Genomic DNA, 137,571 nt, shown 5'->3' on the forward strand with positions numbered 1-137,571 from the left:
CCATGAAAGGGCCCAAGGACGGACGAGATAGAGAGAGAATATTTGGTGTACATATTCTTGTGTTGACCAAGCATGGAGGCCCTGGTTCCTTTCTTTCTTTCCCCGGAGATAGGCTTGGCTTCGATGTGGTAGCTCTATTTGTTTTTCTCTTTTGGAGGGGATAAGAAACGGAGGGAGGCATCAAATAGGAAGCCGGCCAGATAGTGGTGCCAACTCACCCGGTCACCCCCATCATCCCCTCCCCCCCCCCCCCCCCCCCCCCCCCCCCCCAAAAAAAAAAAATGCATGTCAAATGCTACGGGAGGAAGCACCACCGAATTCTGGCTTTGCTTTCCTCGCCCTGCCACAGCACTTTGTGCAATCACCCGTTGATTAGCCTGGCATGATTAAGCTCTGTCCAAAAGTATTCAATTTTTCATTCCTTTTTTATTTTGTTACTTCATCTCGAGTTAATTCAAGAACTACATCAACGGTGAGCTGATTTCGTGAGGGAGTCAATTTGTTTTGGGTAGGAGCACGTACATGATGTAATTCGTATTTACTGTGATGTTGAGGTGTGCGTGAAACGAGTCCGCAGGAATGGTGGTTGTTCTTACGTGTACAGCATTTCCGATCAATCAAGTGGCAGTAGTACGTGTTGTATTTTATTAATTGGAGAAGCTTAAGTTCAAGTCCTCAAGATCCAGCTGAGTTGTAAAAACTTTGTGAAGCAATGTCGTCATCCAAACCAAACATTCCCAAAGACCGCAGGTTTCGGTGAGTTCTTTCCGGTCAGTTCTTCACATCTCCTTGCGTATAAGCAGGGGACCCCGGTTCCGCACTGATAGGGAAATCGCAGCGGTTTTCTTTTCTCCGTGTCTTAGACGACCCTGTCATATCAGGAGCTTCGTGCACACTCACTACTCCCCCCGGGAGTCACTAGCACGAGATGCTGCTTACTGGTGCTCAGCAAATGTGCAATAAGGTTGATCCTTGTTTTAACCAAAAAATAAAAAACATTGCAATGACTTGCAGTGCAGATCTGTCTGGGTTAAAGTTGTTTTTTTATTACCTTCAGTGCAGTACCTCAGTGAATTTTCCGGTGCTTACATAATGGTGATGGATTGATTGTACTGGTACTCTTGTTGGGTTATTAGGAATGATCTCCAGGTGAACGATTTCCAGTTGGGAGCTATAGCTTTTGCAGTGCTCACACTATGACCACATCCTGTGACTCTGCGTAGGCCAAAACCAACAGAACATTTTGTACGTATTTGTCATCAAACAAAAAAAATGAAGATAAAAGCTGCCATGGATATCTACCAGCAATTCAGGCATCAGCCGGAGCAGCTGGACACGCAGATCTGCCGTGCTCCCGCGAGAGAGTTCAGGTGCTAAGCCAGGCAAGTTCTGCGCAGATGGTGATTAGTCACAGTCAAAGCACGGTTGCTTGACACCGAGGCAGCAGCCAGCGGCCTTGTAGTGTACGCGCTTCGGGTCAAACGGGCTGTTGGCATCTGAATAACCTGTTCAACCCTGCCGACTCTACTACAACTGAATGTCTCCGACAAACTACTACTGTAGTAGACAATCGGTAGAACCCCTGTCAACCGGATAATTCCAAAAAAAAAAATGCCCCAGCAGTTCTTTTTAATATAAGATCCCAGAAGGTTCAGCCATGGGTACTGGCAGCAACAGCGAAATAACTTTGGGAAAAAAAAATGGATCAAATAGAGAAGAGGAGAAGAGTTTCTGGTCGCTGGAAGGCCTGCGGCTCAGGCGCGGGGCCCACGTCTCATGTGGGACCCGCTGCGACATGTTGCTGATTAGATGGATATGTATTCCATCCACGTGTAGTAGGAGTATTAGATTAGGCGTCTTGATTTGCTTCTGAAGGGGTGCGCTTGGTTGGTCTAGGCTGCTGGCTCCTCCTGTATGTCAGGGTGAGCAATGATATAGCCATTCAGTTTCGTTAGATAAGAAACACTAACATGACAAGTCTGCGAGGCTCGTAACGCTTCGCCAATTTTAACAAGCATCACCCAATCTGCATCCGACGGCCGTCATCAAAACCGTCGATGTTATCTTCTTCCTTTGTATTATTAGATGCTAAATAGTAGTTTCTTTCAACTTAAACTGTGTTTACTTTAACCGACCAAGCCATTGCTGTTTAGGCTGACCAGCGGGTCGGAAGGACATCGAAGAACATTTATCTTAACCCTAGTAGTTGATAGAGTAGTTAGTAGAACTTAGCCGTCTCCATGGCGGTTGCTGAATCGGATTCCTCCTTGTTCATCGTTGATTCAGTAAAGTTCTTGCTACTCTGTCTATCGATTAGCTTCTGAGTTCTTTGTGTTTTGGTTCAGTCCTAGCTTCATTCTTTTTCATTTGCAAAGTTCTTGACAAACGTATCCAGAGCCCGGCATCCTCGGCCGGATTCTCCAATTCCAGAACCAAATCTTCCGGATTCAGACCGATTGGAGTGGTGGATTGGTGGTTGCGGCTCACCCGCCTAAATTCCCACCCACCCACCCGGATTCGTGGAGAACACCCCAATTTTCCCTAAATCAGCGGTAGATTTCTTGCTAGTGAGGGTTGCAAGGCATTGTTCTTGCATAAAATTCCGAAAACTGTGCTGGAATCCAATCCTGCAGCGGCATTGGAGGGAGACACTCTTTAGTGATGGTTGTAAGACATTCTTGTGTAAAATCCCCAAGCCAAATCCATGTGTCAGGCAGCGGTTGAACGTACCATGAGACTAATTAGGGAGGGTTTTGCCCAAACCGATCTTGCATAAAAGGATGGTAAACAACAATGAAACTGGTGAGCAGAACTTGTATGCCATTGCTGTGAATGTGGATGGACTTCGACGCACTCTTGACAAGTTCATGAGGGAGCAGGATGTTCAGAACAAGTTTATTCAAGGGAGTTTGGATTAAATCCTGAAGCTGTTTGATGATGCTTGTGAGCAACAAGTTGATCCAAAGCTGGAAGACAAAGGCTCCAATTTAAAGGATAAAGTTATCTCTGAAACCTCGAAATTCATACATTATCAAATTCCACAGCATCATAGAGTAGAATTTTTAGAAAGGATCAGGAAAACTAAAAAAAAATCCAGCAACACCTTCATCTAGTATGATAGCTCATGGACATGATCTGCATAATGTTATTCCACCTGGAACACAATATCATGAACATTGGTCCATTGAAGGCAAAATTGAAGGGATGAAGGAGTGCTATCATGAAGAAGGTCATGATTTTGAACAAGATTGGATACAACATCTATGGAATATTCATGATTTTGAAGAACCCATACAATACCACCAGCACAACAGATACAAGGTACCATAATAAAATATTGCCACTGACCATCAGCAAAACCAGTACAAGCCACAACAATTCCAGAGAAAATTTGTTCATCAGCAACAAGAAGGAAATCAACAACCTAGGAATTTTCAAAAGCTAGAAGCACAATACAACCAACAATTACAGTTCAATCACAGAGCAGTAGCCAGAGGACCCAAATTGAATTTTCCTGAATTCAATGGTAAAGATATTTAGGGGTGGATAAGAAAAGCTAAGAAATATTTTGAGTTGATAGAAGTTCCTAGTGACGACAGAGTTCAAATTGCAGTACTTTGTAAGGCTGAATTCTGGTGGAGGGGCATAGGCTGCAACGCAAGCACCCTATCTTGGTATCAATTCTGTAGAATGGCAACAGACAGATTTAATGTAATCTCTGAATATGAAATTGTTGGTCAATTTCACAATCTGAAGCAAGTGGGGTCTATAGTGGACTATGTGGATAGGTTTGAAGAGATGGTGAATACGGTGAAAAGACACAATCCATCTTTGTCCGACAATTACTTTCTTAGCAGTTTCATTTCTAGTCTAAAAGATCAAATCCAGTATCACCTGCAATGTCATAGACCAACTGCTCTATCCCAAGCTTATTGGTATGCCAAGAGATTGGAACAAGCAACTCCAATCTTCAAAAAGTACAACAATTATGTACCACAACAAAAGATGCAAAAGCCATAGGTAAAAGACAAAGAGACTCCAAATCCTTCGTCAGCTGAATTGAAAGCTCCTGGCAAGTGCTTCAAATGTAGGGAGCCTTGAGTTCCTGATCATGCAAAAACATTTAAAGGCAAACAAATCTACTCAGTTATATTGGTGGAAAATGATGATGGGCAAGAAGAAGTAGCTATTGTGGAAGATGCTAATTAGATAGATGAAATGATCTACAAGACACTAAAACAATGGCAACTTACCAAATTTCCATGTAAGCATTGACTGTAACACTTTCTAACTCAAGTACATTCACATTGAAGTTGCAGATTGGCTCAACAACAACAACTAGTGGACAATGGCAGTGATGCTTCTTTCATTAGCTCTAAATTTGCTGTCAAGGCTCAATGTGACATTAGAGAAGTAGGAGTTAAGGTAGCTAAAGCACATGGCAAGGAGATGCTTAGTGCAACAGCTTGTATAAACTGCCCATACTTGATCTAGGGTCATGAGTTCATTCAAACTTCAGATTATTGGAACTCAAAGGATATGATATAATATTAGGGGCAGACTGGATTTATACACACAGTACAATTGGCTTAGACCTCAGAAGAAGAGAGTTCTCTATACCAAAGTATGGAAATTCCTTAGTAACATTTCCTGATGAAACATTTTAGAATAGCAGTCAAGTAATTAGCACAAAAAAACTCTGTCAATTACTAAAGAAGAGAGCTATTGGAGCAGTTATAATCTTGAACAATTTTGGCAATGAGACAACAAGTTTTCAATCTGATATTCCAATTGAAGTCTCACAACTACTAGCTGAATATGCTGATGTATTTCAAGAGCCTGATCAACTTCCACCATGCAGATATGTAGATCATTCTATCCCTTTACTGCAAGAAACAAAGCCAATCAATCAGAGACCATACAGATTACCTTATCACCAGAAAAATGCTATGGAAGAACTCATCAAGCAACTCTTGCATGCTAATATGATACAACCTAGTGTAAGTCTATATTCATCTCCAATAATTCTACTAAAGAAAAAAGATAGTACTTGGAGGCTCCATGTGGATTATACATAATTGAACTCCAATACAGTGAAAAACAAGTACCCTATCCCAATCATAGAAGATCTGTTGGATGAATTATTTGGTGCTAAAGTATTCCCAAAAATTAATTTGAGGTTTGGCTATCATCATATTGGGATGAAACATGAGGATATTCAGAAAACAATATTTACAACTCACTTAGGCCATTTTGAGTATGTTGTGATGCCTTTTGGTCTAACAAATGCTCCTGCAACATTCCAAACACTGATGAACACAATACTAGCTGAATTCTTGAGAAAATTTGCTTTGGTATTCTTTGATGATATTCTGATCTATAGCATATCTGATTCTGATCATGTGAACCATCTTAGAACAATTCTGCAAGTTTTAAGGGAGAATAAGCTGTATGCAAAAATGAGCAAATGTTCTTTTGCACAAACTGAGATTGAGTACTTGACGCATGTTATAAGTGAAAGAGGAGTTGCAACCTACCCAACTAAAATTTCAATCATTCAGAACTGGTCAGCTCCAACTACTGTAACTGAATTGAGAGCATTTATAGGCCTAGCTGGATATTATAGGAGGTTCATAAAGGGTTATGGCATAATCTGCATACCACTATTCAATGCTCTTAAAAAGGATGCCTTTCAATATGGTGAACAACAAGAACAAACTTTCTCACAAATTAAGCAGATCATGTCTACACCACCTGTTCTGGCTCTGCCTGATTTTACTCAACCATTTGTACTAGAGGCAGATGCAAGTGGTATTGGTACTGGTGCAGTGTTGATGCAAAATGGAAGACCAATTTCATTCTTAAGTAGAACACTTGGTACAAAAACAGCTGCTTCTTCAACTTATGAAAAAGAAGCAATGGCAATTTTAGAAGCTTTGAAGAAGTGAAAATATTATTGTGCCAGTACATCTATGGTGATTAGAACTGATCAGTGGAGCCTAAAGTACATTCAAGATCAGAGATTGGTAGAAGAAATTCAACACAAACTACTAGTCAAGTTGTTGGACTTTAACTACAAAGTTGAGTAAAAAAAGGCAGAGAGAATAAAGCAACAGATGCTCTATCTAGAGCAACTCATTCTCAAGAAGTTATGGCCATCTCAGCTATAACTCCTACTTGGATGGAACAAGTAATCACAAGTTATGAACATATGAACAAGACCCCAAGTGCCTAGAATTATTGATCAAATTGAGCATTGACCCTCAAGCAGTACCAAACTATTTATTACAAAATGGCATTACAAGGTATAAGGGCAAATTGATGATAGGAGACAATACTCAGCTCAAGTCTCAACTGCTAGATAGTTTTCATAAATCTGCATTTGGTGGACATTCTGGTGAAAGGGCCACTCAAAAAAGAATACAACTTATCTTCTACTGGCTAAACATGCAGTAGCAAATCAAGCAATATGTCAAGAATTATCTGATTTGCCAGAAAAACAAGGCTGAATATACACCATATCCTGGATTGTTGGGTCCTTTACCAATCCCCAATTCAACCTGGACACATGTCTCAATGGACTTTATTGAAGGCCTCCCTAAATATGAAGGGAAGGATGTTATCTTAGTTGTGGTGGATAGACTATCCAAATATTCACACTTCATTGCTCTCAGCCACCCGTATACAGCTCAAGATGTGATCAACCTATACATGGACAATGTCTTTAAGTTGCATGACCTCCCAAAAGTGATAGTGACAGATAGAGACCCAATCTTCACAAGCTCAATTTGGCAAGCATTATTCAAGAGCTTAAAAGTGGAACTTCATCTGTCCTCTGCATACCACCCACAAACTAATGGTCAGACTAAAAGGGTTAATTAGTGCCTTGAGAATTATCTAAGATGCATGTGTTTCAATAGCCTAAGAAGATGGTTTCATTGGCTGTCACTTGCTGAATGGTGGTACAACACATCCTATCACACTTCATTGAATATGACCCCATTTCAGGCCTTGTATGGTTCACCACCACAGATAGCAGAAGATGTGATCCCTGACTGCCCTAACATCAGTGCTCAAGAACAGTTGAGGAATAGACAAGTTGCCATCCAAGTAATCAAAGACAACTTATCTAAAGCTCAGGCAAGAATCAAACATCAAGCTGATAAACATAGAACTGACAGAGAATTCTCCATTGGTGACATGGTTTATCTCACGATCCAACTTTATCGCCACACATCTTTGAGTGCTCACAAATGTCTGAAATTGCATTCTAAATTCTATGGTCCATTCAGAGTACTTGCTCGAATTGGTAAGTCAGCTTACAAACTGCTACTACCTGAGGGATGCCATCTACATGACACATTCCATGTATTGACTGAAACAACATCTAGGGCCTGAAGCGGTGCCAAGCAAAGAATTGCCACTAATTGATGCTAAAGGAACAATCAAAGTTGCCCCTGCACATATACTTGAGAGGCGGATGATCCCAAGGAACAACGAGCCAGTAGTTCAGTGGCTCATTCATTGGGTTAATCTAGCAGATCTAAAGCTACTTGGGAGGATGCCAATTTCATCCGCAAAGTCTTCCCTTCATTCCATCCTTGAGGACAAGGATCTTAAGGAGGGGGTATTGTCAGGGTGAGCAATGACATAGCCATTCAGTTTCGTCAGGCAAGAAACATGATAAGTCTGCAAGGCTCGTAACGCTTCGCCAATTTCAACAAGCATCGCCCGATCTGTATCCGACGACCGCCATCAAAACCGTCGCTATTATCTTCTTCCTTTGTATTATCAGACGCTAAATAGTAGTTTCTTTCAACTTAAACTGTGTTTACTTTAACCGACCAAGCATCGCCCGATCTGTATCCGACGACCGTCATCAAAACCGTCGCTATTATCTTCTTCCTTTGTATTATCAGATGCTAAATAGTAGTTTCTTTCAATTTAAACTGTGTTTACTTTAACCGACCAAGCCATTGCTATTTAGGCTGATCAGCGGGTCTGCAAGGGCATCAAAAAAAACTTTTATCTGAGCCCTAGTAGTTGGTAGAGTAGTTAGTAGAACTTCACCGTCTCCCTCGCAGCTGCTGTATTGGATTCCTCCCTGTTCATTGATTCCGTAAAGTTCTTGCTACTCTATCCGTCGATTACCTTATCTAAGTTCTGTGTTTTGGTTCAATCCCAACTCGATTCCTTTTTGGTTTGCCAAGTTCTTGACATTGTATCCCCCCTCTGCCCTCTCCCTTTCACGGTGAGCGGCGCGGAGTCTCCGTACGTGCGCTCGTCGAGTCGCGCGGCCATGTGGCCCGCCCCCTCCGTATGTGCACGCTGCCGTCAGCACCGGCTCTGGGTTGGTGGCGTCACGCGCTGGCTCGCCGAGGAGATTTGATTTACAGCTCGCCTCCTTGGTCTCAGCATGTTTGTCCAGCGCGAATACTGCCAGCCTGCCACCGAATATGAGCCGCAAAGCGGGGCTGCAGTGGCTAGAAAACATATCTTAAATTTTTATATGTATTATTAAATGGAGAAAGCTTGCATCCAGCACGTACTCCTGCTGACCAATAAAGTCTGAGAGCTGTCTCAAAGCTGTGGATGTTTGTGATTCCCCCTATTCATTTTACGAAAAGAGTTGTACCTTTTTTCCTGCTCGAAAATGTTACAGAAATTTTCACCTAAAATGGCAGTCCCATTAAAGCTGTGGTTTGGGAGTTGGGATATGGGGAGGAATCCATCTAGATTTACAGGTTGCACTAAATGAATGCCAACACCCCCCAGATATATCATATGTATCACACAGACTGACTGAACAGCGAACACATCTTCACTGTTGGCAGTTAGCGGTCCTGTGACAGAAGTCTGTCCTCAAGGACAGCCGGGCCAATTCAGTGAAAGAATGTCAGGGTCTCTCAGATTCCCATGTGCAAACACCTTGGGCTCTTTCACCTATAGAAAATGTGCAGGCATAGAGGACGTGAGTAAATTCTTGACATAAGAGGAAATTATATGATGGCGGTTGTAGTTGCTACAAGATACCAAATTTAGCTACTAAATTTGATGAGCTAGTTTTTTTTCCATACCAGGTAAAGTGGGGGAATTTGGTGCTGAAGTTTTACTCTGGAGAATCCATCCACAGCAAACAAGCATTTGTACCCACTAATGGAGTGGTGTTCACTGTTTCATATATACGAGATAAGAGATAGACCATTAAAGCATCAAATATATGAAAAGCACAGAAGTTGCTGGGAGCATCCAAAAATTTGTCAGGTGCCCAAAATGGCTGAATGGTCGATTTAACAAACTATTAAACTCACTTCAGTAGATAGGTGAAATTCCTTTCCTGAAATTCTTCAATGGAAATTTGTTCCTCCTTAGAATATCTGCCACAAAACAAAAGATTGATTATGCAAAAACAAAATTGTGTGAGAACTTTGATGTAAAGGGAAGGAGACCATAATCGATTAATGTGGTCGTTGGATTGCTTGAGCCACATGGTTGTTTATATAATAGTACATGGCTTGGAGGGCAAGGAGCCTCTCCTAGAGATATGAAGGTCATCACGAGATTACAATCAATACCAAAGTAATCCTATGTACGTAATCACAGCAGGGGCATCACATATAGTGAGATTGGAGAAGACCCTGCAATCATAACATTCAATGTGCCAGTGATGTTGTGGCTGGAGTGGAAGCCAACGAGGTTGCTCAAGCGCCTTGTAGCTCTTGGTGCTGATATTGAGGTAGTTGAAAGTGAGGGTGAGTAGATGTGGTCAGGATGTTGTGTCTAGGATGACCGTGTCGACGTAGCCTAATTGGGGTTGATGTTGTTGAGGTAGCACCATACCACACATGAAGCAGTGGGTGCAAGAGGAAGCGCCATGGAGACGTGTTGAGGCAAATGGCGACGCAAAGCTGAATGGTATGACGCGAATGATCCTACACAAGGCTGAATGATTCATATGTCGCGGCGGCGGTGCTCAAAGAAGACGGCGAAGAACTGAGACGTCATGCGGGTGGCACACACAACGACATGTAGTCAATGGTATCAAATGGCATGTCGTTGGTGGCATGAAGATGCAACAGTAGGAGCCCTTGGCGATGTCGGCGCACCTCAAAGGGCATGACGGTAGTCGCTAGCTATGACTAGGAGTAGTGTGCTACTACCCAAAGAGGCGATGCAACGGCCGCCTTTGCACCCGCAGATGATGTGTGCAAGAGCCTGGATGGATTGCACGCAATCGGATGATCAGACCATAGGCATGAGAGGCAAGGATGATAGCGAGAATGACTCGGCATGATCGATGACGTCATCCTACACCGAGTGTCGTGAGGACAGTGGCAAGGGTATGGTGCGTCATGTTAAGGTCATGCCAAAGAGGATAAGGTCGTGTAGCCTGACGCATCAAAGATTTGCAAGTGATTTGGTGGTGTCCCAATAGGTGTTGGTGATGATGAGCCAGTGAGAAAAACCATACGAACACTGACTTCGAGGGTGTCCCCTGGAGTGCCGCAAACCCGACCATGCCGCACAGGTGATGATGAGGAAGAGGCTGGTGTAGTCGATGCTGTTGTCAGAGTAGGAGCACGTGAGGACAACACATGGCGGTCGACACATTCAAAGCTTAGATCGGGAAAAACAAAAGAAGCGCCGATCAATCGACCGGTGAGAAAGAAACGAAAGAAACATGGATCAACAGATCAAAAAAAAAAACTCTTCCAACCCTTGGTGCAGGCACTGCCCCTGACGGAAATCATTAGGCGATAGATGGAAACTAATTTTATGCTATCATAACAACCGGATCCTTATCCATATTCTCTAACATAAAGTGATGAAAGCTCAGAATTGGTGGTATCAAAATTTAAGAAGGATCAAAGGAATGTACAGTAATCAACGAACATGACAATAAAGACAGATGCGTCACCAATTCCCCATTCACCCCTAATAGAAGACCAACGCAAAAGTAATCAGCGGTTCAGTGCTTCCGAATATAAAATTAGTATGCAAATGTTTCCAGATAACACAATACAATTAAAAATGTCTAAGAAACAAATACATCTTAACTATGAGTCCAGCTCAATGTTCAACCTCTTTATAATTAAAGATGGCAGTGTTCGACTTAGGGCTATGCTGTGGCAAAAATACTAACACCTATTGTCTGTCTATGAGGCTATGAAATTCTGTACCTGACTTCACAACATCATAATAATTGTCCAGATAGATTCCAGAGTGTAAATCAAACTGGACTATCGCAGAAAGTATACACTCAATAAAAGTTGGGAAAACTGTATGCTGGACCATATAAGGCAGACGTATCGTGTAGGGATATCTCGTGAGACTCGAGGTATATTTTGCCAAATATAGTGAAAGTGTGGTTGGCAAAGAAAGGTAAGACCAAAAGCATGCTAGTCAGGGAGTAGCAAAGAGACATGCCTGATTCAGTATTCCAATAACCGCATCCTACAACGACCACTACTGAGAATACTCATAAAACTAATGGGACTTAAAAGTTTAGCCTGATGGTCCTAAATAGAAGTACAGAAATAAAAGATTAATGGAATCAATAATAAAAGAAGTGTTTTCTTGATAAGAACCAACAGCGAACTAACTTTGTAATATAGGAGCATACCTCCACGGATATTCGCTTTCGCAGAAACGAGAAACCCCACTCATCGCGGTGAAGGCATCAATATGTACCATCTTTTCCTTCACTGAAGAATCTGGTAACAGAGGAATGCAAAGATCAATGGCTAGTGGTATCTGCCAACAAAGGACCCTATTGTCCAAAACTCCACAGACCCCATAACCGTAGTAAAGGCCATTAAGAGTATACATCTGCTCGATTTGTTATTCTGTGCTTTTAGTTTATTCAAACTTAAGTTTCATTCTTAATAAATAGAGGTACCTATACCTTAACTGTAGTTTGACTAGAGGACACAAGAATAGTTTCATGTATTCCAATTTAGTCATATAGCCCTCACCTGCTTCATGTAGAGCCTTTAGAGCATAGCCACCAGGATAATTGTTGTAGGATGCCATAAAAGTCACAGCAGAGTATCCTAGACTACAGGAACCATACATGAGTTATCGATGCTAAATAGATCCTATTCCAAAAACAGTTACAAATTATAAATTTATAATCAATTAAGGCAGAATTATTCTACCTGACAAGAAAGGCACCAAGCATGAGAATATAGAGTAAATTCCACCCAGCTTTCTTTCGGTTATTATATCTGGAAATGATGAAGAAAAACAAATATTAGTGCTCTGACACTTGAACGTCAAGGATTTTCATAAAGGAGGTAGAAAATTGATGCTAACATTCCCAGCTTGAATTGGTCATTGTTGAAATGGTATGAAATAGATAAGATAGTTGCTCACAGTCTGCTAGCTGCTAGTGAAGCGGACACATTAAACATGGGAATTGAGCCGATTATGAAACGAAGTTCCTGAAACATAAAAGATATTAACCATTATGTGCAATATCGGCCAAGTGGATTTCAGATATATGAATCAGACTATTATCCAGAGATGAAGAATTACCTTATGTGGAAGTTTTGAATAGAGTACAACAAATAAGAAGACCGGAAGCATGTATGGTACTATCCTTCTATCAAGAAGGGCACCAACCTGAAAGTGAACTATAAGGCTTCATCAGATACATATCTGGTAAAAATCAACCAAAAAATACATCGGTAAATCAGCAATGCCCTAACAATACCTGAAATGTCAACTAGCTAGTTCATCAACATTTAGAAATAAATAATTGCTTTTATGAATCCAATGCAATGCCAACCAAAGCTAAGAAAGTACCATCTGTTTAAACATGGTTAAATGTAATAAATACTTGGGCAACCCTTAGAACATTAATCCCTTACAATTTCAAAGTATCTTGAAGTAAAATTGGAAATGGAAAATATGGCTTTTATCATTATAATCCTTTAGGTTGTATACCTACATGGTGACATCAAATCTGAAAGAAGAAAAGTACCTAGTGTCACGAAAAAAGGCGTGCAAATATTTTAGAAACACTATGCTCTAAGGTCACTTAAAATGCAAACAACAGATCGTATGATAGTTCTAACCAGATAAAAATCTGTCTTACCATGCAAAGAGGGTACGCCACAAGCATGGAGCGTGGAAGTGCTGAGGTAAAGTACCAATGAATTGAATGGGTCTTAGCTTAAGTCAAGGAGAACATCAGTGCCAGTGGGATAGTACAAAGGTTCCCCGGTACAAATCTAACAACAAGGGAATAACATTTGAACAAGACTTGGGTGTTATGTTTCATTTGTAAATGTACATTGAATAAATTGAATGGAACGTTCAGCCCAGAGAGAAAAGTAACATAATGGAAGAGAATAACAGATTAGATATTTGGGAGAGGAAAGAAATATAAGTATAGTTTCACAAAAGCAGAGAGGATACGCCCCATTCTGAACTTCGATTCAGAACTGAATTAAACCAGAGAACTTCAAATTCTGGCCACAGGATTCGACGCCACATTATAGAGTCAATTAGCACCGTAAATCCTGAAACATTATTCATAGTGAAGCCAACATTTTCTTAAATGTTTGTGTGGCAAATCCATAACAGAATACACAAGGTAACACAAAGAAACATACCGATGCATATAAGGGCAGTGCTCACACAATATTTTACTGCTTCCAGCAGAGAAACAGACCTGCTCTGTAAATAGCATAGTCAAATCCATATATTAGAGTAACTCAGCACCAACTGTACAGAATTCATATAAATAAAAACATGATGTAAGGATGATTCTTATAGTAGCCAAGAGTATACATTACTATAACAGCGTAATAATACTACAGCTTCAACCTCAAGATCATTGCAAGGTATGGGATATATGGCTATAAGAATGACAGAGCTTGGACATAAATTCTGAGGGGGCAGTCTTGAATATTCATTGCTTAAGTTGGTACTTTACGAATGGTGTCACCTTGTGCTTTTGCCCTAACTCACTGAACACAGAATGAGATGTGCTGAACGCCTTAAAACTCAAACCTGGACTTGAAGCACTATGAGCAAAGCTGCATCAAACTTGACTCAAACAATCTAAACAACACATTCATCAGTTAAGGAGTTTTGACATTGTTAATGCACATAGCCCAGTGACATATAATTTGGATTCTTGCTTTCGACAGTATATATAAGAACAAGAAACTGGTAATCTTTACAACTAGATCAGATACTGCTGGTTCAGGATACAAATTAAAAAACACCAAGATCTTTCAGAAGACACCTTGAATCATTCCTCCTGTATTTTCTGAGGGTTGGACCTTTGAGTATGGTCAAGGGCAATTCATATCCATACCATCTAAGCATTCCCCAAAGATCAGGACTAGAGTTCTGTTTCTACTATTTAACGGTGGTTCCAACCAGGTTCACTTCAAGGCAAACTAAATACTTTCAAACCGGCAATTGCAAAATGAGTATTTTCGAAGGACATTTTAGGAATCTAGATTTTAAACATATTGAACCCCTAAACAAAATTTTCTGGACAGAATCACCAATTCCTGTATAATAAAGTAATTAACTAAAAAATACATTGAAATAAGGTAAAACTGTAGAAACATGCAAACTATGTGATGAAATAAAATAGGTTTGAACGTCTGGTAGGCCAGGGACTCACCAATAAAAGTGCAAGCCCTATTGGGCCAAGAAGAAGAATTATATCACATCTAAAAATGATCGCTGCAGCAATCTGCAAGAAAATGAGAATTACACTGTCATGTGCAGCCCATTAGGGCCCATGAGATGGAGCAGCCCCAACCCATTGAAGGCCTGGTGCACTGTTCACCGCGTGGTTATGTTCACAGCAGCCCTAGGATTAGATTTGTTATTTAGAGATAAGATTAGATTGAGTTGGTTCCTTAATTCTAGAGATTGGTTTCTTAGAAGTCAAGGCACCCCATCTATATAAGGATGGGATTGTAACTCTTTGAGTTAGGCAAAGAAATAGTTCCTATCCTCCTCTCTATCCCTGCCCTTGTGGTGCGGCCGCCGGGCATTGGCATGGTCGCGCCACTTGGGTTCAGGGCCATCTAAAGTATGCCCATGACATACACATAGTTTGATATAATTTAATTGCATAAAAAGCTTCAATCCTTTGTTTCCCTGATACTTGGTGCTGAAACTAAGAACTATAACTCAATTTGGTGCTGAAACTTGCAATTGGTGCAATCATGCCATATCCAGAATTTTAGATTGATTTTACTTATTCTTTGTGTGCACCAACTCAAATTTTGAGAAACAAGAATCCATGGTAATGTTGGGACAAACTGGTCTTTAGGAAAATGTGAAGACAACAAAATTCAAATTCAAAGAGCATATTTAAGGTAAGGCATACCAGGGCTTGTAATGTACAAAGGTTGCTTCCATTAAACCATAAAGAGTATGCCAAGTTGACTGCATGACATAGACCATAGAAGAGTCACATTTTCTTTTAGCAAACTCCTAATTAGATTTTCATTGTTGCCAAAACCTTGACAGAAACAGATTTCTGATTTGTTTCTACAGTGTGCCGCGTGCTTACCTAAAGCTAAAGCAAAGATATTTGGAAGCGGACGACTTGAGTAGAACAGCAAGTGAAACTGGATAGCAGTTAGTATCACAAAGAACACTTCAGCTTGATGACCAAACTTCTTTTTCACCTGCTTGTTAGAAGTAAGCAAACCGAACTGAACCATGATCTCCAATTACAGAAAAACAGGAAATCAAGTATAAGCTCTTAAATAAAAAAGTTACCACAATGGATACAACCATCTAATCAAAACAATGCATGCCATAATGATATCTGCTACGATCCAAGAAAAAAAAAACAGGCTAGGATTTTAAAGAAGACCAATGTATTGCTGTGCGATGCTCCAGATAAGTGAACCGTGCATTAACAGCACATCATCCACTAGTGAACCGCTATACAAATCTTAAGTAAATTTGTTTCATGGTATTAAAAGTCTGCATATACTATATTCAAATCTTACAAGGAATTCCATTACTAATCTTTAATTCTTGATCATCTTTCTGCGAGCTGGTTGCATGCCTGGCATTATTTATGTATTATTCATTTCAGTAAATCGTTACGTTTTCAGAATATCAAACAACAGAAAGCAGCTAGCAGTAAAGCACTGACAGCATCAAGAGTCAGATATAGTGAGAGATGGGAGAAAAATACCTGAACTCGAAGAAGTCTCAAACTCAACAAGGTAACAAAACTCAATAGTAATCGAACTACAAAAGTAAATAGGAAAAAAAAAGTCAGTCTACAAGAAACTGCTTCCATGACAAGTTATACATGAAATAGAATAAACATCCACGGAAGATATGTACTTGATCACCTGTAAGAAGACTATAAAACTTTGGAACATGAAGTAAACGCATTACAAAGACTGCTGGTGATGAGAAAATAGAGATAACAAATGCTCCTGAAAATATAGATGGTAGGCTATATGAATCAATAGTCCAAGCATTAATCATTTGAGGAAATATTGTTTCTTTCTGCACAAATCACGAGTTTCATGCCAACATGAACTTTACCTATAAACGTTCGAGGAACAACTCCAGGAAATTCTAAATGATCATACTGCACAAAACCACAAAAAATACATGTAAAAATCAAATAATAAATAGCGCGGATATTAAACTACAGCAAAATTTGGATAGTTGCTAGCATCAGTATTACCTTCTTAATGTGATAAGTGTGATAGAGAATATCATGCATGGCCTACAAAATAAATGAATCATGTAACTAGCTTGACCACAGGAAATGCATGGCAGTAAAATTGCACCCTCAAACCATAGGCAAGGTAAGCATATTCTATCAGATGAAGGTGGAAAATGTAAGAATCATGTACAGCTAAACTTAATTTGCAACTAAAGTCTTCTAAGTTACAGGACACATGGCTGCGTAAAAGAAACATAAATTGGCATTTGATAATGGGAAACACTAGACATTTCCACAGCATATGTGGACAGTTGCATTCCAACAAACATACAACTCCTTTTACCAACTAAATGCTTATATTCAAAGTCATTTCAATGAATGTCTGCATTTTCTTTCATGCCACTGCCTTAAATCATCAAGATCATTAGCAATAATTGCTCTAAAAATCCTCATGTGCAACCCGCGGTAGTAAATAAAACCATTTCGATCCATCGGGGTTAATTCATACCATCTAAAGTTCACCCTCCCACCAGCAAGCAACACATACTACAAAAGCTTCTGGGCCTGAAGAAATTAGCAATCATTCATCCCCGAGTGTCTGAGGTGCCTAATTAGCAGTGAACAAAACTACTTGCACAGAACATCCGCAGAAATTGGGAACTCCCTACTGCTCGCGGGATGAATAGCAGCACCCCCATAATTAGGTTTAGGGGTTAAGCAGCCCGACAAGTCAGGGTGGGCAGGGATGAGCCGGCGAGGCAGCGGCACGGGTGCAACTGCTTTTGCGTCGAGTATGAGGCACGCCGGGCGGGGCGGAGCAGGTCGCCGGCCACCAGAGAATGAGAAGACGGGTATGCAGTCAATCCAGGACACTATACTAATGCAGCAACATACTGCGACCAAATTCCGATGGGGGGCGAGGCAAACAAGGAGGGAGCAGAGGATGGAACCTGCACGTTGAAGCTCTCCTCCACCTTGGTGTAGGGCGCCATGACGGCGTAGAACGCGGCGATCGATCCGAGCATGAGGTCCCAGCCCCACCCTGCGAGGCAGCCGCCGCTGCCGCTGCTCGCAGCGGCGGCCTTGGGTCGGGCCATGGGCGGGAGCGGGAGCGGAGCGAAGTTTCGACTGAGAAACGGCGGGCGCAGGAGCAGGATCCGGCACTCCGGCAGCGAACCGGCGGCGTTGTCTCGGCGGCGTCGCGTGCGCGGAGGATTTCGTGGCAGGCCGTGTTGGGCTACTTTTGTTAGGCCTAGCCCAGCATAAGTAAACGGCCCAGACACTAGTGGTGCTCTTTTTTCTCGACAACACACAAAGAATAAGGAAAAGCCCCGGCCATGTGCTATCGGGCCGCATTCGCTGACGGGCGGGCCTAAACAATAGAAAAGCAGGTAAGAAACAAGACAAGCGCACGTACAAAAAATGAGTGACGGAGCAAAATGATAATTACTCGAGTAATCATTAGGAATCCCGAAACACAAAAGACACTCACTGGTAGTAGTATTGTTGCAGCAACAATGGTTCGAGAAGTTTAAACTCAACTCATTGCTGAAGGGGATCCTATACTGAACTCGAGCGTCTTTGGCCTCCATTTTATTTGACCAGTAGTCATACAGACCCCACAGCACAAGACCGATGTTTCCTTTTGTGCCGGGGTGTGCCTTAGGGGGTGTTTGGATACGAGGTGCTAAACTTTAACAGTGTCACATCGGATGTTCGGATGCTAATTAGGAGAACTAAACATGAGCTAATTATAAAATTAATTGCAGAACCCTGTGCTAATTCGCGAGACGAATCTATTAAGCCTAATTAATCCACCATTAGCAAATGGTTACTGTAGCACCACATTGTCAAATCATGGACTAATTAGGTTTAATAGATTCGTCTCGCGAATTACACTCCAACTGTGCAATTAGTTTTATAATTAGTCTTTATTTAATACTTCTAATTAGTATCCAAACATCCGATGTGATGGGTGTTAAACTTTAATATGTTGAAGCCAAACAGGCCCTTACTCTCGCAATTTGAGAATTACGATGTTTCTTCCCTAACTCTAGTATATGAGAAGTTAGGGATTCTCAAGGAATATACACCGGTGGAAAAGTGAGTATTAATTCCGATTGGAGAAACGCATAAGTCTTGAAAATCCAACCGAGACTAATCTGTCGAGACTAAAGGCTCCCATCTTTAATTCCGAGCATGTACGAACTAACATAGCTTATTAACCGAGAAGGTTAAGTCAGGTCGTGTAAGAGTAAGGTATTGCAAGGCGCCTAATATGCTCCTGTACTATGCGCTATCCTTAGAACTCAATAATTTTACTTCAAAACTTGAGAGCAAATGTAAGCAAATCAGTGAGGAGACACAATGATTTATTCCACCGAAGTTTAGATTCACCTCAGGCGAATCCTACATCTCCGTTGGGTGCCTCCAAAGAAGTTGGGTTGCACTCAACCCTTTTTCCACTTCACTAGTTAGCTTCTTCCCTTTCAGAGGCGAAGCTCGACCTGCACAAACTGTCCCGTAGCTCACCACACCTTGGGAGCTCTTGGGCGACGCCTAGCTGTCTAGGAGAAACACCTTCAAGAGTAATAAATACTTCACTTGAAACTTGACAAAGCAAACCATTGCTCAAGCGTATGAGTGCTCTTCTAGTGCTTCCAAATGGCTCCTCTCTACAACCCAACTCACAAGATCTAGCAAAAATCACACCACCTCACAAAGAGGGGTTGGGGAGAGCTATTTGGCTTTAGTTCAGCTTAGAATAGGCAGCCAGCAACTACAAAAACAGCAACTAGCCACTGAGGGGGTCGTGGGGTATAAATACTCCACCCCTCAAAAAATAGCCGTCAGTGACATGTGGCACCCAAAACTGGAACCTCCTGTTTCCAAAATAGGAGCTTCCGATTTTGTCAATGCCTGGCTCGACAGAGTGTACGTGTGGCTTTTGTGTCTCTCATCCCTCACATAAGATACTTGAGCACTGAGACTTTATCAAAGATCATGTGATGCATCCCTCTTAATAGTACGGCACACCTATACTCAAGATCAAAATATAAATACAATATTTATCCTCTTGAGCTTCATTACCATGAACCATGCTATACTTTTTTAATATGTCCACCTGAGAGCTGCATCCGACTTTGTCTCTTTGATTTGAGCACTTCAACTTTGAACTAGAGACTTTAATCAATATTCAACCACTTATGAATGAAAACTAATTTTAGATCACATCTCATTTCTTCATATGACTCTATAAATATTTGATGCATCCCATAGCTATACTCAGTAAGGCTTGACTTGATACCTCAAAATCCTCCAAGCACTACCCGCTTCACCCTGCCCAAGTCACCGCTTGACCAAACTTTGCTTATCACCTTGGTGCTAATCACTTGCTTGATTCCTCCATCCAATCGCTGATGCATTGAGTCTAGCTTTATCTTATCATCAAGAACGAAATCCTCTTGAGACCATATCTTCTTTTGATTTCTATATCTCATTTGTTCATAACATGCTTCTCATTTTATTTAGAGGCCAACTGATATCCTAATGCCATTATGCCTCTATCTTTACTTCAATTTGCTTGTCACATATCACACATACCCATCATGGGAGTCACATAATATTCCTTATTATGACATTCATCATTAACTCAAGCAATTTTGCAATATGAGGTTATCAACCAAGCCTGAGTTTTCTTTTACACCATTACTTGCTTAGATGAATAATGTCATATACCATACTTGTTCTTTTCATTATATGAGCCATTTAAAACAATCTTTCCCACAAAGATTATTCATCAATAGCATTATACCTGCTTATAGACTTAACAAGTTCATTAGACCTTTAATCACAATGTCATTCAACTCACCGAAACCCACTAGGAGCCTAAATGCTCTTTCAAGGGATCTAATCATTTCATGTTGCTTACATTCTTTTTTGTGCCAACGCATCAAATTTGCATGTGCCTTGTTTCTAAACAAATGCTTCAAGGGTGGTACTACAGGAAAATACCACATTACCTTCGTATGAACTTTCTTCTTGCTGGCCTGCCCCTCAACATCGCCGGGATCATCTCACTTGATCTTATAACGCAGTGCTTCGCACACAGAACAAGCTTCAAATTTCTCGTATTTCTCACCGTGATAGAGGATACAATCATTAGGACATGCATGTATCTTATGTACCTCCAAACCTAGATGGCAAACAACCTTTTTCGTTTCGTATGTTGAGAACGGCAATTCGTTTCCCTCGGGAAGCATTTTGTTTATGATTTTCATACTCATGAAAACTCATATTAAAAATTTCATTTTTTTACCTTCCATTACAGCATTTCCAGTGTGGTACCCAACTTTTTGTGCCCCTGTTTGCAATCTGGGTACAATAATTTCTTATGACCATCTAACATACGCTCAAATTTTTTTTACTCCTTCACATTCTTGTAGTCTTCTTTACATCTCGCACCACCTGACCTAGATCATCGGTACGACCTTCTTCTTCAACCATCTCTTCTTCAGCCTCGCCCGTTGCAGCATCTATAAAGGTACCTTATTGAATCCAGTCAGTAATGTAGTTATCATCTTTTTCATTATCATCTTCTATCATAACTCCTCTTTTCCCGAGCTTGTTCCAAATGAATAGTTAGGCATGAATCCCGAACTGTATATATACGCATGAATAGTCTTTGTGTATGAGTAATCGTTCTCATTTTTGCAAATTCAGTATGGACAAGAAATGAAACCAGAGGGCGACTTGTTGAACTCTGCCACATCGAGAAAAACCACGCAAGCCGTTAATGTACTCTATGGAGCGTTTATCCACGTTGTACATCCATTGCCGATCCATTTATAAAGTATTACCGAACCAAAGATATTCTGATCATCCACAAAATTATACATGAAACATAACAAACATGATACAAATTTCATTAAACTCAAATGTTGCTGAAAATTTAGATAGAATTACACAAATTTAAATTTCAGACCCAAACAACATGATACACTACAATAAACCATCCACTGAGTACTATCTATGAGGATTTTAAACATCCTTGGATGGTGAAGATGAAGGTTTCACTGACCCAGCCTCATCTTATGATTTATTTTTACTTCCTACGATGGTAGTACTCAGTGGACCTGAAATTCCCGAAACCGGTGGTGGAGCATAACGACCACCAAAAGGATATTCCTGACCCACCGCAACAGCATCTTCATGACATCTTTCCAAATAACAAAGCATTGCTCTCTCCCACGTGCTCTTTTTCTTCGACTTATCATAAAAGCCAACTATGATTTTCCCCATGCCGCGAGAGAAACGACGATCACCTCCACCATCGCCACTATCTCCAACAGCAGTAGCCATCTCTATGTACCACAATTTATTTAGCTCATATTTGCAAATGACTAAACTATGCACATTATATTTTTTTCCACAATTATTAAGCTCAAACATAACATATAAATAAAAAATTTCTCCATTGCAGTTTATTCTCAAAATGACTAATTACATACCTCTATTTCATCTTATTATCTCTATGTACCACAATTTATCTCGCTCATATTTGCAAATAACTAAAATGCGAACAAATTATATTTTTCCCCATAATTTATTTAGCTCATATTTGTAAAGCACTAAACTATGAAATTATTCCTCTAACCTCATATCAATTTCTTTGACAAATACAAAACATAGTATCCAAAAAATTATAGCTTATTCTAAAAATCACAAATATGAGCTCTAAATAATACATGCATATAAATAAAATTTTTCTCTATTGTACCTTATTCTAAAAATCACGAATTACTTCTAAAACATAAAACTTAGTATACTAACTATGTATCAAGGGAGGATGAAGTTTCTAACCTTTAGAACACTTGAATAAGTGAAATCCCCACGAAATGGTCAAAAATCCGGCAACACCTCCCCTATTTTGCATGAATGGATAAAGTCCAAGCTAAAGGAAATGGCTCGGGCAGGAGGAGGAAGACGCATGATTTATAGGAGGAAAGTTAGTACTGGTTGGGGCTCCTACTGTCAATGTTTTATAACCGGCAACCTACTGAGGGGTATTCCGAGTTAGTAGATTAGTTGGTGGGGATCGCCAGACTTGGGACGTGAAGGTAAAAGTGAGGACATAAGGCGTAGATTTATACAGGTTCATGCCACCAGAGTACTGTAATCCCTACGTCCTACTTGGGTGTTGTATATTGCGCCCTGCGTTTTAATTTTGTTTGGTGTTGATAATTTGATCCTCTATTTGGGTGTTGTTTGGTGTTGAGGATTTAGTCCTCTATTATGGTTCTAATAGGTCTTGACTTACCGATCCAGGGACCCCTACCCTCCTTTATATACTCCAGAGGTGGAATTACTAGTCGGTTTTCTTACCCTCCTTTATATACTCCAGAGGTGGAATTACTAGTCGGTTTATATACTCCAGAGGTGGAATTACTAGTCGGTTTTCTTACCCTCCTTTATATACTCCAGAGGTGGAATTACTAGTCGTTTTTCTTTATATACTTCAGGAGGCGGGTCTTTATATACTTCAGGAGGTGGGATTTCTAGTTGGTTACAAGGTACGAGTCCTAGTAGGATTATAGGGGAATCCTAACAGAAGTCTATCTTCTTCCTTCCTCCTTGCACGTACTAAGGATCTATCCCCGACGACCGACGATCCTCAGGCACACTAGTACCGGTGGAGGCTCCACTCGATACTAGTAGAAGCTCCATCCGATACTAATAGGTAAACTCCACCCGATATTAATAGGTAATCTTTAGTACCGGTTGAAGCTCACAACCGATGTTAAAGGAGTCACGAGGAACCACCCAATACTAATGGATGACCTTTAGTACCGGTTGAAACCCCAAACCGATACTAAAAGAGATACTAGCCGTCAGACCTAGTACCAAGTAAAAAAAATAACCTTACCAACTGGTACTAAGGACCAACTGGGTACTACCTGATACAGGTCAAAAACTAATAAAAACTAACCTGTACTGGAGGAGATACTAGAGGATAGGACCCATGCCCAGTTTCCCGTAGTATGGCCTCACTTTCTGTGCCTCACGTGCATGGCAGCCATGTCTAAAGCAGGCACGCGTACCGTTCTAACAGCATCAGATGTTCTGACGCAATCATGCATGTAACCAAAGTCACCAGTAGAATAGGATCGATGGAACCTCGCAGCAACATCTTGGTGCATCGTCCAAATATCACAGCATTAGTTGCTGCATGCTATTATCTTCATCAGATGCACAGGCACAAGAACATTTAACCTGCTTATGCATCAGCATTTAACCTCGCTCGTGTGATCGATCTCTAGAGCGAGGTGAAGGCGCAGCTGCCGGTGTGGTCGCCGGCGCCGTCGGCGTCGTCGCTGCAGGGGGTGTGGGTGTGGCGGCCCTCGTAGGTGGTGATCACCATGCGGCAGTCCTCCGACAGCCGCTCCACCCGCTTCTTCACGCGGCAGTTGCTGTGGGTGCACCGGTAGTAGCTCCTGCGCGCATTCAAATAACATAAAGGGTTCGTCAGCGAACTGAGATCACAAATTATGGATGTTTATCAAAATTTTGATCTAAAAGTAGCACATGTATATATATTGTATGAAAAATTAGATGAAGAGAACTTGAGGCCTTTCAGCATGCATATATATACAAAGCATATTGTCAAACTGTTATAAGCCTTTTTTGTTCGAATTTAGTGCCAGCCTCTTAGTAAATCCAAAATTCGCGCATGCAGCTGGTATGGAAACGGCTGAGATATATCTTGTTCACCCGTTACCAGTTTACCACCAAAAATATGTTCGCTAGCATAATTCACCATGTCCGGGGCATAATGGAAAACAATGCTAAGTGGTCAGTTTGAGACCCACATGTGCTTTGGTCCTCAATCATATGCATGAAGAACTCTGAAAATTAAGTTTAATTCTTTCCGCGTGATAAATTTCCAAACCAGATCGAATCTATTTGCCAGGGAGCTCCAATGTGTATACTAGCCCATGAGCAGTTTCACTGACTTTTGATCGCCGTTGTAGAAACTGACTTTTTGATCGCCGTTGTAGATGCGCAGGAATTTTGGACTATTCTGGCATTATTCAAAAGCATTCTCAACACATAGACAAAACATGAACAGGCCGGCAAAAGAAAACACTAGCTTACGAATGAGATAAGTAGCCGGCCTGAACCAAATTTCAAAGATGCTACGGGCCAACGATCATATGGACAGGCCGGCTTGCCTTTCCTACGGCGCATTGAGAGTGTCTGAGAAGAAACATCCTTCTGTGAAAATGTGGGCACCATTTGGCATTTGCCCCAGCGCATCCATACGCACTGCTTCATGTGCATGCGTGTGTCCTATTGTTGCAGATCATGAATGATGATGGGTTTTACTAGAGCATGTCGTGGATGATGCATGATCAGAACTTAGACCTAGCAGGTGGAAAAGATCTCTTTACACATTCTTGAAACTGATATTAATTTGAGACTCCAGCAACATGCGTCAATCGTTTCAATTTGTAGTATTGCATGGCCTGACTCTTGTTTTCTTTTCGAAATAGGTTCCGTAGTGTGACTTGCAGCAACATCTTTTTTCTGATATGTGCTTAGGCGAAATGAATTAATGAAAAACACTTATCTAACCAATATAGCATAGCTGCCTTTACCTGTATGCACCAAGTGTCCCAATGTCATAGTACAAATAAAAGATGATCAAATCTCTAGGCGTAAAGTTATTTAATTATCATAGACCGATGGCAACTTTATCTGAAATATTCATGTTAATATGTTGCACGTGTCACTTAAAAACTTCTAAACTATTTTTTTCTCATGCAAATACACATTCAAAAAAGCAAGCCGTGAAGCACACCTAAAATACACCAGATTGGATGATCGTCTTCAAGCAGTATATATTCCTTATGATGGTGTCATAATTTTATTAGCAGCCCTCCCACTAAGAAGCTAGGAGCTAATGGACAATAGATCATCACTGCCATGTTCACCGAAGCACAAGGCAGAGAAAATCCACACGATCACTCTCAGTAATCTGCAGTCTAAGGCTTTCTGATCTATTTCTCTTTTGTTTCTTTTCTTTTTTGAGTCTCTAAAATATGAAATGCAAGACATTATTTCCATATGGAATTATAAAATTATTTACAATAATAAATCAAGCAATAAATTTTCATATGGCCAATCTTAAAATTGTAAATATGTTGTATGGTCATATTTAGAAATTTGATTCATAAAATGGATCTCAAGCCAAGTCTTTGGTTCATTTTATTCCAATCTTCATTGTTTCACTGATACCAAAAATTGTGAAAATATCACTGATATAATGAGAGAACTCAACTAGCAGACAGTAATCCACCGAAAAATGCTGACTCCGCAACCTACTATGACATACTAATTAGTTCACTCGTATGGTCGGTATCATGTACTAGTTCAGGAGTATGATTCATTCATTGTTTCGCAAGCAAGCATATGGTTTCTCTTTTTTTTTTCAGGTAAAGCAAGTATATGATTTCTGACATCTAAAAACAAGATCAGGCATGAGGTGGAAGAGCACCCTCACGCTCCTGAACTAGAGTTTAGATTGCTTGCGTGGAAAGCGATAGATTTAGTAAATCGACATGAATTTTGTGGAGAACATCTCACTTTTTCCATAGCACCGCCACCGGCGGTAAACATTCACGCTCCAAACCCAAACATGGCATTAGGGTTAGCATTCATTTCCGCCATTGTGTATATGAATGCATCACGAGATATGGAGTACTACCTTGGATGGAGGCTGTTCTTGACAACCTTCTGGCCGTACTTCCTCCACTTGTAGCCGTCGTCCAGCACATCCACGTCGCTCCTGGTCTGGAAGCAGAACCTCGGCTCCCTCATCTTCCTCCTCACCTTCATCCGCCCTTTCTCCCCCGCCGCCGCCGCCGAGCCCTTCCACCTGCTCATCACCCCATCATATAAGCGATCCCAATCAGTTCAGCGCGTGCGAAATCTCCACCGCCCCGGGGACCAAGAAACCCTAACGGGATGGTCAACCACATAAAAGTACTACTCGCAGATGCAATCAATCATACGTACCATGAACTTGACCCGTGCAAATTGGTGGCGGTGGTGGTGCTAGCGATCTCGCCGGCGGCTTTCGCCGCTGAGGTGCCCGCCGCCTGCGAAAACCAAGATTACAAGGATCAAAGGACAACCCATCATTTAATCAACAGGGCGCACGCGCGTCGCATCACTCACCTCGCCGGCGTCCAGCACCACGAAACTAGCGGGCTTCTCGCCGGCGCCGGCGCCAGAGCTGCAGAACGGGATCCCAGGAAGAAGCAGCGGGTAGAGGCCGCCGTGGTGGTGGTCGTCCGAAGAGAGCATCACACCATGGGTCCCGCCCTGCTCCTGGAACAACGGCATCTGCAGAAGCTTGTGCTGGTTCGGCAGCGGAGCAAGAGGAGAAGGGGGAGGGACGGCGCGTGGGCTGAAGAGGCTAGGAAGGCAGGTCTCGAACTGGCTGCTCCCCTCCATGCACGCATATAACAAGATCTATCGACCATGCAGGCGTGGTGTGGTGGGCTGCTGGTGGTGGTGGTGATCAATGGGATCCATGGATCAGAGTGGTCTTGGGGGCATGAGTGAGTGAGATGCCGAGGAAGATTTCTGTCTTTTAGGTTAAAAAAGAAGTGGTGGACAAGCTTGGTAGCCCAGCTGGGAGCTAGGTCCGGACAGGACAGCCCCTTTAAAGAGCCTTTTGCTCAAATGGTGGTGTGATGGCAGTACCTGTTCCTGTAGCGGTGTTGTACGCGCTAGGCTACTGCAGTAGTGCTTGCATGCAGATTCATCATATCTATCTAGCACTTGCTTTTTAGGCTAGGCTTCTACCCTTTGATGTCACATACTCTACAAACTAACGTGTTCTTATTGTTCGTTTTTTTCTAACCCCCATCATATTTCTTGACCATCCACAATCATCCCTCAGATATTCCCATTTCCCAATATCTTTACATCTATTAACCCCTTGATCTACTTCCTCCAATCGCAAATATAGCTAGGTCTATTTAGGTTTGTCCTATATTGAACTTTTTTAACTTTGTTTATCGATATCTAAAACTTTATATAGGTTGATAATGCAAGATTATTGACATTGACAGATTTATTGTGAATGATATGCTTTCACGATACATAACATTTTTCATTTAAGATAATATATCTTTAGTCAAACTTCAGAGAAGTTTGATATAGGACAAACCAAAATGGATATATGTTCCTGATAAAAGAAAGTAGTTGCTAACACAGCCACTTGCATTATTTGGTCCCATTTGGTAGAGTTCCGACTCCTCCCAAAACGGCTTCAGCTCAAGCTTCTTTGATGGAGTGGCTTCTCTAGTGGAGTTGAAGTCATTTTGCAAAATATTTGGTAAAATGGCTTCTCAATAGTAGTATGGGTAATTTTATGATCACTTAATGCTTGGAGAGAGAGGAGAAGCCGGAGAAGCCACTATTTTTGGCTCCTTCTCTCTAGTGTAAGCCGTTTTGCGGCTTCTCCCCGGCTTAGATGGTGGAGCTGTTTTGAAATTGCCTCTTTGGTATGACTTCACCAAAAATCGGTGGAGAAACAATTTGATAAGCCCTACCAAAAGAGACCTAGATCCCTGGCTCCAAATGCCCCTCATTCAGGTGGCCAGGGCAATGAGAAAGGTATAGGTGAATTTGGACCCTAAGGCAACTAATCTATGACCGTCCTTTTTCTATAATACTTTGTTTGCAGTTATAAAATAGCGCTTTATAATACAAATCCAACTATATCGATCGATTTCTGTAACTCATATTTCATCTTTCAGATGCAATGGGGTAACCTTAAGCTCTTAGACGTTTTGATTCTGGTATGTGTGCTCCCTAAGTTTAATTAGTTCTGACCTTATAATAGTGCAGTATGTTCTTTCGAGTTATCTGTTTAATTATTTGATATGAGCTGGACTCCTAGAAACACATAGTTAAATTGAATGAAGTATGCTACTATTTTTCATCATAACCGCCACTCAAACTATTGCAAGAACACCTTGCATTGCTTGGTGGTAAAAAAAAAAAGCATTCGCACCACGGCTTTAAATTTAGTGCTGTTTTTCAACAGAACTTTCCCCCTACTTTTGAGAAAAAAATCATGAGGAGCATGCCTTTTTTGACTGGAAGTGAGGAGCATATGCTACTGGAGCGCTCGATAGGGGTACAAGAATGCAGTGATTGTACCTTTTGTTCCCTGCAATTGCTCAATAATTGTGGGGCACTCCACCGAAAAAAAGCTTGGGCACACTCGATCGATGGAAAGAGAAACTCCGCCGGACCCTTTAAACAGTCCCATATTCCAAGTTTAGATATTCCAAATTTAAAGTTAAGTTAAAAAACGCAGCTAGACTCTCTACTTATATCCTTATTTAAGCTTCACCCTCCATTCCTAGAAAGTTTATAAGAAGCTCTCTATTCATAGGAGTTGTTACTAGGTTGGAAGTATTTTTGTGACCTCAAAAAATAGAGAATCTCCATTTACCCTTTGGAGCTTTGATTGAAGGGCTAAGCCTATATCACATATGCAGCCACTCGATCCACTCTTTTCTCTCGAAACACCTCCATGATATCTACCGATAGTAGCTAGCTACCTGCACGTGTACACACACATGATACATGTGTGGATGCAAATGCTATCTCATTGTCATTGAGAACACAATGGCCTGGTTTGGTTCCATTTGCTTATATTTAAGCAAGTGTCACATCAATGTTTAGATACAGGAGTATTAAACGTAGACTATTTACAAAATCCATTACATAAGTGGAGGCTAAACGGCGAGACGAATCTATTAAACCTAATTAGTTCATGATTTGATAATATGTTGCTACAGTAAACATTTGCTAATGATGGATTAATTAGGCTTAATAGGTTCATCTCGCTGTTTAGCCTCCACTTATGTAATGGATTTTGTAAATAGCCTACGTTTAATACTCCTAATTAGTATCTAAACATTGATGTGATACTTACTTAAAAATAAGCAAAGGAACCAAACGCCTCCAGTATAATGCAATGCAAGAAGCATGATGAATACGTACACAAATGAAGCATCTACGACGTGCATGCTTTGTAGACACAGTACCATTGGTACAGCTGACACAACGGCCCAGTTACTATTTGTAATGGAATCTTTGCTGTTCAGGCGAGAAAAACAACACGGGCACACAGTGACACAGACATGGCCATCTTCGACGCTGCACAGGAGAGGAACCGGGCCGTGTGTGCAGCTTGCGTTCGTGCCAATCATATGTCTGAAGTGGCAAGTGGGGCGTGGTCATGCACATATGGTCACGCCCATGATACACCGATTGAAAAAACTAGGGTTCTTCTCATGTTGGGCAGGTGGTGGGCCTAATACGCCATTACCAAGAGCAGCCATGCATGACCAACCAGCTGATCCACAGATCGCAGGCTCGCCGCAGCGCGCGCGCACGCAGCATGCAGTTGCAGCTAGCGGCAAGCACTCACGCTGGTGACCCGGTGTTTTAATTTCCGGAGATTAGGATCTCAGCCGCTGAAGCAAGCTGCAGCCTGCAGGGGATGAGAGGGTGTTATCATTGCAGCTGCTGCAAAAGGCCTCTTCCTACCATCAGCCATGCCTCCCTCGGTCCCTCCCCATTTGGGCCACTCGTTTGTGCTTGGGTTGTGCATGCCCAGCCGGACAGCCCTCTTGTCTCACTGTCTGTCCTTTTGCCTTGCCTCATCTCGATCTCTTCCTCCCCAAATCCGATGAAAGTTTTTTACAGGATTGCGTTGTGATCACAACTGGACTACTCAATTCCGTAGATCCTCAGATCCAAGTGCAGTGATGCGCGGACAGGTGATGAAATCAGTCAGACAGGAAGCAATGCTTGTGAAGTGGAGTGGCGGCGCTGTAGGTTGTACAGCACAACGCAGCTCCGTTGCCATCTGTTATTGCATGGCACGTTCGTCATCCTGGAAAATCTAGAAAGGACTACACCAGAGGCGAAGTGAAACGGGCAGTGTACGTGCTGGGTGTCTACCGCTACAGAAACAGCCTAGTACTCTGTAAAGTTTGTGCAGCAAGAAGTCAGGGATATGCATGGGCATGGGCAGCGGCAAGTAGCAGTACTTGTTCTACTAGTAGTAGCAAAATAGCAAAGCAGTAGGTGACAGGCCAACCAAGGCAGCTTGCTAGCCTAGGTGGCTAGCGGATATAGCATGCAGCGTCGTTGCGTGCAACGAGCAGTTGTTTTCTCTATTCCTAATGCCTAAAGTTTGGATGTGCAAAATTACTGTTGTAGCATTGTAGTACACTGTAGCGTTTCGTTTATATTTGTGAATTATTATCCAAATATTGACTAATTAGACTCAAAAGATTCGTCTCGCAAAGTACAACAAACTGTGCAATTAGTTTTTGATTTCGTCTACATTTATTACTCCATGCATGTACCACAGGTTTGATGTAATGGGAATTTTTTTTTCATAGTGTCAAAATTGGGAGTTTTGGAACTTTAGTACTGATATCGGATGTTTAATACTAATTAGGAGTATTAAATATAGTCTAATTACAAAACTACTTGCATAGATGGAGTCTAATTCGCGAGGCGAATCTATTAAACCTAATTAGTCCATGATTTGACAATGTGGTGCTACAGTAACCATTTGCTAATGATGGATTAATTAGGCTTAATAGATTCGTCTCGCGAATTAGTATAGGAGTTCTGCAGTTAGTTTTATGATTAACTCATGTTTAATCTTCGTTGAATATCCGATGTGACCCTTAGCCCTTAGCCACACTTTTCATCCATCTGGCCGGGCCTAGCCGCCTAGTCGTCGTTGCGTTCAGAGTCATGGTCATCTTACCCTCCTGGCGGCAAAATGGCCATCATTGCTCAGATAGACACGGCACCGGTGCCGTTTGCCCCGGAGGAGGGCACCAAAGGACTTGCATATGATCCACGCCATGCATGTCTGCCTGCCCCCCGTAGATAAGCCGGTCCTACACAAGAAAAGAAGGACGTGTGCAGAAAAGTTGCTTGGAGTTGCCACTACCCCTCTTCTTTTTGTTTATATAAGTTTGTTTCGTTATGATAAAACTTAAATAAAAATATTCTATTAATACATAATTTTGTTGTACGAACTTGATGTCCTTACATTCGTTTTTATTGTAATAAAATAATTGCTGATCAAAGCTTTGTCATACATCTTAGAAAGACAGAAAATACTACATGTATAATCACTTTAGTAAAAAGTAAAATTTAAATATTTAAATCAATTGTGTAGACTGTTATAAATGTCATGCTTCAATCGTACTCAAACGGGTTGTATGTCAAACATTTATGTTCTAAGAAAGAGACATGAGCTCTACCCAAATTGAACCTCTCAGTGGTTGCAACGCCGCGCCATGGGACAAGACCACCTAATTCTTGGGTGAAAATCCTTGTTCATTTCTGAAAATTATAGATGAAGCAAATGGTTGCTGGATGGTTTGGCTTGTTGGTTTTCAAATGGTTAATTTTCCTTAGATGCTTAGTGTTAAGTATTTTTTTTAAAAAATTTCTAGTTCATGCAATTTTGCTCTTCAGGGTAGGTTTGTGGGTTGCATCTTTGTGTTGTAAAACAAGTATTTGTTCTTAATGAAATGTTTATTTGGACAATTTCTCAGAGGAAAAAAAGCATTATCAAAAGGGGCTAACTGTCATATGCCGCCCTATCAAGGGAACGTACGGTCTTTGCTTTAGTTTCTCCATTATCGGGTGCTACGATCGTCGTCTCGCCTGATGCTGATGGCCTGATGCGCACGATAACCTCTGACCGGAATCATGAGCCATTCGAATACCTCCAAATCGATTTTCCAGGTTCCACCGCTCGTTTGTTCACACTCTCGACCGGCCTAGAGGTCAGACTATCATGACGCGCCCCCATCTCATCCACCTGACCATCTCTCTCTCTTATGATGGTGATTTGGCCCTTTGGCTCCTTGCCGGCTCCCTTTTCTCACCACCGTGCAGTGGCATCGCCTGGGACTGGAGAACGAGCTCAGACGTGCGTTCAGCGTTCGAGTCTCGGCCCACGAAATGGTTGCTCCTCCGGTCCTCCCACCTAGCTCGATCGAGCAAACCGCTAGATTGTCTGCTGTCATCGTCCCTACGGTTCGCATTTTGCGACCGCAGCAAGAGACCGGGGCGATTGCCTCCCATCTCACCTGTTCAGTTCTCCTTGGAACGGGATAGCGACCGATCCGTGCAGTGCCGCCGTGCACGCAGCACGCACAGGTGGTGGCCTTCTCTGTACAGTACTACGGCGATGTGGGCGCCGCGGTCGCAGGCTTTCGGCGCCCCCACCACCACGGTCGCGGCCTGGCAGGAACAGCATCATTTTCACCCGCACGCACACCACAAGTACTGCGTTTGCCGCCCGCTTCCCCCCGACACGCGCCCACGGCAAACGCGGCCTGCCCCGTCCTGACGTGCGCGCGCGCGCCCCCTCTCGCTCCTCGCTGGGCACCGCCACCGCGACGGCACGCGCCGGCCGGCCGGCCGGTCGCTCCCGCCGCATTGTCAAATCAGGCGGGGCGCGCGAGAGGCTCATGCGCCCGTGCCCACGCGTGCCGCCATGCAGCCCGCGGCCGGCCAGCTCCAAACGCCCGCCGCCCTCCGGTCGCGCGGCATCACTGCATTAGCGTGTGGCTCGGGGTCGGGGGATTCTTCTTGTTGTGTCCAAGCCGTCGCGGGGTCACAGAAAAGGCTTCCAGTTCCAGACGTCGCTGTCCATCCCATCGACGCAAGTACGATACGCCTATAATAATACTATATTGGCCTAGGTTTATTCCATTTGTGACACGATCATAGGTAGGTAGCGGTAGGCCGTAGGTGTTTGATCCGCTTCGTACTCACACCGCGTGTACCCCCGAGGCAAGAGCCTGAGCCCTGCTGGCCTGCTCGGTGCTCGCAGGCTGCACTGCACGCATCGGGAAGAGAAAGAAAGAGGGGCTCACAGTCTCGTACTGTCGTACAGGCCAGGATGACGGAAGAAAATCCAGCACCCTAGATTTCTCATCATGGTATGCCACTCGTGCCAGTGCTAGCGCACATGTACTTAGGGCATGCAGTAGGCTCCTCCCTTCGAGCCTAACCTAACGAAACTCCATTCGTCAGGGTCTCCGGTTAAACTCTATATTTAGCTTTATGATCAGTAACAAAAAATATATCTTAAATTGATAACCCAGTGTTAATATTACTTAAATTCGTTATTGAACATACTGTGCAGCTATTTTGAAAAATTGCCGAGCTGCCTCGTAGCCTACCTTTGGTAGCGGCGGGCACAGTGCGACGGGGAGCGTGACATCTAATCTGATCGCCGCCTGTCTGTCATCAGCTGGACTCGAGATGGCCCTTCTGATGTGATCGCAGGATCCCATCCGATCTTTGATGCCTGGACGCCGGGATCGAGCCCCAATCCCCATCCGCTGATGTGAGTATTTTATCCATTCTCCCTTCGCATTGTCGCCTCCTCACTGGCAAGGTGCGCTTTGTCATTGCCCCGAAAGCAAGCGAAGATCAGGCCAGCGTATACTGATTGATCCCTCTGATGAGACGGCTCCGACTGGACGAGAGTAGTTTACCTAGCCCACTGAGAGTTCTGATTAAAGAGATGGAAGCTCAAGCGTCGAGCTCCTTGGACGCATGCTTGCTGTGGCTGGAAAGGAGAACGGAAGAGTTGAGAGCTAGAAATTCTGGAATCCTTAACAAGGTTGCGCTGCAGTCCCCTTCTCTGTGTTTTCTCTTCTGACGAGAGGACTGCAGTTCCAAAAAGTTGGTCCGATCACAACAAGCCGATCGAGTGATCAGGACCGACCCAATAAGGCTATTGGGCCGAAATCAACAAGGCATGTACGGGTACGTTTTGGGCTCCATCCAAGATACCCAACCCAACTCAACTGACTATTGGAATTTTTATATTTTTATATTTTAGTATTTTGCAAAAATATATGGCTAAATAAAAAAATTGCAAATTATATACCTATACCGCCTTTTGAAACAGCGGAAGGTGTACTTGTAGCAAGCTACCGCCAGTTGAACCGGCGGTAAGCCCCCTCCTCTAGCAGTACACATTCAAAAAATTATAACTAATTCATATGAACTTGGATAGAGATAAAATTTTATATGATAATTGTAGATCTCGACGAGATCTACAACTTTGTATTTCAAACTTTTTTCATTTGATATCATCTTGGTGCTCAAATAATCGACACACACATTTCAGATCTAAAATTTAATTTTAGATCTGAAACTTGTGTCGATTATTTGAGCACAAAGATGATACCAAATGAAAAAAGTTTGAACTATAAAGTTGTAAATCTCATTGAGAGCTATAATTTTTATATAAAACTTATCTCTATCCGAGTTCATATGAATTAGTTATGATTTTTTTAAATGTGTGCTGCCCAGTTTCAGATCTAAAATTTGAATTTTAGATCTGAAACTTGTGTCGATTATTTGAACACCAAGATGACACCAAATGAAAAAAGTTTGAATGAAAAAGTTTATCTCAATCTGAGTTCATATGAATTAGTTATTATTTTTTGAAAGTGTACTGTCCAGAGGAGGGAACTTACTGCCGGTTCAACCGACGGTAGCTTGCTTATAGATTTGCAATTTTTTTGTTAGGCCATATATTTTTGCAAAATACTAAAATAAAAAAAATATGAAAATAAAAAAAATCTGACTATTGGGTCAGGAACACTCTTAGCTCGGCCTTTTTCAAGAAAGCAACCAGATTGCAACGAAACCATCTCAGACAAACTTTACACGATTCTCTCTTGTTTACAGAATTACAGCTGCGAATTGACATTCTAGTCACAAGTTGTTAGCGGAGAGTTAGGATGAGAGCCCCCCACCCTCCTCTGCCACCCCGCTGCCTGCCGGCGGCGGCGGCAGCCCCTACCTACCTCCGCAGACCTTCTCCTGAAAAACAAACCCCCCAGTCGCTACGCCCCCCATCCTCAGCCATCCCGCATTCAAAAAGCACCTCGGAAAAGTTCTTCAGTATCTCCCCACCACCACCTCCCCGGGGAGGCTGGCCGTCGCTGCTCGACGAAGATTGGGTACCGGAATCGCCAGATCTGCAGGCCAATTCGCCAGATCTGTGGCTCCCTTTGCAAGATCTGAGGCCTGCCAGCCTGAATCCCCCTCTGGCCAAACGGGATGCTATGCTGTCCTATGCGGAGGTCGTCACACGTGGACAATTCATTTCCCCCACCGGCCCAACCTTCCCGCGAAGCCGTGAAGACGGATGTACTCTAGCCCGCGTGAGAAGGAGTAACTCCGATGACATGATGGCTCCACGGCGCATTCAAGACCTAGCGACGTCAACGGCACGACAAGCCGGGCCCTGACGACACACGGAGCTACACCACCTAGCGCCAACAACACCTCAACACCCTCCAATGCGCCCGGAATGGCAGCCAGTGAGGCGCCGCAAGATGCAGCAGCGTGCGCCGCCCGAGAAGCTGTGACGGGACGGCGGAAGTGACCAGCTCTACAAAAGCACTTGAAGGAGGCCACCAACCAAGGTGTTACTCGCCTTCAAGCGCGTGACCGCGGGACGCTGTTTCCGGTGCCTCGCTTCAGACCACCTCGCATCTGTGTGCCGCGACCCCGTGCGCTGCTTCTGGTGCCGCCGTTTCGGCCACAGAGAACGCGCCTGCAGGGCGGCACGGTCACCAGCTGCGCAGGCACCTGCCTCCTCACAAAACCAAGCTCCCACGAGACGCAGGCCGGCCCTTGGCACCACGTCGCCAATCACCCGACGACGACCACCCGCAGCGCCACGCACCACAGCTCCTGCCAGTTGCCGGCCGACCGCCAACGAGCCGTCCATTGCCCGACGTCCACCCCCCACAGCACCACGCCATACTGCCCTCGCCGGCCGCAGGCCGCTACAGCATTCCAATCCTACCGATCGTCCTCCACCCACTGAGCCATCACCGAGAAAGCAACCCCCGCCACCACCGCAGAGATCGAAAAGAACCTCCTTAACCACAGCCAGCATGGCCATAGGGGATCCTCACACGCAGCTAGAAGTGGAAACAGTGTTCGTCTCCAGCTCCTTCCACCTCGAGCATGACGCGCGGGATTGGGAGGCCTGCGCGCTCGTCCCATGGGCGCTGCACCTGCCGCCGGATGCAGGAGCTCGGGACATCACCAACCTCATTACCAGAGAGCTCCGCCTGCAGCCCGGTGATGTCACCGTCACGCTACATCAGCCGGAGCCCTACCTCGTCCGGTTCGAGCACGCGGCACATGCTGCGGAGGCGTGCCGCCGCGGACGCTTCATTGGAGGGGGCATCGACATTTGCCTCCGCACATGGTGCAGCCTCACGCACGCCCTCGGCTTTCGCATCTTCTAGAGGGTGCGCCTTTGCCTCGACGGTATCCCGTCCCACGCTTGGACGCCGGAAATCATCGAGAGAGTCGTCGGCCACAAGTGCGCTCTGCAACACATCGTCACCAACCTCATCCAACCGGCAGACTCCAGGCACATTGATCTTTGGGCATGGACGGTGGACCCGAGCGAGATCCCTAAGAAGGTCTGGCTCGCCTTCACGCACAGTCCGGCGACCATGTCCTCTGCTTTCTCTGTCTCGCCTTCACGCTCGCCACGACCCGCAGGAGGACAGCGACCACACCAAGCGTCGGGTGGCCAGACAACCCTGCAACGACCGTGCTTTTGTCTGGCCATCCCGCCATGGGGACGACAACGACGACGATGGCCATAGCGACTACGACCATCCTGGGCATGGGTGTAAGTACGGCGATGCCTACTGGGGCTGCTCGGACGTGGTGCGTCGCGATCGCACAAGATCCCCCCACGCCGCAACTATGCGCCCCCGCAAGGGGCGACACCATGATGCTGGTGAACAGGGGCTAAGCAATTTAGCTCCGACACAGCTCCAAGCCTTGTTCGTGACACAAGCCAATGCGTTGAAGAACTACATGCACGAGAAGGTAATAACGGCAACGGCAACGGCTACGACTAACCACCTCATTTTGGATGCTAGGAAGCAATACTGGAAAATTGGCGCTGACGAATACATTCGCAAAGCTTGCTGGCTTGCCGACCGCCTCGGCATCGACGATGCCACGCCCGGGGAAAAGGCCTAGTCCGACCCGGTCCCTCTGCCGCAAGTGTTCAACACTCTGCGGGCGGCGCTACTCCCGGCTCCATCGGCGGTGCCGCCGACGGTCGCAGACGTTGATCGGGCGCTCGACTGCATGTCCATCGGCGCGGCCGAGGAAGCCACAGGCGCCCAGCGGAAAGATGAGCATGCGCAGGCAGCAACCCTCCCTAGAGGCCTGCAGGCCACGTGCATGGCCTCTGTCCAGGTGGCCAGGAGCATGGCCCAAGCTGAGGAGAAGGAGCCAGAACGGGCAGCCTGAGCAAGCGCGGTGGTTGGGCTGCACTGGGCTGTTGGTGGCGCGGTGCCAGCTAGGCTGTGGAAGGCCCACCAAACGCAATCACATGGATCGAGTCCAATAGAGACCACGACTGGTGCTGGGCCAAGTGGCGCCAGCTGGGGTTGGCCTGCTGCCGCACGACAACCAGCTCACCAGGCCCACGAATGGGGTTCCCTGCCCTGAGCTGCACGCACCCACAGCCCAGCTGCTAGACACGGCTCACCTGGGAACCGTACATAGCTGCCTATACAGCGAACAGGTACCTATACCTGCCGTGCCTGCCCCAAGCATCGACGACCTCTTCCGAACTCCTCCGCTGCCAGCACTGCTGCAGCTCCCAGCGCGGCGCACGCGCCAGCGCTGCACGCGCCAGCGCCGCACTTTTGACATGAACAAGGTGCGACGGAGTGCGCGACTGGCCAAGAAGCCTGTCATGCCGGCCATTGAACGAGCGCAGCGCAACCTTTGGTGGAAGCTTGGCGTCGACGACGATGAGATGGCGCCAATTGAGCAGGTACTACAAGATTGCATTAACATGTATTAGCGGCCATGACTGCTGTCTTCGACCTCGACGATGATGCTGCAGAGCAGATGAACGACGCGCTTCTATAGATGGCGGGCGACGCTGTAGAAGAACTCCACCATGAGCACCATGTGGCTCCATGATCATCAAGACAATGCACCTTGCCCATGTGTTTTACCACTGCTCCATGTATCGCTACATTTATGTACTTCCAGTGCCTCACCCTGCTGGCTGCGACCTTCGGGGAGGACTTTCCATTAGCCCTGCTGGCTGCGACCTTTGGGCAAAACTCGCGAACTACAAACTATGCCCCGCTAGCTATCAACCTCGAACTTGGTTAACAACAACTCCTGCAATAAACAACGTCAACGAACGCCACTTACGGCCCCTACGAGATCAACGCTCTCCCCGACGCAGCATCACCATCATAGCAAATACTACTCTACCGCAAGTCGTGCAACATGTAAGCAAGCGCATCAAACCACACCTGGATGATTGGCAACTTTGAAATAATGTGCTGGAATGTGAGAGGTCTAAACGCTCCAGCTAGATGCCTAACGGTCCGAGAAACCATTGCAACGACAACGTGCCACATAGCGTGCCTGCAGGAAAGAAACTTCAAAATATTGATGCGGCTCTAGCAAACCTCCTGGGGGACACCGATTAAATCAATTCGCATACAAACCGGCTTCAGGCACAATGGGGGGAATCCTCATCCTCTGGGATGATAGGGTTTTCGACATGCAGGACTTCCAAACGGGACGTTTCTCCATTTCAGCAACAACAATAGTAAAATATAGTAACATACACTTCCGACTCATGACAGTGTATGGCCCATCACGACATTCTGCAAAGCCTGCCTTTCTGCGGCACCTACGGGCTTTTAGACCAGATGACGACACCAAATGGCTCGTACTGGGGGATTTCAACCTAATATACAACGCAAGAGATAAGAATAACAACAATCTAAACCGGCGGCTAATGAGGAGTTTTAGAACAACGCTAAACTACTATGGTCTAAAAGAAATACGCTTACAAAACAGGAGGTTCACCTGGAGCAATGCTAGGCATCGTCCGACTCTGTCACGGCTCGACCAAGTCTTCTGCAATGAAAATTGGGATCTAAATTTCGATGAACATGTCCTACACGCGCTCTCCTCCTCACACTCGGATCACCACCCTTTGCTACTGGCACAACAATCTTGTCCTAGAAAGCCGACGCCTTTCAAATTTGAAAACTTCTAGCCGCGCCTACCAGGATTCTATGAAGTGGTAACCCGAGAGTGGTCAAAGCCGATGATCCACACTGAGCCATTTCACAGACTGGGGCACAAATTGCACACCACGGCCCGAGCACTGCGATCCTGGAGTCGATTGCTCGTCTCAGATGCCAAATTAAAGATGCACATGGCCCAAGAAGTCATCCTGCGCCTCGATACGGCCGAGGAGACAAGAACACCCACAGACCCGGAATGCTCCTTGCGAAACAAGCTCAAAAAAAGGCTCCTGGGATGGGCGGCCCTCGAAAAAGCAAGGAAAAAACAATGCTCCAGGATAACCTACCTGCGCGAGGGTGACGCTAACACAAGGTTCTTCCACTTAAAGGCGAACGCTAGAAGGAGGAAAAACTTCATCCAAAGACTAAAGAAAGAAAGCGGCTGGGCAGTAACTCATCAGGACAAACAAAAGGTAATCCAAGATCATTTCGAAAGCATGATATCCGTGCCTAACAATCGCACCAAAGACCTAAATTGGGAGACGCTACATTTCCTAGTGGTTGACTTAAACAGCATCGACAACCCTTTCTCGGATGAAGAGATACTACAAGCAATTGCAGAGTTGCTAAAAAATAAAGCGCCGGGGCCGGACGGCTTCACTGGCCTATTCTTCAAATCGTGCTGGAACATAATCAAAGGTGACATCATAGCGGCTGTTAACGCCTTCCACAACATTCGCTGCAAAGACCTCAATTTCGTCAACACAGCAAACGTTGTTCTAATCCCCAAAAAGGAGGGTGCCGAAAGCATCAAAGACTTCAGACCAATAAACCTCATACATGCTATCGCCAAGATCATTAGTAAAATAAGACTGCAGCCGTATATGGAAGCACTGATATCACCTAGCCAAAGTGCCTTCATAAAAGGAAGAAGCATTCATGAAAACTTTCTGTATGTTCGGAACATGGAGCGTCGATTTCACAGGAACAGAATGCTGACACTACTAATGAAGCTGGATATCTCAAAGGCTTTTGACTCCGTGCACTGGGATTACCTACTATCACTAATGCAACACAGAGGCTTCCCCAGGCGATGGCGGGACTGGATAGCCGCGTTACTGGCCACATCTACCTCAAAAATTTTGCTGAACGGATTCCCATCTGACCCCATCGCGCACGGACGAGGACTACGACAAGGAGGCCCGTTATCCCCCTTCCTCTTCATCCTCGCGATAGACCTACTATACCAGCTACTACATAAGGCAATGGAAATGGGACTGCTCAACAAGCTGGGAGGACGTGCACCACACACCAGCATCTCCATGTATACTGACGACGCGGTCATATTCATAAAACTGACACATGCGGACATCGCGAACACTGCAAAGCTGCTGTGCCTTTTCGGGGAGGCAACTGGGCTTAAAACAAACCTTCAAAAGACAACCGTGGCTCCCATTAGCTGTGACAACGTGGACCTCAAGGAAGTCCTCTCAGAACTGCCGGTAACACGAACATGCTTCCCAATAAGATACCTCGGACTACCCCTAGCGATAAGGCGTCTTAAGAAACTTGATTTTCAACCTCTAATTGACAAAGTAGCACACAAGCTATCCGGCTGGCATGGCCGCAACCTCAATCAAGCAGGACGGGTTTGCCTCACCAAAGCGGTACTTTCCATGCAACCATTATATCTGCTAACGGTGATAAAAATGCCAAACGAAGTACTTGAGGAACTCGACAAAATAAGGAAAAGATTCCTATGGGCAGGAGAAAAAACGCTCACAGGCGGTAAATGCAAGGTCAACTGGGTCAAATCCTGCTTACCAAAAGTAAACGGAGGATTAGGTGTGCTCAATCTTCACAAGTTCGCTAGAGCATTGAGACTGTGATGGCTTTGGCGCGAGTGGGAGTCACCACAAAAAACATGGATTGGAACGGAGACACCATGCGATGACACGGATCACCATTTGTTCGCAACATGCACAACCATCACAGTGGGGAATGGACGCAAGACGAGCTTCTGGCACTCAACCTGGGTGCAAGGCGTCAGGCCAAGGGACATTGCACCCAACATATATGCAATATCCAAAGGGAAAAAAAGGAATCTAGCAGAGGCCTTACGCGACAACAGTTGGATCAGGGACATAAACATTCACGGAGGATTGACAACTCGGCATCTACAAGAATTTGTAACGCTTTGGCGTCTAGCAACAGCGATGCAGCTGCAACCGCACCAGGAAGACACAATTCGATGGAAGTTTACGTCCACCGGAAAGTATTCAACGGCCTCGGCATACAAGGCACAGTTCCTCGGATCCACCAAAGCACCACATTACAAAACAATATGGTGTTGCTGGGCGCCACCGAAGTGCAAGTTCTTCGCGTGGCTGATCTTACAAAACCGAGTATGGTTAGCTGATCGACTTGCGCGAAGAGGATGGCCTCACTCCCTTGCATGCCCCTTATGTCGAAGACAAATGGAGACGGCCCATCACCTACTGGTCGAGTGCAGATACACCAGGAGAATATGGATCCTAGTGGCGACGTGGACGACGCAGGTGAGCATACACCCCTCAGAATGGTGACCAACCGACAATGTGCTGGATTGGTGGATAAACATGACTACAAAAACAGAAACTCCTAGGAAGGGTGCATGCTCCATGACGCTACTGGTCATATGGGAAATTTGGAAGGAACGGAATAAGCGAATATTCAATTGACAAGAGACGGTAGCAATCATACTAATGGCCAAAATCAAGGAGGAAGCAAGAGCATGGATACTAGCAGGGGCAAAGGCCTTAGCGATTTTTTCGTCTAGAGAGTAATCATGTAAAAGTGTGTACCCTATTCGGCTAGCCAACTGTAATTCTCTACTCTATCAATGAAATAGGCACTGTCTCGTACCCATTCGTTCAAAAAAAAGAATTACAGCTGCCGTTCTTTGGCACGAAGATAACAGCACATCTGTTCAAAAGAAAAGCGAGGCACCCAGCGTTGAGGCTGTTGTCAGAGTAGCTAACCAGAACACAGTCCAACAAAGCAAATCGACAATCCACGATCCTAGATCGCCCCCACACTGAGCTCGGTATACGTGGTTCCAACGTTGCAATTTCTTGAGGTGTATGGGGCTGCACTATCTGTGGAAATGTTAGGTGTGACCGAGTTCAATTGCTAGTGGGCGAGAAACCTGAATGATGGCATGTCCTCGATTCTCTGAATGTCTTCGAGCAACAGCTCCCTCTCGAGCTGGCGCCGCGTAGATTTAATAACTGACTGCAGCGATTGTTCGACGATTTGGTCAGGATAGACAGGTACTATGTACAAAGAACGTGTTCAAGAGATTCCATATTAGAAAGGAAAGGCGTACATTGAAATCCATGTAAGTGGCGTGCATGTCGAGCCATTTCTGATCCATCAGCTTAAAGGTTATACAGTAAAGAATGTCAAAGGCTCGATCATTTTCTGAACAAGAAACAAAGGTCAGATGGTCGTACCGGTAGGTAACTGTGAAAATATCGTTGCACTTACCCAGCTTCTATTAAAAGCTAATAATACTTATCTCTAATTCTCTAGAGGACCTCACAGGGGTGTTAATCATTACGCTTATAATGATGTATGGGTTTCTATACCTGAAAGTAATTGCAAATTTTTAACTGGCCCTAGTTAACTGCAGTGTGTTTCTAAGAGAAAATGGCCGTTAGACACAACTTGGCAAGTCAGCTGAGCTCATTGAAGTCCTCCAAATGATATAAGTATACAGCTAAATTGAGAAGCACTGACTATTCAGTTAAGTCGGAGCCTGAAAGGTCTTTTGGGATAAAAGCCTAAATTATATAAGTTCTGTTTCTGTAAGATTTCAGTCCTACATAAATGTAACAGCACAAGAATGACTTACCTAAAAGTAGATTTAGGAACACTGCTCCAATCAATGATGTTGGCTTAGCTGCAGCAACATCAGTCATTAAATTATGGATTCACATTGTTTATGATAATCACCAAAACGAATTTCACAGTTTAGATCAACTTAATAAGAAATGTTGAAAAGTTTGACGGGCAAACCTGCTTGAAGATCAAGCATCTGAATTAGCATGAATGTAATATTTACACCAGCCACAGCAAAGGGATATTCCCACAACGCTCTATCACCATTCTTCTTACAAAGGAGCTCCTGGAAGGATTTCTGCAGAGAAAGTTTTGTTTTTCCTAATTATGATGCAGCATGGCTGGACAAATATTAGATCTGTACAGGGCCTACAAAATAAATTATCAATCTTTTCTCTATTTGATGAAGTCATCAATGGATCATTGGCTGTTCAGTTGAGGCAATAGGCAAAGAGGCAGAGTTTCATTGAAAATCCAAGAAGCATGTAAACTATGAAAGTCCTTTAGATCCTTTCAAGCTAGAGCTTAATGAATTAACAACACATCAGAAGCATAAGCTAGCATTGCAGAAATGCTGAGATGAATGTGAACATGCACTTGGGTCAAGTGATTTGTACTCACTGGATAGGTCCTAGAGAAGTACAGTAAATTCTCCAAAGATATATAACCACCACCTCTGTAAATCCAACAGAACATATGATTACACATTTGAAATTAAACAAGCGAATGGTTTGCTAAACTGTACACATTGGAATGAAGGCAGTAAAGACCTGAAATCTGTAGATGGATCTTTCCCTTGCCATCCCATCTCCTTCCACTGGTCTGATACTAATCCTAGAAGTTCAGTTCCAGGAAAAGAAGCACGCCAAAGGGCCTTCAGTGCTTTCTAATGGATATATGTGTCAGTACATAACCAAAATTAGATAGAACTCAGGAAACGAGATGGAAATGCATGCTCTAGATTTCCATGCAAAACTGAAACATTATTCAGATATCTTTAGTTCTTAGGGCACAGGACCACCAGAAACAAATTATTACAAACAAGGGTAACAATTCATAAGCAGGCATATGATTGTTGTACGGTTAAATCAACCGGCTAATTTGAGTAGTCCCGACCTCCTTTTTCTTAATACCTACTTGTGTCTAATTAAAGTGATAGATTGAAAAGTGAAATGTGCAAGTGGCCTCAAGCCCGTTGTAAATATTAGTTTTTTTTTCTTTTCCCAAAACCCAAACATGCATGAGAATGCAACTGTACTGTTAGGTAGGTATATCAACACACGTTATACCAGGCCAGTTGCCATCTTGAATTTGGAAACTAAAGCTCATCACAGCACATTCAACAGTAACAAAGAAAAAAAATGTGCATTTCAGTTATGATGTTTGCATGCTTGAACTAACAAGGTTCTGATATCAGCTAAAGCTCATACCTGATGCTCTAGGTTTGAACTATCATACTGCACTTCTATCCGGTTCTGCAATCTCTGCAAGCACTCTTCCTGGAACAGAGAATGATCCATTGTTATTCCTGTAGGAATTTTCATTGTCCTATGAAATATCAATCATAAAAATATGACAGCAACAATACACAATGTAATCAGAAAAGGACACGTGTCAAATCCATCAATACTACACTGACATGACATGATGCTACTTCGCGTTTCTATATATCTCAAAAGAAGGGTAAAAGACACCAGAATGTAATATCTCAATTCTTCTTTCTCAGAAAGAAATCCACAAGGAAGAAAGGATATGTTCCTAACCCCTGCATTGACACATAAGTTACTACATTATGGAACCATTGACGTCCCATGACTTGGAAAGAACACAAAGTAATCACAAAAGACCATCCCTGTCGAAGCCATGGAGTTACATGACATGGTTTTCCTGCTGCCATGAATCACAATACCAAACATGCATTACGCTTCAAGACAGAGCTGTTTCAACAATTGCACCAATCAGACTCAGAATGTTCCCCTGTATGTTCCCATCACCATCGTGCTTCCGGTTATCACAGGAACTCATATTTAGACCATTTCAGGGGAGGATTCATCATTCATGTTTCAGAATGATCACGTATTCACGTGCCACAAGAAAAAATAAACAGAGAGGAGAAGATGTTTCTAAGTTGCTAACGCCTGCGTGGAAGACGTGATAAGCCATTATGGATTTGAACGAGAAAGAATTTTTCACCTGAATGGGGCTCAGATCGAATGAGAGGCGCGCGTCGCTATCCCTTCTCTGCGCGCAGACGCACGAGAGCCCCCTCCCGATCCACGCCGTGGACACGCCCACGACCTCCGCTGCGGGCGCACGAACATGGAGCGGGAAGAGAAACCATCACCGTGTGAGCCTCTGCACCGAGACAAACCACCGCAATCAAACGACGGGAACACGCGCGTACCCGGCGAGGAGTGGGAGTGGTGGTGGTGGACGATGCCGGCGCCGGAGAGGCGGCGCACGGCGAGGAAGGAGCCGGCATTCTGGTCCATGCCGAACGAGCGCGCGCGCGCGCTGCTCTCCGCCTCCTCGACCTCGCCCTCCTCCCCCGTCTCTCTCTCTCTCTCCTCTCTCCCTTCTCCACCTACGCGCCGCGATCCGCGCGGGAAACCATGGATGGCTGGGGCGGAGGGAGGCCGCGGCTCCCCAATCCTGGCGTGCGCGAGATCCCACGGACGGATCGACCACGAGGGCTGTCCCCGCGCCGCGCCGCGCCGGTGGCGCCCCCCTTGTTTAGTTGGTCCGTTTGGCTGGCAACTTGGCGCTTCTCGTTTGGCTTGGCCCCGGATGGTGGCGCGAATTATTGAGGTGGTCTCCCTGTTTGAGAATTGAGACGCGAAGGGCGTTTAGTAGCTTAGAAAGCAACTTTCCTTTCCTAGACAGGCAGGTAGAATTGAATCTTCCAAATGAATGCCTTAATAAGGTTAGCAATGCTGTATTTAACAGCACCAAAAGAAGACAGAAATCTGAATTTCACTGAAGAATACAATGTTCAGAGATAAATCAGTCTATCAAAGATGAATAAAAGATGTCAAAGAGCTTATCAAGATCATCAACCTTGTCTCCCAACGGGCGAAGATCTAGACCAACCACAGTGTGGGTTCCCAAAGACTGTCAGCATATTCCAGACCAAGTGGCCAAATATATCATTCATAATTAGTCATTCTATAGCTGCAGCATAAAATATATTGATACACGTGGGAAGCAAGATGCATAGGCCAACGGTAAATGAGCTTTTTTAAGCTTATTTTCTTATTAGTGAAACCAGAAGATCTTCAGTTTCGAAAAAAGAACCAGAAGATCCACATTCTACAGTGCAACACAAATTTACAACTTATCTATGAAGTACATCAAACCTGTCAAAAAGGTTTGCTGTAATTCATACTCCATAAACATTATTGGATATCGATCCTACACTCCTATTCAGAAACAAGATTAATCGAAGCAAAAAAAAAAGGTAAGTGATTCTTTGGGTTACTATGGAACTGACTGATACCACCGGCGCTTCACTTCGGTTTTCGACCGAACCTCCCTGAGCCTCCCATCAGTTCCATAGTCTCTCTCCATCACCAGATTGATACCTTCTTCTGAGTACCACCCAACCCCAATACAGAGTACACCATCCTCACTGATGTCAACATAGGCAGTGACGCCACCAGGTAACCAAAGCACGGTGACATCCTGCATGTCAAGCATCTCCTCCTCCCCAAAGAAAACTGAGCTCTCTGGCAGGGTTCTCTTCTTCACGGTCTCCATGCACAAGTAGACGAAAGGCGCACCTCCCTCCAGTTCTTGCATTTCATCACTGAAAATTGGTGTTGCACTGACTTCGTATACTTTCCAGGAGCCTGTCAGTTCTGATGGTTTGGTCCGCCTTCTTTGAGAGAATGGTTTAAGGTCAACAAGTGTATCACTGCTGAGGAAAAAAAACGCAGCTTGTCAGAAAACTTAAAGAGCCGGTATTGCTCAAAACCAAGCATTTTTTATAAACCCAAATCACATGAAACAATTTATGTTTTTCTTTTAAAAAAATAATGGTCATTCATGTGATCATGTCCCACCCATTGAGAAAATCTGGAGCTATTCAGTCAAACGGCTCAGCTCATGTTTGGTCTCCCAGTTTCCTTTTACGGTCCATTTTCGCAAAAATTGGCAAATTTATGGTTCATTTTCATTCATTTTAGCAATTTTTGGGTCAACCCAATGACCCAAAACAAGTGGAACTTACATCCCTGATTGACATATAAGAAAACTGTACCTAGAAAAAGCTTCCTGAATTTTAATTTTAGTTTCTGTGAACTTGATGTGCAAGTTTTGAAATTTGAATCATACACCCTAAAAGTTTTACTTTGTGGAGGTCTAGAAAGCTAAGGTAATATAGACTCCATGATGGCATGACCGAACAAAAAAATGGTGGTGCCTGTGGAGGATGTATTTGATATGGACACATGAAGGTTTTGTTGCCAAATACAGAGAGATCAGGATATTTTGGAAGGCAGTGTAGCTCATCATATGAAAAATTTCTGCCTTGATTAATCTTTTGAAAACAGTGATATCTATTAGATCATTCTTTATCCTTTCTGAATTGGTCCCACCAATCTAGAACTACTATTAATTCACATTGCCGATTAGGAACAGATCTATGTCATGAGCAGCAAAGCAAATGTCTAAATCTGTAGGAACTAATAAGGAGGAGTCTTACTCTTCAACATGAATACTTGCTGGGCTTGCCCATTTTTCTTCATACACAGCAACCCTTACAATTTGTATGTTAGCTCCCCCTTCGTTGAACTCAATTGTATGCACAATCCGCAATCTCTTGTGGCAACCTTTGACAAGACACTAAGATACAAATGGACATCATAAGTTATAAATGGGTAAAATAGAGTACCAGACCCACATGCAGCATTAAAGAAGCAAATCACAGACATCTAGACACAAAATGGTACACATATCTAATGGCCACAGGAGCCTATTTCCAAAAGTAATATTGCTCAAACTTGAATGTTGCACCAACAACTGGTTATTTAGTAGCATAATTCACATATATATCTCCATAAGACAAGTTGGGAAGGATGACTGATTGCTCCATGTCCTTACAAAACAAATGCATGACTGATTAATTTGCTATTTATAAATGTGTATGATTCAATCATAAAACTTATTAACATTGCCTGGAAGTGATATATTTACAGCACACTAGAAAAACATACTTTAATGAACAACAAAGCCACATAAAAGGAAAATGGTTTATTTCTCTGTAACAGGTAAGAAACATAACATCGCATAGAAAGAAATTCAGGAAACAATGGTTCAAGCAACAATATGGTCCCAGTTGACTTTACAACAACAGAGCCTTATATCCCCAAGCAAGTTCGGGTAGGCAGATGACTTTTTCTATGTCAAAACTATAGCCTCTCAAGGTACTTTGCAGCAAAAAGATCCATCTAGCAAAGTACAAATAGCCAAGTTATGGCATCCTCATGTAAAACAGAGCAAAAAAAAATATATATGACATGCTACTGTCTTGTAATTTCTCAAAGAAAAGATGTTCAAGTATGGATCTGTGCATGTAGGGAAGCACTTATTCTACTTAGCATATAGAAGGAAGCCTTCTCATCATTCAAGTAAGCCTAAACCTTTGCATGCTATCTGCAAAAATTGAAAATGTCAACTGAAGTATAGTAAACATACTTGCTCAAACTTATATGTTGGTGAAAGGAAGTATTTAGATTCATCATAGTCACTGATAGCTATATCAACCGGACCTCTAGAGTATGATCCATCCTGAAAATGAAAGAATAGTGGCCAAAAGAGTAAGTATTGGATTATTCATGAGGAAGAAGACATAATCATGATTACAACCCAGTTTGAGTGTTTGAAAGAGAAGATTAATGGCCAGAGAATAATGCACTTGAACAAGAATGGATATATAAAGCATTGAAGAATGACTTGCATGTAATGTAGCTTCTTAATGCACTTGAATAACACAGGCCTAAATGTACAATAGTTCTACCTTCTAACCAGTTTACGGCATTACCTTCACAACTAACGTCTTTTTCTGACAGAGAAGCCCATCTAAATGTTCCAAGTATTGCAAGGAAGAAATACTAAATTTGCAATTTGACAAATGAAGATCCCGGTGGGCTGGTGGCTAAAAAAAGTGACAAATTCCTGATTTCGCAAAACATAGTAAAAAATATCGATGACTAGGAAATACGCCATGGTTTTCAGTCAGCAACAATATAAAGAAAGCCCTGCATATAACCATATCATTAGATTTCATAAAGACAAATTGGAGGCAACAATAAAAGAACCCTACCTCAAAAAATACGATTCCAGGCTCCATAGCAAAAGTTTCTTCATCAAGCACAGCACTCCTGTTAAGTTCAAAAGACTCGTATGAAGGCAAATCAGCTGTTCCCTTCCCACTGGAAGCGTCATAACTCCCACCGTCGTATGATGCAATCTGCTTCTCAGCTTCACCAAAAGGATTGATAGGGACCCAATTCGTTTTCCTTCGGATTTCAGAGCCATGATCACCATCAAAAGATCTCTCGATGTGAGAAAGAGTGTAGCAGTCATAAAGGTACTCTTCTTTGCTCCCAACTCCAACAGGCTCCATCTCTGCTGTGATTGGAGAGAAGACAGCTCCAACACCCTTCCAGTTACCACTTAAGCTACTTGCAAATGTATCCCAAGAAGGCCTTATAACAGGTTCCTAAGATTGAAAAATAACAACATCAGAAGCTTGCACCAAATTGTTAGGAACTTAGGAATAATGAATGCTAATTTACTAAGCATTCAAATTGGTGGGAGACTGTTGTTCTCCCCAGCTTAATCTCTACCATTCACTGCTATATGAACCCTACCAGCACTAATTAGTACTCCTACTAATTGGAGTAGAATGCTTGAGCAGAATGAATTAATTAGTGTATCTCTGAAGCAGCCGTCACCTTAAGTCTAATAAACTAACTTCAAACTGTTGATTGATGTGGATAACTAAAGCAAACCGGTTGAATTTCGCAGGACGAACATGAGAGCCCCTCCGTTCCTTCAAATGTCAGCACACTACTGCTAGAAACACGTATCCGGTATCCGCCTTATCTTCGTAATCATGCCAATCACATATTATGGCCGGATTGAGAAGCAGCATGAATACCTGAGTTTGGAGCACGGTCTCGACCTCCACGAGCATGGCTCCAGACACCAAAACCCTTGACCCCACATCCTTCCCCTTCCTCCTCGGCGGCGGCGGCGGCAGACGTCGCCCGCCGGGGCGCCTCCTGCGGCGGTGCTTCGGGCCCCGGCCCGCCTCCTTGGCGGCGCGGTCGTTGTCGACGCTCCAGACATTCTCCTTCCCCCTCGGCGACGCCTTGCCGCCCCCAGCGGAGCACGAGACGGAGGCCCTAGGCGGCGCGACGCCGCAGGAGGAGGAAGAGGCGCGGCGGCGCGGGACGGATAGGGCGAGCCCGCCACCGCCGCATGCGCCCAGGCACGGCGGCTGCATGCTCTGCTCGCTAGGTGCTCGATAGATGGGCGGCGCGTGCGCGCGCGGTATCGCTCGGCGAGTGTGGAGAAGCTGCGAGGTCGGGGATAGTGCCTTGGAGAACGCAGCGAGGTTGACATGTGGGGCCCTAGACGCGCGAGCCTCATCTACGCTGAAAGATACTGTTCTTTTTCCTTGGTCCAGGGAAAGCGGCTTTTGAGTTAGACGCCTTGTCTCCTTCAAAGCGAAATGCGTGTTCTCTTCTGAGAAGCGAGGCATGTCGCATACGCCTTCTCAGATCAGTAAACCTCGGCGGCGTTGCGTGAAATCAGATGGAAGAACTATACGCGGTGCGGGTGCAAACAGATTTCGTAAAGGAAGACAAAACACTCTCATGGTCATCAGTCGCAGACAAAACTGACCACCTCTGCGGTTCCACTTGTCTGAAACTCTGAACCCCTCCATCTGCTAAGTTAACGATTGAGCACCTCTAGTAAATTTTGTATATATTTTTTTCTTCATTTCTTTGGCTATCTCTATTAATTAATACAAGCCCGGCAATCTTTGACGGGTCCGCAATGTGAAATGCTCAGGCTCTGACGTCCGATCGCAGTAAAAATATCGGACGTCGCAAGCCAAGGGTTATCTGTCTAGTGCTGCTTCCCTCGTTCCTATCCACTCATTCCTCAGCCTCATGTATTCTTATTCTTCTTCCTCTCTGGACTGTGCGACCTACTCTCCTGCCGCCGACCGATTTCTTCCTCCTCTGGCCACTTCCATCAAATCGACCGCGCCCATACCTCCTCCACCTCCTCAGCTCCCTCCTCAACCACTCTGCGTCACTCGCCCCGTCCACCTCGCGAACGGGGATTTGCCAGTTGCACCACCACCCCGAGCTCCAACTCGTTGTCGAGCTTTTATGTGGGGCGGCGGGCGGCGGTAAGCCCGCGCGGGCCAACGACGAGGCGAGCGAAGGAGGTGCATGGGGGCGCGCAGTGCGCGGGTTGGCAGTGAGAGATCCGAGGCAGGGAGCGCCTACTCTCCGTGCGAATCTCGAGAGCCGATGACCCAATGGGCAAGGGCGGGCAGGACGACGGCAAGCGGAGGGACGGATCCGTGTAGACCCCGAGCGAGTGCCTCGCGGAGCTGGGCGTTTCGGCGAACCGCAGGCTCAGCTCCGACGAGGTGGCGGCGCTGCTGCAGCGGTAAGGGCCCAACGAGCTCAAGCGGCACACCCCGCCGTCGGTCTGGAAGCTCATCCTCGAGCAGTTCGAAGACACGCTCGTGCGCATCCTGCTCCTGGCGGCCGTCGTCTCCTTCGTGCTCGCGCTCTACAATGGCGGCGAGGTCGGGGTCACCGCCTTCGTCGAGCCACTCATCATCTTCCTCATGACCTTTTTAAACGACTTTTGAGATGTTGCAACCGTGATTTTAGGATGTTTCAACAATGACTTTTGTGATGTTTCATATGTGATCTGCGATGTTGCATCTGCAATTTGATTGGGATGAGATGTTTCATGCATCGACAATTTGATGTGTGAATGGTTTGTTTTTCATGATGTTTCGGTATGTTACTTTGGATGTTGCACAATATTTTTTATAATGTTGCAATAGTTAGTTTCGGATGTTGCATTTTTTCCAATGCGAGATTGAATGTCGCACGCAACATGATAAAGATGTTGTGGCAGGTTTTTTCATCATCAACGAATCACTAAGAAGATCTTTACACGTTCTTGATGTTGCAAACGTTGATTTTCGATGTTGCAGACACTATGTTTCAACTGCTTTGGACCTATGTTATTACAAGTGTTTCATCTGGATGTTGCAAAAAGTAGATCTGGTGTTGCATATGTTGCAATGGGACTGACGTGCTGCAGTTTTTGGGGCGTCGCTGAGCGGGCCCACATGGTCCCACGTGCATGTGCGTGGGAAGGGGAGGGGGGTGAGCGGCCTCCCGCGGGGTTGGGCGATGCGGGTCCCACGTGGGCGTGCGAAACGGCGGCAGGTGCGGGCGTTGGGTATTTATTATGGTACTACTGTAACCATCAGATTGTAACCATCAGATTTTAAACAAATAAAGATGCATGCGTCCGACAGGAGTTGCTCCAGCCGAACGTCGGGGCGCTAGCGCCTTCAAAAAAAAAAAAACTCTCAACCCCAACTCACTGCGGACAGTTCGGCCACCTACGTCAGTCCAGCTCGACGAACCCCCGACGCCGACCGTTCGAGACGCGATCCACGAGCTTCTTCAACCAAAACGTCCAAGTCCGAACCTAACGGGAAGGCGCGTCGTGCTCGTGCCGCTCGCCGACCGGACCCTCTGCTCCTCCAACAACAATGCCGTCGCGTGGGGGGTCGGCACCGCCGCGCCCGCATCAATGCCCGGGCCGGCGATCATGGCGCACGGTGGTCGTTGGCCCAGCCCTGTCGGCCAGCTCTCGGTACTACTCCATCGGTAGCTTTTGCGCTATCACTGCGCGTAGGCCGGCCGGTTCGACCGGTCCAGGAAAAGCGACGTCTATTGAATCCCAATTATGAGGAGCTTTCTTTCACTCCGGCCAATCGGAGACTAGAGCTGAGCTGAGCACACCCGCCACCGACAACCCCGCCGCCAATCCCCACCTGGCGCGGCCAGGCAGAGCAAATGGCTCCGGAAGCCTTGCTTCCATGCGCAGCGCATGCGTGGTTGCGTCCAGGCATCGGCGACGTGTGCCAATCGCTAGCTTGACGGATCATCACTTGGCATCGCCCTTTTCTTCATGCATGGTTAAAAGGGGAATCATGTCACCTCCAGTGGCATGGGATCTCGCGAATCATTGGAGGCCCTAGAAAAGGCATATGTGCCATCAGAATGTGCCGGCGCCGCTAATGGCCAGGATTCTTCCGAGACGGCTAATGATCAGAATGGGGTAGTTGGGAATAAAAGTCAGAGCAAAAACATGATTAGTGAAGCTTACCTTTGCTTTCCTTGCAATCCATGCAAGACTGCAAGAGCTAGCAGCACCCCCTCGGCGTCTCCACGTTTTACACCGGTTACACTTGCACGTATCAAAACGGCACAGCCTAGACCGCGTGCAGGCGGCGGTGGTGCACTAATGCGTGCGTTAATCATTGTACCGCAGATATGAATCGAGGTGAGCCCTAGCGCGACCAAACGAGGAGATGCCTTAACGGCTCGGAGGCGGAGCGGACGACCCAGGCTGGCTGTCCATGGAGACGAGCTCCCTGGGCCAGGATCTGGTTTGCGAGTCCCTTTCAGGTACAAGCCGTGCAAGGACGACGGTAGGAGGCTCACTGGTTAGGCAAGGTTAAGTCTCTGCAAGAACTGTGGCATTACCATCAGGGTAGATAAACTGGCCAGCTTTGTTTGATCTGCAGTTACCGAAGCTCAATCCGTGCAGGACAGCAGTGGGTGTACGAGTACCTTTTTTCCTTTGTCCAGAGGCAATGCTTCGTGCACTGTCAGGAAGAACAAGACGATGCTGGCCCCGATCGTGCCGTGCGTGGTTGCTTTCGGCTCTGAATGCTGGATTTGTTGAGTGTTCTGAATTGAACAGTCTAGGAGCCGTCGTGGTCTGCGCCATGAAGCGAGGAACTGGACCGGAGTCCGGACCGTGTGTCGGTCGCGGCGGAAAACTTGGTCGAGTCGGGGTTTGAATTGCTTCGAGTTGGAGCACAATTCGGTTCGTCTTGAACCTTAGCGCCGGAGTGCACGCATTGTTCAGAAGTTATGCTGCAAAGATGCGTTCCTTCATAGTTTTTTTTCACGTTCTGGTTGTCTGCAAGCATTCTGCTATACTGCTAGTCCTTTAACCTCTGCTGTCATAGCATGTACCAAGGTGCCTGTAGATGATAATTGGTACACTACACCTACACTCAAAATTGATCACCACACATACGTAGATCTCGACGCAGGAGTACTGAAAGGTCGTGCCACCATCGGCTACGAGATGTGTACCGTACGTATACGCTCGCGGGTGTCGGTGATAACTACGTACTCCTGGCCTCGTATGCGCGCGTCGTGCGCGTACGAAATCGCTGCCCTGCATCATCATTAGAAACTGGCCCCCACGCTGAGCTGTAACCCGTAAAGATGGCTCATTTTTCTCCTCCCTTCGATCGGGTGGCTTTCACTGTCAAGTCCGGTGTTCAGTTTACGCGCGCGATCAGCGGAGCGCGCTATATATATAGCGCATCGTCACTGGAGCGCTCTCTCACAGTCACCGCACTGCTCAGGTCAGAACACACACAGGCGAGGCAGCAGAGAGGAGAGCAAAGAGCTTCTGTGCCCAGCGAGAAGACAGAGGAAAACGGGAGGAGAACGAGTTGTGGTTTGGGAGGGAGGCGGGTGACAATGGCTCTGCTCCCGCTCTTCCTCTCGCTCCTCCTCGTGTCCTGCGCGGCGCAGTCGCCGGCCTCGTCGCCGTCCGCGTCGAACGCTCCTCCGGTCAGCGCCTCGTCGCCGCCCGCGTTGAAGGCGCCTCCGGTCGGCGGCTCGGTGCCGAAGGTCGTGCCACCGAAAACGGCAGCCCCGGCGCCGAAGGCCTCCTCTGCCGCGGCACCGACAACGGCAGCCTCGGCGCCGCAGGCCTCTGCGGCGCCACCGACAACGGCTGCCTCAGCGCCGCAGGCCACTGCACAGCCACCAACAACAGTATCCGCATCGGCGCCGCAGGCCTCTGCGCAGCCGCCGACAACAGTGTCCGCGTCGGCGCCGCAGGCCTCTGCCGCGCCGCCAACCACAGCGGCCTCCGCGCCGCAGGTCTCTGCCACGGCGCCAACCACAGCAGCCTCCCCGCCGCAGGTCTCTGCCTCACCGCCGACCACCGCTGCCTCGCCGCCACAGGTCTCTGCCGCACCCCCTACCACCGCCACCTCTCCGCCACTATCCTCCGCCGCACCGCCGACCACGGCCGCTGCCCCGCAGCTGGCTGCCACGTCACCGCCCGTTGCCTCTCCGCCAGTAGCGGCCGCTCCTCCCGTCTCCGCAACACCTCCAGCCACGTCACCTCCGCTGGCATCGCCACCTGCGGCCATACCGCCTACCGTGGCCGCGCCAGCCCCGACGACGCCGGCTCCAGTGGCCTCCCCACCCATGGCAATGCCACCGGCGGCGCTTCCTCCGTCCACCCTCCCTCCAGCAACGGCTCCGACGCCGCTTCTCGCTGCTCCGATCATGGCGCCCGTCGCCACGCCCGTCACGGCTCCCGCTCCAGCCCCCGTGTCCCCGGCTCCGAGCGTCGCCCCAACGCCGTCGCCGACAGAGGCCCCGACCCCGTCGCCCATGCTGGCGCCGGAGCTGGCGCCCACGCTAGCGCCTTCGTTGGCGCCGTTCAGCTCGGTGTCGGTGAGCCCGTCACTGTCGCCGGGGCCCGCTCTCGCCCAGGCAGACGAGTCGGCGGCGCCGAGCGCGCGCGCCGGCGTCGCCGCGCTGGTGGCCCTGGCGGCCGCCGGGCTCGTGGTCTTGTTCTAAGTAGAGCTGCTTTTACCGTTACCTCCGTACCGTTGGTCACACGATCACCTTAGTCCAGTCTTATTGGAAGTTTCATAAAGAGTTTCACGGGCATTAAATTCTATACCACATCAGCAATTTTGCTGACGTGGTAAGATCATTGGGACGAGAGAGGAGGGAGAGTTTTCATCAGATGTGAGAGGAGTTTCATCCCCATGACACTCAGTTGGCTCGGTTACCTAGTTTGCAGTCTTGGTAACTGTGCATGAAACTATGCACTGAGACTGGCCTTATTGTTTTATGGTTGCATGTATAATTCTTGCTGTACAACACATTGATAATTTATTTCTACTTTGCGTATGGACGATGGATGGCCTAGCCTGCTTCTTTTCCTTTGCTCCATGGAGAGGAAATCTTGCGTGCATCATCTCTGATTTGCCATGGATCAGTCCCTCTTGGCTGTTGCTCATACTACTCGTCAAAATGCATGCTCTTGCTGTGTTTCTGTACGCTTGTTGCGACGTAAATGCACCACGTGAAGATGCCTGAATCGATCTCTTCTTCTTGGTAGATGCAAGACTGGACCGGAGGAGAACTGGCAACTTGGTAAGGTAGATCGCAGATTCGCAGGCGTGCTCTTGCCGACAAATTTGTGAGGGTAAAAAAAGAAACTTCTAGCAGTACTACCGACAAAAGGCGCCATGAAACGCGACGACACGCACGTACAATGCAGCCGTGCATGCGCCACCGCAGAAGCATGCGAGATCCGTAGGGACACTGCTGCACCCACCGTTGGGCTGAGCAGACAGGGCGGGCCGACGCCGGGCACTCCAGTACTGCTCCCAAAAGCCGACGAAAACAGAATAAGTCCAATGATCGCATCCCACAAATCATTCCTGAGCCACCCACCGAAAATTCGCATTTTGGCATTTTGGTAATCTGGCGCACCACGTAGCGGATGCCAGGTGCTCCGATGGGCCACCGAGAAAAGCCCGCGCTTGGCCGAGGGGAGGCGTCAACGCTTTGCGTTGGCATGCGTCCGAACTCGAGAGCGGCAAGGGGGAGTGGGAACTGGGAGCAGAGGAGCCCAGCCCCCGGTTCCAATGCGCCATCTTGCGTTCTGACCACAGCGTGGTCGAGCACTCGAGCTCCCGGGCGTGGCGCAACACTCGCAGCCGCAAAAGCCCGTGGAGGTGCAGCGAAACATGCGTCGGTCGGTCGTCGGTTGGCGCTGGCATGGCTGGGGAGAGGTCATCGTCGTCGGTCGTATAATCATGAGCCACGGATCAACGTGCGTGTGCGTGCGATCGTTCGGAGCTGGTCCCCGAGCCACCTGCCGCCGATGACGAGGCGTACCGGGGTACTGGCCTCGTGTCTCGTCTCGTCTCGTCTGCCCTGCTTGCCGGCCCCAGCCCTGTGCGCGGTTTTGGCCTTCTCCCCGCACCCTTGGTCGATCCGGGGCTCCGAATCATGCGGTGTATCCACTGCCGTTCGCCGTTCGCCGTTCGCTTGCCCGGCCGAGGACTGAAGTTCGAGGGCCAGAGGTGGTTTGGCCTTTGGCGTAAACGGCCGCCGTTGCTATGGCTTCAAAATTGATTCTTCTTACCCGCGGTCCGCGGACGCCCGGGAAACCCTCGTTCGCTCCGGCCGAGATCCGGGTTCGAATTCGAAAGTTGAAAGTGATACGGCACCCGCTGTCCTTGTCCGTGCTTGACACCAGCCTACCGAGCAGTGCGTTCCGGACGTTCTCGCATGTGGGCGTACCGCATGCCACTGTGCGCGCGACGAGGACGGATCGGCGGAAAAGGGCATCCTAAATGTGTTGACGTGACACGATCAATTTCCTTTCGCGAAAAAACCCCCATTTTGATGCTCCGGTTCGTTGGCCGTTGGCTCAGAAAAATTCATACAGGCAGAAGGGAGGGAGGGAGGAAGAAGCGATGTACAAACTCGGCGAGATCGCAAGAACTCCTGTTAATCCTGTCGCAGCTGCAAACAGACAGCGCGCAAAATCAGCGGTTCTTCTTCACAGTACAAGCAGAGCCGCAGCTGCGAGCAGCCACGTCACCAGCAGCGGCCCCGCCGTCGTCCGGTGGGACCCGCCGAGGAAGAGCCTGGGGACGCCCGCATCGTCGTCGGTGCTCGGCGCGAGGGCGGCCTGCGGCGGGGACAGCGGGGCCCCCGCCGCAGCTCCTCCTCCTCCTCCTCCTCCTCCTCCTCCTCCTCCCGCCGGCTGGTTGACGAGCACGTGCAGCTTCATCCCGCCGAGGCAGTGCAGCTCGTTGCCGCAGATGAAGTACCGGTCGCCGGGCGCCGTCAGCGGCACCGTCGTGTTGCCGTCGCTCCGGGACAGGAACGCGCTCGCCGCGCTGCAGTTCTTGAACCCGGCCTCGTCCACCTCGGCCAGCGTGTGGTACCTGGAGTACTGGAACACTGGATCATCATAAAGAGCACACGTGAGCAAATTAAATCGTGTCACGATCATCGGGGACGTCGCGTTAGCTTCTGCGTTCCGATCGAACGGCTACGAAGGAAGCAAAATCTCTGAACTGCACCATCTGCTTGGACGAGACAGGGGATGGTGCCAATGTGCTTCGTACCTAGAACGTCGCCGACGGAGAAGGTTTTGCCGTTGGCCCACGACGGCAAGTCCGCGCTGAGATCCCACCCGGCGCTGTTCCCGACGTTGTACGAGGTCGCCTCGGCTCTCCGGGCCACGCCGTGGACGAACAGCAGGACGCCGCACAGCGCCAGAGCAACCCGAGCTCCAGCCATGGAGGACGACGGGCTGTGCACCCACCCGGAGATATGCTTCCTGTGCAGCGGTTGGGATGAGATCCAAGGTATCCATGCATGCCAAAAAGGCTGGGATATATACGAAAACGCCGGTTCTTGTTGAAGATTGGTTACCTAATCAGCTAATCTCTCTCGAGAGCGCGCTTTCCGCAAGGGACTAGCTGGTTCGGGCGCCTGCTAAAGCTTGGTTTATTTGGGAGGCTGTCGTGTCGCACGCGATCGACCGACCCACACGAGTCAGACTGTCAGAGGCAGGCAGGGTTCCAATTGGGAAGGTGAAGCGGTCGTCTCCGCTCTTCTTAATTTTCCATGCGATGGTTTTGATCTGAATAGGTGATGCCGGGGAAGAAATTGGGGTGTGTTTGGTGAGGTTTGGTGATCGATGCGCGGTTTCTTGCGTGCTGTTGGTACTAGGTATTGGCGGTTAAGCAGCCTTCCTGCTCCAAACTTTTGTCTCCAGAGATGATGTCATAGGTTCGGACGTTCGGTGTTCTTCCAGTAGGCGTGCTGCTGCTCTTGCTGAAACTGGCTCTTAATCCAATCGGAGCTCGATGTGCGCGTGGTAAATTATTGTTGAACTACTGCAGCGTAAGGAATAGAACTGCCAATTGTTTCCGGAGGCACGAAGAATCGAAATTCCGGATCTAGCATGGATAAGGTTACCACGTCCACGTGCCATGGTTTCATGATTTTTCCCGGCAAATCTAAATCACACTAGAGTGTTTTAACGCTCGCCAACACTCAATTTTCTGAGCGTCCAATTAGCGCCCCATTCAAGCTCCTGCCATCTGAATATCTGATTCGTGACGTCATGTTCATCTTCCTCAACTTGGTGAGGTGGCTAGCTTCGTTAGGGTTTGGGGTACGGTTGAGGGCTTCGGGGATGTGTTTCCACTGGGGAGCACACCAAGTTTATAGGAAGCTCGCCGATGGTACGCTAGCCCGGAGGAGGTGGAGGGTGCGGGGCAAAGTGGCAAGGCAGCGGTTGCTGCTGGCTGTGGGTGGTGGAGGGAGGCAGGTTGGGCAGTGCTAGGATTGGGGCTTTGCGGCGGCAAGATAAGTGTGGCGGCATGCTGCGGTGGCAGTAGCTGTCGAGGATGACGATGATAAGAGCGGGGTGGGGAGCTGGGGGCGTACTAGTCTTCGAGCGACTCGACTGGGAGATGCCACGCCCGGTTTTAGGGACAAACCGAACGTTACCTTTATTCATACTCGAAATCATTTTTAAGTATAAATTGACTTCATCAGTAATATATATCATTACAAAAGCGTATACTTATTACAAAATGATCAAAGGGTCTAAAATAAAAGATTATATAATCATTGTACTATTCGCAATGAAGGACTCCATCTTCCACAGAAACATCGACCACGAGCACACCATGCAGCCTAGAACTCTAGGTTTCTTCTTGTTTCTACCCTATCAAAGTTTATAGCACTGACACACTATTTTAAATTTAAGAGTTGCATCGCGGCTAGATATTATAGACATGTCTATGAGTACGTGTGCAGTGACGTAAACCTCGATCTGAACATATGTGTGCAGTGACGTAAATATCCAAACCAATATGTGCAATGACGTAATTGTTAAGATGATAGGTATGACATGTCATACCCTTTTAAAATGTGAACACGTGACGTTTGCTATGAGTAGTCTATAAAAGGCATATTGTCACCACCTTCACATTCAGTCTCATTTTCCCTTTGTTTCTCCCCTATTTACTACCTCAATACCCGCTCCAAGTGGCGCAATACCACTTACATATACCATTCTTCTCAAACTGTTCCTCTTGACACCCTCATAATATCTAGTTCCTCGTCTCGATCCATGCATACATCCTTTTTCTAACCACCAATTAGCAATAATAGCGGCCCGTACTATTTTTGGCTAGCATTAAAAATGACGTACCTCTACTTCGCCGACTAATCATGTTCTAGAAGGGAAAGAAATGACTTATTTTCTCCGAGAACCTCCAATCTTCCATGTCATTGATTCAACCTCCATCCTTATTTTTCCAACCAAGCGAAACAGTGCACATGATTCTCCTTGGCGACATCATTGTCGATATTAAAGGTGACCGTGGTGACTTCATCAATCTTAAGATCATGCTACATTCGCGTCATAGAAAAAAGGGCTCTCGGATCCCTCCATGCCGATCCGCTAAGCCCAAGACGCACAAGTTCACAAATCTGTTGTCCATCAGCGCCGCGCGTTACCCCTTGCCCTGGGAAATTTGGAGTCTTGGAGACGTAGGTAACGCCTCCGGGGCCACTCCCCCAGCCGTGCGCGGATGCTATGTGGTGCTGTGCACACAAGATACTTCTTGTGGCTCACGGTATACATGCGTCCCTCATGCTGGCCGCCGAGATCCACGCTGCCAATCGCAAGCTGGACCTGGTGAGTGTATGCGTACTCAATCCTTTTTATTTGGGTCACAAATGGCACGTCTATGCACATCTTATGCTGGAATTGTATGCAGAAATGGCACCCAGACAAGCTGCGGATGAGGACTCTCTAGCCATGGACGAAACCAAGGCCAGGCTCCATCAGATCCGGGAGGCCTACAAAGGTACCTATTATTTTTCCAACATTTGTGCACGCAACATGCGTTGGATATATGCTAATTGAGCGTGTGGCATCGACAGTGATCATGTCCGACACATCCAAGAGGGCCATGTACGATGCGGGCCTGCACCTGATCGATGGATGAGTTACTGGGCTGATGGACAGGATGAAACAGGTCACATAGCTTCTTAGTTGCTACCCCTTTCCAAATATAAACCAACAAAATCGAACTCCCATTTCGTGACGAACTTGAATTGTTAACGCACATCTTGACATCATGCAGGAGCCTGGCCCGACCAGTTCAACGACTTCAATGACATAACATCCGGGAGAGAGAGCCCATGGATGTAGACCTCCTCGTCGTCTCACGCAGACCCACCATCACACACCTGCCCTCTCACTACCATGGTGGCGACTAACATCAGAACTAGTAGCACAGGCCTACAGAAGATGCCTGGAAGTCCTATGGGAAGCAAGTGCCGGCTTGTCAACTCTACACCATACCGTCGTGTCAGTGTGCGGCCACCGCCACTAGGGTTGTACAGCTTGTTCGAGCGCAAACACTAGCTGCTGTGCCATTTGCCCACTGGCTGTGCTTGAGCCGAAGGCTGGTCATCATAGCCTCATATCCTAGAGCTTGGCTACCTACTTAACCAGATATTTAGTATTAAAAAATAAACAGTGATTTTGTCGATTTCATGGTCTACGGATCAAATCTTTTTTAGGTACTCAAAGAGCTAGGGTGCACGTGTATGCGAGTGTCATGTCTATATGTTTTGTAAAAAAAAAGGGGTTGTGTAATGAATTCATTGTGATATTCAAAAGTACAATATTGGCATTATGATAATGGAGTTGATGAGTGTGTTGTTTCTCACAAGTCACAAGTAAAGCATGCACGATGCATCCAACAACAAATCAAAACAAACCCCGTCAGAATTGTGCGAGCGGCCAAAATGCAAAGGGCAAAAAGAAAAGAAAGAGAAGAGCTTACAGCAGACAACGGTCTGTAATGTGCTGCAGATTGCAAACCGTAGATGGGCTCAAACCTAGCCGAAAACATTTCAATGAGCCGAGGCATTGGAAATCCACCTTCTCCTTCAATGATGATGGCAGCGGTGCGTCCCATAACAAACGCTCGATGATAGCGTGGCGGCCGAGCGCGATGCTTTGCGTGCACAACCTAGAGACGCACCGGCGTAAGCACGTGCCCCCTGCCTACCGCCTTCTTGGCTGCATGCTCCCCACCCGTGTCCATACGCCGTAGCGTGTCCTCTGCCCAAGCGCCCACCATGCACATGAGCTGGCTCATTGGTCCATAGTCCACGGCAAGATAAGAGGAAATTACACATTTTTTCACTATAAAAAAATCACCTCTAGTACCGTTCCATAACCCACCTCTAGTACCGGTTGTGCAATCGGTACTAGCAATCCAGTACTAGAGGGGTCCTCTAGTATCGGTTGAGATAGCCGGTACTAAAGGGTGTTAAAAAATTAAAAAGAAAAAAAGAAAATCACCCACCAGCCCCGCCGGCCGAGCCCCCCACCCCACCGCCCCTCCCCGCCGGCCCCGGCCTCCTTCTACCTCCTCCTTCTTCGCCCCCTCCACCCCCGCGGCCCTTCCTCCTCCGCCCCTTCCCGCCGGTCCTGGCCTCCCTCCGCCTCCTCCTCCTCCGCCCCCTCCACCCCCCGCCCCCTCCTCTGCCGGCCTCCTCCGCTAGCCGCGCCTGCTCCACCCGCCGCCGGCCGTCGCCGCTGCCGCTCACCTCACCCCACCGTTGCTCCTCACTGCCGGTGAGGGGCGAGCGGAGGGGGGAGGGGAGGGGAGGCAGCAGAGGAGGCTTTCCCCCAAAACAATGATTAGTTGACCAACCAACTTCTAAATTTACGATTTCCGCATCAAACATGGTGAAGGACGTACCACTAACCCGTCAAAATCAAAAGTTGTATCGCTACTAGAGGCTATAGACTTGTCAATGACAGGATGAACTTTTATTGTCAGTAAGAAAGTAACCAAGGGTACGAACTTTACCATGAGTAGCCAAAAAGTCACAAGAACTTACAGAGTACATACATCCCTATACTATGGTAGTGCTGTAGTAGTGCTCACAGCTCCTAGCATATTACACATCAGGCACGATGCTGACGATAGTTAACACGTCAATTTATGAACCGCAAATATACGGATCAGTTATAGCTCTTCTCTTAGAGTAATCCTCAAGGTTTATCAATTCGTGGAATAAGTGGATTTGCACGCTTAACTAAGCACTAATCTATGTAACCGAAGATTCTTTGTATATGATAAGATTGATCTAACAAAAGAACTAGTGACTTAGATTAAAACAGATAGAGTATGAATGTAAACAAGATAGATAAAACGTTTGTCCTAAGTGTAATCACTTGTAGATGTAATCACCATGCATGAAAATACTGGATCTAAGTGTTATTGTGAGTGGATATGAACCATGCCCAACACTTTCTCTCTCGCACGTTGTCACTACACGAGGGTACTAAAATATTGAACAATAAGAACACGGTTTGATGATCATTCTAAGTTGGCAAATAAGCAACCCAAAGTAGCGCTAGTCAGCCATTACATGAAGAAGCATCATCAATATATGATAAATAACAAACAAATCTTAAACAAGAGGTTCAACGATTACAAATTAGGATCTCCATACAGCCTCGAGGACAAACAGAGACTTTACCCTATGATCTTACACATGTTGACAGAATGGTAGGTAAAGATCACCCTGTAGATCAATTGGACCGAATACGACGACAAAACAGGGCAGAAAAGTCCCAGGACGATCGGCCTGGGCACCTCCAAGCCGATCGGCTTGGGAGGTTCCTTCCTTCTTTGGTGCTCTGCTTCGCGTGGCTTTTCGTAGATCCAATCTTCTTTCCATTTTTCCTCCTTGTGGTGGCGGTGGATGGTGTTTACGTGGTGCTTTCTCCTCTCTCTCTCTTGCCTTCTTCCCTCCTTGAAGTTCACAAGGGGGTATTTATAGTTTCCCATAGGCGGCAGCTCTGGGTCAATATCGGTGAAAAAAATCTTAAGCATCATCGTAGACTTCACGTTGAAGAAACGGGAGGTCGATCGAGCTCTGGAATGGGCTAGGCCGATCGGTTCAAAGGGTCCTAGGCTGATCGGCTTGGGCCCTTCCTAGCCGTCCTGGTCCTCTCCTTTCTCATGCTGGCTTCCCTCGACGACCTATGTCCAAATATCCATTAAGCTTTTTATGCAAACCCCATTGATTATATCATATTTTCTGTCATAATGCAATATACTCCAAAATACAACACATATGCAATAATGAGATTGTTTCAGGTGTCAAGTGGCGGGTTAGTATAAGATTAAGCATGAAAACACTAGTTAAATAGTACTGAAAGTGGATCAATAACGAGCGTCAACACACGACACATGAAGAACGAAACCAAACAGGAATGCACGGGCTCCTATTTGGCTTTCAGTAACTGGGTAAAGACAGTAGCTTTAAAACACGCTATGCCCATCTAGATAAACTATTACAAGCCACCAACATCACCGCGGACAGCATTCATCATTTCCTTTTATTTGATTCAACAATCTATAAACTTTGTGTCAACATTTTAGATAGGCTAATTCAACTTTTCATGGGCAGTCAGTTGCATAGCATTGCCCTCCCCCCTCACCCAGGTTACCCGCCTGATACATATTTCAACATTTTTTTTTGCAACTGATTTAACAATCAACGAATCCTGATTTTAACATGTCAGATAGGTTGATTCAACATTTTACGAGGATTGGATAGTATTCATGATTGGTTTGGACCCCCACGTCATCTTAATCATCCATATACTGTAGCATGGATATCAAACACGGGAAATTTCATATATAAGGAAAAAAAATTGTGGAACCTATATGGTATATTCCGGAATGCATGAAACCGCATTGCATTTTCCGTAGCAGGCTCCAATTCAGCCCATTGGCCATCATCGAGGCCCACGTCTCCGAGCAGCAGCCCATCATGGTGGTGGTTATACAAGAACCATGTGGTATGAGGACCATTCAAAAAGAACGTTTACTAGAAAAAATGGTGAGTGATATTAGAGATTGAGGGTCCTTTGTAAGGTTTGTTTCAGCAAGCTTAAGCAATCAAACATCCTATTCCCACGTATCCTTCAACGACGGCAGGGTTGCGGAGGAGCTCAGAGTATAGTAGAGAGAAAGAATCTATGATGATGGTGCGTGCATGGCTGCTCAATGAGGGGGATGTGCACCAGCGAATAAACAGTGGGCATAGGAGGAGTTATCTTGAAAGATGGTGAGAGGAGTGTTATTCTCTTAAAATCAAGGGTCAAGTGTATACCGAAGGGGTCTATATGCAAAAGATTGAATTTCGATTAAGACTCATGACCCAAAATAAGGTTAAAGTGTAAAAATCATGTATTTTTCCGGCTTATCTCCAATTTATTTTTGCATTATTCTAATGGTTAGAGTTTAGATGATCCCCAACAGAGAGCATTCCAATAAAAGCACGAATTTATCATTAAAATTTTGGTTCTTCTTAATATAATATAAAATATAGGTATTGGACTCATTATTATTTTTAAAAGTTACTGGATTGATAATTATTCTTAGACTCTTTTGAACCTCAAAGATTTGGGATTCCCCACCTCCTTCTTGGGGCTAACAATTAATCCCAAGAACCCAAAGCAGCATTTTCAATGTTACCAATAAAAAACTCAGTATTGTGCTGGAAAAAATACTTATACTAGGGCCTTATGTTAAAGTAGTATTAAGGTAGTATGGTGGTGGGCTGGTGGCTACATGTGTGATGACGTAAACCTCTCAACCGATGTGTGCAATGAAGTAAATGACTCTACCGATATGTGCAATGACGTAAATGACTTGACTGACATGTGTAATGATGTAAATCTCTCTCAACAGTTAAGATGATAACTATGACGTGTCATACCTTTTTAGAACTTAACGCATGATATTTGCATATGATTGGCCTATAAAAGGCGCACTATCACGGTACCACCTCCTGTCCTCCACTACATCATCTCATTTTTCCCCCCTTTGTTTCCCTATTTATCTATACCATTCTTCTTGCAATGTCATTTCTGTTATCCTCATAAGTCATTAGTTTTGATTACTCTCTTTCACAATATCTTATTTCTGGAAATACCACCTAACAAGAGTGGCCGCTACTACTATGTTCCTCTACCATATCTCTATTTCTCCAACAAGTCATGTTCTAGAAGGGAAAAATGGTGTTTCTTCCGCCCCAAGATCCTCCGATCTTCCATATCATTGACCGTACCTCCATCCGTATCGTTCTAGTTAAGTCAAAGAACACACATGATTCTCTTAGACGATATGTCCGTCGATACTGAGATTTCTATAGTGACTTTATCAATCTCAAGATGTACTGGCTGGCTCTTGGAGGTTTCAATTCATGGAAGCCCAGGTACAGTCGTTTCTGCCTTTCCGGAGCCGCTCCCCTCAACCGCGCCCGTTGCATCCCGAAGCCCTGCACACGCATACGGTGTGTGCCGTGCCCCTAGGATATTTCTTGTTGCTCGCGGTATCCATGCATCCCTCACGCCTGCCACCGAGATCCGCGCCGCCTACCACAAGCAGGCCCTGGTGTGGTGAGTTGACACATATCGCGCAGGCAATCCGCGAGTGGGGACTCTCGGGCTAAGGAGGAAGCTGCAAGGTTCCTCCAAATCCACCAGGCGTACGAAGGTGCCAACTTTTTCCTAGCTGTGCACACGCAACATTCGATGTATAAATTTGTGCTGATGGAGTTGCTGCATCGGCATGCAGTGCTGTCGGATGCATCCAAGAGGGCCATGGACGATGCGGGCATGTTCCTGATTGATCGTATTCGGAGCACCGCAACGATGTCATGGTTAGTCATGGAGTTCTATTTACATGTTGACTGATCGGTTACGGATAAGCTGCTAGCTACGTTTGAATTCATGTCGTTTTTTTCTCCCTCAGGGGATGGGCGCTTGGAGAGATGATAGGGCTGGTGGACAGGATGAAACAGGTCACGCGTTACTTCTTATAAAGTGCCGCGGACCACAGACGTTGGACTCAAACCCAGCCGAAAATGTTTCACGAGCCCAAGGCATCGGACGTCCACCTCCTCCAGTGATGATGGCAGCGGTGTGTCCCGGAACGGGCGCTCGACAACAGCGTGACAACTGGGCGCGGTGGTTTTGTGTGCACAGCGTAGACGTGCGCCGGCACGGGCGCGTGGCCCCTGCCCGCGTGCTCGCTCCTCCGCTCAGGCGCCCACCACATGAGGTAGTCGTCGGGTCGGTGGCTTCGGATGTTTGGGAAGGGCGACGGTTCGGTGAGAAGTTTCAGAGCACGGGACAAAATGGCTCTTTAATTTGATCCACCGTCCACGGCAGGGAAACTACTCCTTTTCTCCCCAGCCAATGATTAGTTAATCTACCACTTTGTAAATTTACGGTTTCCACATCGAAGATTACGGAGGATGAGTCTCCCATTTCACTAATTGTTCAAATTAAAAGTTGCATGGCTAGACGCTAAAGACTTGTCTATGCAAGGATGAAGTTTTATTGTCAGTATAAGCAACGATAAGAACTGTACCGCGAGTAGGCCAAAAAATCACAGCAACAAACTTACAGAGCATACACACGAACACACGCAGACACTCTTTGGACGTAGTAACCTATGGACTATGTAGTGCCGTAGTAGATAGAGCTCACAGCTCAGAGCAGATCACACATGTGCAAGAACAAAATCAAACTGGACTGCACGAAACCGCACTGCCTTTTCCCTAGCGGACGGACTCCAATTCAGCCCATGAGGGCAGCGAAGCCCACGGCCCCGAGCATCAGGCCCGTCGCGAGGCGGGCCCCGCTGGCAGCGGCCGCGGCGCTCGAGTCCGGCTCGGTCGCGGCCGCCGTCGTGCCGGCCGCGGGCTTCGCGTTCGTCGACCGCATGGTGGGGCCCGACGACGTCGCGCCGCCGTCGGAGACAGTGACGGCGAGCTTCATGCCCGATGCGCAGTGGCCGGCGGTGCCGCAGATGAAGTAGCGGGTGCCCGGCTTGGTGAGCGGGATGGTGGTGCTCTGGTCCCCGTGCGTCCGCAGCGGGTTGCTCGCCGAGCACGCGCTGTGGTCCGCCTCGCTCACCTCCAGCACCGAGTGCGCCGCGCCGTACTGGAACGCTGCAAACCCGGCAAGGAAGCCGCTCGATCAGTTTCCATGGACAACCAGCTCGAGCTACTGAGATTTCGAACGAACAAGCATGCCGCATTGGCAACATATATATATGCACGTAACTGAATGCGAGGACGATGCTTACAGAGAGTGTCGCCGACGCTGAACGGCTTGCCTTTGGCCCAGGCGGTGTAGTCCACCCCGGGCTTCCACCCGGATGAGTCGCCCACCGTGTAGTCCTTCGCGGACGCCGGCACGCCGGCGACGACGAGGAGGATGGCCAGGAGCAGGCCGCGCAGGGTGTGAGCCATTTGCGTTGGCGAGATTATCTGGTGAGATAGATATTGAGCCAACGGCGCCCAGATTACAGGAGAGTGAGTTGCGCAGGACAGTGATCAATGGACAAGACTGCTTGGGGCGTTGAGAGCGGTCGTTGTTATATAGGCCAGTCGGTAATGATCGAGCTCTGTCAGTTCTAAGTATCTTTTAGGGACGCTAATGTGCAATAGCGTACCAACTTTTCTCGTCACTTTAGTCTTCGCGCAAATGGGTACGACGAAGGTATTTAGTGCCTGCCTTTGCCCCAGGGAAAAGAGAAGAAAGGGCCTGGAAATGGGAGTTAATGATATACCTAATACCAAGGTGCACCGTAAGTACTTACCAGTAAGTAGATGACTATGATGGTTGAACGAACCAATAATTTTTCACACCAAATTATCTTTTTTGTTAGGAAGAACAAACCAAATAATTTGATCGTTTGTCCACTGTTCTTTTTTATATGGTAGAACATCGCCGTTGAATGAGTTGCTTTGCTTATTGAACCGGGAATATGGACAGCAACATGGCGCCATAACTATTATTGCCACGGTAGAGGGGAATTCGTGAAATGTTTCTCTCTCTTTTTAATATAATAGGTGCCGGTTTCGTTTAAAAAAATCATAAAATATTTTATATTGAGCGAATTGTTATGAAATATATATATACACACACAGGGCCATTCTAGAACTGCCTAACTGAATGTACCACAGTTCCTCGAAAGGAAAAACTGAATGTGCCACAGCAAAGTTCCTTTTGGCATTCTCTTCGTGCTATTATCTTTGGCACTTTAGTACTAGTTGACAGTACATGTTCCTTTTAGCATCTTTAATCCACGATTCCTAAATTGCCTTCCCGAATCATCGTCGAACTCAGGTTTTGCTGTCCGATTGGACTAACCTGGGAGGAGCAACTTCAAGAGTATCTTAAAAATTTTTTTCCCTAAAACTATGTATTAGGGTTCTCCTAAAAAAATTCCCCCAAAAATATATCAATCCACATCAGATTGCTAATAAATTACCCTCAATATTTCAAAACAGGCCACGTTATCGTACTGGATCTATCAGAAGGGACACGTGAGCGTGCGGGAATCAGGATTGGGGGAGGAACATCAACGCTAAAATATACGCGGTGGCAAGCTATTTTTTTAGTGTTGCTAAAAAATTGAAGAAGGTTTAGGTGGACTGTTAGAGTTCGTTTTTCTCCTTTTCTCCCCAAAAAGGATATTAGGTAAGATTAGCGGCTTTTTGAAGTTGCTCCACCTAATAGTAACTACAAAAGGCTGCTAACTCCCAATACCATTTTTTAGGAAAAAAAAAGAAAAAATGACTCCAACGCACCCAAAACTTAAAAAAAAAATTGAGACGCGAAAAAACGCCTCCACGCCCCACGTTTTTTCGCGACTCGCGGTCTTTCACCAACGGATGCTTCCGCGCTCGTTTTTTTTTTCGCCGCTCGCTCAATGCTTTCTTCTTCCTCTCCCTGTCTTATCTCTTCCTCTGACCAGCATCCCCGGCGGCGGTTCCTTGAGGCGCACTGGCGCAGGTCCGGGAGGGGCGGCTCCTTGCGGCGCACGGGCACAGGGACGGGAGGGGTGAGAGGGGCGACGCAAGGCTGGGAGGGCCGGCGCGGCGCCAGGCCAGCGCTCCGCCGGGGCACCCCCGACGGCTGCTCCCTGCTGCGCACGAGCGGAGGGCAGGGCAGATCGAGCGCCCAGCAAATCGCGAAGAAGATGACGAGCCGACCTCGGCGTCGCAGAGCACGCTGATCTCCCGCGCCTTCTTGAGGATCCGCTTGATTTCGATCTTGCCGCGCCCCATCCTTCCTCAGCTCCTCCTCCGGCAACCTCCCAAGAAAGGCTCGGCTCTACTCCCCTTCCTGAACTGGAGCCCGGAGCCGCCCGGTTGGTAGTGGTGCCGGCACCGAGATCCAGTTTTTCAGACTTTGTAAGCCGATCAGTGATCTTTATTTGTGCCACTGCTGCCCTCGGCGATGCCAGAAGGAAAACAGGGTTGCTCTGATATAAGCTGTTCAAGCTTCACATGCTGAATTTTGAGGATGATTTGAAGCAGCAGAAGAATTAGGTGTTGTTACTGTCCCGATCTTGCTTGCAATTTCAGGTGTCAGCTGAAGCTTTCTAATTCCATCCAGGGTGCACAAGTTAGTGATATTTATTAGTTAGCGAGGAACTGTTTATTTATTAGTTAGCGACAGGAGAACAATGTGTGCAGGTCGCAGACTGCCAGCTTAGCAAGGGCTAGTTCCTTGTTGCCCTGGTTGGGCCTGGTTTAGTTGGTCAAATTGGAAGGTGCCAAATTAATATTCTGGCACTGTAGCACACTGTAGCGTTTCGTTTGTATTTGTGAATTATTGTCCAAACATTGACTAATTAGGCTTAAAAGATTCGTCTCGCAAAGTACAACAAAACTGTGCAATTAGTTTTTAATTTCATCTACATTTAGTACTCCATGCATGTACCACAAGTTTGATGTGATGGGGAATCTTTTTTTGCATAATGCCAAAGTTGGGAGTTGGGGGTGAAGTAAACAAGGGCTTGGACGTGTATCAACTAGCAAGTAGGGGTGTTTGGAAGGCATGTGCTAAATTTTAGCATATGTCACATCGGATGTTTGGACACTAATTAGGAGTATTAAACATAGTCTAATTACAAAACTAATTGCACAACCCCTAGGCTAAATCGCGAGACGAATCTATTAAGCCTAATTAGTCCATGATTTGACAATGTGGTGCTACAGTAACCATTCGCTAATGATGGATTAATTAGGCTTAATAGATTCGTCTCGCGATTTAGCCTAGGGGTTGTGCAATTAGTTTTGTAATTAGACTATGTTTAATACTCCTAATTAGTGTCCAAACATCCGATGTGACAGGTGCTAAAATTTAGCACCGCTATCCAAACACCCCCTAAGATAGCCATGATTTAGCATGTATGAATGAAATTGTTACATAGGCGGAGCTGCCGGTCAGGGTGCAAGGACGCACGCGCAGGGGCTGGCGCGCATGAGTCCTCCGTGCGCAGGGCAGCGGTGCGTCCGTGCTATGATGGTGGGAAAAAAAACAACGAATTTTAATGGGCACAATACGATGACGTGGTTTGTTTTGAATTATTGGGATCAGTTTTTAGTGATCTGCTGTGTGTTGATATATTTTTAGGAAAAAATTTTTTTAGCATAGCTCCTAATACCTCGTTTTGAGAAAGAATTTTTAGGAACTTTTGGAGTTGCTCACATATTTCTTTTATGCTATTTCTGACCTGAATCTCTCTTCTTTCTCAGGCGGCCGGCACCTCGCCATCGTCCAGCACGCCTCCGCCAGGTGGACATCCAGAGGCCACCCCACGACAAAGTTCGCAACGAGATTTGAACGAAGTCGAGCATCATCAACAGACTAAACTCCCCTATCTGAGTGGTCTCGTATAGTCATATAGACGACGCATCCCTTTCCTTTTGCGATGATAACACTTGACGATGCAGCGAAAACAATAGCCATTCCAGCAAACTGAAAAGCCTAGTGCAACAAGCCAAAACCAAACGGGAGTTGCAGCACGTAGAAAATATTGCCGCAGACTAAAAATACGCTAATTGACTGTTCCCCTTGGAAACCTGAGGAGAGTCGGCATTTGATTGAATGGCTAAAAATCAAGCGCTGCAATTTTTTTTTTAAAAAAACTGAAGTGTTGTATTGGCAATTTGGCATTGCAGCCTAGAAGAAATTAAGAATACTAGTCAACTAATCAGGAGAATACCATACCAATCAAGAAATCAGCAAGGAGCTAACGAACTAATCACAAGTACCAACCAATGAATCAGCAACAGGCTAGGCAACGAATCAAGAAATTTCCGCGGATACGGAAGGAGAAGTAGGATTGGCAGCAGTAGAGGAGTACGCAACCATGCGTCGGTCAAATGGCTATGGCTCCACGACGCCGTGCGCGCTGGCAGATGTAGATGAGGCCAACGACGAGAGGCAGCATCAGCAGCTGAGGCGCCGATGAGGACAGTATTGGATCCGCGGGCGATGAAGGGAGCACCATCGATGGGGTCAGTGGTAGATACGCCGGCGTCCAGGTGCGGCGGCGGCTGCAGCGATGGAGCCAAGAAGAGGACGGCAACGCCGGACGCCGCCTTCTCTGCCTCCGTTTGCTCCTGGGGGCTCTGCGGTTTGTTTGCGGGCTGTGCGGCGCCGCTGGGCTCCGCGGGCTCGCCGCTTCCGTCTGGAACAGAACGTGAGGAGGACGGCGGTGGCGGCGGACGCCGGTGAACCGACGGGTGCCGATCCTCCCGAATCAGGGGTCCTTTTAAAAAAGTTCGCTTCGGAATTTTAGAAATATACCCCTAAATCGGATAGCGACTAGTCGCGATGGGATTTTGTAAATATATAATTGGTCGCGATCAATTATCGCGATTCAAATCAGGAAGCATTTTGCAAATATTTGATCTGGAACTTTACAAAAGCACCTCCAAACTGGGGGGATTTGGAAAATATTCCGGGACTTCGCCGGAGCAACCCACGAGCTCGCTCCGCCGCTGGCGACGCCCCCTGCCGCCGTGCGTCCCGCGCGAGTCTCCGTCGAGAATCAATTGACTACTCCTAGCCCTCCCTCCAGCTCCCCGTGCGTGCCGCTCACGGTCCAAGCTCCTCCGCAGATGCAGCCGGTGCGGCGGCGGCGCCGCCTCGGGAGCTCGGTGCTCTGAGACGGTGACGGACTATCTACATACAGGACGGAGAGGCGGATTTCTTTGTAGGCGTGGGCTGCGTGGAGCCGTGGATAGGGAGCATCCGGTGGGTGGAGCGAGAGCAGACGGGGCTCCTGTCTCGGCGACGGTAGACAGAAATTAGGAGGACACAGACTCAATTCCTAGAAGCCGGAGCTCGCCCCATGCACCTGTTCTTAGCGCTGGCCCAGGCGGCGACCCTGTACCTCGTGCGCCGCCCCCGGCCGGCGGCCGGTGTACCTCGTCAAGTACACCTGCTTCCGCGGCGCGACCGCCTGCCGCGCCCCATCGGCCGTTCCTCGAGCACGCGCGCCTCCTGCACGGTGCACTTGACGACGAAGATGGCGCTGCTGCTGTCGTCTCCTTCACGGCGGGCATGCTGGAACGGTCGGGCCTCGGGAAGGAAGACCTCTGTGTCGGTGTGTCCCCCTCCCTCAGCTACGTCCTTCCCGACAAGAGCCTTCGGGCGGCGCGCGAGGCGGCCGAGCTCGTCGTCTTCTCAGCCGTGGACGCCCTGTTCGGCAAGGCGGCAGCATCGTCACGCGCGGCAAGGCCCGGGGACGTCGACGTAGTGTCGTAGTGATCGTCTGGTGCAGCATGCGCGCACCGGAGCCGGCGCTCTCGGACATGATCATCAAAAGGTACGCCATGCGCAGCGACGTGCGGAGCGCCTACCTCTCCGGGATGGGGTGCGGCGCGGGCCTCATCGCGGTGGATCTCGCGGCGAGCCTCCTACGCGCCATGCCGCCCCTCGGCACGGGCGCTGGTCGTCTCGACGGAGATCCTCTCCTCGAACTACTATGCAGGCGCCGATCGCTCAATGCTGGCCGCCAACTGCGCGTTCCGCATGAGCGGCGCACGAGGATGCGCGTTCCCGATGAAGATTTCAAGGGATGAGGATGCTTGCCGGCTCTTGACACATTCAACAAGCACCATGATCACCATTGAGGGTGAAGCGTCACCATGGGCTGGGTCGATCTCTGGCGGGGCATCCTTCTCTGCGACGTGCTCCTCCCCATTCCCGAGCTCCGGGGTGTGCCGCTGCCGTTGCCGAGGGCAATGTTTCTACCCAATGGTGTTACCAGGATCGATTTTGGATGCTCAAAGGGAATTATATTCTATAACCTGCATCGAATTTCCACCTTGAATTACATGTAGCGCAGGGCATTTCAAAATTACATGTAGATGTAATTCGGAACAGTTGCACTGATCAAGAGCTCGGCACCGCCTGCCGGCATCACAACCACGAGACCCTCGTCGGCGCACGGCGAGACGCAGTACGATACGTGCACGGGCTTGTTCCCTTCCAGCGTCAGGTCCTCGAGACCGGCCTCATCGCGCCAGTGCGAGACCCGTGGCGCATGTTCGTGCCCATTACAAGGCTTCTCGTCACCATCCGCCGTGCACGTCTTGACGTTCAGCCCCTCCGAGCCGTCGCGGGCCATTACCGTGAATCGCGGGAGCGCCTTGGCGCCGAGCCTCTCGATGGCCATGGCGACGCAGGCCGCCGCGAGGGCACGGTGGTCGGACGTGCCGCCGCCGGCTGCCCTGAAGAGCACGGTCGTCGTCGTGGTGCCGGTGGCGATGTCGGTGTCCACTGGGACGGACTTGACGCGCCTGGCGGCGCCGCCTGCGCTCTGGAGGTAGCGCGTGTACTGGATCACCGGGTTGGCGACGATCTTGCCCTGCGCCTGGAGCTCCGCGTGCTTGCGAGCCCACGACTTGAGGAAGCCGGCGAGGGACAGCGGGTCGGCGAGGAGCAGGCTGCAGCTGGCGCCGACGGCGTAGCCACCGTCCTGGAATCGTGTCAGCTGCGAAGGGGAACACGACATTGCTGTGAGTTGGGTGACCGGCCGTTGTCACATCTCCGTTCTCCGAAGAGATATCGATCAGTGGGCCCAAGTCCCCGATCAACTACCACTGTACTACCTGCATGAAGAACGGTGCGCAGATGTAGGGCTCCTGCACGTCCACGTCGGTCCACAGCGCCAGCGCGGCCTCCTTCCTCTCCCGGTCGGCGCCGCTCGCCCGCAAGAACGCCGCCATGGTCGCCTCCACCGAGGTCTGGACCAGCCGCACGCCGGTGTCCATGAGCCTCACCTCCCACAGGCGCCCGTCGTCGCCGCGGCGGCGCAGCCGCCCCGCCATCTCCGGGTGGTCGACCAGCGCCGCGCTGAGCGACTCCTTCACCCACGCGCCGCGCTCCCTCGCCGCCGCCTCCAGCTCGCCGGCCGCGCCGGCGCCGCGGTAGTAGAGCACGGCGCGGAAGCGGCGCTGCAGCTCCGCGGCTGCGAGCGGCGGACCGGACACGGCGATGGGCAGCGACCGCCCCGACCCGGCGGCGCCCGCTGGGACGGCGGTTTGGATGGACTCGACGTGGACAAGCATGGGCGCCGCTGCCGCCATTTCGCTCGCTCGCTAGCTGCCTTGCTGCCTCTCGCCGTGCGGAAAGACTAGGAAGAAGTTCTTGGCCTGACAGGATTCACAAGAATTGAATGGTGCATTAGGAGTTCTGAAGCAGGGCTCGTTTTATACGTGCCAATGCAAGTCCCGTTGCTCTGCGCCTGATTTTGCAATTGCGATTGAGAAATCACACTGTTAAGCAAGGCCTTAGAAGGTTTGGGTGAATTTCAGCAAGAATAATGGAGGTTATGCTAGTACTATCTTACAAAATTCAGGTATGTAGTACTATATATGACAGGTTGATTAATGATTAGGTATGACTCGGAGTTGGTGGAAATGACAAAGGTTAAGACGTTTGGTTTGTTTGGACAAAGTATAGCTTGGTTTTGGCTAGCTACTCATGGCAATCTGATGGTTTACTACTGCCAAGCGGTTGGTCACGCATATGTTATGTGCTTGTTGCTAGGAGTTGGTTTTTCTGCGGAAGTGCGTTGTTTGGCAACGATCAACCAACTGGCGGAAGTTGTCAAGTTGGTCCTGGAAACTGGCGCATGTTGCTGGTAAGTCCGTCCTCAACCGTGACGCGCGCTGATCGGGATGCTAGATGCCAGGAGGAGCGGTAGCGACAAGTGACATGCTGCAATCCGACGAGTTCAGCTTGAGAAAAAGGACTAGTCATCAAAATGGGATGGGCCGGATTAGCTAAAATTCCTTGCCTTGCCCATATCAGGTACTAGTGACTAGTGTGGTTTCGGCCAAGCCCAGAAATAAAAAAAAACGTGCCATTTCTTTTGGGTAGTTGCCGCCTCCAGGTGCGCGTCGGGGAGACCTACCTCCGGCCTACCGGTTCGCCCGCTTGGTTTTTCCCCTTCCGTCCGATTCGTCCCAGAACCTAGGCATCTATAGATGTCCAAACGGACGGTTTGGCCCCACCTGGCACGGGCCCGACTAGGCCCGGCCAACTTCATGCCGGGCCAGGCCTGGCACTATGCCTCCACCGTGCCAGGCCGTGCACGCCCACGGGCTGCAACAACGGCCCAGGCACGTGTCCACGGGCCCATTTCATGCCGAGCCAGCCCAGCTGGCACGGGCAGCCCGATGAGACCCGTGCTAGCCCAGGCACGGTGGAGCAACGCTGCTGCCGGGTGAGGAGGCCGCGAGGGAAGGAGGCTGTGCTGGCGGCGGTGGAGGAGGCTGCGAGGGAGGGAAGCAGCGCTGGCGGCGGTGGAGGAGAGGAGAGGGGGATTGGCGCGCCGGTGCTGACGGTTGAGGAGAGGAGAGAGGGAGCGGCGTCGGGAGCTAGGAGGGGAGGTCGGAAGGGAGCGTCACCCACCGGAGGGAAGGTGGGGAGGCCGGAGGGGAGCGCCGCACGCCGGAGGGCAGGCCGCAAGCGGAGGGGAGGTCAGAGGGGAGGTGGTGGGGAGATGGCAAACAGGCAAGGAAGGGTGGTGGCGGGGTAGAGGTGAGATGGTCTAGGGTTGGTCGGCCAAAATGCTCTTATGTTGGTATTTATACGGGCCTTAGTGGGCTTGCTCCTTGACACCGTGCTGGGGTGGCGGCCCATGCCCGGCACGAGCTACCGGACCGAGCCACTAGGAGCTCGAAGCCCTCAGTGCCGAGCCGGGCTAGAGCCAAGCCAAAAAGTTGAGCTCCGTGCCGAGTAGGCGGGCCACAGGCTGCATGGACATCTATAGAGGCATCACAAGTTTCTATTTTTTTTATCTACGTCCAGGGGGCAGAGGATTTCGGAGGGGTCTATTGGAGAGTCCGAGCAGAGGCGGCGGCGGATGGAGATGGGGGTGGCGGCGGTGCCACCGAGGGCGGCCGGGTCGAGGAGGTACAAGGTGCTTGTGCCCTGGCGCTTCCAGCGTGGCTTCGTCAGGGAGCCGCTCAAGCACACCGCCGTCGCAGTGCCCAGCGGCGGCGGTGGGGAGATCGTCGGCGACCCGGATGCGAAAATTGCGGATCGGGTGGGGACCCCGAGGTGGAACGGGAGGACAACGAGCGGTTCCTCCGGTCGTTGCACGAGGCTTCCTTATTGTCCCGGGTAGGTATTTGTTTCCCTTGTTACTTTTTTGTTGCTTCTCGCGTTTTGCTTCTGAGTGGTATTGATGCAGAGTATCATTGCACACGGCAAGAGCAAGTTCGAGATGTTGGAGGAAATGCTACCATCTTATGAGGACAACCAACAACTCAGGGCCCGACTAAGGCACCTTGAGGAGCAACCGGCCAAGGTGAAGGTCGAGTCATCGACGCTCTGTCAAGAAGCTGAGACTCTTCGCGGTAGCCTTAAAGGTATGTTGCCGACTAGCTTATCTTGTTGGTGTGCTTCCGCATTTTCTGATGCTCCGTCACCTTGTAGCCCATGAGGAGGAGCAAGCGAGGGCACCTCAGAGTTGGAGGAGCTCCAGCGGAAGGTGCGGGACATTGGCGGCGAGGTCGAGCAAGCTCGGAAGAATGAGGCCAAGGCCAAGAAGGACCTGGAAGGTAAGAATCTCGCAGTCCGACTAGTTTTGTTTGTTGTTGTAACTTGATTGCCATGTGAATGATGGTTTACAGAATGTCATGGGGTCATCCACGCGCAATTTGTAGATCTAGAGGCGTGCCGCAGGTGGAAGCAGGAGAGTGCAGATAACCTTGAAGCAGCAGCTCTACCGCTCATGGAGATCCTTGACCCGCTCCCCACGCAACAATCTACCTCCGAACCGCTCAGGCCGCTGATCCGCCCGCCACCTAGCATGCTGGACCGTCTACGGGTCGCTCCCGAGTGTTTCCACGCCTATCTTCAGATGAGCAGCATTGCAAGCACCGATCACGTGCTGGCGGAGCTGAAGTCGCTCTTCCCTCGGACTGCCCTGGAGCCTCTCGCCGATGGATACGCCCTTGGGACCACCTCAAAACGGGTTGACGAGCTGCTGAAGGAAGTGGAGCCAGTTGCCGTCATGCTTGCCAATGACGTAGTTCCAGAGGACGACGATGAAGCTCCTGCAAACCATTAGCCAGAAACAATGTAGGGTTTAGATGTGAACATTATGTCCTTTTGCCTCGGTGGGATGTCCGAGAGAAACAAAAGTTTGTAAATATGCTTTACTCCGCCGTTCCCTTTAACTTTAGTTTCCCTGGTAGTTAACATGTTACGGGGACCCATAGTCCCGTTAGCCTCAGTTTTCTAGCACAGAGGGTGTACTCTCATGCACGCATAGTACCTTGGTGTCACAAAAATAGCTAGGTCCCTCGATTTAAGGGGTGTTCTACCTTAGTACTTTATGAGTTTTAGTGTCGGTATAGACAATAAACAGCGAGGAGAAAATCGAAAGCGTAGCCCCCAAGTTTGGATCTTGTAAAGATAAGTTGGGGTGACATTGGGGTCAAGATTATTGACTGCCAAACCTGATGAGCTTTATTCATTATCCGATGAAAAATAAAAATAGACGGTACAACTTTAGGGTAGTGTTTGTTGAGATCAGTATAATCAACGCACATTCTCCATTCCTTATTCTTATTCTTTACAAGAACTGGATTAGCTAACCAATTGGGGTGATACACTTCTTTGATAAAACCGGCTGCTAACAGTTTTGTAATCTTTACCCTAATCGCCTCCTTGCGGTCCTGCGTGAAATGACGAAGCTTTTGCTGGATCAGCTTGGCCTTCTCATCGACCTTCAAGGAGTGCTCGGCAAATTTCTTCAAAACCCCTGGCATATCCGGTGGCTCATTTTTTACCCAGGAGTAAAGACACTTTAGTTCCGTGTCCAAAGTCAACCGGGACAAAAGCAACTGGATAGAAGGTCAGTTCTCTACTAGTGACAGGACATATGGTATTACACCAATCTGGTGGTCAGAATCTGAAAAAGTCCCCTATGTCTTTGTGTTCATCCATGTAGCTCTAGGTACGGCGACCCCCTCCACACAATCTACCACCTTGGTCTACCCCGTGGAGGACTGGCAGTCTATTCCCCGACAGTTGGCGCGTCAAGTAGGGGTTCGCTATATCAGTTGGCGAGCTTGATGCATGCCGTCAAGATCCCGATGAGCTACATCGTTTTCGCCACGATGGGAGAGGCAATTCCCTTATAGGGATATCATGCTGCCTCCGCCATCGGCGATCGTGCGGTCAACCACTTGGTCCTTCTTGAGGGCGAGCTTCTTATCAGGGAGGTGCCTTGCATCATCCCAGTCTCCTGATTGAGAAGATCGAGGCCTTCGATTGGGCCATGGCCTCGATCCCAGGAAACTCGGGTCTGTCTAACAAATCCAATCTCGTTAACGACCAGATCCAGGCCAACCGAATAATCTTCGGGAGGCCATTCCGGACTAGGAACCCACGAGTCTTGTCGACGATATGTTGTATCTGACAGCGGGAACGGACAGGCCCCTGTGGCCCTCTCTGTTGGCAATCTGCGGATCGCATCCCAACTAGCTGAGTGCATAACCCTCTGTGAATCTACTCTCGGAGGAGCGTCGACTGGTTCAACTCCTCAGATTCGTATCCCTTATGGGTTGAGGAACGACGCCACCACCTTTTGGGAGGCAACGAGGAAGGCGATGGCGAGATCGTACTTCTTCGACTCGTTTGATGACCATTCGAACGAGGACAAGCAGCAGATCGTGGCTGTTATCAATAACCACCTGCCCGTCGGTGGCTACCTATTTCCAATCTTGGAGGAGGGTGTAGAGACAGATTGCACTACGGATCCGGACCAGCCGTCAAAAGGACGCTCCCGAACGCAGTCCGCAACGGACTTGGAACCGGCAGCAGAAGACGAGGATTAGATGAAAACTTTTGTCGAGTCCTCTGCCTTGGCTCTCTCAGTCAGAATGGCCTTGTTCATCAAAGTGTTGAAGTTTGGGAAGGTGTTGGGTGTCAGAAGGGTCCTTAAAATCCGCATTCAAGCCCTTAAGGATGAAAAGAAGAAGGATATGTTCTTGCTCCATTTCTCCCTTGACGGTTCGCTCATCGTAAAAGACTGGTGGGGTCGGTGCTGCGACAGCGTAGACGAAACCCGAGGGGAGGGGGGCGAATGGCTCTCGGAGCTGTCAACGGACTCGACAAAAGTTTTCGTCTAATCCTCGTCTTCTGCTGTCGGTTTGGTACACGTTATCTCTTTACATATTTAAACATTCATATTTGTAACTATATCTCTTGATGCCGATCCTTCATCTTGATCCACACACCTATCCCGAGTGCTTGGCCGTGGTACCCCCTCTGGAAGGCGACCAGCCCATCCGAATGGTAACCGGGATTATAATCCCCACAAAGTTCAACACAGTTTGCTCCAACAACTAGAAGCAGTGTGCGGTATTATGCAAGTGCTCATTCTGGTGTTCAGAGTTTCAGCTTCTCTGTGAAAGGTGAAAATGAGACTGGTTCTGGATATAAGAAGAGGAAAACCAATTCTAATCCCCAGAGGGTGAATTAACTCAACAAACCATAAAAAGGAAGCTACAGTTCAAACAAAGGACCGCAAGTAATCTTCTAAGGGCAGTCCCAATGGAACATTGATGATAGTTTCTACCCCTCTTAATTATCATGCCAACTAAGCAATTTGCTGATGTGGCAGTAGATTTATTATGAAGAGAGAGAGAAACCATTTCTTAGAGAGGAAACCAAGTCCTCACGCGCACCAATGAGCCAAGAAACCAGTGATTCAGCATTGGGGAGACCCAAGTAGTTTCTTCTTAATTACTGCAGGATCCTTTGCGCTTGCACCGCTGCTACCCATCACTCGAGCTCCTTTACATGATGCACAGAGGATCTGGTACTAGAAGGGAGAATGATTGGTTGGATTTTTATTTAGACTCTAGATAAAAAAGTTGCATTGTGAAGGATGATTTCTTGATACAATATCCTAGACTATGGAAACTATGTTGGTTTCTCCCATTGGGACTGCCCCTAAAAATCCGGGACATTGACACCATTACACCAACACCATAACCATAACACACAAGCTACGCCGTTTGACTTCAATAACATGTGATTTCCCGCGAACCACGGAGGTTAATACACGATCCCAGTCATCCACCACCGCCGATTGCCGAAGCTCCTGTTGTCCTTGTCATCAGCGGCCTGACACCGAAGCAAACACGAACACGACACAAGGCCGGGTGGTACTGCACAACACGTGTACATGGGCAGTCCCGTAATTTACCCCGCCCTCACCTATATGACTCGCCGTTCCGCCCACCTCAAAATTTCCCCGTTTCCAATCCCGTCGCCTCTGCTGCCCCCCGGCCCCCGCGATCGACACCTCCGCCCGATCCGCTCGTCGCAACCGCCGGAGGAGAAGGCGCGAAGCGGGAGGCAGGCCAGGCCGGACGGCGGTTCGACCCGCGGGCTCGATCCGATATGAATCCCGAGTAGTAAGTCCCACGAATCCTCCCTCCGACCGTCTCTGATCCGGGTGTTTTTTGTTTCGAGGTTTCTGTGCGTGCTTGTGTCGCGATCGTTTGGTGGTGGAGGGCGTCGTGTGTTTGCGATTGTGTAGAGATGTGTACTGAGTTGTTGCGAGGATGCGATCGGGCTCGCGGAGGTTGGCCGTTCACCGGGTTTTTGGATCTGGATCTGATGGCTGCATCTGGGGTTGTTCTGTTGGAGTCTGCGATTAATAAGTGAATTAGTGTGCTGGAATGATCATGGCGCGTGTTGCACCCCCACCATTACGAGGCAGGAAGCAGGATTCGTCCCTGGTGTAGATCTTCGTTTTTTTCTCTCTCTTCATTGTTGCCGCTCACTGAAAAATTATAGGAAAATGGGTTGTGATAGGTGAGAATTGAGTCTTCATTGGACGGTATCTAAAAAGGGCGCTCGTTGAGTATGTCTACACCTTACGGGCAAGATCGTACTTCGGTACATGCAACTGTCTCTGCATTTTGTCAACAATGTATTAAATCACACATTTGCCTCGTGAGTAACTGAGTACGGTTCTAGCTCAATTTAAGATAATATGCAATCCCCGCTTTTCTTGACAGTTATAACTTTGAGGAACAATTAGTTTAAATGTGTAGCTGTAGCCCATTCACTGGATTCAGCCCATGTCTGCTTGCCGAAAGAAATCTATGCTAGTGGTTGTTAAAACTAGTGGACAAAAAATTAGTATGCCATGATTTGTTTGCACTAATTGGAGGTAATTGTGCAGTTCTTTGAGTTTTGGTGCGAAACTGGAAGGATACAAAAATTCGGATTTGGCCGCATATAGAGCACTCTTCATTGGTTTGTTTAGTGTTACATGTTACTAATTTTGTTTTGGCCTTTTGTGTGGGAAAGTGAGTTGAACTGTGAACTGATGAGCTTCATACAAGATACCGCTAAGTTATTCCATTCGCTGTCATTGTTGTACGAACTACTACAATATTAACCATTGTTCTGTTGATTTTCAGCGACTACCTCTTCAAGCTTCTTCTTATTGGTGATTCTGGTGTTGGCAAGTCATGCCTCCTCCTGAGATTCGCGGTATGGGGTTGTAATGTCCTTCGTGTTGTTGTGAAGTTATGCATGCTGTGGCATAAAATTTATCAATTTTCTTGTTCATCACACTGTCAGTGCGTGATACATGTAAACGTAATTTTTGGTGAAAGATTAGAAGTATAATATGCCACTTCAGTTCAGACTGCAAGCAAATATTTACTAGTGGCTTAACTCAAAACTGTTTGGTGAAAGACTTGAGTCTAATAATGAAGGCATATCATGGCATCATGCTTGCATGTTTCTGCACTGCTTTCCTCCATAAGTGTGTCGTGTGTTTTTTTTCCCTGACATGTGGCCTCATTTATCATAGGATGACTCATACCTGGACAGTTATATCAGCACAATTGGAGTCGACTTTGTGAGTTTGTTTTTCTTTCATTTACTCTTTATGTAAAGTTCATGCATTGCAAAGTAGTAATTTCATGATTCCTTTGCAGAAAATCCGCACAGTTGAGCAGGATGGGAAGACCATCAAGCTTCAGATTGTAAGTCTTAACATGTTAACTTCTATCACTGTTTTATCGTTCCAAATCACCGAGAACTAGCAAACATAAGTCTGTTTTCTTTAAAAAGAAAACTGTGGCCACTTCCATCTGTAAACATGTACTACCAGTTCCTCCTGACTATAGATTGCCTTCTGTGGATACAAGTAGTTCCTACTGTGGATTCAAAATCTAGAGCTAATTATCTCCTTAGAGTCATGACTTTGCCGGCCTTTTTTTAATAACTTTTGTTCAATCATTACAGTGGGATACTGCTGGGCAAGAACGTTTTAGGACAATTACGAGCAGCTACTACCGAGGAGCCCATGGCATTATCGTAAGCTGCTCACACAGCTAATATATTCTTCAATGTCCCACAACAATCCTAATTATGTAACTTTGCATTTTTTTGTTGGACATGCAGATTGTGTATGATGTCACAGACCAAGAAAGCTTTAACAATGTAAAGCAGTGGCTGAATGAAATTGATCGCTATGCAAGCGACAATGTAAACAAACTCCTTGTTGGGAACAAGTGTGACTTGACGGCGAACAAAGTTGTGTCATATGAAGCAGGCAAGGTGAGTTCTGGAATAAACTATTCATCAGAATGAAGGGAAAGTATCTTGTGAATCAAGAGTGGTAACAGAAATGGAATTTGTGATGAGGTTTGGTTAGGTTAACTAGTGAACAAATGTCCAATCTGAATTGTAACAGAAATGGAATTTGTGATGAGGTCTGGTTAGCTTATGCTTTGCTAAGGACATAGGCTCGATCTTTGCTTGCTCATGTTGTCTTTGCACGTCTGTTAGGCTCTTGCTGATGAGATGGGCATCCCGTTCATGGAGACCAGTGCGAAGAATGCTACTAATGTGGAGCAGGCTTTCATGGCTATGGCTGCATCCATTAAGACCAGGTACTTAATCACAACTCAAAAGAGCATTATCGAATAACCCTGTCCTCTTCAGATCATAACCTTGGCCTTTCTCGTCTCAGGATGGCTAGCCAACCTGCGGCAGCTAATGCCAGGCCGCCGACAGTGCAGATTCGTGGCCAGCCCGTTAACCAGAAGACGTCCTGCTGCTCTTCTTAGATTATTAATTTCTTTCAGTTCATGTAAACTTTGATGCACTGTCACTACTGTTTGCTTGCGATGCGTTTGTATTATTTCTCTGTTAATTGCCTAAATAGCATTTTTCATATAATTCAAATGATCAATTATGTTGACCGAGCAGTTCGGTGCCCATTCTTGTTTCCACATCTAAATTGCCCTTGCTGGCACCCACTCACCCACATGCCAAACTAAAAGATCAGTTGTGCCAGCAAAATGTTACCTGATAACGTGTATTGCAACCTTTTGTTCTGCCGTCTTTGTTGTGCTATCATGCGAGTCGTGCAAGCCTTTGTGGCTTGCATTTCCTTAACAACTCTGCTAATTAAAGAAAACTTAAATTGGCTGAGGTTGTATGCACTGGGCACACCGACACCTGAGTCCATTTAAACGTGTGGCTCCGAAATTCTGCTATTTCGTGCGGAAAGGTGCGAGCTTAACCAGTCAGTGTATAACCCAGATTGAGCATATAACGTTTTATGTCAAACGAGCTCACATTCATTTCAAAAAGAAAGAAGGCAGTAAAAAAGGTCATCAAGCATGTGGAATCAAGCCGTAAGAGCATCACAAGATAAATCCCATGAAAAGAGAAAGAATAGGCAACAGTTAGAATTTAGAAATCTTGTCCAGGTCTCATTCCACTGGAAGCGTGAAAAACTGACATTACGAGGGCATATATGCGTGGAAAATAAAACGCGCATGGAGAGTGCAAAAACTATTACAGGCCAACGCTCTCCTCACATAGCAAAAATTTCATGAACGTAAAAAAAACTATGCAGATATGTAACAAGTCCAGCGTCCCAAGACATGATGACCACCCGCGGACTGTACAGTACTCCCTTGCTCAATCTGTTGCCTGTTGGTGTTCTGCAAAGCAACACAAGAGAGATCTTGTATAAGCACGAAGTGGTCACACGTTTCATAACTAGCTGGAAAAGATCGAAACATCTCCTGGTACTTCTGTTCATCATTGGTAAACTAGATAGATGCAACAGATAGAAGTGTTCCATGCTGCAAGATTCCAAATTCTTTCAAAGCTAACCATTCATCACTGTACAGTTGTTTATACTAATGGATTACACAAAAGTGATCATGTTACTGAAATAAGTACGTAGCATATGTTTCATAAATACTGCACGCCTCTAGTTGTGCCTTTTGCCTACTTTATTGAATCCTAAATTATTTAAAATGGCCACAGCAACAAGCCACAACAATGACTCTGCAAAAGAACAAGTGAACAACAGGCTATGCAATGGACATGCAGAACGAACTGATATGACGCAATAGTAAGGAAACGAAGAACAATCGGCCTAAAACTCAATTTCACATGCTTCTAGCCACGAATCTTCAAGTAACTAAGCTCAAATATTGGCCAACTCTGCGACATTGGTGTCCACTACTTCGAAGTGTTGAACTGATTTGTTACAAAAACGCACATAGTGATCATATTTGTATACACGTTCACTACTCAATTTCTCTGCAGATCGTTCACAAATTCAAAATACTGCACAGATGCAAACCAAACTGGGATGACATTCACTCTGATAACTGATGAAACAAAACAAATTTGACTGACAACCGAAAAAGGAATATGCAGCTAACTACTGTGCAAATAAGGACTAACTACTTCAAACTGGAGTTGCAAATAAGGACAGCCAGGCCCAGAATGATCTGGTAGGATGCAAAAGAAAGGAAACGAAGATAAATGGACCTAAAATTCTATTTCACATAATGCATCCACAAATCATCAAGTAACTAGGCTTAATTATCAACAACTCTGCAACATTAATGTCCATATTTCAAAGTTTTGCACCAAACCAGCGTACAGAGACCAAATAACCATCATGTGATGCACAAAAACACATTGCGGTATCAGTTCTATAGAAATCCTCTGTTCAATTTCCCTGCGGGTAGCCTGCAGATTGAAAATATATACCACACCAAAACAGATGGGAACACATTCTTGCTGAAATGACTAATCGAACAACACAAAGCTGTAGGGACAATCCACAACAGAATCCAACTACCTTGCAAAATTCAGATGCAGCAAACGTAGATTGATCAGGAGGATAACATACCTTACGGCCCTCCTACACCTCGTCCTCCCAGTCATCGCTGTCGAAATCACCAAATGCATCCTCCTCACTGCAACAAACCCAGAAAAACATATCGAAACATCAGCACCAGTCAACAACGCTAGAACCACTCGATCGCCGACACAAACCGAAATAGATCAAAATCAAGTGGCGCACGCGCACCATTGCCGCATGTAGTTCGCGGTGCTGCTCCCGACGAGGCGGAGGGTGCGCTTCCCCTCGTTCTTCCTGCACGCGGACATCGAAAGCATCACAGATCAAATCCCTTAAAATTACCCAAAAAATCCTCACAAAATGCATCGTCACGCGGGCATTCCAAGTTCCAATCCACAAGAGGAAGCAAGGAGCGCAGAGCAACAAGATACCTGTATCGTGTGCGGCGGCCAACGAGGGGGCGGCGGTCGAAGGGCGACTTGAAGCGGGTGTAGCGGAGCTCGTCGTCGTAGTAGTAGTCGTAGTTCACCGCCTTGTCCATCTCCGCGAGATAGCGCTTGACCTTCTTCACGGCGACGCCGGCTCCCCCTCTCGCCTCGGACCAGGGGATCCCGCGCTGGTGGAAGCCCTGGGCAACCTCCAGGAAACGGGGGCTCCCGTACCCATCTGCAGCGCACGACGATCAAGGCAAGGCAACCAAACCAAATCCGTCAGAGACGAAGCAACCAGGCAAGCGAAATCCGCGAGGAAACGAAGCAACCAAGCGAAATCCACGAGGAAACGAAGCAACCAAACCAAATCCGCGAGAAACGAAACAATCGAACCAAATTGAAAGCACATTAGGATGATCAGATACGATCAGGCAGCGTACGTACAGTGATAGTACAGCACCATGGGTGAGGGGAGGAGCGGGCTCGGTGCAGGAACCCTAGCCTTCCGACGCTGGGAGCCCGGAGCCTGAGACGATGAGTGGGGGTGGGGTGGGCGCGGGTTTATAGCAGAACTCTCCTCTGTTCTGCGGGTCGTGTGTGTGTGTGTTTGAGAGGGGAGGAGGTCACGTGACCTGCACGGAGCAAGAAGACACGAGCTCGCTATGGTTTTGGGCTTCGAATTCTTTCTTCTCGGACAAGACAGCACAACGCGCAAGAACCGCTGTGTTTTAGTGGATGACTTGTGGGCTCGGGAGCGTATGGTCCCCACAGTTTCTAGGAAGGTTCTGGGCTTCGGGGTCTCGAATGGGTGAAAATAGACGGAGGCAATTCGTTTCAAAAAGAGAATAGACAGAGAGGCAAAGGCAATAGCACTGGCGCGAAATGCAGCAGAAACCACTGTGTTTTACTGGATGACTTGTGGGCTCAGAAGTCAGAAGAGGGTGGTCACGTGACAGGAGCTTGTTACTGTGGTTTCTGGTTTGGGCCGGGTTTCAGCTTTCGAAAGCAACATGTTCATTGGCTTGAGGTAATTGGCCCGATACTAGATTTCGTACTGGGTTTGTCAGGTTGAGTTTTTATGACAGACAAATTCATCTTCCACACCAAAAAAAGAGAGGAGAAAAAAGAAAAGAAAACAAGGCAACAAACAAGTTCACCCAGCCTATATAATCGATATTATCACGAGACAAATCTCTAGTAAACAAAGGCTAACAGAACATAACAGTTTAGAAAATTGCGTCCAAAAGGTCTCTTTTCCCTGCAGGCATCGGAGAAGAATCTAACATCACGAGAGCAAAAGCGACGAGCATTGAGAGTGCAAAATTATTACAGGCCAACTCCCTCCTCGCACTGTAGAGATTGCAGAAACGTAAAAGGTACTATGCGGATATGTAAGTAGCCCACCGTCCCAAGCCAAAAGACCTCCCACGAACACTATACGCCTGTCGTCTGTACCCCTCCCCTGCTCAATCTGTTGGTATTCTGCAAAGCAACAGAAGATAGACATGGTCACAAATATGCAAGTGATAATACATTTCATAATCAACTGAACGGAACTAATTTGAAAACATCTCCTGTTACTTCTGATGCTCATCATTAGTAAGCTAGCTAGATAATTCAGATAGAAGGGGTCAATGCTGCAGGTCTCAGAGTTCTCCCATTGCCAACATAAATGCTTTAGGCATATGATGAATGAACAGAGATGAACTAAAATGGATTGTGCAGCAGTAACTAAACATAGCCACTCCATTCTTACGGTAGGTAATGAATATAATGATAACAGAATCAGGCAAACAAAAAGCAAAGGTTACTAGTTCACAACATATCATTCATACTACATGGCAGAGACATCTGATCAGGTAAACATATGCTTTTTCTTCTCCTTCTTACATGTTTTTTCCAGCATCTGAACAGTAGATACTACCATTTGAGGTAATCACCAGTAACAAGTTTATATATCAATGGAAGAATATGGGTGTGCAAAAGAGCAGAACAAGCTCTGATATGATTAGACAGTAAGTACATTAATTCAGAATGGTCTGATTGGTACAATAGGAAGGAAAAGCAGACTAATCATGCAAGACTCAGACTGACATGCTGCTAGTCACAGTTCATCAGCTAAGCAAGTTCAATGTAAGGTGAACTCTACCGTATTAATGCAAACTATTTCAGAGTTTGCACAATCACACAATGACCAAATAATCATTATGTGCTGCATAAAATGGTCCTTGCTCTTAGTTGTAAATGCGAACAAAGTAAATCTTGTTACACAGTGGGGGGAAAAATAACTGTCCACGAGAACAAGACAAGCAGCGATTGCAGGGTGATTGTATACGATGCAATGGAAATATGAAGACCAATAGACTCTTTTGTTTCAAAAGGAAGAATTTGTTCCAAGAGACCAATACTTTATTTCACATGCTACTAGTCACAAGTCATTAAGTAACTAATCTTGAATTATGGTCAACTTTGCAACACTTCAGGTCCACTATTTCAGTTGTTCTTGCACTAATTTAGCAAACAGAGATTAAATAACCATTCATTTGTTTCACAAGAACAGACGGAAATGTCAATTATAGGGGATTGTCCACAATTCAAACTACCAAAAATGGGCCAGATACAAAAGGTGGGAACACATTCTTACTATGATGGTCTGATGACTAATCAAACAGTAAGTTGCATTGACAATCCAAAAATGAACACAAGTACTGTCCAAGAGTCCATTTCCACAGCAGAAAACAACTAAACCATAGGCGACTCTGTTTCACATGTTGCTAGCATAAATCATTAGTTACTAAGATTTATTGCGCAACACTAATGTTCAATATCCCAAAGTTTGGCCCTAAGTGAGGATACAGACCCAAAATGTATTGTATGTTGAGGAAAAAAAGTGATGCCACAGGTGCACACTTCCCCTGTTCAATTTCACCGAAGATCGTCCACAATTAAAACAACCACACAGATGCAAAGAGGAAAACTAGCACACAGGTTTGCTACTGATCAAACAACACAAAGCTTAGAGAGAATACAAAAACAGAAACCAACTACTGCGCAAAAATTCAGACCCACATCATAATACAAATCCGGTGAATCATAGGTTTATGCAGAGACTAGAGAGAACAGGTCACAACCTTTATGCCGACCTACACCTCGTCCTCCCAGTCATCGCTGTCATCGAAATCACCAAACGCAGCCTCTTCACTGCAACAAGCACCAGCCAAAACAGATGGCGACGTCAACAACAACGCTAGAAGCCTAGAATCACACGACCGTCGACACAAACCGAAATGAACAAATCAAGTGGCGCACCATTGCCGCAGGTAGTCTGGGCTGCTGCCCCCGACGAGGCGGAGGGTGCGCTTCCCCGCGTTCTTCCTGGACGCAGGCACCGAAAACACCACGGAGCAAACCCGTCAAAATTACCAAAATAAGTCCCCAAATTTATCGCCACGCGCGCGCGTACAAACAAACAAGCAGGAGCACAAAGCAACACAGCATACCCGAGGGATGGTCGGCGGCCGATGAGGGGGCGGCGGTTGAAGGGCGACTTGAAGCGGACGTAGCGGAGGTCGTCGTCGTCGTAGAAGTCGTAATCCACGGCCCTGTCCATCTGGGCGAGATACTTCTTGACCTTGTTCACAGCAACGCCGGCTCCCCCTCTCGCCTCGGACTTGGGGATCCCGCGCGGGTGCAAGCCCTGCACGACCTCGAAGAACCCAGCGCTCCCGTATCCATCTGCACCCCCGATCGAGGCACGAAACCAAATCCGTCAGGAACGAGCGACCAAACGAAAGCAAAAGGCGAAATTTGCCGAAAGGAAAACCGGATCAAAAGTACACTGGGAGGATCAGAGGCGATTGGGCAGCGTACATCTCTGGGCGAAGGCCATGGGAGAGGGGGAAGCCGGCTTGGTGCGGAAACCCTAGCCTCCCGACGCGGTGGGGACGAAGCGAAGAGGCTGAGACGATGGGGGTGGATGAATGGTGTGCGGGCGAGGAAGGCGAGGTGGGATGGGTTTGCAAGACGGAGGAGGGGGTTTAGCAGAGCTCCCTTTGCTCTTTGCTGGGTGGTCACGTGACATGTACGGAGCAAGAAGACACGAACTCGCGCTTCGAATTCTTTCTTCTCAGACAAGACAGAAAAGTGAGCGGGAGCGGTCTTAGTTTTAGGCAATGACTTGTGGGCTCAAACGCATGTGGTCCCACAGTTCTCGGGTCTTCCGGTTAGGAAAATGGGTGAGAATAGATGTAGCAGATGTACTGGCGCGAAATGCAGGTGGTGGGCCCGTGAGAGTGTCACGTGACAGATGCTTCGCGGACTGGTTTGGGCCTGTAAAGGTCTCCACAGAAACCGACGTATACTTCATGGGCCTGAATCATCATGGTCTTGTGGGCATGCGGCCTGTTTGGCCGAAATCTGGTCAGGTTCATCAGATCGTCGGCGCTCCCCACCTCCGCATTTCCTCAAACACTTCGCGCGCGCCGCCGCCGCCGCCGCCCTCGCCCTCCGGCCTGCCCCTCCGTTCCCCGCAAGGCACCAAGCCTATCCCCCTCCATCGTCGGAGATGCAGAAGGTGCGGCTCAAATGGGTGAAGAACCGGGGCCTGGACCACCTGATCGAGCGCACCACCTCCATCCGCGCGTCCTGCCTGCTGCTCGACCACCTCGCGCGCCTCCCAGCCGCCTCCCCCGTGCCGGCGCGCTCCCTCGCGCGCCTCCAGAAGCCGCTGGGCCTCACGGTGCCCGTGCTCCGGTTCCTCCGCCGCCACCCCACGCTCTTCGCCGAGCAACCGCACCCGCGGTTCCCCACGCTGCCCTCCTTCTCCCTCACGCCGGCGTCGCACACCCTCCTGGCCCGCCTCGCCGACGCCTCCGCGCATGACGCGCACCTCCGCCTCGCGCGCCTCCTCCTCCTCACCCGCTCCAGGTCGCTCCCGCTCGCCTCCGTACTCCCGCTCCGCTTCGACCTGGGCCTGCCGTTCAACTTCGCCGCTGCGTTCCCGGCCACCCACCCCGGTGTCTTCGCCGTCGCCAACAACCGCATCTCCCTGCTGTCCGCCTCTGGCCTCCCCGAGGACATCGCCGTCTCCTCCCTCCAGCGCCGCCACGCCGCGGCCATCGACACAGCGACCTACCGCGCTCTGTCCCGGCCGCCGTCCTCGTCGAGCGCCCCCCTCGCGTTCCCAATGCGATTCCCGCGGGGGTACGGCTCGATGAAGAAGGTCAAGGCCTGGATGGATGAGTTCCACCGCCTTCCCTACATCTCGCCGTACCACGACGCGTCAGGGATAGACCCTGAGAGTGACATCTTCGAGAAGAGGAACATCGGCTTGCTACATGAGCTGCTTGGCCTAACGGTGCACAAGATGGTGCGGAGGAATGCCATCCGGCTGCTCCGGGAGGAGCTGGGCCTGCCTCACAAGTTCACTAGGCTCTTCACGCGGTACCCTGGGGTGTTCTATCTGTCATTGAAGTGCAAGACAACGACTGTGGTGCTTCGAGAGGGATATGAGAGAGGGAAGCTCGTGGAACAGCATCCCTTGGCGGCGGTGCGGGACAAGGTGCATTATGTGATGCGCACTGGAGTGCTATACCGGGGGAAGGGTTTGTCCAAGCTTGTTCTTGATGAGGATGTTGCTGAGGAAGATGGTTCACTGGATGGAGAGGAGTTTCAAGGGGAGGGAATGGATGAGGATGCTGATGTCGAGTGCTTCGGGATGGAGATTGTGGATGATGACGGGCCTGCTGTTGATGAGGATGATGAAGGTGATAGTGATGGCTGACATAGGCTGATGATTCTTGCCTTCTGAATTTCTGTTTTGAGATTGTGGCTTCAGTTATGAATTCCAGTGACTGGGTTTGATTCAACTTAGTGGCTCCAAATGAGAGGTTCTGCAAAGCTATTGTAGACTACTGTGAGTATCATGCTCCGTCAAAGTTTTGATGTGTACTACATTTAGCTGCTTAAGAAGTAGCAAGCTAATTCAATATCTAGTTTCTTTGCTCGGTTCTTGGTTGAAGCATTAGAGCATTGCCATTGCTTATGGTTCTGTGTATAGCGATAATTACTAGCAATTCCACAGTACTGAAGGTAGTGATGCCAATTCTTTTTATCATTTTGTGTCATTGTATGAAAGTTGAGATATGCGCAAAATCAAATGGGAGTTACCTCAGCCTTTCTGATTAGCTAAAGTGCCTATAATAAGGTAAATTTCCTCGCCGATTGCCATTCTACCATTCTAGAGATTGCATTTGTTTCATGAGTATATACTCTACAGGATTCTCCTACACTCTATAAGGGGAAAACCGGTCTCTTAATTACATTCTAGTGCTTGGGTTACCTTAACATTCAATCATTTGTGAGGCGTTCAGCTATAAATAACCAAATCCAATTTTATATATAGAAAGTGGAATTCTCACCTCCATTATCAACAGAAAGTCAGAAACTCAAATCACTGTATTTTAACCTTCAACCATTGATTGAAGTGTTCAGCTTTTGGGAGAAGCTTGACCTTCCTTACAAAGACACTCTGTACTGTTATCAAGGTAAATAGAAGTTCTTGTTGTTAGAACTAAGATGCGTGTCAGTTTTGACTTGATTTATTTAGGTTTAAACAAGCCACCGCAGCTTGTTCACTTTAATGTTCAAGTCACACTTCAGTTTTGCACAAAGAACACTGCACAAAAAATCAAGTCAAGCACACACTTTGGCCGGATCATATTTGATGTTAAATCTTGTTCTCTCCAAGGTGACAAATTGGTTAGTGAAAAATTATGCTATGGCCTTTACAGATATCGAATTGATCAGACCCAACCAGCCTAATCATGTTGGATGCAAAGCAATAAGTTGGGGCAAGGCCAGAGCTCTTTGAACTGCCAGCTTCTGTAATTTCATTTCTTCCATTTATAATATAAAGCCGGCTATGCTGTGTCTTTCAGAAAAGAAAAGGATATTTGGATCATTTCAGAAAATTGAAAAGGGTCTCCTGCTCCTTATTATATTATGGCAGTGGCGGCCTGTTATGCAGATGGGAGCCAATCATGGCTAGTTGGCAGCAGGCCGAGGTGGTTCACCTTGTGTCCTTTCGTCTGCCTGGAGCTATGGTGAAAGGGAGAGCATATAGATAGCAGGGAGGGAGGGAGAGGCAGGGTAAGTGATAACTTCTTGGTTGACTTCATGAAGTACACTGATTTGGCATATATAAGCATCAGTCGTTTCCCAAAAATCTCCACATAATGCTCACAAGCTAAACCAATCTGCTTACAATCCAACAGATCCCGACCAAGTTCCCAAACAAACCAAAGTAATCCAAGCCAAACTTCCTAACAACCAAGTGAAGGGAAATGATAACTACAGCGTTGTGCGTGCTGGTGTGCTCCCGTGGCGTTCGCGCATTCCTGCTTGCGATGGACTTCTTAGTTCTTAGTGTGGCCGCCATAGGTGCCCCCCCCCCCCCCCCCCCCCACCCCACCCCACCCCAACAACATGACAATCCTAACCTCTGTTTATGCTCTCAGCCTCTCACAAATGATGACGTGGGTGCGGCAATTTGCAAAGTTGCTGACCCTCGCTCCTCAAAATCATTTCAGCTAAGTATCATGTTGTTGACCCCGGAACCTTTGCAATCCTCATGGCAACATTTGGAACACAGTGGAATCAAATTGCCATGAGAGAGCTCTCTCGCTCTCTCTTTGTGAATGTGGTAGGTTTATGCTCTTTCTTGTTTTGAATGGCCACCATGAAGATTTTGGTAAAGTTAAATATTTTGCTTTAATTTCTACTCTGTTTCAAAATGTAGATCATTTTGACTTTTCTACCCTATATTTAGGTGCATAGCAAAATCTATGTATCTAGAAAAGCCAAAACAACCTACATTTTGGAACGGAGGGAGTACCTAAATGTTGGGCATTGCTAGCTCTCTTAATTGCCTGTTTTGAAAATTCCTGGAAGGTCTCACAAAATTAGGGAAGCATTTGAATATGTTCTTGTGCCTCAAATCAATGCAGTTGGTTTTGTGCTGCAAGCCTTCGATAGGTTAACTTTAGACCTTACAAACTGCAATATATGTGTGATATGCCAGGCATCCAGCTTCTCAATTAATATTGGTGTTTCTTAATGTGTTAACATTACATCTCATCTTTTATATTTGTTTATTGTCATTTTATCTTTTGAGATGTGACTGTTTTGTGTAGAGTGAACACTAACTTGCAAACTGGCATGAGTTTGACCTCTGTCCCATTACCATTCACATCTTGTAGTCACAGCTACCTTTCTTGCTAGCTCTGCCTAAAACACATTTTATGTGTTCTGTGAGCATGACTCCATATGTGTGAGTAAAGGTTAGATCTGTTCAACTTCGAACTATTTCCGCAGCAACTAACATGCCAGTTTACACATTTTTCTTGGTAAGCACCATCTGGTTTGGTTAACAATATTTTCAAGTTGTTGGATGCCCAGCAGTACATGATACACAAATAAGAAGTTTGTTTGAGAATGGAATTCTAAAACTTTCCCAGCAATTTAGTACATTTCTTTGTATAGTTCATGGGAAAGCATATGGAATGAAGTGGGAATTTCTTTGTCATATATATTGAGATAGAGATTGATTGTCCTATTTGGATTAATCTCTCTAATAAATTTAGCATATTGTCTTTGCAAACGAAAATCATGCAAGTCTAGCTCAAGTCCTGTTTGGAGCTCTTGCTATAGTTCTCAGAAGAGCTAATCTAGGCCAAGCTTAATTCCAATGATGCTATGTTATCCTATATAATTCTACTAAATTTAACAAATTATGCTGCTTAGGAATCGCAGTAGCTATCAGCCTGCTTTAGTTCCACGACACTCTACTTGATTGATAGTTGGAACAGAAAAAAGGATTATTTATTCTTTCCATCCATCATAAACTAATTCTTCATGTTTATTGCATAAGAGTTATTGAGCAACACAATGGCATGATATCATCTTGTTGAACCCAGTGCAGTTGTCCATGTGATTTTATTTATCTGAGCACTTCATTTGGATTTTACAATTTTACTACTACTTTCGATAAAAAAAAATTACTACTACTTTGAACAGCTTGGTGCTTCGGTGGTGCAGTTCACGTGATTGTTTGGCTGGTGCACCAGGATTTGAAACAGCATTTACTTTAACAAAGATTCTTCTCTGTGAAATTTCATAAGTTGCGGTACTGCCTGTCACAATGTCACCTAAGACGACAGCTTATGCGGTTGGCATACAATCCTACTCCTTTTTCTCATATTTGTTAAACATGATCCACTATCTTGTGTGTTTCATTTCCCATGGGATTACAACAGATTACTATCATAGTAGCAATAGCAGCACACACCTTCTTTGAGATATTGGTTTGGCATTTCACTAGTGACACTATATTCATAATATATGGCAACTACATTCCAAGAAGAAAGCAATAGCTAGTGGCCTCTCCATTTACTTCCTTTTCTTCATAGTGTTATTGATTCCTGAGATCTGTGTGTTCTAGATTTATTTTGTTACTTGCATTCCTTAATTACCGACTCTTGGTATTGTATTCTCCCTCAAACATGGCAAATATTATGTTATTTCTGCTGCTTATAAAACTGAAAGCTCCAACATCACAGTTGGTCCTTTTTTTTCAGAAAACTCGGCCAGCCTAGTATAGCTGATAATCAAGAAGTCATAAACTAAGAAAACAAAAATGACTTTTGTTGTTATTGTTGTTGTGTGTGAGTGTGAAGCTGCACGGCAGATCTAGAGGCTCCAACTGCTGCCTGCGTGCAAGAGCAACCATGATGAACTGTCCGGCCATTCAGGCCAAAGCTTCTCTTGACTTGTCATGGTGGCGGCTAAGGGGAAAGTGGGGAAAACCCCTTAGCCTCACGTTCCCACAGCCTTTTTTATCAGTCTAAAGTAGCTGGGCATCATAGAAGAGGTGAGAGCAGATGCATGCCCCAGAAGACCAGAATTGGGCCCTGCACTTTCCTGGATTCCAATGCAACAGATGGATGGAGGGCCAGGGAACAAGCAAAAAAGGAGGAAACCAATTTGTTACTCGGGTAGACATACTCTATGCCAATTTGCCATGAACTTTGCCAAAAAGAATCGGCCCTGAGGGGGCACTGGCTGTTGCTTGAGTAGGAGTAATCCCAATGCCTCATACTACCTTAACTAATGGGGCCAGCTGATATTAGAATGCAAAGCTAATCATTACATCATGCCTCCTCCCTGATGATGACCCTTGGCTTTTGCACCCAGCCTTTTTCCACTGTTCACAGCATGCATCATATTGCCTAGGGCAGAGAGCATATCGGGAAAAAATACTAGAAGGAAATCATCTCGGAAATATTCAACAGTGTACATTATGAAACTAGTAAATTTACTTATTAAATCCAAGGTATAATCCAAAATATGTTTACCCTATGAAATTCAGCATTTCTTTCAACCATAGCAATGCTCTTTTGAATGAAATAAATAAACCTAGCAATTTCGTAAGCCTGCTGGCATGAACTTAGAAGGATATAGCAATCTAATTCATGACATTGGCAATTTTTTCCAGGTCTACCTGCAGGCTCACATGAAAAACTGGAGCTATCATTCAGACCATACGTCTGATCATGATACTGGAAGGTGCAGGTGTGCAGGCTGAGCATGGAAACTGCTACTGGAAATCTGGTTGCAGAATTGGGCAGTGTGGAAGCATGAGAATCCTATGAATATGATACCTGCTAATCTCGATGGGTTGTTATCCAGGATTCCAGGTCCGTGATTCGTTTCTGGTCGCCTTGGATTTCTCTCTCATCCTTTTGCCTGCCTGTTCTGTTTTTGTGACTTGTCCACTTCGGCAGTACGTCATATCTAGTTCAAGTCAGGTCACTTCAGTTTAGATCTCTACATCATGCTATGCAAATTATATAGGATTCAGTAAATGGCTGCAGACTCGGCATCTCATGTCGTTGTCGATGCGCTAGTTCAGAGGGTTTGTTTCTTGCCACCACCCGGATAAATTATCGATAATTTATTTGGTCTATTGGTCTACTGACAAATGTAAGGTTTGTGCAAATTGGAACATGCAGTTTTTATCTACCAACCGCGCGTGGGTATCTTCTTTTCGGCATAATGAAACCCCGCGTGCCGGTGGTACCATGCCTGCTTATCTGCTATCCTGGAAAACAGGAAAGCTGCCCGAGAGTGTTTAACATTAGAGCAACAAGTGGTTTCAGTTAACGAGTTCTATATCATGGGACTTTTCATGTGCTTTAACCGATAATCGTTTCATTATTGTTCGAAGAACTTTCATCGTTTTCTTAATTTTATCAGGTTGCCCCATCCACTGTCCATCCCAGTTACCTGATTGCTCATTCTGATGCTCTCCAAAATACTTTTGTGAAGGGTCCAGTAATACAACGACACACACACACTGGGCGATGGATCGAAAGGAGGCTCAGGGAAACCTAATTGTCGCGGTCAACAGACAAAACCGGTCTAAAAAGCAGGGCGGGCACGGTGGCATATGGTCCTGCAGGGGTCATTAGGGCACGGGAGAAGAAAGGAGGGCAAAAGGAGGACAGGACAGCCTACGCTGGGTGAGTTGACGAGTTGTCCTCTTGTCCCCACAACCACTCCCGCACTGCTCTTCCCTGCGCATCACGGGCGATCACCACGCACCTTATCGTATCGAAAGCCACCTCTATGGGCCGTAGATCCCTTTGATTACTCTGCTAATTGCGCTCGCTAAAAAAAGATGCTGAGCATTATGCGCACCTGGTACGGCACATACCATAGAGATGCTGTTGATTTTGATTTTTGAGGACGTGACATGTCCCCCGGTTGGTTCTGTACAGCATCCAGATATGATGCAAGACATAGTGTTATACACTATACAGTAGTACAACTTTTTATTCTCGAGCAATTGATTCATTCGTATATTGAAGCGAACATGTAAGGCTGTGATGAAGGGTCGTAGAAAAATGGATTTTGCATCTTTTATTGATGCATCTCTTCCTTTTTTTTGTTTCTACGATAATGCAGGAGCCCTTTTCCTTGCTAAAGTTGCACGATTAGCATGATTAAAGAGTGAACATGCCATTAGGCGTTATAAACGGCATCACCCAATGGGTCAGGTCAGGCATGGTCCTTTGCGTGATCGCGACATTGGGTCGCAGCACCCCAAGAACAAGAAGGGATGGTGACAGGTGGGTCCCTTGTAGTCCCAAAGGGTTGCAGCATGGTCCCGCGCCCCGGGCCCAAACGTCTTCGAATGCTCCGACCCATTTCAATACAGCAATTAATTCACTTTCGGTGATACCTATAGCTTTAATTAAAACCAACAACTTCATATTCCTAATTATAAATATATTTCTTTGTTTTCAGTATACTTTTATTTCTAATATTAACATTTGCAAACATTGAGGATAAAAACATGTTCAAGCCTTATCTTTCCTAAAAAAATCAAGAAAATGAGATGCAAAGAGAAAAAAAACAATGTCCAGAATTGTTTATATTTTTTACCTCAGCCGTTTACGAGGGTTGGCATAAAAGGGAAAAATATAATGTTGCAGTGCTCACAGATTAAATAGTTTGCTTTTAACACGGATTAAATAGTTTGTTAGTGGCTACTATTTCTACCTTGGAGGTTATATTACAGTTTTTTTAATCAAATACTACTCTATGTGTACATTTTTTTGGCTATCTTAAGTCAATTATTTAAGTTTTGGTTGGATATTTTATTTCTTATGTGTCGAGTTTAGATATTTGAAAACTGTGTCTCGAAATATGGTTTTAGAAAAGATATAGTGTCACTAATATGGGACTAGAGAGAGCAGTTGTTTTCTTGATAAGAGAACGAACGGAAGGTCCAAAGTGAAAAAAAAGCTGCGTGATTAATGAGAGTGAACTGGAGATTAGCGGCGGGAAACACTGCTTTAAGAGCGTACTATAGCAGCGCACGCGCCGCATCTTTACTGCATTCTCCATTAATTTCTAAAGGTGAAACGGAAAAAAAAGGCAAGGAAAACAAAATATCATACGCCACCACCTCCGACTCCGAGCAGAGCTCCACAACAGTTTCCACCCCTTTCGCTTTTTCTTTTGTCCTCCACTCCACTTCCCCTCCTCACGAGAGGAGAGAGAGTGCGTGCGAGTGCGGAGTTACTCGGGGACTGATACGAGCGAGCAGTGGTAGCGCGACGCCAGTGAGCGGTGGTGGAGGCAAGTGGAGGATTCGGAGCTCCGGGATCTCCGCTTTCCCCCATTCGAGGTGATTCTTTCTTTCGTTTCTGTTAAGCTTCTTGGGCTGGTGCGGTTCTTGCTTTCTTGGGGATGCGCTGGTTTCCGCTCGTCTTCGTTAGGGTTTTTTTTTATGCTTTTGTGTGGGAAAGATCTGAATGCGGGTTGGGTGCACTTCCGGGTAGCGAGTGGGGGATTTCGGGTGCGGTTTTGGGATTCTGCCGCGGTGGGGGAATCGTGGGATTTAAGCAACGTAGGCGTAATTTGGTGGGTTGTTGTTTCCGCAAGGGAGTAATGTCTAATCCGGTGGATTGAACGGCACTTTAGTGTTTGGACAGGGTGGAGTTCGTCCTACTCCCAGGAGTTGCTTCGCTTGGTGCTGCACAGAATTAGCGCGGAAGCAGGTTGGATTCTTGGAACTCTTTGGATTGAAGGGAAATTCTGGTTTCCTTCAGCAACTTAATCTTTGTCCTTTTTAAATAATGAAATCTTTGTGCTGCCTGTAGGTGGAGTGTTCTCTGCCCTGAAATCTGCTCACCGGGTGCCAGGAAACAGGCGGTTGAAGAGAATTGCTTGGGAATTCGCCAAGACGCGACCAAATCTTTGCAGGTGCTTGTGCACTTGTTATGCTGAGACTGAATGGAGGCGGTAGATAAGATTGCCGAGCCCAAAGACCCTTTGGTGCTCACTGCTCGGAAGGTTCAGAGCTTGGAGCCACCAATACCGATAAAGGCGTCATGGAAAGGGAAGAACTCCCAGCAGCAAGAAGAGAAGGATTTGCCAGCTGATGGTGAGGAGAGCTTCCGGAGCCTGGATTCCTCTGATGAGGGCGGCCGGAGCTCCTTCTCTGGAGCTAGTCACCCTCCAGAGCCTATTGATATGGATATTATGAAGACAGTCTATGTTGCAATTGACGAGGAGAGGTCCGAGCCACCGGTGAGTTTAGTGCGAGGAGTGTCGATGAAGGGGCCTTTCATGGATGACCTCTCGATCCGTGTCGCAGGCACAAAGGCAAATCTGGTGGTAGGTGCCGAAGGTTTGGCTGAAGAGAGGAATGTGTCTGGTTCTGCAGTGGCATCAGTGGCCACAGCACGCTCATCTCAGGCTACCTCTTTGCCTCAGGACTCCGAAGAGAAGGAGTGTGTCTGGGATGCTTCACTTCCTCCCAGCGGCAATGTCAGCCCTCACAGTAGCATTGACAGCATGGGTGTGGTCACTGCCATGAGCACTCTTAACAGCTGTGCAAGCACATACAAAAGTGAAGCTGTAGCTAGTGAAGGAATGCTCACTGTGGAGAGAAACTGTGAAAGTGTAAAGGGTGTCCGAGGCGACTTGCTAGAAAGTGCAAAAACTAGCATGAGTCGAGCAAGTGATAGCAGTGGTGTTAGTGATGACAGCAGCTGGAGCCATATAACTGGAGGTGCCAGCAAGCCTCACAAGGGGAATGATCCTAGATGGAAGGCAATTCATGCTGTACGAACTCGAGATAGCGTGCTTGGAATGAGCCATTTTAGACTACTCAAGCGTCTTGGTTGTGGTGACATTGGCAGTGTTTACCTCTCCGAATTAAGTGGAACTCGGTGCTACTTTGCAATGAAGGTAATGGACAAGGCATCCTTGGCAAGTAGGAAGAAGTTAAATAGGGCTCAAACTGAAAGGGAAATTCTACAGCTTCTGGACCACCCATTCCTCCCAACCTTGTATACACATTTTGAGACCGACAGGTTCTCTTGTTTGGTGATGGAATTCTGTCCAGGTGGCGATCTGCATACTCTGCGACAGAGACAACCAGGGAAACATTTCTCAGAGTATGCTGCAAGGTAATATATACATTAAGCATGATTTATTCTTCAGAGAAATATAACTTGTTTGGAGTAGAGTAGATGATTTCTCAACTCCCTGTATGACTGAATGCCTATTATCTCATTTTATTCACATTCACATGCAGAAAGAAAATTCTATTAAATTCACCTGTAGAAAGAAAATATTATTCATATTCCTGAATTTTTTTAATCTAATTTACTAGTAGCTTTACTGACGGACTGATCTAATGTTACTGTCCTAGTCTTATTGGGCCTTTTGAAGAATCTAACTTTGCCCAGTTATGCTCTCTGCAAGGTGCAACATTCCCGAATAGAGTCTAATAGCTTTTGAGTGATGTGTAGAGAACAAAGTGCGCCTAGGTAGGTATCCTTAAATGTTTCATGAATCACTTTCATGGACTAAAAATTTTGTACGCCAGGGCCCATGTCATGAGTAGCATCAATAGATATTAGGCCATGCTAGATTCTAGTTTTGTTACATTTGTTTTACAATTCAACAGTCACTTGTTATGTTGAGTAGCTTATACCTTCTAGTAATTGCAAGCACTAACATGGAGTGCTCTGATTTTGTGCAGATTCTATGCTGCAGAAGTACTTCTAGCTCTGGAGTATCTACACATGTTGGGAGTTGTCTACAGGGATCTGAAACCAGAAAATGTTCTTGTGCGTGATGATGGGCACATAATGCTTTCAGATTTTGACCTCTCCCTAAGATGTGCAGTCTCACCTACACTCATCAGAACATCAGCTTTCGATACTGATCCCAGAAGAGCGGGTGGTTCTTTCTGTGTACAACCTGCTTGCATGGAACCTACTTCAGCGTGTATTCAGCCTGCATGCTTCCTTCCCAAATTATTCGGTCAGAAGAGCAAGAAAAAGATTAGAAAGACAAGGTCTGAGTTGGGACAGAATGTTGGCACCCTGCCTGAGCTTGTTGCTGAACCAACGTCGGCTCGGTCGATGTCATTTGTCGGGACTCATGAATACTTGGCCCCTGAAATCATCAAAGGTGAAGGCCATGGAAGTGCTGTTGACTGGTGGACCTTCGGCATCTTCCTTCATGAGCTGCTGTTCGGTAAAACCCCATTCAAGGGGTCAGGAAACCGTGCCACACTGTTTAACGTGGTTGGTCAGCAGCTAAAATTTCCAGAGTCGCCGTCCACAAGCTACTCTAGCAGAGACCTCATCAGGGGGCTCCTGGTCAAGGAACCACAGAACCGCCTAGGCGTGAAGCGGGGGGCGACGGAGATAAAGCAGCACCCCTTCTTCGAAGGCGTGAACTGGGCTCTCATCCGGTGCAGCACTCCACCTGAGGTCCCAAGACCCGTCGAGGCCGAGCTGCCGGTGAAGTATGGCGTGGCGGAGGCGATCGGGAGCAACAGCAAGAGAATAGTTGGCGCTGACGTGAAGTCAGGCGGAAAATACCTGGACTTCGAGTTCTTTTAGAGTAGTGCTGCCCCAGTGGTGGCTATTGTTTGCATGCTGTTGGTGTATGGTCAGTTTGATGTCGTGTGATTCGATGTGGTGGTTTGTGTCTCAGCATCGATGCAAAATTCTCAGATCTGAATTGGCCAGAATTAGATAGATGTGTTTGCCTGCTAAAGTCTCCTCATTCTGCATTTCTGTAGTGATAGACTCCCTCTAAAGCTCTGAACTACTTGTTAACTTGTGCAGAAGTAAAACTGAAACCAGTAAGGATAGCAAAACGTTGTCATGATCAAACAGATGCAGAAATATGCTGTAACAGATGAGAAATGCATCGTCCTTTCTGCTTGCTTAATGCTTTGACCCTTGATGAGTTCGGGAAGTGTCCCGGTAACCGGTGCTGTGCATGGCTGATGCGCCCGCCCGCCGCCCATGAACTTGCTTACTTGCCGCCGGGTTGCCCGTGCACCCGTGACACGGTCATTTGAGGCGCACATGGACTGGACCGGACGCCGTTTGGTGATTGAGGCTTTCATTCATCAGGAGGGTTAAGTCGCGGTTGTGGACTTGTGGCTTTCATTGGTTTGGCTAATGGGGCAGGTCCAGACGCCGTTTGGTGCTCTCGGTGGGCGTTCAGAGAAGGCGCGGTTTGTGGCCTGACTTGCCAAGCCGCCGACCGGCCGACGGCGTCGCTGGCAGGGAGAGCTACCTCGCTCCCACCGGTGGCATTGATGGAGCCGATCACGAGTTCTCCAACGGGCAAATTAACGATCGCAGCAGCGAAAGCAACAGACGAGCAGGTGCAGGCCATGGATCACCTCCGGTGACGTAGAAAACGGCGCTGGAAACAGACGCCATGGATGTGTCCTCTGAGCACGCGGCGCGTAATCGGCAACGGAGACCAGGACCCGCCGAGCACCTGTGGGCTGTGGCATCGCCCCAACCGCAAGCGCATCACCTCTTTTCGCGGCGTTCTTCGCCGGCCAAGTGCGCAACCCAGCAAACGCTCCTCTCCTCCTGAATCCTGAGCCGGCTGACCACCACGGTCCACGGCCTTCGCCTTCCCGACTTCCGCGCCGCGCCGCGCCTGGCGAGGAAAAAAGCCTCCAGCAGTCATCTGATCCAGGCCGCAGAACTCGGACGGACGGATCTTGGTGCCCAAGGGGTGGACGGTATTTGAAATACCGTCCACCCCCGGTAGGTAATCTGGAACAACGACCACCCTCAGGATGCCCAGAAACGCCTCCCCGGCTTCATGTCGTGCCTCGCCAGGGTGCCGCCGCTGTCCGGCAGTCCCTCACGTCCCGTGGATCCGTTGCACTTCCTCTCGAAGGCCTCGCGGCCTGCTCTCTCGCGACTCGCACGGCACGAACGGCGGCGGCGGCGGACATGGAGAGGACGATGTGGCACGTCGGCGTGGCCTGAGCGACCGAGCCGTCGACGCCGGCAGGCACAGGCAGTGCCACCGCGCGTCGCTGAGGTCACTCATGGAATGGACCCGATCACCGGTGAAGGACGGCGCCGGAGACCAGGCCCGCTGAACGACGAGCGCGTGTGGCATCTCCAAAGGCGTATCACTTTGGATCGCGGCGTTAGCTGGCGCTTTTCGCCGGCCAAGTGAGCGGCCCACCTCTGCATCTCCTGAGCCGGCGGACGCCGCCCTTTTGTTCACTCCCTTTTTCGCCGCGCCGCGCCTGGCGAGGAAGAACGCCTCCTGCAATCATCTGATCCAGGCCGCAGAACTCGGATCGAACGGATCTCGGGTACCCAGGGGGTGGACGGTGAAATACCGTCCACCCCCGGTCGGTACCTGAAACAACGACCACCCCAGGAAACGCCGCCGCCGCTTCATGTCGCGCATCGCCGGAGCGCCACCGCCGTCCGACCGTCCCATCGCTGCCCTATCGCGCGCGCACGTCGATCGAGGGCCTCGTATGTACCTTTATCTGTCGAGAAGACAGGTGCAAGAATGGTGAGGACGGGATGAGCTGCAGAGATAGAAGGCGCACGGCGCGAACGGAAACGATGACTCTTGTCAAAGGAAGGCTCGCCGACGGCGATGGTGGTGCTGTCGGATACGGCTAGGACGGCTTGACATGGATGTTGCAGTGAGCATCCCCGGTGTTCGTTGGTCTGCCGTTTGTGAAATCCGCCGGGATACACTTGCTCCGGCGTCGCCCGTGCACCGTGTGCGTTCGTGGTGCACGGCGACGACGACTGGACGCCGCCGTCTGGACAGGCCGTTCAGTGAAGCGCTGCGTGGCCTGAGTGAGAGTGAGCGGGCGAGCGGGCGATCTTCCACCGATGCCGTCGGCCAGGTGCAGACAATGCCGCCACGCCCGACGCCCGGGAACACGGATCACGCAGAACGTCGTAAGTTCAGTGTCGTCTTCGCCTTCGATCTGGTTTGCCGAGCGGCCGCTGGCTGGCGGCTGGCGGCTGGCGGCTGGCTGCTGGCTGCTGGCTCGCCTTGGCTCCGCGTGCACTGCTTTGCGCCGGAGGGACGGAGGGTTTTTGACGCGCGGTGCCGCGGTGGCCTAACTCGGACCGATGTGTTCGCATGACAAGGCTATTGAGGGTGCATGTTTGTTCAGATAGCACGTACTTTGTCAAATATTTCACACTTCAGTCTTTTCCGTTCTACATCTTCGTAGCGTAGAGACCTCCACGTTTGAACTAGAAATGTTAGATTTCCCACTGGAGCATGTGTTTTTTCGAGAAAACGTCTCACTGGAGTATGTGTCGATGGGTCTCCCAAATTTGTTCCCTCTTGTTTGGCTTTGGACCCAAATTACTTGTGTCGAGTCGAGACTGGAGACCGATCCTTTCAAAAGGAAAGGAGACTCATGTCAGCACGTGCTGTATGCATCCCAGATCGATGAAAAATACAGTTCAGGTGTTTAGCAAAAAAAAAAAAAGTTCAGATGGCATATTGGTTTACAGAGTTATAAGCTCAGTTTGGCATGCTACGAACTTGGGTAACCGAAGTTTAGAGCAGTCAATTTTTTTTTTGCAAATCTGGGGGACTAAATCGCAAATTGGGTGAAAATGACAACCGCAGCGGTGAAAGCGGGGAAAACTCCCCAACAAAAACGCCGATTCGCCGCACAGCAGAAACAGAGAACACGAGTACGCAGCCTGAACAAAGCTTCCTCCACCGCTGCCTTCCCTTCCTCCGGCGCGCCTGCTGCCATGGGGAAGAGGTGGCTCCCCCTCGAGGCCAACCCGGACGTCATGAATCAGGTACTCCACCTCTCCTCCTGCTTGGTGCCTTGGTTCCGCTTGCGCCTCCGCCTCTCGGTCTTCACGGCGGGGGCCCTGACCCTACACGATCGGTGCAGTTCATGTGGGGACTGGGGGTCCCTGAGGACGTGGGGTTCTGCGACGTGTACGGCCTCGACGACGAGATTCTCGCCATGGTGCCCCAGCCCGTGCTCGCCGTCATCTTGCTCTATCCCCAGGTGATCCCCTATTCCTAGTTGGACCTGCGCTTGCTGAGGTTGCTTGAATCGCTTGCGCGGAGGACCTTATTACTTTGATGTTTTGATGGGCAGGACCGGATCAAGGAATCCCAGGCTTCGATTACCTCACCGGTGGAAACCAAGGTGAGTCTGAATTGTATGAATGTATGGTTGTTCAGATAGTTGGTTTCTATCGAAGATGCCCAACGCCTTTATTGATACAAAGCAGTTTATTCGGTGGAATTAGAGTTGCTTGACTGCTTCTCACTGTAGATGCAGGGAAAGTGGCAAAATGATATTTCAAACTTGTATGTTGATTTTTCTTGTGTGATTGTAGGTGAACATCAATCAGAATGAATTTTTAGTGTCTGCAGTTCTGTACATACTGTTGGCGTATACTTTACATTACTTATCAAACTTATTTATGAATGGTACTATTATTAAAATCTAAGCATGTTCATTCAGGTTTGTTGATATTTCTTCTTTCTTGTAATAAAAGTCTCCTAGTTTTATCTTTCTGGGGTGGTTAATACACATCAGTGGCTAAATGTTTTAATAGATTTGAGGTTGTTATAGTTAGAAGTATCAATAGGTAGTCAAATCAGCTCAGTAATGATGCATTCTTAGCACATAGATCAAAGGTTTCAGTTTCATCAAATACGTGAATCCATGCGTGAGATAAAGCTGGTTTAGTTTGTATGGCGTCGAATCATGCAGGTGAAACTTAACAAACTTGACTGCTGGGTTATTACTGAACTTTGTTAGCTGTCAAGAGTATAGTTATGCTTTTTTTTTCCCTCATTAATCCTAAAAGGCTCAAAAAACTGAAGCAGGAGCCCAACAAGAAAGTATATTTCACAAGACAGACCATTGGAAACGCCTGTGGAACAGTAGGTATTATTCATGCACTGGGGAATGCTGGTTCCAGAATCAAGCTAGGTATTTTTCTTTTCCTCTTTCACGAATTTTGAGCTCTTATTTAACTTTGCATCTACGTGTTTGGTTGTCTTAGAATAATCATATAATATGGGAGGTTATTTGATGAAACTCCAAATGTACATGAAAAGTGAAAAATAATCGCCCTAAGTAATCCCACATACTTGGTTTAATCGTGCAAAATTATCAGTCTAGCTGCAAAAAGACATAGCAATGTCCAGCTCAATTTCTTCGGTTAGTATTGCAGTCCATTTGGTCACCAACGTGCAACAGTACTTTGCAATGCTCTAAAAAAACAAACAGTAATTTGCAATTATGCATGATCCTTAAGGGTTAAGAGCATACAATCCTTCAACAGCAATCCTTTTACTGTAGCTATCTTTCACTTGTGGTGAGATCTGATCAGCACTTCATTTACAGGCGAGGGGTCATATTTTAAAAGATTTTATAAACGAACTGCTGACATGGATCCAGTCCAGGTGAGTGGTTCATATGTTACAATTTCAAATGCTTCCATGAAGAGGGATTGCTTCCTATGTTGAACTAACATATTGGGTACTTCATAATTTCAGCGTGCTGCATTTCTTGAGGAGGACCAAGAAATGGAAGATGCTCATTCTGTTGCTGTTTCTGCCGGTGACACAGAGGTTATTACAGCATGTGCCTAGTACATTAATATTTGCACGAGATGTATGGGTTTTACACATGCTGTTACTTTCTGTTGCCACTTGCCAGTGCTTATTAAAATAAAAGTGTGATTTCCAGTTATCAGTGATCATCTGGGAACTAACTGCTAAAACCATTTTGCTCGTCTAAAAAAACAGTTCGGTTACCAGCCAGAGCTGCAGGTTTGCAGCCCGATTTTCTGACCATTGGCCCATATGCCATGTTTTCCTTGCCATCATGTGATTGCATTTGTCATTCTAAATATGTGCATTCTGTGGCGAGTTTTGATGATAATATGTCATTGAGTGAGAATTGAGCATTTTTCATTTATGCACAGTATTCTGAGTAAAAAGGATTGTTATTGAAGAACTGATAATCACAATTAATGGAAACTTTGGTGGAAGATGGCCTTGAGCTTGTTGCATCTTTGGTTGTCATCTGACAGATCTTATTTTACATTGCAGGCCAAGGATGGAGTAATTGAACATTATGTTTGTTTCTCTTGTGTCCATGGTATGTAACATACAAACGCCTACTAAGACACCATAGTTGGAATTTTAGCAAATTCCCAACCATTAATCTGCTAACCCTACCTTTTTTTTTATCCAGGAGAACTTTATGAGCTTGATGGAGGTACCTCGGGGCCAATACCTCATGGCCCTTCGTCCCCTGATACCTTGTTGCAGGTAAATTGATCCACTCATGTTATTTCTTTTCATCAACCATTCTGCATTCAATTTGATGTTCTTAGCTTATTACATGGGAAGACTTGATGGCTGCAAAATTTATACATTAGACATGAGATTTTCTGTCGATGGCTCTTTATTTTCATTAAGACATGTGGATGGTGCTTATGGTTTTGGACATCTTTGTATGCAGGATGCTGCAAAGGTTATAAAAGCGAGAGTTGCACTGTATTCTGAGTCAAACAACTTCAATGTCATGGCTCTTTCAGTCAAGTAGTGATTACATAGCTCCAGAGATCAGCCCTAGAGGTTCCCGTTTGCTGCAACCTCACTTGAGTTCATCGTAGTTAGTATTGTTCTCTTGCCTTTGTTTCAACATTTCGAACATGGGAAAACGAAATAAGATGGCGACCGCAAAGTTGAGCTAGTTGGTACCCACACTTTGCGCCTGTACATAGAAGATTCAGATTTAGAGAACGGCATTTTATTTGCGAACTTTCTGAAGAAATGCATGATGATATGCTAGATACTACTAACGGAAGTTGCGCGGCGGTGATGGCTGCGTCCATCCTCCCACCTCCGTGCCTGTTGAGACATGCCGACGATGCCGTTCCGCTGTAGCCTGGCGGGCGGACCCCAGTAGTGAGCAAGGTTCAAAATCATAGCACGCCAGCACATTACGGACGGATTCGTGAGTTTTTCAGGATCCCAGCTGCGGTGGCCTCAGAGTCGCCAGGTTGTTCGTCTTTGGCATCGAGTAGTATACGTGTTGAATGACTGGGCTCGAGACACATTCATCCAAATTTCCAATCAGGCTGGTCGTCTGAACTCTGCGAAAGCCTGTACTGCTGGTTGTCTGGTTCGCCGCTCACCGCCCATATCCGCCGCTCGTCTGGGACTTGTCACTCAACCTCGTCGCCTTCCGGCCAAGATAAGTCGTCTCCTTTCCCGTCGTAAAGATAACTAATCTCTACACGCTTTTGTCGTTTCTGTTGGGGAAAAGATACATAAGCAAACGCTCTCATGACATTAATCGAGTGCGTGGCCTTGTTGCCACAAGATAACACTTGTCAGCTGAGACCCATCACCCTTCGTGTTCTCGTGCTTTTCATACTCGCTCGCACCGTCCGGTGGTAATTGGTACCATGACCTACGGCAACGGTGCACAGATTATCTCCAAATACAGATAGCAGCGACAGTTTTGACTCTTAGCAGATCCTGAACACTGCGTTTTATTCCTCATTATAAACATGACATCCAAACTAGACATCCACCGTGCAGTACATCCGATCCGCCACTCCGACCAAGAAGAAACGCACTTCTTACTACACAGCAGGCCCCCGGACACATGCACGTACAAAGCACAACATATCATAACGACTAGCTACGGCGACCCGAGACGCTACGGCAGCGACCGTAGGCAGCCATGCCGCGCCGGCGGTGGTCGCGCGCCGCCGCCGTCCCGCGCTGCCGTCCACGTACGCAGGACGCGCGCGATCCACCGCTCGCGTATATGCTCCTTCCTCAAGACCCCTGCGCCTGGTCGATGCGGTGCTGCGCCGCATCCTTGATGTCGCGGGCCTTGGACGCGAGCCGCGCCTTGGCGTGGTCCAGCTGGTCGGCGCCCGGCGGGTGCTTGCCCGTCAGGTACTTGTACATCCACGAGAACACGGAGAGCGCGGCCACGCCGAGGCCGCCGGATGTGACGAACCCGGCCGCCATGAGAGCCAGCGTGATGGCCGCCGGCACCAGCACCGGGCTGAAGATCACCAACACGGGCGTCGCCACGGTGAGCGCAATCACGGTGCCGGCCAGGATCAGCCCCGACAGCACCAGCATAGACCCGCCGGCGGTCGCGGCAGTCGCCGCCTTCAGGGCCGTCATCATGGCGCTCTGCCTCTGCTGCGTCTCGCCGCGCTCGCCGCCCCGGTGGAGGTCGCCGTAGCCCCCGCCTCCTCCTCCCATCGCGCCCCGGTGCTGGTCGGCCATGATAAGATAATCTACCGCGTGCCTACGCTGCCCAAGAGCGCTACAGCCGCTAGGACTACGAGTGAGGTGGACGAGGAAGAGGGAGAGTGCGGTGTTTATAGCGGGAGGGGCGCGCGTGGGGATGCGCGGAGGCGCGAGCTCGCGCGGCCGCGTGGGACGCATGCGGGGCTCGTGTCGGGCGCCGCGCGACACCTGGGGTGGTGTCGCGGCACTCGCCGTCTTATGCCATTTCCCTGAGGCGATACGTACGAGGTTTGTGTGGACGACCGACGCCGTTGTTGTTGGATCGGCCGCTCGACGCCGGTGGCAGCGGTGGAGGCCGAATCTGGCGTGGGCCGCGCTGTGCGGGCCGTAGTAATTTGAGCCTTCTCGCCTTCCTCTGTGTTCTGTAAGGGTGGGGATTCTGTCGAGTGACGTGGCAGGCCGACAGTTCCATTCCAACGATTTGTGTGCCCGTCGGCCCATTCACCTCAGACCTCATCACACCCAAAAAAGCTGTACAAAATCCATTCCCATTTCCTCCAACAATTGAAGTGTTTGGCATGGGCCGATTGCCTGATTCCGACGCTGGCGTGGAAAGTCAGGAGAAACACTGTGGTTTTTGCGGAGCCTTGAACGCATGAAGACATTCATGGCTAGATTGCAACATGTCCAAGTATGTCTGAGCATTGGAACACGATAACATTACATAAGATTTGGATCAGGCTCAGAACGCCTGAGGTTGGCTAAAGGAGATGATGGAGGTACTGCCGTATGATAAACTTATATAGGTGGTTGTGAGATTGTGGGCAGTGTGGCATGCACGGTGCAAGGTGATTTATGAGAATATATTTCAAAGTCCATTGCCGACATATTGTTTTGTGGAACGGTTTGTAACAGAATTGGAGATGTTGAAATAAGCCCAAAGTCGCAACAATTGGGCAGATATAGATTCCGAAGTGGATACCCCCTCCGCATGGTCTTGCTAAAAATCAATGTTGATGCGACCATGTCCAAAAACTCAAACACGGCAGCAGTGGCGGCGGTGGGGCGAAGTGCTGGTTGGAGCATCAGCTGTGGTACTGAATGGGGTAACGAATGTCGAGACAACGGAAGCGCTGGCATGCAAGAAAGACCTAGCACTAGCAAGCGACCTACTCATTCAGAAATTCAGGCTAGCGAGTGATTGTGCTAGTGTCATCAAGAATCTCCAAGGAGCTGGCATGAGCAGCTATGGACAGGTTATCCGGAAGATCAATGCAGGGAGAGGAAGATTCAGGTCGTGCACGAAAGCAGAAGATCCAACGTCGATGCACATGCGCTGGTCAGGAGCTCGATTTATAGTCAGGTCAGTAGATATGTGTGGTTTCTAACACCACCTGTGTTTGTAATTCGTACTCCCGGAACTTTAAAAAAGGAGGAGAGATCTAAAAAAGGAGACCTTGGAAATTGAAAAGTTGTGACTATCCAATTGAAAAGTTGTGACTAGGATTCTAGGCAAAAGTTAGACAGGAAATCAACGGTTCGAAGCCGTTCAAACAATGCTAGCGTGGCCACATTAGGTCGGTCACCTCACCTATAGGGCTATAGGTTAATCAGCATGCTTACCCTTTCAGATGGAATCAATAGAAAGCTAGTAACTAGTAGCATCAAGCTTTTGCTGGTCCCCTAATCACGGCACTCTCCCAGTCAGGCAGTCTCCCTTCCCTTCCTACCAAAGTCCTCAACTAGCCCACTTCCCACAGACCCACACTGCTCGAAATTGGCCTGCCTGATTTCGGCGGTGAATTTTAGCCAAATTTGTTCCTCCCGGTTTAAAACTACTCTTGGAGAGCATTGTTGGTTGCCGCCGGATCCCCTATTGGCTGCAGTCCAACCATTCCTTTGTCCTACTATTTGTCTATGCAATGAAGATTTGAGGTGCAACCTTTTTCCACTTCAAAGTTCAATCCAAGCATGCCTTTGTCTCTTCCTTTTTCCTTTTCAATATTCCTTTTTCCCTAATAAAAATACTTGCACAGCACATCATTCCTCATGGGCCACTATTCATTCACAAAAACAGTGGCCTACTTTTGCCCCACGACCTGTACTAAATCAGGTGCCATACACATCGGCCGGCAAGTAGAGGATCGATGATGATCACACGCACCTTTTCCCCTTTTGATCCCACCTTTCCACCCAGAATACCGAACAAGTTGGAAATCCATCCCGTATACTATACTATATACTCCGGCCCATCAAAATCCACTGGCCCCAACTCCAGCTGTTGCGCAGCACGACAACACTGTGCTGGATGCTGCCTGGAATCGGTAGTGTGGTGTGGTAATCTAATCTAATCCTTCCGGTGTGACGATTAACTGACGGAGGTGACGGAGGCATGCTTATCGCGATGTACCTTGTCTTACGTCGCGGATAAGCACGGGGGCCTCAGATTTTTATTGTTTGTTAGGAGTAAAGACGAGAGGAGGCTCCCGCTTCTTTCGTTGCTTGCGTGCTGCGTCTTCTCCCTCTCGTCTCGTCTCGTCTCGTCTCCAGCACAATCGGCAGCGCAAAGCGGGGATGGCGACGCTGACGGCTGACGCTCTCGCGCCACGCCCCACACCTCGCCCACTTGCTCCGTCCACCGAGGCACCGAGCTATCGGCACTCCATGACTTCTTTTCTCTTATATTTTAAGAGAGGGATTAGTTAAATCTTGCTGCCGTGAGCAAGCAAAGCCTTCTGCTACGTGGGAACCCGGCCCTGGAATTTCGGTTTCGTTCAGGGGGCAGATTTCGACTTCGTGTCATGAGTTCAGGTCACTGTTCTGTTGACTTGCGCTCCTGGTTAGCCGCTGGATATTTATCAGATGATGCCGCTGCCGCACTCATTGGTATTGACAAAGAACAAAGCGGATTGTTCTTCTTAATCTCATCGCCTCCCTACACTTTTTGTACAATTTTTTTGAAAATCTTATGAGCAGATCAAAGCTCTCCCCACACCACTGTGACAAAAGTGACAATGACGCAAACACTGAACGGAAAATCGTTGGGGGCCCGAAATTCGCAGCCAAGACACTTGATTACACACTGCTTCTTTCCACTTGCGCGAGTTGCACGGAGCAACAGCGCCTTCCGGAAGAGCTCGTCCGGACCCCAGTTGCCCCGGCCAAGTTGCTCCCGAGTCCCCAGCTTATCGCATTCCATCCTGTGGAGCTTTCACCGGGATGCGCGCCCCACCCCCGCCGTCGCATTCGCGTCGCCCGTCGCGCAACGGTGCAAGCGCGACGCCGGGGCCTTGTCTTGTTCCTTTGCATTTTGCTGGTGGATCCGTCGTGGCACCACGCCCCCATTGTCCCGCCGCGCGCCCGGTGGATGCGGATGGCATGAGTTGCTCCGGGCGGCGCCTAGATGACCAGCTGGTGGACGCGCGGCGCCATGGCCGCCGGCTCGGCCGCGGCGGTAGGGAACCATGGCTGCGCCGGCCGGTTGAGCTGGGAGGGCGGGGGCACCAGGGCCATGGCCATGGTCGCGGCCGCGGCCTCGCCTCGCTTCCGCCGCTTCGGCGAGCCGCTCGTCGAGCAGGAGGACGAGGAGGAGGTGGAGAAGGACGAGTCCGACGAGGTCGCAGGCTCGGGCGACTGTCTCTTGTCCCCGGCGGCTGCGGCGGCGGTGGCGGCCGCGATCTCCGAGCCGATGCGGAGCGGGAAGTTGAGGAGCGCGCGGGAGCCGCGCATGCGGTAGGCGGCGCGGTCGTAGGCGAGCGCGGCGTCCTCGGCGGTGTCGTAGGTGCCGAGCCACACGCGCGCGCCGTTCTTTGCCGGGTCCCTGATCTCCGCCGCGAACTTGCCCCACGGCCGCTGCCGCACGCCCCGGTAGTGCTTGCCCCTCGCCACGCCCACCGCGGCCTCCCCCTCCCTCCTGGGCGTCGCCGCGTCGCTGCTCGCGCTCGGCGTCATGGGCTCCGGCGGCTCCAGGAGGCCGAAGCCGTCGTAGGAGTAGGAGGAGTCCGGGGACGGGAGCGGCTCGGGCTTGACCTGCGCGAAGGAGCCGTCGGGGAGCCAGCCGGTGGCGAAGGCGTCCCGCAGCGCCTCGAACACGACCATGTCGTCAGCGTCGTCGGTGCGGAACGGGAGCGAGCCGCTCCACTGGTCCGCCACCAGGCTTCCGAAGCTCTCGCTCCGGCGGCACGCCGGCGGCTCCTCCAGGAGGTGCTGCCGGATGGTGTCCAGCACCAGCGCCTCCGACGGCTCCTCCAAGAGGTGCTCCCGGATGGTGTTCAGCAGCATCTCTTCGCTCTCTGTTCCGGGCTGGGGCTGGTGGCGAGCGCCCTCTCTGTTTAGCTGAGGAAACCCAAGTGAGCTGTGGTGTGGAGTGATCGAGTTGAACGGCGAGTTTTCAGCAGCGGGGGTGGGGTTATATAGCGGGAGGCGGGTTCACACGGGCGTCGCGGTTCGTTGAACTTTCCTGCCCTGGATCCACGTGATGGAATGGGGTTTCCAAGGGTAAAATAATCGCGGGTCCAGGCCCAGTTAGGCGACGCTAATGCTAGCGCTAATTCTAATCTAGTACGTACTCGAGTAGTGGTTTGCAGGGGAGGCCGCTTGGCGCTTGCTTTCCTCGCCCGGCCGTTGGTTGGGATTAGCAATCTCGTGGCTGGTGGCGGTGTGGCGTCAGCGATGAGGTCGTCGTCAGCTAAGGTGGTGGCCTGGTGGGGCGTGGCCTCTGGCCCGGTTCATCCCGTCGTTGGCGCGCGGGGATCGCGATCGTGTCGTGATGTCGTGCGTGCCGCGGCGCCTGTTGGGCCCGTGCCGTCTCGCAACGCATTCCTTTCTAGATGGGTCAAGCCGAGCTTCTCGCCTCGCCGGGCGGCATCGCATATCCTCCTCGCCCTCTCGGGTTTATTCACACAGCGATCCCGTGATGACCCTTTTCCATCGCTTTTATTGCTGATAAAATCAAGCTCTTCGAATCGGGTCTCTTCATTGTCTTGATTAGCCAGCTGACTTGTGTAGATTACACCGAGCCCCTGCATTTCTCTCGTGCTTACTTTGACGACGCCCAGCCAGCGAGATACCGGTGCTCCGTGGGAAATTCCTCCGCCGTAGTAACCAGATAACAGTGAAGGGAATCGACGACAGCCGGAGGAGCACTGACAAAGTGACAAGACCCAATGGATCTGTCTTCAATGTGGTGGCCCCGAGGCTTTGCCGTCGCAGGAAGAAATGGCGTGGAAGTCATGTGGTGCATTGCTTCTAGACCGTCTCGTGGCTGCACCCGGACACGAGAGGATAGCGACCGGGCACAGCTTCACTCGGGCCCCCCGAAGCCACGAGGAGAGACAAAAAAAAATTAAAACAGTAGAGCTTTGAACGCAGGAACAGAGTACTACCCTGCATATGCAGCTTCTGAGTTCTGAACGAATGTGTAGCTTGCCTTTCACTTGCTGAGCGCTTTTTTTTTTTGAAAAAGGACACTTGCTGAGCTTCTAGTCTAGTAGACAGACACCGGCATCTAGAACCCAGCCACAGGCTCGTAACGTGATCATGGAGGACGGGTGATCTGAAATTCTGGTCCACCGTTACATGCACGTCGGTCTAATGCCTCAACTGTATATCACTGGGGGTGGAAACGCTGACAGTTCTTCGATACCACCGATAATGTAGCAGTGACAGCTCAACTTTTTGTAGCAGCGTCGCGCCAATGGAACTCTTGCCTGCTTACACAAGCATGTTATTATCCGAGCATTTGTTTAACAGCGGAGCACGTGATTTTCTCCGGACCACGACTCCGGAGGGGGGACGCATCAGCCTTGTGGAAGTCGCCGAAAGCAAGTGGTACGCAGAGGGTTTTGTTATGGCATCTGATTGCCACACGCCTGTCTCGCTGTCGCTGATGAGCGGAGCGTAGCGTGGCTAGGCGTTTGTCATGTTATAGGAACCGTGCGAATAGGTAACACTGCAAAATCCAGTAGCAGAATCGTATTCCTATATCAGTTTATGAAATGGCACATGCACTTATCAAGGTCCGCAGAAAATTTTGCTCAGTGGATAGTGATCATTTTCTTTAGTGATCCTTTGAAGCTGCTAGCTTATAAGGTCTGAAACCCTGATTCAACACAAAACCGGCAGTTGATAGCCTGCTTATCGAGGCTGATCACGACAGCCCTTGTTAATCAGTCTAAGGATTTAGTAATTGGATGTCATCGCTGGACACTGAATCGAATCTGCTCGTAGCCGGATCTCCTCCTGCTTCCACACCCCCAGATCCCCACAAACAGGCTGTTGGTTTCCAACGCAACACCCCGATTCCTGGCCATGCCACAAGCCACAGGTTTCATAAAGAAACCCTTTTGAGTAGTAGCATAGCACTACTCCGCTCCAGAAAACAGAAGGGTTAGACTAGTCAAAGGTCAAGGCGGACTTTGACCGTGGACTAACCAAAGCGGCAGGCCCCCCTGTCTCGGCTCGAGACGGGGAGGCGGACGGAGGAGGATATCCATCGGATCGAGGTCACGGGCGCAGCGAGCAAAGACTTTGGCCTTGTCGTGCGTGCGGCAGGCGTCAGGGTCCACGTCCGCCTGCGGCTGCTTCTCGGCTCCTTCCTTCCCCGTTCCGATGCTTCTGCTTCTGCCCGCGATCGTAACGTAAGTGCTGCTGGTACAGCAGGAACAGCGCTTAGTGCCGTCGCCCTCGTCCGATCTGAAACGGACGCCCCGTTTTGACTTCAGATCGTATTCAGGGGCGATCGGTCACGTACATGCAGATGTATGTAGGGTATAGTACAGCCAAGCGACTAGGGGAAAAAGGACCTTCCACTCCTTTTATCTTCAGAAGCATCTTTCTTTCTTTCTTTCCCTGCGGTCTGCAAAAGCATCACTATTTTTTGGCCCGGGGAAGAGCAGTCCATCTTGTCCACGGTCTTCCCCTAGACTTGACTGCACACTTGGGTTAATGGCCATGCTTAGCTTTGCGGCGAGAATGGTCAAGGGCCCATGACAAGGACGGCGTTTTTCTATTCGATCCGGATGCTAGTGCGACCTTTCCACGAATGATCCAAGTTGGAAGAGTGCACTTCTTCGTTCTCTGCAACGATGCACGGGCGTATGCTAGAGGTTCATGGGAAAGCTTCGAGCGAGAACCTGCTCGGCGCCTTCCGCTCTGCTAGCGGCCATGTACGATCGACGTGCCGTTGACGTGGAAAACTGGAGCGAACTCGATCTGCGACGGGGTATATAGCAAGCTTGGATTGCGTGTCAATTGCAAGGTAAAGGTACAGACGTACAGTGATCCTATAAGACAACGAGTTCGGACACGACGATCAAGTGTCACAGAACCCCCACGTCCATGACCATGAGACCTGACCCTGTCCCTGAATCCCTGATCACGACGGTCCTGTGCTGCTGTGCAAACGGAAAGCTCCTTTCTGCAAAGCCCTTTTCACACTCCGCATCATCAAACCGTTTCCGTCTCCTTTGCCCCGAGTCCTGAACTCCTGATGGTGACATGCATGGCTCTCGGCAGCCAGAGGATTGGGATCGCCGGTTAAAAAGCTTCCTGTGAGCAGGTCAAGTACATGTGCAGCTTGAGGCAGACCGGTGCACTGCACACTGGACTAGACGTGTCCAGCCAATGAACCAACGCAAAGCCAAGCGTGCGCGCCTCTTGATTGATTCTCAGGCTCGTTTGGTTCGGCCATGGCTTCTTCAGTGAAGCAGTTTTTTTACTTCAGTTTGTCTGGATGGAAAAATATTTGTCAAAACGGCTTCTCCTATCTGTGTAACATGGATAAAAATGATGAAATATCTATAATGCCCTTATCTTTTTACTTTTTACTTTTCCCTCTTCTCTTCCCATTTCTTTTTTTTCTCTTCTCTTTCCTCCTGTGTTGTCTTTCTTCCTTATCTGTTGCACCTCTCCTCCAGTCCTCCACCCCCCGCGCCCCAACGCTCGCCTCCACCGTGCGTCCCAACGCCCGCCGCCTCCACTGCACGCCGCAGCACCCGCCGCCAGCCGCCTCCACCGCACCGCAGGCGGCCGCCTCCACCCCGCGCCTCAACGCCCACCGGCGGTTGCCGCCGGCCGCCACCACCCCGCGCCCTTGAGCTCGCTGATGACCAGCGCCTTGCTCCACCCATTCGTGGCGCTGCCTCGCTCGGCCTGCGGGGTCCTCCCAGGGACAAAGTTGGCAAAGGGTGGGGAGGAGCCGCGGGGAGCTAATTTTTTTTGGCTCCCGCTCCATGGAATGGCTCCAGTCAGCGGCATTTGGGGAGCTCCGGCGGCGAAGCCGTTTACTAGCTTGCCGTTTGGCAGGACTTCGGTAGAAGCCATCCACGAAGCCGGAGCCGAAGTCCTGCCAAAGGCACCCTTAGCATCATTCAGACTTTCAGAGTCAGGAAGGGAAGCGGTGAAATCCCCCCGTCTTCCGGCAGTCACCTTCTCCGATTGCGTGCGAGAAGCCCCTCGCGTAGAAGAGGAAATGTACAATAGTGTTTGCACGAGAAACTGGAGTCATGGACGTCTACATCGACCGTCTCCCTGCCGTAGAGCCTCCAGTAATCTGGGTCCTTTTTCCACGCTCCATTGAACCGAAGTGGAAACGGCTCCGTTGCTGGGATTAGGATGACATGCTGACAGGCCGTGATCGCACGATCATCTCACGTGTGCAGGCGAAGACTTTTCTCTATCCTTCTTCCATTCCATGCCGTGGACCATCAATCATGCGTAGTATGTAGGGGTGTTAATTTATGGGCACGCGACGACAAACGCTTGAAACTTTTGCACCAACAAACAATCCACAAATTAGGGAACGGAGACGGGTTGGCTGGTGGTGGCGGCAGCGTATGAATCTGGAGCCTATCATTACGTTCTTCAGCTCGGAGACTTTTCAGACGCTTTCATTTTTGCACTATAAAAATTGCACCCTTTTTCCTTTAAACTCCATATGGTTTGTTGGTGTGTAATGTTTTCTCGTGAGTTTTCAGACTCAGAGAGGATAAAGATTGGCGTGATGAAATCCACAGGGGCGTGGCGCCAAGTTGGCTGTCCTCGTTGGGTTCATTGCATCCGGGCAGGGAAAACGAAAGCCCCCACCTGAATGGAAAAGCATTTCCGCGCCAAAGTCATAGCCCTTCGCACGGACAATGTGAGCCTCTCGTGCAGCATATAGCACGTGTATAAGACAGCAGATTCCCCTGATGACTTTGGTGCCAGCACTACTTACGTAGAACCGGCTAAAAGTGGCATTTCTACTGTAAAAGAAAAGCTTAAGCTCCCTTTTTTATAGCATAGCATGTGTGATATCTGGACGGCCTTGTTATTCAAAAAGGAAAAAAAACAAACAAACTGAACGGCCTTTCCTCTGGGACGTGATAGCGAGCCAGACTACTGCTGGAGGTGAAACGAAATGTTTCAGACACCCCTATTGTACTATAGGACATTCGTTGCTTATAAATTGCACACACGATTGTTATGCGTGAGATAAATAAATGTACAGTGTAGCCACTTGTCCCATGAATATACAGGCTCCACGCTCCAGCTGGCCACTGCCCCAGTGACTGCCTGCCCGCGTCAAGCCATCAACCAACGCATCTGCATCTGCATGCAATGCACACAAGACACAAGAGAAGAAACGCATGCCACTTTCAGAAAGCGGACGAGGCTTTCAAGTTTCACCTCGTCCAGATGCCTTGAACCACAGTTGCCACCACCACGTCAGGATGTCAGGACTCGGGACCAATGCCAAGTCCCCGGCGTCGCTTTGCGCTTTTGTGGCCTGCAGCTACCAGTGCTCCTCCGGTAGCATCCACCAAGTGTGGCTCCTGCAAGTGCAAGGCTCCGAGCGATCCCTTCTTGCTCGATGACCCGAGCGGCAAATCCAGCGGCTGCCGTTTCTGCTCGAAGCCTAATCCTGCGGGCTATTTAACTGCAAGTTGCTAGATTATGCTGTTTGGTTTTGTTTGGCTCCTGGAAAGAGCCAGCCACTGATGAACAAGTGAAGATAAGATAGGCAATGTGCAATGGCTTGAGTGGGCGCACCGGGCACCTCTCGGCAGGGCAATACGCAGAGAGCCGCCGTTTTATAAAGAGAAACCGTTCGTGTTTAGCAGTGCACGTGTCGCCTGTGAATTCGTAGAAAGATGCAGCGATGCTGATGCTGTTGGTTGGTTTCACGGGCGTATGATTCCATATGTTTGTTTCGCCAAGCACCTGCAGAATCAGACACTCTCGCGCGTGATACTGTCATACCTTTTCTTGATCTTTTCAGATTCGTTTACATAGGGTAACAGGGATTTTTGTACGTTCTTGAGACGATTTTCAAAGGATCAAGACATTCCTGGGCTCAAAATAATTTTTGGCTTGGCTGACGCTGTTTCTTCTTCTTTTTCTTTTTGTGTTTTCGCGGGGGAAGACTGAGCGTTTGTTATGGGGAACCCGGTACCCTTTTTTTTTAGCAGAAAGGAACTAAGCATGGAGCTGCAGCTGGGCCCGAGAGTCCTTGGGTCATGCATGGCCCGGTGCGAGCGAAGGAACGGCCCACCATATTCCAAGAGGCTCTACTGTGGCCCAAGTTTGTGCTCCTCTGCTCCGGGCTCGTTCTATGTAATGGGCTAAATGGATCGGTCAACTGGCCTCCTGGGCCTCACTCGCGTGACACTAATTGCAGGCCCAGTGAGTCGTTACATATCGCGACTCACGAGCGCATGTAACGACTCACTGGGCCTGCAATTAGTGTCACGCACGCTCCTCAGCGTGACTCTGATGAAGTCAGTCTTGGACTGACGACTGACGACGGCAGGCTGCTGTATTTTTCTTTTTTTTCTAACAAAGAATCTGAATTCTTCTAAAAAATAATAAAGAATCTGAATTCTGATAATTGCAGGCTGCCGTAGTCCGTGTCACGCTGACGCTCGCTGAGGTTGTGGGCTTGGCTGTTGCACCTGAAGCCAGTTGTGATCACGTTGAGTCTTGAGTGTGGTGTGGACATATTTTCAGGCTTCGCAAGACTTGTTTCTCCGGCGCACCTCATAAGTTCACCTGACGCATTCAATTCCGTCCCCGTCCCAGCCTCTCAGGGACTTATCAGTACGAGGAGTTGACAGTTGAGTGTCACGGTCACACGGGGACGGGGCTGAATATTCTCGCCGCTGAACTGCTCAAAATGCTCCAAATCACCTGATGTATGATACCTCGTCCGTTCGTTTCCATCGTTTGTAGTACAGCGCGCGGGCTCATTCCTAGTGCTGCACCTGTTCAAACTTGTCATCCGAAATGCACATCGTTTTCTTGCGGACTTGGGACTCGGTGTGGATGAGGCGACGATCCAGTCCCTACTCCGATCGGGCAATCCCCACGCCGTCTTTGTCAGCGAGAGCCGCAAGAGTGGGCACCGTCTGTTCCATCCGGCTAAGGAATGCGGTAACCTCAGGCGGTGACCGTGTCATCACCGATCGCCGGTTTTGGGCTTACGCTCGCGGCTCTGTCGGCTGTTGCCGCACCACGCAAACCACCGTGACCTGCGAACCGGCCCACAGCTGTGTCCCGGACGTAGAACGAATTCCATCTCTCGGTGTAAACTGAGTGAACGAATCAGACGCATGCTGCTGCTGCTGTATATCTTTTGTCTGAGTGTACAAAACCTGAAAGCTTAGGGTTTCCGTTTGAACAGGTCGGTCGGTCGGTCAGCCTCGAGTCAGAGTTCGTTACGGCGAGCTCGACCGATCCAGAGGTCCAACGATCGCTTTCGTCTGCCGATGGCACCGAGGTCGCTAACGGAGACGCATCTTAATTTGTTGGTGAGTTTCTCGGATAACCTTGCGCTCTCATGTCTAAGAGTCCCTCACCCTCACTGCTCTGGAATGAACCTGCATTGTTGTGCTCACCGGTCCATCTGATCGAACTCTGAAGACCACCATGATGCTGATGTTGAGTGGTGACAGGTGATTGATCGATGCATATATACACGTTCAAAGCAACGCTGCGGTTCATGCGAGTATATATATGCAAGTGTAACATCTTGGTAGTTTTCCGACCCTTGGTTGGAACTTAGCGGGGCGGTGAAGTACTCTATCCATCTACTCGTTACTACCCAAGAACAGGGTAAAATATACATATACCAGGGTATACATCTTTTTTTAGAGAGATATCACGTATACTAGGGTATCTCTCGAACTGAACTGATACTGTATTTTTCTCGTAGGATCGTGACGGGGTACGTAGAATTGTACCCGATCTGTTGCTGCTGCTGTGTTCTTATCTGTAATTACAACTAATCTTCATGCTTCTTCGCCTGTCTTTTCAGCCCGTGCCTTGTGATTGTAACCAGGTAGCTCTCATGAGTCATGACAGGTAAATGCTGTAACGGACTTTTGGAGTAAATTAAGAAAGACAGTTGCTAGAAGACTGCTCCAAAATGAAAATGACAGACAGTGATCGTTGGTACTATCAGTGTGACCAATGGATACGGCCCTTTTTTTTTGGAATGTAACCAATGGATAAGCTGCTTAATCATAGTATAAGTTATTGGCGTTTTGTGACGCAAGAGGGTACGTATATGTACTCCCTCCGTATAGGATACTCCCTCCGTGTAGGAAAAGAAAGTCGTTTTGAACAAGGTTTGGGTCAAACATTGGGAATATAAATCATGAATAATTTTTAAGTTATTGAGTTTGGAAATGTGAAAGCCATATAAATAGATTTGTCTTGAAAAATACTTTCATAAAAATATACATATATCATTTTTTGATAAATATTTTTATAAAAATAAGGAGTCAAAGTAATGCTTTGGAGACCGTGTCGCTGTCCAAAACGACTTCCTTTTTTTTATACGGAGGGAGTACGTAGCTTTGTCTGGTTGAAGTTGTTCTCAAGTCCGTAAAAGAAGTTCACACGGTGAAACGACTTTACATGCTCCTATGGATCAGTGGTATCCATATATTTATGACCGGATATAAAAAACATGCTCCAATCCATCCTTCTCAACCCTTCCAACCAAATACGAGATATGTTCGACCCGTCCTTCTTAACCAAACACTATATAGGTTAAACCTAACTAAAAGAGTGAGATGGAGCCAACCCATTCCACTTCATCTCAAAATCAAATACCAAGAGACACATCGTTAGATCTGCAGCAAAAGTATCAGTGCTATCGATACAAATGCAGCGGCATTGTGGAAACAAACTTACTTCAAAGGCGAACACGTACAAATGTACGTAAGCTCTACGTATATAGAACCCCATGTAGTCACGTGGTGCTAGACTTGGAGATCGAAATATCTTTGCTTTGGCAGTGTTCTCCAGGCCGGCAACAACCCTGCGCGCGGGCACGAACCGGGCGCGCACTGAAAATTCTTTAACTCTTGCGCGAGATCACGGGCTCCGAGCTAGGACGCGGTCCTTGTCCAGGAGAGTCACGCAGGACACGATCGTGTTCGCTCACGGGCTCGGGGCATCCGGCCGGCCGGCCGAGAAGTGGCCGGGGCACGGTCAAGGTCAATCCGGCCGTTTGGCCGGGGCGACGTGTTGACCTGGCCGGCTGACATGCAGCTCTGTTCCGTTAGGACATTTTGGACCGTACCAAAGTTGGCGAGCGATGTGATCCCAATTCGCAATGGGCAATGGGTTTGGATGTGAACATGCATGGGACCTCTCTCTCGATCCGTCCAAGGTCTTAGTAACTCGAAACTTTGTTGTTCATTTGTCTTCCTCGTTTCTCTGTTGCTGTTGGAGTCTTGAAGATACCCTGGCTAGCTTACATGACCAAGCTCGTAGCTAAACAACAGGCCGCTAACTGGATCACGGTTTTCTGAACTTTCGTCTTCTGCTGTAAATAAGTTAAACGCGGTGTACCAGAAACCACGACGTACCAGAAACTGCGACCAAGGAGTACCGGTCTGTTCGCTTCAGCTTATTCAGCCGGCTTATCAGCTACCGAACAGTGTTTTCCTCTCACAACAAATCAGCCGTTTCAGCTTTTCAGCCGGCTTATAGGCTGAAGCGAACAGGTCCTACGTCGTTGAGATAAACGTGGTGTGTACTAGAAACTAAGTAATGTTCACAGCAACTGATCTAATGAATACTTCTGTCCTAGTAGCTGTGAATAAGTCACCCAGCACAATGGTACTCTATTCGTTCCAAATTGTAGGTTGTTTTATTTTTTTAGTTGCATCTAGATATATAGTGTATGTCTAGGTGCATAATAATATCTATGAACTAAAAAAATCAAACGACCTACAATTTAGAACGGAGGGAGTAAATTCTGAAACCGTGCAAATATCTAAAGCCGCAGAATGCCACTCGGGAAAATTGGATACACGTCATATGTTCAAAAACCATGGTGGTGTATAGTAAACGGAACACTTAACTAGATATAGCTAGCGCGCGTTCACCCACCAGAGCCAAGTGATCCGATCAACAGCAAGCATGAGATGAAGTTTAAGATGAGACTACAATATACTTATTCTGTCCCCAAAACAAAATCAAATCAATTTAAGTTTAACCAAATTCATAGGAAAATGGATCGGCATTTATTATGACACCACCTAAGTACACCATGGAAATTTTTACGATGAGAATACAATGATACCTCATACCTATTAGTAAGTATTATAAATATTTATATTTTTATAAATTTGATCAAATTTTAGTTAGTTTGACTTAAAACAAAACTATAATCACTTTATTATTTTTATGATGAAGTAAGAAGAGAGTAGAGTGAGTCCAGTAATCAAAAGCGGTCAAAGAAATTCACCGCGAGAAATAAAAGCCCCGGCTTCCTGCCCTGCTTTCTTTGCTATAAATACTGGCTCCGACGCCCCGAGCCCCGTAGTCTTGTGCTCAGAGTAGCTACTTGACGCGCGCACATACAACAAGCAGATAGACACGAGACACCTCTGCCGTTGAGAGTTTGAGTTGTCCTGCCATTTCTCATTTTGTACGTGCAAATTCGGCAGATGAATATGGACTTCGTCGGAGACGCCGACGGTTTCGCTCTCGACTTCATCCGCGACCTCCTGCTCGGCGGCGACGGCCGCGGCGCCCCCGTGGCCAGCCCTGTAGTTTCCGACGACGTCACCTTCCCCGTCCTGCAACCTCAACCGGAACTCCAGCCTATGTCGTCGTCGTTCTTTCCGCCGCCGCAGCAGCATCCGGGGTACATAGACCTGATGCACGAGTACATGGGCTCAGTTCCGGCTGCCCCTGCTGTAGGCGAGGCGGCGTTCCGGGCACAGGAGCCGCCGCCACCGGTGATGATAAAGTTCGGGAGCGAGCCGCCGTCCCCCGTCAGGCCGCCGCTGATCATCTCCGTGCCCCCGAGCTCGTACGCGTGGGCGGGAACGGCGTCCGCGGCGGCGCCTGCCGCGGCCGTCGAGGACTACCGCAAGTACCGCGGCGTGCGGCAGCGCCCCTGGGGCAAGTACGCGGCGGAGATCCGCGACCCCAAGCGCCGGGGCTCGCGCGTGTGGCTCGGCACCTACGACACGCCCGTCGACGCCGCGCGCGCCTACGACCGCGCCGCGTTCCGGATGCGCGGCGCCAAGGCTATCCTTAACTTCCCCAACGAGGTCGGCACCCGCGGCGCCGACCTCTGGGCGCCGCCCTCACCGCCCGCTCCGGTGAAGCAGGCCGCCACCACGGCGAACAAGCGGAAGCGGCAGCAGCCGGAGGACACCGACGATGACGTCGAGGTGGTCGCGGTGGTGAACAAGGCGGTGAAGCTCGAGGTGTCGTCCACGTCGCCGTCTTCCATGTCGACGCGCGAGACCACCGCCTCATCGACGGTGACGTCGACTACGACAGAGACGGGCGCAGGTGTTCAGGGGCTCCCCGTGACGCCGTCGAGCGGGAGCTGGGAGCAGTACTGGGAGGCGTTGCTCGGAGGCCTGCCGCCGCTCTCGCCGCTGTCACCGCACCCGACGTTGGGATTTCCGCAGCTCATCGTTAATTAACGGGCAAGACTGGTAGTGCTGCCACTGAAAATTGACGTCATGTGCGCGTGTTGATATAGGAATCGCATAGTTGCAAGGGGTGAGACCACAAATTATAAGTAGAAATAGTTTTTGATGAAAATAAGTAGATACAGTTCACATCCAAGTAGGAGTAGCTCGCTTTGTAAATTCACTGGAATAATATAAAAAAGAAATTTGGACCGATTTGTTACGCACCCCTCGCACAATGTTAAAAGTTGTGAGAAAATATTGGATACTACCGTGCTATCGGAGATTGCTATAGAAGTTAGAGTGCATCTCCTCCTCCTTTTTTTCCCCTTCTTCCTCTTCTTTCTTCTAATTTTTTTAATCTACAAAAATCATAGTAGGGCTCAACTGGGCACAAAAATCATTGTTTGTGGGGGAGATGGGCCCTAAGCCCCCCTCCCCCCGCCCGCCCGCATCTTTGCACCCATTCTAAATTCTCCGTGTGCTACACTTTTCTGATATCCCATTAACATATGTAGGAATCATGAGGAGCGACGAGCATCTAATGCAGTAACTACACATATACTTCCGCCACGCATCAGTTACTGCATCGGAACCTCGTCCGTGTTGTGGCCCATGCCATCTATTAATTGTTAAGATGCGTTGTAGTTTTACCGTGGCCGCCTAACCAAATCCCTAGCCAAATATTAGACGGTCCAAGAATACATCTATCACGTATTCACGTATTGGGAGGAAAAATATGCCATAAATAAAAGAAAATAATTTCATAAGAAAAAAGAAACCATATCTAATGTGTTAATCCATAACATCCCTACGATGCCGAGCATTGAGATTTGGAAAATCTATAACACTTTCAAGTGTGTTTTTTCTTTGCAACCATTTTTTTTATTTCACCTAGTTTAAACTAAGATCCGTGCCGATAAAGGTCTTCTCCACCTCCAGCGAGTCCCATCTTGGCTAGGATTAGATTCCGAGTTTGAGGTTTTGGGTGGTGGGTGAGTGAGCCGGGGGGAAGAAAGGTCGGGGCTCTGGCCAGTGGCTAGACCGGTGGTGATGTGATGAGTATTGGGTGGAAAAGAAATGCTTCAATGTAGAAGAGTTAGTGTGGAACTCGACGAGAAAATTCGAATGCCGTTTAGATTTGTAAGCGATGGGCTCGAAGTGGTATTACACTTAACGCCTCTTTGCAATGTCGTAAATCTGAACATATTTTAAATTTGTAGACCTTTTTCTGGTCGCCTCTGCTGATCGACTTGATGCATTATCCGTCCATCACTAACTTATCCGTTTGCATGTCCGGTGCCATGTCTGAAAACTCTGAGCGCTGAACCGCGCACAGCCCCCCAAATCAGCTGATGTATGAGAACCTCCACCGTTCCCTTGTTTGCACTACTGTGCAGGCTCATTCGTGCGTGCGCACGTACTGCTGATTGCACCTGTGTTCACACCTTTCATCTGAAGCATCATCTTAAGAATTCCTTGTCAACTCGAGAGGTCCTCATCCAGTTACTCACACCAATCTTCGTCAGCCATGGTTGCAACTTGCAAGGTCCGTGGGGCGCATTAAAGATGGTAGGAGAACCCAGGTGCGACGCTACTGTTTGTGCCGTCCGGCAAGGTCCATCGCGCCTCGTAACCCACAGGGCGTAGGCGCAGCGTAGGAACTTTCATTCTGCGATCGAGCTGCGTTGTGATGTTCGGTCAGCCAAACGCAGACCGCGGAACCGCGCGCTGACAAATCTGGCCGGCGTTGAAGTTCAGCAGCTTTAGTCTCTGTTTCGTGCTCCCTGATGCGTCTCCCGGCACCTGAAACGGTCGTCCAAGTCCAATCCAGCTTCTGCTTCTTCCAGCCTCACTGACTTTCGCATTGCGTTTCCCTTAAGGCTTGATGACTTGATGACTTTGTTTACGTCGGTCTCTCAGGCGGCGATGAGTGGTGAGCATGTCGTGACCGGATCGTGCATGCTGGTTTTCTGGGCGATTTGAGCTCGCCGTCTGTTTGGCTGGTGCCGCACGAACCAAGCAAACCACCGTGACCTGCAAACTCCGCTGCTCCAGCCGGGCGTAGAACAAACACTCCCGGTAGACCCACCGAACGAATCAAACGTGTACTGCTCCGATCCCGCAAGTTTCATTTTTTGTCCCTTTGAATATAAAAAAACAACACCCTGATCTCCTGGGTCAGCTTGGAGTCCGAGTTCGTTACAGTGAGGTCGACCCATCGCCTAATCGCCTTCACTTTCACCGTGCCCGCATCGATGGCGTCGAGGTCGTTAGGTGGAGCAAGCTAACTGATACAGACGCAAGCCTTTGCTGGTAACTTTCCTGGATAGCCTGGTGTACACTCCCAGAGGGAGTCCCCAATCCTCTGGAACTGGCATTGTTGTGCACGCCGGTCTGATGGAGCTCGGAAGGAGACCCTGATGTTGAGTGGTGGTGACTGGTGAGCAGGGTGCATATACGTTCAAAGCTATGCTGCAGTTTTAAATTCGTGCAAGTATAACGTCTAGGTACTTGTCGCTCTGTTGGAACTTAGCGGTGACGGGGATTACTTTAGCCATTTTCTCGTTGTTACCCAAGAACAGAGTCAGATATACTACGGTATCTCGCAACTGAAGTGACGTGTCAGACACTGTATTCTTCATCAAGATTGTGACCTTTAGTATCTTTCCATAACACTGCATGTCTATTCATCAGGTCATGCCTAGTGAGTATGCATATCCCTATGTACGTAGCCCTCAGATGCAATCAACTTGAGCTCTCTTTGTAAAGAAAGACAGTTACTAGAGGACTGCTCAGTAATTTTCGTACTCCGTGTAGATACAGACAGCAGGCAGAAAGCGTTGGTACCAGGTGGTTCGTGCGAATAGCGCTGTTAGCTAGATTTTTATGCCAATTTTTTTTAGTATTTTATTTATAAATAAATAGATATAAATAATTGTGTTTAATTGTGTCACTATAGCAGATTAATGTATCATCTATATTTTTTAATTGTCATATTCTCAATGCATATCTCTCAGGAGAAAAGGAAATATAAGGTATAGAAAACTTTTTTTATTTATTGAAGCAATATAAATATTTATTTTTGCTGGAATATATTTTTAGTATTTTTATTTGTGCAGGTAGTAAGCTTGCTTACCAATATTTGGATGTATTATTTCAAAATAAATGGATGCAAATAAGTTCACCCGCTCCTTAAAAAGGAGAGGTTGCTATAGCTTTTGGCCTGCCCGTGGAGAACCATGTGCATGGCCAGGCCGTGGAGTGAGCCGCCCTGAAAATAGCTTTAGCAGGGACGGTCGACGATCTGCTTCCGCAAATAAGCTGCAAAAAGCAGAACGGGCCGTGCAACCGTCCTTGTAAATGTCGTGCTCCACTCCTTCAAACAGCTATTTTTAGCTACGAAGAAGCAAGCCGTGCACCCGCCCCTGTAAATGACGTTTCAATTGGCCCGATAAACTTTTTTAGGTAGTGTTAAGGCAATTCGATGAAAGCCACAAGTTTGACACTTTCAACCTGCTTCTTGCTGCCAAATTCAGGTACCTATCTATGAATATGTTCATTTGTCTCATCTTGGCATCCATACACGTGGATGTGGTTGCACACCTCCTCTTTATGGCATCTCATCTCTACGACACCATCGACTGCCACATCTTAACCCTCTTGTACACAACAATGCCTGATACTCCATTGCATAAGTTGGTTGTCTCACTCCCTTTATCCTCCATGTCCCTCTCCAACCTTTGAATGGCCACCTTGTGGCTGCCGCTACCCTCAAGTTGCCACATCATGTACTAGACTTACGTACTAGATATTGCTCTGCTGCGGGATCCAATAGCTACTCCATCCACGTGATGTTCTCTATGTCTCCCACTATCGCCTTGTTCTAGCCATCAGCAACAACTACGATTGTTGGATTTTGGAGTATAGATGACCACTGGGCAGGTACAAATTTTCACCCATTAGTCTGGCTCCGATTGCTAGCCCTACTCGCCATCAGCCATGGAGGTCGGCAGTAGCCAATAAAGTTGATTGAATATGCAGCTCTCTCTCCCCCCTCCCTCTTACTACCTCTCTCTAGAATCTTTCACATACACCATGGATTTACTTACTTGCAAAGAAGTGGCTTGCATCTTCTAGCTCTCAATGTTGCATGAAGTTAGCAAGCATTCATGGTGCAACTTCCTCCCTCTCCCCCCTCCCTGTCTCTCTCTCTCTCACTCCCTCCCTTTCTCTTCGTACTTCTCTCTCTAGCTGCCGACTAAATTCTGTCAGGAGGTTGGGTTCTCTACTACGCACTACAATCATAAAATTCAATTATTCATATATTCTTTTTTCATCAATATGATAATTTCTTAGCCCTCTTGATGAACATGGTGACGCTATGGTATTGAGATAATAATAGATTATACTTAAGGACAATGCAAGAGAAACTAGAGAAATAAGAAAAAATATTTGCGGTTGGTTTATTTTTGTTTTTTTCTAAAAAAAGAAAAAGGTGTTTGATATGTAGAAGTAAAAAAGAATGGATTGGAACACCTCAATCATGCAAGGATGCGATACGTACAAAAAACAAACAAAAAATTTAATTTTTTTTATTGCTCCGACTCTTCTCTAGTTGATATATGATCTATTAATATCTAGCAATATAATAGGGCAATGCAAGATATTTTAACACGGGGATAAGCTAGCGACAGTACTGTATTGTTGTAACATGTAGTGGATCCGTGTAGTCGAAGCTGTTTTCGTTCGTTTAATTTGCTGTACGTGTTCTATGGTCTCTGTGCTCGCTTCATGGGTGGACAGTAGACTATCCCGTTCGTGCTTTGTCGTTCGCCTTTCTACATCGGACGCTCGCCGTTCGCCTTTTCCTGCCAGAGCCGCGCTAGCAACCCGGCCGGTGACACGACTCACATCGCCTATCTATCGCGTGGCATGGCCTCGTCCGTGCGTGCGGCTGCGCCGGCGTGCCGTGACCAGTCCAGAAATCTACCGCGATCCCCAGCCTTCGCCCGATGACCGATCGACCAATCAATGTAGCATGTAGAGTCCATGTAAAGTTTAAAACCATCCAGTATCATATCTCGTAGATAATATTTTTTTATTTTTTATTTATGTGTCGTATACGATATGATTTTTTAAATTAATTTTGACCGTTAGATCTTCATAAAATCTAATGGTGTACATTCTTTAATTTTTTCTTACTAGCAGAAGTACATGTACGTTGCTATGGATCTTTACCCTCTCCCCTACTCATGTTTCATCTCTCCCCTACTCATGTTTCATGGTGCTATACCATTTTTTTTCTTCTCATCGTCATCATCAGTACACGGAAACATTTCCACGAAATACGATTGCTACGTACACAATCCAGATATCCATGAAACAACATTATTGCGACGATCTGAGTTACGTGCCGCCCGGTCTGCATTCCTTACTGAATATGAATAGCCATTAGTGGTACTGTCGATTCCGATTGTGTTTAGAATGAAAAACATCTAAGATGCAAATGGGATGAGAAGGAAAGAAAGCATACATCGCATGTTCTTTTATTAAGATTTATGACAAATGTTCTGGCTCGTGAGTGTCCTTCCTTTCCAGTGAGGAAAATTGACCTATTAATTCCAACACATAGAGAAAATAATTAATCTCAGCCCCTTCTCATCGTCATCGTCATCGATAGCAGCATCCAATTCTTGTGCGACCCGCTCCGCTCCCCTCCAACTGTTATTCGTCCAGCGATCCTCGTGCTTGGTTCTCCAGCATGGCATCCGCCGCTCCCCCCACCACTGAAGCCGGGCGCCGCATCCTGGTGGCCGTGGACGAGGGCGAGGAGAGCGTGCACGCACTCACCTGGTGCCTCGCCAACGTCGTCTCCCCAGCGGGCGGCGACACGCTCGTCCTCGTGCACGCGCGCCGCCCGCGCCCCGTCTACGCTGCCATGGACAGCGCAGGTATCGCTACCGCATCAGTTGGTAGGTTGCGCGCGCGTTGTTTTTTCCAAGCTCACCATAACAAGTTGCGACGCGCTGTGCTGCACGCAGGGTACATCATGACCTCGGACGTGCTGGCGAGCGTTGAGAGGCACGCCGCCGACGTCTCGGCGGCGGCCGTCGACAAGGCCAAGCGCCTCTGCGCCGAGCACCCGCACTTGGCGGTTGAGACGCTGGTGGAGGGCGGGGACCCGCGGGACGTCATCTGCGACGCCGCCGATAAGGTGGGCGCCGACCTGCTTGTCATGGGCAGCCATGGATACGGCTTCATCTAGAGGTATCAACCGGTCCTTTTGAGTTGACTATATTTATCATAATTGATCACTTGTCAATGAGATTAAATTGGACCAAACTAAAAAAAGCAGAAGCGGTCCGCACTTTATCTATTATAGATAAGTATAGATTAACGTGAAAATTTCTAGACCCTCGGCGAACGTGATGATTTTTTTAACACTATTGTATTAACAAGATAATAGATAAGGCTTGATCGTAAGGTTGTCGTTGTTACGCAGGAGGGTATAGCTTCTCCCAGTGAACTTACGAGCAAGTTCGTAAATTTAAAGCTACTTCTCCATTCATTTAACTGGCTTCCTTTTTCGTAAAAAGAGGAAATGATCAAGAGGCAATCAGTAAACGACTTCGCGATTTCCATAATCCATGTCTATGGGCACTTGCTGAAGACATGGGTAAGATATATTTGGTGAAACAGTAAGAGACGACTTGTTCAGTTCTTCTGGGACAAAAAAAGGGGCTCGGTGTGACGGTGTACCTGCGAGCAGCACGGCTGCATTGTAGAAACACAGCTAGCTGTACGTGCCCTTGAATCGTGCAAGCCCGGCTGCCCGCGTCTGGTAAGGCGGGCCGGCTCGAAGCCGCATCAGAATTTCAGCGGGCCCGGGCCCCGGCCCGTGCCGCGCAGCGCTTAACCGGATAGCCTGCGAAGCGTAGGCGCGCCTGTGAAGCGTAGGCGCTGTCGCGCCAGGGCAGCGCCACGCCTAATCAGCGCGGCTTGACCAGCCGCGCCATCGTGGCAGCGGTGTGGAGGGGTTATTTTTAAAAATATCTTAAAAAAAGTTTAAAAATAATAAAAAATTCTGAATCAAAGGGTTGCCTGTTGCTTTTGTGCGGAGATCACGGGTTGCGAGCCGTGAATCCGTCCAAGGACGGCCGAGCCGTGCCCGAAACTGGCGTGGCGCAGCGATCCGTCCGGCCGAGTTGAAGCGGCTCAGGTCAAGGCCAATCCGGCCGTTTTGGGCGACGTATACGTACGTGTTGACCAGGCCGGCCGCCCGGTTGCGTGCTTTCTTTCTGTTGGCGAGGATCGTACCAAAGTTACATACTGGCATGACAGGCAGCTCGAATACGGGATGAATGTGAAGCTGGGGACACCGGACACGATCTCGATCCGTCCCAGGTTTCTTAACTCAAAGCTTCGTTGCCTTCCTGTCTTCTTCATTCAGAATGCCAGATGTCGAAGATACCACCACGGCACCACGCATTCGCGCAGAAGCTATGGACTCAGATATGTAGGGTGTGAATCTGCTCTACAGCTAGCAGCCCTAGCCATGCACGGTGCAGTCTGCCGTGCGATTGGATGTGGAGGCGATGGGCATATATCCGATCCACATTCTCTTTTGATCACTGATTTTTCTTTGCAAACGTTAATTGAAGATGCAAGAATATTTAAACGTAAGGAAAATGTGAGTCAGGGTATCGTCAACAAGCAGGTCACTGTTCCACGAATCGACGAAGCAAGCGACGTCGAGGGCCCTACGCCCCTGCCACATTAATCATTGGACGATGTGGATCAGGTGTAAATGTGGAGTATATGTGTATGGCACATGGAAAATTGAACTCATGCACAGAAGTATCTGATCAAGGCGTCAAGTTATTTAGACCTTGTTTAGTTGCCAAAGTTGGGAGGTGCTAAATTACTGTTACAGCACTGTAGCACACTGTAGCGTTTCGTTTGTATTTGTGAATTATTATCCAAACATTGACTAATTAGGCTCAAAAGATTCGTCTCGCAAAGTACAACAAAACTGTGCAATTAATTTTTAATTTCGTCTACATTTAGTACTCCATGCATGCACCGCAAGTTTGATGTGATGGAGAATCTTCTTTTTGCATAGTGCCAAAGTTGGAAGTTGGGGGTGAAATAAATAAGGCCTTATTTAGCTTTGGGTTTTGAGCCTTTGACACGAGAATGAGTAAAGAGAAGCCGCCGGACCGGATTGGAATCGTGCTACTTTTCCACCCAGTGATCTCTGACCCCACAACGTCGTTGCCCGCGCTTCGCGGTTCAACGGCGACTTCCCGATCGGCTGGAAACGATCACGAGAGCGAGCTTCGTGGGACCTGCAGAATCTGAATGGCTACCATACCAGGTGTACGCTTGCTTAAGTAGGTCGTGGTCACTGGTCAGAGCATGCTGGATGTCTAAGCTTAGGGGGTGTTTGGGAGGGCATATGCTAAATTTTAGTACCTGTCACATCGAATGTTTGGACATTAATTAGGAGTATTAAACATAGCCTAATTACAAAACTAATTGCACAACCCCTAGGCTAAATCGCGAGACGAATCTATTAAGCCTAATTAGTCCATGATTTGACAATGTGGTGCTACAGTAACCATTCGCTAATGATGGATTAATTAGGCTTAATAGATTCGTCTCGCGATTTAGCCTAGGGGTTGTGCAATTAGTTTTGTAATTAGACTATGTTTAATACTCCTAATTAGTGTCCAAACATCCGATGTGACAGGTGCTAAAATTTAACACCTGCTATCCAAACACCCCTTAAGCTAGATGCTGTGCACGTGTAGTCGGTATGCGCTCCAAGCTAGTAATTGTATTTAATTAGATCGTCAACCAAACCAAGAAACTAATTCAATACCAAATGCTTTTGAAACAAACTATGAGTATCGAAGGGGGCTAAACTTTAGCAGCTGTTACGTCGAATGTTTGATACTAATTAGGAGTATTAAATATAGTCTAATTACAAAACTAATTGCACAGATGGAATCTAATTCGCGAGACGAATCTATAAGCCTAATTAGTCCATGATTTGACAACGTGATGCTACAGTAACTATTTGCTAATGATGGATTAATTAGCTTTAATAGATTCATCTCGCGAATTAAACTCCATCTGTGCAATTAATTTTGTAATTAGCTTATGTTTAGTCCTCCTAATAAGCATCCGAACATCCGATGTGATCCTGCTAAAATTTAACATCTCATAT

At 47.7% G+C, this 137,571-nt stretch overlaps 18 protein-coding genes and 1 long non-coding RNA gene across 23 annotated transcripts; 8 read left to right on the plus strand and 11 right to left on the minus strand.

The window, feature by feature from the left end:
* Nucleotides 1-8,576: 8,576 nt before the first annotated feature.
* Nucleotides 8,577-17,894, minus strand: LOC117864492 (dol-P-Man:Man(7)GlcNAc(2)-PP-Dol alpha-1,6-mannosyltransferase). Of its 2 annotated transcripts, XM_034748617.2 has the most exons (19): nt 17,629-17,889; nt 16,697-16,738; nt 16,552-16,597; nt 16,353-16,439; nt 16,190-16,245; nt 15,551-15,668; nt 15,365-15,423; nt 14,648-14,719; nt 13,620-13,683; nt 13,423-13,526; nt 13,100-13,171; nt 12,538-12,624; nt 12,376-12,443; nt 12,159-12,227; nt 11,976-12,058; nt 11,624-11,714; nt 9,312-9,377; nt 9,078-9,171; nt 8,577-8,943 (listed from the first exon to the last, which is right to left on the minus strand). In XM_034748617.2, exons 1-19 carry the CDS (start codon nt 17,773-17,775, stop codon nt 8,863-8,865), a joined length of 1,506 nt encoding a protein of 501 aa, XP_034604508.1. In that variant the 5' UTR covers nt 17,776-17,889; the 3' UTR covers nt 8,577-8,862. The 2 variants fall into 2 exon arrangements, with proteins under 2 accessions (XP_034604508.1, XP_034604509.1); XM_034748618.2 differs by lacking the exons at nt 8,577-8,943; nt 9,078-9,171; nt 9,312-9,377 and adding an exon at nt 9,406-10,561 and having other exon boundaries at nt 17,629-17,894.
* Nucleotides 17,895-23,812: 5,918 nt separating this feature from the next.
* Nucleotides 23,813-27,385, minus strand: LOC117862556 (uncharacterized). Its single transcript, XM_034746049.2, has 4 exons — nt 26,918-27,385; nt 26,756-26,838; nt 26,445-26,615; nt 23,813-24,171 (listed from the first exon to the last, which is right to left on the minus strand). Exons 1-4 carry the CDS (start codon nt 27,194-27,196, stop codon nt 23,994-23,996), a joined length of 711 nt encoding a protein of 236 aa, XP_034601940.1. The 5' UTR covers nt 27,197-27,385; the 3' UTR covers nt 23,813-23,993.
* Nucleotides 27,386-42,672: 15,287 nt separating this feature from the next.
* LOC117864795 (uncharacterized) lies at nt 42,673-46,514 on the minus strand. The gene is made up of 9 exons (XM_072294902.1): nt 46,178-46,514; nt 45,967-46,076; nt 45,204-45,272; nt 44,544-44,659; nt 44,395-44,449; nt 43,951-44,071; nt 43,787-43,834; nt 43,259-43,353; nt 42,673-43,164 (listed from the first exon to the last, which is right to left on the minus strand). Exons 1-9 carry the CDS (start codon nt 46,263-46,265, stop codon nt 43,063-43,065), a joined length of 804 nt encoding a protein of 267 aa, XP_072151003.1. The 5' UTR covers nt 46,266-46,514; the 3' UTR covers nt 42,673-43,062.
* Nucleotides 46,515-46,987: 473 nt separating this feature from the next.
* LOC140220128 (uncharacterized) lies at nt 46,988-51,556 on the minus strand. 2 transcript variants are annotated; one of them, XM_072294901.1, is made up of 5 exons: nt 50,936-51,556; nt 50,096-50,494; nt 49,468-49,560; nt 48,476-48,615; nt 46,988-47,686 (listed from the first exon to the last, which is right to left on the minus strand). In XM_072294901.1, exons 1-5 carry the CDS (start codon nt 51,539-51,541, stop codon nt 47,251-47,253), a joined length of 1,674 nt encoding a protein of 557 aa, XP_072151002.1. In that variant the 5' UTR covers nt 51,542-51,556; the 3' UTR covers nt 46,988-47,250. The 2 variants fall into 2 exon arrangements, with proteins under 2 accessions (XP_072151002.1, XP_072151001.1); XM_072294900.1 differs by having other exon boundaries at nt 46,988-47,689.
* Nucleotides 51,557-55,453: 3,897 nt separating this feature from the next.
* Nucleotides 55,454-57,074, plus strand: LOC117862590 (uncharacterized). The gene has a single exon (XM_034746087.2). It carries the CDS (start codon nt 55,617-55,619, stop codon nt 56,733-56,735), a length of 1,119 nt encoding a protein of 372 aa, XP_034601978.1. The 5' UTR covers nt 55,454-55,616; the 3' UTR covers nt 56,736-57,074.
* Nucleotides 57,075-58,554: 1,480 nt separating this feature from the next.
* LOC117865078 (mavicyanin) lies at nt 58,555-59,822 on the minus strand. The gene is made up of 2 exons (XM_034749161.2): nt 59,315-59,822; nt 58,555-59,147 (listed from the first exon to the last, which is right to left on the minus strand). Exons 1-2 carry the CDS (start codon nt 59,487-59,489, stop codon nt 58,741-58,743), a joined length of 582 nt encoding a protein of 193 aa, XP_034605052.1. The 5' UTR covers nt 59,490-59,822; the 3' UTR covers nt 58,555-58,740.
* Nucleotides 59,823-61,188: 1,366 nt separating this feature from the next.
* LOC117865793 (uncharacterized) lies at nt 61,189-62,860 on the plus strand. The gene is made up of 4 exons (XR_004642629.2): nt 61,189-61,908; nt 61,991-62,080; nt 62,157-62,251; nt 62,360-62,860. It is a non-coding gene; the product is annotated as an uncharacterized lncRNA (long non-coding RNA).
* A 5,776-nt stretch (nt 62,861-68,636) lies between these two features.
* LOC117864550 (mavicyanin) lies at nt 68,637-69,699 on the minus strand. The gene is made up of 2 exons (XM_034748684.2): nt 69,413-69,699; nt 68,637-69,275 (listed from the first exon to the last, which is right to left on the minus strand). Exons 1-2 carry the CDS (start codon nt 69,576-69,578, stop codon nt 68,902-68,904), a joined length of 540 nt encoding a protein of 179 aa, XP_034604575.1. The 5' UTR covers nt 69,579-69,699; the 3' UTR covers nt 68,637-68,901.
* Nucleotides 69,700-75,444: 5,745 nt separating this feature from the next.
* Nucleotides 75,445-77,275, minus strand: LOC117865573 (uncharacterized). Its single transcript, XM_034749797.2, has 2 exons — nt 76,248-77,275; nt 75,445-76,129 (listed from the first exon to the last, which is right to left on the minus strand). The coding sequence occupies exons 1-2, from the start codon at nt 76,722-76,724 to the stop codon at nt 75,494-75,496; spliced, it is 1,113 nt and encodes a 370-aa protein (XP_034605688.1). The 5' UTR covers nt 76,725-77,275; the 3' UTR covers nt 75,445-75,493.
* A 5,628-nt stretch (nt 77,276-82,903) lies between these two features.
* Nucleotides 82,904-85,913, plus strand: LOC117864218 (GTP-binding protein YPTM2). Its single transcript, XM_034748244.2, has 8 exons — nt 82,904-83,081; nt 84,099-84,171; nt 84,497-84,544; nt 84,624-84,671; nt 84,934-85,005; nt 85,093-85,248; nt 85,480-85,583; nt 85,664-85,913. Exons 1-8 carry the CDS (start codon nt 83,068-83,070, stop codon nt 85,758-85,760), a joined length of 612 nt encoding a protein of 203 aa, XP_034604135.1. The 5' UTR covers nt 82,904-83,067; the 3' UTR covers nt 85,761-85,913.
* A 451-nt stretch (nt 85,914-86,364) lies between these two features.
* LOC117864220 (uncharacterized) lies at nt 86,365-89,253 on the minus strand. Its single transcript, XM_034748246.2, has 5 exons — nt 88,684-89,253; nt 88,240-88,474; nt 88,037-88,102; nt 87,857-87,923; nt 86,365-86,645 (listed from the first exon to the last, which is right to left on the minus strand). The coding sequence occupies exons 1-4, from the start codon at nt 88,700-88,702 to the stop codon at nt 87,869-87,871; spliced, it is 375 nt and encodes a 124-aa protein (XP_034604137.1). The 5' UTR covers nt 88,703-89,253; the 3' UTR covers nt 86,365-86,645; nt 87,857-87,868.
* A 138-nt stretch (nt 89,254-89,391) lies between these two features.
* Nucleotides 89,392-92,612, minus strand: LOC117864219 (uncharacterized). The gene is made up of 5 exons (XM_034748245.2): nt 92,110-92,612; nt 91,740-91,974; nt 91,549-91,614; nt 91,371-91,440; nt 89,392-89,721 (listed from the first exon to the last, which is right to left on the minus strand). The coding sequence occupies exons 1-4, from the start codon at nt 92,126-92,128 to the stop codon at nt 91,383-91,385; spliced, it is 378 nt and encodes a 125-aa protein (XP_034604136.1). The 5' UTR covers nt 92,129-92,612; the 3' UTR covers nt 89,392-89,721; nt 91,371-91,382.
* Nucleotides 92,613-92,654: 42 nt separating this feature from the next.
* LOC117864217 (protein WHAT'S THIS FACTOR 9, mitochondrial) lies at nt 92,655-94,351 on the plus strand. The gene has a single exon (XM_034748242.2). It carries the CDS (start codon nt 92,804-92,806, stop codon nt 94,019-94,021), a length of 1,218 nt encoding a protein of 405 aa, XP_034604133.1. The 5' UTR covers nt 92,655-92,803; the 3' UTR covers nt 94,022-94,351.
* Nucleotides 94,352-101,259: 6,908 nt separating this feature from the next.
* Nucleotides 101,260-105,063, plus strand: LOC117864242 (serine/threonine-protein kinase D6PKL1). 2 transcript variants are annotated; one of them, XM_034748274.2, is made up of 4 exons: nt 101,260-101,491; nt 101,788-101,864; nt 101,967-103,280; nt 103,859-105,063. In XM_034748274.2, exons 3-4 carry the CDS (start codon nt 102,100-102,102, stop codon nt 104,727-104,729), a joined length of 2,052 nt encoding a protein of 683 aa, XP_034604165.1. In that variant the 5' UTR covers nt 101,260-101,491; nt 101,788-101,864; nt 101,967-102,099; the 3' UTR covers nt 104,730-105,063. The 2 variants fall into 2 exon arrangements, with proteins under 2 accessions (XP_034604165.1, XP_034604166.1); XM_034748275.2 differs by having other exon boundaries at nt 101,799-101,864.
* Nucleotides 105,064-107,790: 2,727 nt separating this feature from the next.
* LOC117862548 (ubiquitin carboxyl-terminal hydrolase 3) lies at nt 107,791-110,982 on the plus strand. Of its 2 annotated transcripts, none has more exons than XM_034746040.2 (9): nt 107,791-107,951; nt 108,050-108,169; nt 108,263-108,313; nt 109,000-109,108; nt 109,526-109,584; nt 109,678-109,752; nt 110,236-110,284; nt 110,381-110,457; nt 110,651-110,982. In XM_034746040.2, exons 1-9 carry the CDS (start codon nt 107,901-107,903, stop codon nt 110,732-110,734), a joined length of 675 nt encoding a protein of 224 aa, XP_034601931.1. In that variant the 5' UTR covers nt 107,791-107,900; the 3' UTR covers nt 110,735-110,982. The 2 variants fall into 2 exon arrangements, with proteins under 2 accessions (XP_034601931.1, XP_034601932.1); XM_034746041.2 differs by having other exon boundaries at nt 109,003-109,108.
* An 865-nt stretch (nt 110,983-111,847) lies between these two features.
* LOC117862549 (uncharacterized) lies at nt 111,848-115,148 on the minus strand. Its single transcript, XM_034746042.2, has one exon. It carries the CDS (start codon nt 112,909-112,911, stop codon nt 111,982-111,984), a length of 930 nt encoding a protein of 309 aa, XP_034601933.2. The 5' UTR covers nt 112,912-115,148; the 3' UTR covers nt 111,848-111,981.
* A 151-nt stretch (nt 115,149-115,299) lies between these two features.
* LOC117864796 (ethylene-responsive transcription factor 2) lies at nt 115,300-116,811 on the minus strand. Its single transcript, XM_034748887.2, has one exon. It carries the CDS (start codon nt 116,689-116,691, stop codon nt 115,810-115,812), a length of 882 nt encoding a protein of 293 aa, XP_034604778.2. The 5' UTR covers nt 116,692-116,811; the 3' UTR covers nt 115,300-115,809.
* Nucleotides 116,812-127,109: 10,298 nt separating this feature from the next.
* LOC117865774 (ethylene-responsive transcription factor 6) lies at nt 127,110-128,429 on the plus strand. Its single transcript, XM_034750013.2, has one exon. The coding sequence runs from the start codon at nt 127,353-127,355 to the stop codon at nt 128,346-128,348; it is 996 nt and encodes a 331-aa protein (XP_034605904.1). The 5' UTR covers nt 127,110-127,352; the 3' UTR covers nt 128,349-128,429.
* Nucleotides 128,430-134,100: 5,671 nt separating this feature from the next.
* Nucleotides 134,101-134,604, plus strand: LOC117862797 (universal stress protein PHOS34). Its single transcript, XM_034746321.1, has 2 exons — nt 134,101-134,290; nt 134,381-134,604. Exons 1-2 carry the CDS (start codon nt 134,101-134,103, stop codon nt 134,602-134,604), a joined length of 414 nt encoding a protein of 137 aa, XP_034602212.1.
* The last annotated feature ends 2,967 nt before the right edge of the window (nt 134,605-137,571 follow it).

This window comes from Setaria viridis, chromosome 7 (assembly GCF_005286985.2).
Source record: "Setaria viridis chromosome 7, Setaria_viridis_v4.0, whole genome shotgun sequence".
In the NCBI taxonomy this organism is placed as follows: Eukaryota; Viridiplantae; Streptophyta; class Magnoliopsida; order Poales; family Poaceae; genus Setaria; species Setaria viridis.

Coding starts and splice junctions, on each gene's coding strand:
- LOC117864492 (XM_034748617.2), bottom strand. CDS start 17,775: ATGGCCCGACCCAAGGCCGCCGCTGCGAGCAGCGGCAGCGGCGGCTGC. Junction 12,444..12,537: donor ATTCAAAACTTCCACATAAG/GTAATTCTTCAT, acceptor TTTATGTTTCAG/GAACTTCGTTTCATAATCGG. Junction 8,944..9,077: donor AAATTCCCCCACTTTACCTG/GTATGGAAAAAA, acceptor CATTTTCTATAG/GTGAAAGAGCCCAAGGTGTT.
- LOC117862556 (XM_034746049.2), bottom strand. CDS start 27,196: ATGGAGGGGAGCAGCCAGTTCGAGACCTGCCTTCCTAGCCTCTTCAGC. Junction 26,839..26,917: donor TGGTGCTGGACGCCGGCGAG/GTGAGTGATGCG, acceptor TGGTTTTCGCAG/GCGGCGGGCACCTCAGCGGC. Junction 26,616..26,755: donor TTGCACGGGTCAAGTTCATG/GTACGTATGATT, acceptor GGTGATGAGCAG/GTGGAAGGGCTCGGCGGCGG.
- LOC117864795 (XM_072294902.1), bottom strand. CDS start 46,265: ATGGACCAGAATGCCGGCTCCTTCCTCGCCGTGCGCCGCCTCTCCGGC. Junction 44,072..44,394: donor ACTTCTCTAGGACCTATCCA/GTGAGTACAAAT, acceptor CTTTCTCTGCAG/AAATCCTTCCAGGAGCTCCT. Junction 43,835..43,950: donor GATGCTTGATCTTCAAGCAG/GTTTGCCCGTCA, acceptor ATGTTGCTGCAG/CTAAGCCAACATCATTGATT.
- LOC140220128 (XM_072294900.1), bottom strand. CDS start 51,541: ATGCCTCGCTTCTCAGAAGAGAACACGCATTTCGCTTTGAAGGAGACA. Junction 48,616..49,467: donor CAACATATAAGTTTGAGCAA/GTATGTTTACTA, acceptor TTTGTATCTTAG/TGTCTTGTCAAAGGTTGCCA. Junction 47,690..48,475: donor GCAAGTATTCATGTTGAAGA/GTAAGACTCCTC, acceptor TTTTTTCCTCAG/CAGTGATACACTTGTTGACC.
- LOC117862590 (XM_034746087.2), top strand. CDS start 55,617: ATGGCTCTGCTCCCGCTCTTCCTCTCGCTCCTCCTCGTGTCCTGCGCG.
- LOC117865078 (XM_034749161.2), bottom strand. CDS start 59,489: ATGGCTGGAGCTCGGGTTGCTCTGGCGCTGTGCGGCGTCCTGCTGTTC. Junction 59,148..59,314: donor CTCCGTCGGCGACGTTCTAG/GTACGAAGCACA, acceptor ATGATGATCCAG/TGTTCCAGTACTCCAGGTAC.
- LOC117864550 (XM_034748684.2), bottom strand. CDS start 69,578: ATGGCTCACACCCTGCGCGGCCTGCTCCTGGCCATCCTCCTCGTCGTC. Junction 69,276..69,412: donor CAGCGTCGGCGACACTCTCT/GTAAGCATCGTC, acceptor CCGGGTTTGCAG/CGTTCCAGTACGGCGCGGCG.
- LOC117865573 (XM_034749797.2), bottom strand. CDS start 76,724: ATGGCGGCAGCGGCGCCCATGCTTGTCCACGTCGAGTCCATCCAAACC. Junction 76,130..76,247: donor GCGCACCGTTCTTCATGCAG/GTAGTACAGTGG, acceptor TCCCCTTCGCAG/CTGACACGATTCCAGGACGG.
- LOC117864218 (XM_034748244.2), top strand. Junction 84,172..84,496: donor GCCTCCTCCTGAGATTCGCG/GTATGGGGTTGT, acceptor CATTTATCATAG/GATGACTCATACCTGGACAG. Junction 85,006..85,092: donor GAGGAGCCCATGGCATTATC/GTAAGCTGCTCA, acceptor TTGGACATGCAG/ATTGTGTATGATGTCACAGA.
- LOC117864220 (XM_034748246.2), bottom strand. Junction 88,103..88,239: donor GGCCGCCGCACACGATACAG/GTATCTTGTTGC, acceptor GTCCGCGTGCAG/GAAGAACGAGGGGAAGCGCA. Junction 87,924..88,036: donor GCGAACTACATGCGGCAATG/GTGCGCGTGCGC, acceptor GGTTTGTTGCAG/TGAGGAGGATGCATTTGGTG.
- LOC117864219 (XM_034748245.2), bottom strand. Junction 91,615..91,739: donor GGCCGCCGACCATCCCTCGG/GTATGCTGTGTT, acceptor GCCTGCGTCCAG/GAAGAACGCGGGGAAGCGCA. Junction 91,441..91,548: donor CCAGACTACCTGCGGCAATG/GTGCGCCACTTG, acceptor TGCTTGTTGCAG/TGAAGAGGCTGCGTTTGGTG.
- LOC117864217 (XM_034748242.2), top strand. CDS start 92,804: ATGCAGAAGGTGCGGCTCAAATGGGTGAAGAACCGGGGCCTGGACCAC.
- LOC117864242 (XM_034748274.2), top strand. CDS start 102,100: ATGGAGGCGGTAGATAAGATTGCCGAGCCCAAAGACCCTTTGGTGCTC. Junction 103,281..103,858: donor TTCTCAGAGTATGCTGCAAG/GTAATATATACA, acceptor GATTTTGTGCAG/ATTCTATGCTGCAGAAGTAC.
- LOC117862548 (XM_034746040.2), top strand. CDS start 107,901: ATGGGGAAGAGGTGGCTCCCCCTCGAGGCCAACCCGGACGTCATGAAT. Junction 108,170..108,262: donor TCATCTTGCTCTATCCCCAG/GTGATCCCCTAT, acceptor TTTGATGGGCAG/GACCGGATCAAGGAATCCCA. Junction 110,285..110,380: donor TTGTTTCTCTTGTGTCCATG/GTATGTAACATA, acceptor TTTTTTATCCAG/GAGAACTTTATGAGCTTGAT.
- LOC117862549 (XM_034746042.2), bottom strand. CDS start 112,911: ATGGGCCGACGGGCACACAAATCGTTGGAATGGAACTGTCGGCCTGCC.
- LOC117864796 (XM_034748887.2), bottom strand. CDS start 116,691: ATGCTGCTGAACACCATCCGGGAGCACCTCTTGGAGGAGCCGTCGGAG.
- LOC117865774 (XM_034750013.2), top strand. CDS start 127,353: ATGAATATGGACTTCGTCGGAGACGCCGACGGTTTCGCTCTCGACTTC.
- LOC117862797 (XM_034746321.1), top strand. CDS start 134,101: ATGGCATCCGCCGCTCCCCCCACCACTGAAGCCGGGCGCCGCATCCTG. Junction 134,291..134,380: donor CGCTGCCATGGACAGCGCAG/GTATCGCTACCG, acceptor TGCTGCACGCAG/GGTACATCATGACCTCGGAC.